Genomic DNA, 141,582 nt, shown 5'->3' on the forward strand with positions numbered 1-141,582 from the left:
CGGCGATGAGACTCGAGGTGCTCAGTGCCCTCCCGGATACACTTCCTCCACTTAGGGTGGTCTTTGGCCAGGGACTCCCAGGTGTCGGTGGGGATATTGCACTTTATCAGGGAGGCTTTGAGGGTGTCCTTTTGTTCAGTAAACAACAACAAAGGATTTAATTTTTTGCAACTTTTACAAACTGGCAGTTCATTTCATAATTAACACTGTTTTTATATTCTAATATTCAAACAACAGTAAATAGCAACTCTACCTGCATGCTGTTGAACTCTTTGCTATGCATCTCATCTCTCCCGCCATATCAGAAAAAGAAAACGGGCTTACCATGTGGAAAAGGCATCAAAGCACCACTGTACTGACTCATGCATAAGTGCTGAAATATGGGACATAACATTATGTAGATGCAGCTTCAAAGAGCAAAGTACCCAAACTGCATATCGTCAGGAAGGAACATCTGGAATCAAAAATGGAACAGTCTGTAGAATTGATTCATGGTTTGTTTTTCACTCGCATGAGAAATTTTAGAATGATTGAAGAAATCGAGGAGCTTATCGTCACTGATGTAGTGAAACACTGCTTCAAAACAATTCAGTTTAATAAGTATACAACGTTAAAAACAAAGCAGTATTCAAACCAATTCAAGTGTTTGACATCTTGGTTTAAGATTATGTAAATTATCAAGTCACTGGCTAACATGTTCAGAAATGTTTTACAACTTTTTTTCCAGGAGAACCATGTCTGTGTCACAAATCGTTTATCTTTCAGATGCCTCAAACTGTCACTCGAGGTTGGGGAATAACATATTGTTCAGTCCCTCCCCCCGATACTTGGTGCCTTACCATAAACCTCAACTTTGGTCTGGTAGTTACCCCTTCCAATGACGCACAAGCTGTGATTGCAGCAAATTCACTGCAACAAACGTTAGGGCTCTACTGATGGCAAAAGTGTCCCTGTAACGTTTCCTCTGCCCACCTTTGGCTCGTTTGCCGTGAAGGAGTTCCGAGTAGAGCGCTTGCTTTGGGAGATTTGTGTCAGGCATGTGAACAATGTGGCCCGCCCAGCGGAGCTGATCGAGTGTGGTCAGTGCTTCGATGTTGGTCTGGTCGAGGACGCTAACGTTGGTGCGTCTGTCCTCCCAGGGGATTTGTAGGATCTTGCGGAGACAGCGTTGGTGGTATTTCTCCAGCAACTTGAGGTGTCTACTGTACAAGGTCCATGTCTCTGAGCCATACAGGAGGGCGGGTATCACTACAGCCCTGTAGACCATGAGCTTGGTGCCAGATTTGAGGGCTTAGTCTTCGAACACACTTTTCCTCAGGCGGCCGAAGGCTGCGCTGGAGCACTGGAGGCGGTGTTGGATCTCATCGTCAACAGATACACACGACAGACAAGACACGCACACAAAAACCGGCAGCAGCAACACGTCCCGGACTCAAAGTGTTCCTGTAAACTCTTCCTGTTGCAATGGACCCAGTGAGAGCGACACGCTGCATCACACCATATCACGACGATCGGCCGTCTCAAAGCGCTTTACAGGCAATGAAGTACTTTTGGAGTGTAGTCACTGTTGTAATGTGGGAAACGCAGCAGCCGATCTGCGCACAGCAAGCTCCCACAAAAACGGAATGTGATAATGACCAGAGGGATAATTTATCCCTCAATTATGTTGATTGAGGGATAAATATTGGCCCCAGGACACCGGGGAGAACTCCCCAGCTCTTCTTCGAAATAGTGCCCTGGGATCTTTAACGTGCACCCGAGAGGGCAGACGGGGCATCGGTTTAACGTCTCATCCAAAAATGGCACCTCCGACAGTGCGGCGCTCCCTCAGCACTGCCCCTCCGACAGTGCGGCGCTCCCTCAACACTGCCCCTCCGACAGTGCGGCGCTCCCTCAGTACTGCCCCTCCGACAGTGCGGCGCTCCCTCAGTACTGCCCCTCCGACAGTGCGGCGCTCCCTCAGTACTGCCCCTCCGACAGTGCGGCGCTCCCTCAGTACTGCCCCTCAGACAGTGCGGCGCTCCCTCAGCACTGCCCCTCCGACAGTGCGGCGCTCCCTCAGCACTGCCCCTCAGACAGTGCGGCACTCCCTCAGCACTGCCCCTCAGACAGTGCGGCGCTCCCTCAGTACTGCCCCTCTGACAGTGCGGCGCTCCCTCAGTACTGCCCCTCCGACAGTGCGGCGCTCCCTCAGTACTGCCCTGGATTTATGTGCTCACACCTCTGCAATGCTGTGCACTGACACTCCAGCCACAACCTGCACTCACACACAGACAGGTGGAGGTGGAGGCTGTGAGTGACAGGTAGAGGTGGAGGCTGTGAGTGACAGGTAGCGTCAGCCCCGGGCCCCGGCCCCCCAACCCCCCCTTTGGCCCCGCCCCTCTGCCGCCGCCGCCCCTCAGCTGGAGCAGCACGTGACGTCTGTGCGCCAGCCGCGGCACGTGACCAGCACCAGCGGATGACGTCACCCGAGTCTCATGACCGCCACGCATTGTGACGTCGGCGGCCGCAGCACCTCCCTCCCTCCCTTTTCTCTCTCTCTCTCTCTCCTCGTGTGTCCCTCCGCGCTGAAATTTTAAATAAAAATGAAAAGAATGTTATTTTTTTGGGGTGGGGGAGGAAAAAAAAAATGCTCGGTGGGATCGGGGGAGCCGCGCCGGTGGCGGGGAGGGCGGGTCCGGTGGGTTTGTGAGGGGAAACTGCGGCGGTTTGAGGCGATTGAGTCGCGCCGGGGGGGGGGAGAACTATTTTGTTTTTGTCGGGGCTGTGAGGCGGCGCCGTGTTAGTGAAGGGAGAGGGGCGGGGGCGGGGGGGAGCAGGTGTCACTCCGCGGGCGGGCGGGAGGGAGGAGCGAGCAGTCAGTCAGGCGTCGACGGCACCGGAGCGAGAGACGGACGGAGCCAACAAATAACAGAGCAACCCGAGGAGAAAACTCCCCCCTTTTTTTTTTGTTTTCCTTCGGCCTCCGCCCCCCTCCCATTCCCTTACTTACCCCCCACCCCCCAACCCTTTCCTCTCACACGACTCCCCCCCACCTTACGGCGGGGTTTAGGCCCGAGCCCACCCCCCCCACAAGGCGTCCATCGACACAGCCTGACACGCAGCCAGCGGCCGGCCATGAAGTTCCAGTACAAGGAGGAGCATCTGTTCGAGAAGCGGCGCTCCGAGGGCGAGAAGATCCGCAAGAAATACCCCGACCGCGTCCCGGTTAGTGCGGAGCTTCCCCCTCCCCCCTCCTCTCTCTATAACTAGCATAACTAGCCGTCTCTAGTGGCGGGGGGGAAGTGGGATCCGGTCCGCCATGTTCTCGTTTGAATGGCCCGACGGCTGCTCCTAATTCTTGTGTTGCGTTCGCTCTCCTTCCCACACATCCAGCTCGTCTTAACTAGCGTTTACCGGCGGCTTAACTAGCGTCACCGGCGGCTTAACTAGTGTAACTGCTTAACTCCCCCCCCCCCCCCCCCCCCACCACCACCCTTTTCCTGGCTGCCTGCCGCGGCAAATAGTCAAACTCCGACTTGGCCAGTATAACCGGCCGCTTAACTAGTGTAACCACGTCACTAGTCGTCGCGCTTACCCGTGCTACTTCTAGTCACACACTGTTCTCAACTATTGCTGTAATCAGGCACCGCCGGTGGCCGAGTTCATCTCGACTAGCGTAACCGGCTGCTTGACTAGCATAACCGCTTTGCTAGTCCTCTCTCTTACCCGTGCTGCTTCTGGTTGCAGACTGAGCTCGACTATTCTGGCCGTAATCGAGCGCCGCCGCCGCTACGGCCAGGTTCAACTTAACTAGCATAACCGGCCGCTTGACTAGTGTAACCGCTTCACTAGTCCGTCCGTCTTTCTTCCTCGTGCTAGTTATAGTCACAAACTAATCTCGACTATTCTTGCTGTAATCAGGCACCCCCGGTGGCCAAGTTCATCTTGACTAGCATAACCGCTTAACTAGCCACCCCTCTCCTCGCTACCTATAGTCGCGAAATAATCCCAACCGGCCTGACCATAATCGCGAGCCGCCAGCGCCCAAGCTCATCTTGACCAGCATAACCGGCCGCTATACTAGCATAACCGCCGACGGCCAGCAACCCCAGCCTTGCTCTTGACCGGCAAATAGTCGCAAACTGAGCTCAATTGCTGTAACCATAATCGAGCGCCGCCAGCAGCCGAGCTCATCCTAACCAGCTTAACTGCCGCTTAACTAGCATAACTGGCGCACTGTTGCCCCCAAAACAAGCGCTGCCCTTTAGTCCGGACAAATCGAAGCGAGTGTGCCACCAGCAGTCCAATTAATCTTAACTAGTGTAACCTACACTAGACCGCTGTTAACCAGGTTAACTAATATTACCGGGCAGCTGTAATCAGATGCTGAGTCGTGGATACTATTAATTAAACTAATATAACTTTGGTTAATCCCCCCCGCCAACCGTTGCTGCCGGGGAGTAAATCAGGTTGATTAAATAAACCTATTATAACTAGTGTAACTTAGTGCTCGGTGATGGTCCGAAAGCGAAGTTGCTGGGCGAATAAAGGTGTATGTGCTCTTAATCTAATTGGTTTTTAAAACTATTATAACTAGTGTTACATATCTATTATAACCAGTACTGAGGGAGTGCCACACTGTCGGAGGGGCCGTTTTTCGAATGAGAATTTAAACCAAGGCCCCTGTGTGTGCTCTCGGGTGGAAGTAAAAGATCCCATGGCCACTATTTGAACAGTTCTCCCTGGTGTCCTGGACAATATCGATCCCTTAATCAACATCACTAAAACTGATGACCTGGGTCATTATCACATTGCTGTGTGTGGGAGCTTGCTGTGCACAAATTGGCTGCCACGTTTCTCACATTACAACAGTGACTGCACTTCAGAAAGTAATTCATTGGCTGAAAAACGCTTTGGGACGTCCTGAGGTAGAATGGCACTTCCTAAAGTAACCATTAATAAGACAGGGGTACAGTAACATAGTGGTTATGTAATTGGAGTGGTAATCCAGAGACCTGAGCTCATGATCCAGAGACGCAAGTTCAAATCCCACCACGCCAGCTGATGAATTAAATAAATGTGGAATAAAAAGCTGTTATCAGTAATGGCGACCATGAAGCTACCGGATTGTCGTAAGAACCCATCTGGTTCACGAGGGGAGGAAATCTGTTGCCCTTACCGGGTCTGGCCTCTGTAACTCCAGACCCACAGCAATGTGGTTGACTCTTAACTGCCCTCTGAAATGGCCTTGCAAGCCACTCCGTTGTGCCAAACCGCTACAAAGGACTATCTCGGATTGCAGCGGCTCACCACCACCTTCTCGAGGGCAATTAGGGATATGGGCATATATGCCAGTGACACCAAGACCCAATGAATAAGAAAAAGAACATGCTACAAGTAAGTAACTGTGAGCCTTAAAAGAACAAGACAAGTTTGCACACAGCTCCCTGTGGAATCGGAATAACGCACTGTTAAACACTTCTGTTTTGCACAGTGAATCGTCTCAATGAGTCAGTATGTAAGCGATCCACAGACAGATTTGCAGTCAAATATTGGAGCCAGTATTTAATTATGTCTGTCGTGTACCAAGGCAGACGACGTCAATACAAGCTGTGTAAACTGCATCTAATTCAAAACGTGGCCTGTCTGGTCAACTCGTCTTCAACCTTTGCGATGTAGAGTGTTACAGGTCTTGACTTTCAAGTTCTTTTGGAGGGGGCAGGGTAGATACCCCATTACTAAGACTGGAATCTGTCCCACTGTCGCTGCAAGTGCACAGTATGTATGTATGTGTGTGTGTGTGTGTGCTGGCTATATTTGTCACATTGCGGTTGGAATTATAAGTGTGTTATTGGGTCAGAATAGCAGGAGTTTTACTCTGTATCTGAGCACTACTATACCCGATCTGGGCATGCTGAATGCTAACACTGGGTAGAATATATATACACCACTTGCAGAGTAGATGCAGGGAGGATGTTTCTCCTGGCTGGAGAGTCTGGAACCAGGAGTCACAGTCTCGGAGGTCATTTAGGACCGGTGTGAGGAGAAACGTCTTCACTCAGAGGGTGGCGAATCTTTGGAATTCTCTGCCCCAGAGGGCTGTGGAGGCTCAGTCTTTAAGTATATTCAAGACAGAGATCGACAGATTTTTGAATATTAAGGGAATCGAGGGATATGGGGACCGGCGGGAACGTGGAGTTGAGGTGGAAGATCAGCCATGATCTCATTGAATGGTGGAGAAGGCTTGAGGGGCCGAATAGCCGACTCCTCCTAATTCTTATGTCACACATTAAGTGGTGTAAATAAATTTCTAAATGTGCCTAGGTGTCGGCCATGGCTCAGTGTTCGCGCTCTCGACTCCCAAGTCAGAAGGTGATGGGTTCACTTTGCACTCCAGGACCTGAGCATATAATCTAGACTGACTCTCCAGTGCAGTACGTCAGAGACATTAAACCGAGGCCCCATCTGCCTTCGGTGAATGTAAAAGATCCCGTGGCACTATTTGAAGAAGTTCTCCCCTGTGTCCTGGCCGACATTTCTCCCTCAACCAACACCGTTAAAACAGCTTAACCGGCCTTCCTCTCTCTCTTGTGTGTGGGATCTTGCTGTGTGCAAATGGCTGCTGTGCCTGCCTACATAACTTCAAAAGCAATTTGTTGGTTCTAATTTGAAGTTCCTTTTTGGAAACGAAACACAAAATATTGATTGGTGAGCACGTTGAAAGAGAAGGTTTAAAGTTTCTCACCAGGTCGACCTGCTGGAATGTTAACCTGTCTTTAATGCTGATGGATCGGCACTGCATTATCTGCTGATTGAACATAACCAAAAAAACAAAAGAGTTAAGCATAAGGCCCGATGTGAACCTGATTTAAGGGGCTGCGTGTTGTAGGACACAGAAGCTGGGCAGACAGTGTCTGGTTCTGTCCACCTTGCCCATGTTTTGTTACAGTTCCTGAGATGGTCTTTAATAATGTGCAGTTTGTCCCAGAGGCAAGTTTGTGCAACTCATGCAAAAGTGATGCTGCTTTTTACCCAAAAAAAGCATCTTGAAAATGACCTGCTAAAAGGTTAAAAGGTTACAAGGATGGTGAATCTTTGGAATTTTCTGCCACAAAGGGCTGTGGATGCTCAGTCATTGAGTATATTCAAGACAGAGATCGATAGTTTTGGACTCTAGGGGAAATCAAGGGACATGGGGACGGGACGGAAAGTGGAGTTGTGGTCGATGATCAGCCATGATCTTATTGAATGGCGGAGCAGGCTTGAGGGGCCGTATTTCTTATGTTCCTATTTCTTATGTTATTCTGGGAGGTGTGTTAAGGTCCTAATTCTCCATGGGAAGATTTAGCAGTGGTGGGCGTTGGATTCGCAGCTGTCTTTGTGATCAGTTTGCTTTTAGTTTCAGTGCTAATACTTGTATTCGTGTAACTGAAAATCTATACAAAGTAAGTGGTTTCTGTTTCCTCGGGTTGTTTAGCAGGAGGTGCTAGGAAGTTACAGCACTTCCGGATTCCACTCTGGCTCTTGTACCACCATACGCAGGTGGTGGAGCCAAAAAGGAAATGGAGCCAGCAGTGTCTGCTTTTGCTGAGTTTTCCACTTCATTCTGCAGGAATCTGGAGAAAGTTGAGCCTCGGTAAAAGGCAAGAGTTGCGGAAGGTGGTGAGCACAGGGGTGTCAATAGACTGGACGCAGACATTCACACAGGCAAGGCTCAATCTTGCATTGTCTTGGGTAACAGCTTAGATTGCAGGGTTACAAGTTGTCGGGAAAAGAGTAGAGCGGGCTGTGTCATTGTCGGAGTGTGTTGCAAGGTGGCATCAATCACTCTCTACTGATGCAGTGGATCTCTGGTTAAATGTCTTATAAAAATTGATTCCGGGGATGAGGGGGTTGACTTATGAGGAAAGGTTGAGTCGGTCGGGCCTCTACTCATTGGAATTCAGAAGAATGAGAGGTGATCTTATAGAAACGTATAAGATTATGAGGGGGCTTGACAAGGTGATTGCAGAGAGGATGTTTCCACTGATGGGGGAGACTAGAACTAGGGGGCATAATCTTAGAATAAGGGGCCGCCCATTTAAAACTGAGATAAGGAGAAATTCCTTCTCTGAGGTTTGTAAATCTGTGGAATTCGCTGCCTCAGAGAGCTGTGGAAGCTGGGACATTGAATAAATTTAAGATAGAAATAGACAGTTTCTTAACCAATAAGGGATTATGGGGAGCGGGCGGGGAAGTGGAGCTGAGTCCATGATCAGATCAGCCATGATCTTACTGAATGGCGGAACAGGCTCGACGGGCCGTATGGCCTACTCCTGCTCCTATTTCTTATGTTATGTTTGGTCTTGCAGAATGTCTTCAAATATTGTAGTGACATTTGTTTTTAATGTGGTATGTGAAAGCGAGGTTACTGTTGTCAAAAAGTGCTGTTGGGCCTAAACACGATGGTCGGGTTGCCTCTATTCTATCAACCCTCTTCTGCCTGTGAACCGACTCATGGTTCCACAGCTACCCTCTGATACTCCGCCTAAATAGATTTCATAGTTCTTCAAGTTAGAGGTTTGGCAGCTTCACTGCTTTTTCCTTCCCCCCACCCTTTAGGAGAGGAGAGTCACACCTGATCTTGCTCTCTACTGATGTCCAAACGCATGCACTTCCCAGCAAGAACGCTGGCTGATTTGCGTCCCCCCCCCTCAATAACCCCCTACTCAGGAACTCGTAATAGTGCCCCTGTTGCGACTTGCCCTCCCAATCTTTGATCACTGTCCCAGCCTAAATCAGGAACTGGCAAGTAGGAAAGGTTCTGATAGTGCTGGCTTGGGAGCAGAAGTATATTTCATGTAGAATAGTCTCCAGAATATCAGCCTTCCAGTGAAAGAGACAGAGGTTAGGAGAACACGTTATTTAAAAAAAAATGGCAGCGGCCTGTGTACTTCAGAAAAATCACTCCCAATGGTCTTAATTAATAATTTCAAATTGCTGCAAACTGGACTGACAGGCCTGTGACCACCAGCACTGCACCTGTGTGTTATGCAGCTCAGAAAATGATTTACTGCAGGCACAACCCAGGTTTAGTAGGACAGGCATTCCCAACTGTGCTACTGGGTATCTGTCACAGTTTGTCAACTTGGTAGATAAAATTCTGAAGTTCCGATGATCAGCCCCAACCTTGAGTGGAGCAGTGGATACTACAGTTCCTTTGCTGGGCGCTGGGTCCATTTCTTGCAGTTATTGCAAGCTCTGGGAAGTCCAGCGAATGCTGGGAAGCTAAAGGCTCCCCATCCATCAGGATCTCAACAATGCCCCTCGCCACAGCTTGAAGTCGCGCACGCCCCTTTGGACCCACGCGCTTAACTTTCGACAATGCGACTTCACGCCTGACGATGCTCAGAAAGCCGAACGGCATTCGCAAAAAGTCACAAACAAATCCCTCGTGAATCGGAAGCTCACTGGCTTCGATCGTCCGCAAATGGGTAACCACGTCCGCACAAGCCGTGGCAGATGGGGAGACTTGGTGCACCAATAAAAACACTCCAGCGTGCGACCCAGAACAGACCACAGAACCTAATTCTCAAAAACGGAGCAGCGATGCATTCCGCTACTCCTGACGCAATGATGTGGCTTACCCACCTAAATGTAGCCACAACTCTCCTTTTACGTCAGCCGTATGAAGCAATAGTCATATTGGAACTGGTAGCATGTTTCATAATTCTGTGGTAAAGTGATACATGTTCGGTATGTACTTCAGTCTTCAGTCTGTAAACAGGAGGAACGACATAAAAGAAGGCGTTTTAAAAATAATTAATGCCTCTGTTTTGTCTGAGCAGGTGATTGTGGAGAAAGCTCCAAAGGCCAGGATAGGGGACCTGGACAAGAAGAAGTACCTCGTGCCATCTGACCTGACAGGTAAGCTGTCACTGTCACTGTGTGCATTGTCTGTCGCTCTGTGGAGGCATTACCCAGTAGTACCAGGAATGTTCAGGTGTGTGTGTGGCTGTACCCATATATCACAAGATGTCATGAATGTGGCCAGCAGTTAGTATCCGTCTCGCATTCTCAACCCCATTCGGAGCGTGTTGTGTTTTGGTGGTGTGGTTTGAACCCCCTGCCCGTTACTTGTGGTGGTGGCCATGTGTGAAAATGGGACCTTTCCTTAATTTGAACCACTTGCAGGTTTATTTCCAGGAAGAGGGAATGAAATCCAGGAAAAGATTAAGTGGAGAAGTGGCACACTCTTGGAACATACCAAAATAATTAGCTGGTGACAAAGAATGTGCTCCTTTGTACAGCTGTCAGGAACTGGCTCAAGAGTTAGGACGCGAACTACTCCTCATATAAATATGCAATCTAATTGGGGCTAAAGTTCAGCAGGTTTTGTTGGTATTCTGATGCAGGGTAGAAGGTGTATGTTTGTCCTTCTCTGCTATAATAAGTTTTCTGAACACCTCGAATTGCAACAATCGCTGGCTTCTGCTATAATTAAATGATTTACTTTTAAAGCGATTAGTTTTGCCGAGACTGTTGTGCGGTGTGAATACCCGCCGTGTCTGTACAGCCTCGCCCCGCTCTCGGCTTTGCTAAGCTACTAATTGTATGTGCGTCAGTGCAGTACCCCTCGGAGCCACATGTTTTTGGGCAGTCTTGGTACACAATTACAAGCCCCCTCCCACAGTGTTGCAGTAGGAGCGAGTTGCCGATTGCTTTATGGGTCCGTTTCTGCATTGATTTCCTGGACAGTTTCCAGTGTGCCTCTGCCTAGCCCATGAATCATGTTTTATCTTTTGCCTTGAGCGTAATATAATTCAGTAATACGTGCTACTGAAAAACGCAAGGGCTGAATGAGTGAGGAAAAGAAAAGGCTGTTCATGCTGGAACTGTGAAATTAAAATCGCAGCAGACCAGTCCGTAACGCATTTGGTTCTCTTCCCACCACCAGACAAAAATAAGCCTTTTCTCTAGACCTGTGTAGCCTCGTTCCCCATTGCAAGCATCACTCGCATTGCAGCGATTCCTGCAGGTCTGAGCTTTTGCCAGTGTTCTGCCTTCCCAGACTCAGCCGCTGGGAGGGAGTTACTAAACAGATAGATGCCTTCTCACAGGAAGTGACGACAGTGGGGGAGCAGGAGAATGCTTTCTCCACACCCTCCCCAACCACCACCAAGATTTAAAAAAAATATTCTGCCCTCTCTGTACAGGTGCACAAGTGCGTTGTTCACCTTGAACGAGCAGCCTTTCAACGCGTGAGCCGAGACGTTGATATCGGCAGGGTGTTGAAAGGTGGATGGCAGCATGGCCCGAGTTATCATCCTGTACCTTGCCTTCCAGCGGGTGTCGCTGTGTCGTGTTCACAAGTCGGAGCCCTGGGATGATCTAGTCCTGTGTGACAACCCCCACCCCTCGAGGAAGATGGCCCCCTTTCCGAGCTGGTTTTGTGTGATTGCAGCGCTGCGCTTTGACAACGTTCACCTCACTTTACTTTCCATCTCTCCGTAGTTGGGCAATTCTACTTCCTGATCCGAAAGCGCATTCACCTGCGGGCTGAGGATGCCCTTTTCTTTTTTGTAAACAACGTCATTCCACCAACCAGTGCAACCATGGGACAGCTCTACCAGGTCAGTAATGGGAGCTCGGGTCCAGGCGGGCAGCCTGGACATTAAAAAAAAACTTTCTGAAGATTAGGCTTCGTTTTAGTCAACAGCTATACAGGGTATTGGTGAGGCCACACCTGGAATACTGCGTGCAGTTTTGGTTTCCATATTTACAAAAGGATATACTTTGGAGGCAGTTCAGAGAAGGTTCACTAGGTTAATTCCGGAGATAAGGGGGTTGACTTATTAGGTGAGGTTGAGTAGGTTGGGCCTCTACTCACTGGAATTCAGAAGAATGAGAGGTGATCTTATCGAAACATATAAGATTATGAGGGGGCTTGACAAGGTGGATGCAGAGAGGATGTTTCCACTGATAGGGGAGACTAGAACTAGGGGACATGATCTTAGAATAAGGGGCCGCCCATTTAAAACTGAGATGAGGAGGAATTTCTTCTCTGAGGGTTGTAAATCTGTGGAATTCGCTGCCTCAGAGAGCTGTGGAAGCTGGGACATTGAATAAATTTAAGACAGATAGACAGTTTCTTAACTGATAAGGGGATAAGGGGAGCGGGGAAGTGGAACTGAGTCCATGATCGGATCAGCCATGATCTTATTGAATGGCACAGCAGGCTCGAGGGGCCGTATGGCCTACTCCTGCTACTATTTTTTATCATCTTATGTTATTAAACCTAGGAACTTTCCTGGTCTGTGCCACACTGTCGTCCATTTAGGTATTGAGCCAAAGGCAGGGATGAAGGGGTGTTGAAGTATTCGTTTTAAATGCACACACACAGTAAATCCTAGAACAAAATATATGTTCCATAGACCTCCTGTGCAGCAAATTCCCACTAGGGGGTTTAGGTAAAATTTGATTTACTTTATCTAAAGCCATCACGATTTTGAACACCTATCAAATCTCTTCGCCTTCTCTGCTCAAGTCGATCCATGTAACTGTATTCCCTCAGCCCCTGGAACCATTGTAGTAAATTTGAAACATACAAAATTCTTACAGGGCTTGACAGGGTAGATGCAGGGAGGATGTTTCCCCCGGGCTGTGGAGTCTAGAACCAGAGGTCACAGTCTCAGGTTAAGGGGTCGGCCATTTAGGACTGAGATGAGGAGGAATTTCTTCACTCAGAGGGGGGTGAATCTTTGGAATTCTCTGCCCCAGAGGGCTGTGGAGGCTGTCATTGAGTATATTCAAGGCTGAGGTCGATAGATTTTTGGATATTGAGGGAATCGAGGGATCGGGCGGGAAAGTGGAGTTGAGGTCGAAGATCTTATTGAATGGCGGAGCAGGCTCAAGGGGCCGAATGGCCGACTCCTGCTCCTAATTCTTAAGTTCTTAAATCTCTACTGCAACCTCTCCTCCAAAGCTTCCACGTCCTTCCTAAAGAATATTATATGCCTCTATTTATAGAGCCCGGGATCGCATATTAATCCTGTCTTGTGTTTCTCTCCCCATTTTGTTTTTCAGGAGCATCATGAGGAAGATTTCTTTTTGTACATCGCTTACAGTGATGAGAGCGTGTACGGGATGTAACGCCCACATCGCTGCCGCTGGCTTCAGAGGCCGAGCGTTCTCGAGTTCTGCACTTCCTGGTGTGTTCTATAAGTGCTGATCTTTTGTGTGTCTGTCATATCCCTCTGGATAAATGGAGAAGGGGCATCAGGGGGCGGGTGGGGGGGAAGGTTCGAATAATTCTTTTAATTTACTTGTTTTGATTTGTCAAGTTTCTGAGCTCTGGTGTCGTTCTTTCTGCAGTCCTGCTTTTGGCTGTGTTTTTTTCCCCCCTTTTTTTTGGGGTGGGGGGAGGCGGGGGGGGTTCCTCAATTATTGGTTCATCCTTACAATGTCAATTCCAAAGCTGAATGGATGAGTCTTTCGCCAACTGTGCTGTATAGCTGCCAAAGGACACACCTCATGTACCGTGGAGGCTAACAATAAAACATCAGTACACAGTGTGTCAGTGTCGTTAATTATTTCTCCCTCTGGCGACCTCGTTTCATAGAATCGTGGATATTACAGCACCGCAGGAGGCCCTTCGTGCCTGTGCCAGTGCTCGCCCTTGAACTGTTTGTTGTGATCTCAATGTCCTGCCTTTTTTCCCGTATTCCTTTTCAAAGAGCTTGACAGGGTAGATGCAGAGAGGCTGTTTCCCCTCATGGGGGAATCCAGAACTAGGGGGGCATAGTCTCAGAATAAGGGGTCGCCCATTTAAGACGGAGATGAGGACGAATTTCTTCTCCGAGGGTCGCGAATCTGTGGAATTCTCTGCCCCAGAGAGCTGTAGAGGCTGGGTCATTGAATATATTTAAGGTGGAGATACAGATTTTTGAACGGTAAGGGAGTAAAGGGTTATGAGAAGTGGAGTTGAGGCCAAGATCTTAGTGAATCGTGGAGCATGTTCGAGGGGCCGAATGGCCGCCTCCTGCTATTTCTTGTGTACTGTGCAGTGCGTTACTTAAATAAATTTGTCTTGTACAGTTGGATTCTGGCGATCAAAGTTTAGGATCCACTGTTGTCTCAATGGGGTGAGCTCGTTGGCCAGTCTGCCCTTTGAAATCACGGTTCCAGAGGACAGTCAAGCCCAGACTGAAGGGACGGAAATTTGGCTGTAGTAAAATGAGTTTGGAGCAGTCTCTGCACTCCTCGGGTATGTGGTCCCACAGCACCAAACTGTCGAGGGGTCACGTGGATGGTTGGTAATGCAAGATGGAAGTGCCCACAGATACTGTCGAAAGTTCTCTTTAACCGGCTGTGCTTTGTACTGAGGCTACACCTCCTGTGAGCACAAAATTCACACATCTCGGCCAACAAAAAAATTATGTATTTGCCACAAAGTGATGGGTGCATGTCTGAATATAAAAGATAGGCCCCTGTAACAGTGCCTTGAACATCTTTCCGCAATATCCGCTGGAGGTTGTGGTACCTGCTAATTCACGTGAGGCAAGTTCTCCGTCTCGCCTCTGGCCCTGGGAGTTGGCTGGTGGGGTGCAGCTCTCTGGCAGGGCACCGAGTTTTCTCGGGACAGCTACCCACTCCTGCCTCATGACCAGATGAAGATCGGCAGAGAATCGTACCTTTGTAGCAGTGACACTGGAACGCGCAGAGAGCTGTACCTCACGCCGATCCTCGTTTTAATCGGGAGTTTCAATTAAGCCGGGCATCATTGAGGGAAGCAGTCGGAGCTAGCAAGACTCCCAACATTACCAGTCGAGCTGAGTGGATCTACAGAAAGCCACACTCCGTCCCTCTTTCCCCATCCAGATTCCACCCGTACCAATGTGTTGCAGATTGATGGATACGGAGAGGACTAAAGGAGGTGAAAAGCTTGCTGAGAACTGTGGCAGGAACAGCCAATGGCTTCGGAGTTTCCCAAGCATCAAAAGTTCGAGGTCAGGTGAGTCCAAATAATTCATTAGTTCAATGGCTTGGCTTCAGTGGGTAAGTCAGCGAGTGGTTATTTATTGTCTGTTTCAGGGGCACTTGCCCGTCATAACCGCGTGACATTGGATGGGGTGTGTGGAGTTGGTACTTGCATAATTGCAGTGGTTTGTGATATACCCATTTTGTTGGGCGACTAGAATTTTTGAATTTAAGAAATAAAACCTGCACGTGCTGGGAATCCGAAACACACAGTTGTGAACTGGTCAGCTGAAGGAGAGGAATGTTTCAGAGCTGATGCTACGTTAGTTGGTGCACGAAACATAAGGCGCAGGAGTAGGCCTCTCGCGCCTGCCCCGCCAGCCATTCAATAGCATCATGGCAGACGCACTGTGGCTGCAGTGTGTACCGTCTACAAGATGCACGGCAGCAATGAGCCAAGGCTTCTTCGGCAGCACCTCCCAAACCCACAACCTCTAGCACTTAAGAGGCCAAGGGCAGCAGGTGCACGGGAACACCACCACCTCCATGTTTCCCTCCGAGTCACACACCATCCCGACTTGGAAATATATCGGCCGTTCCTTAATCGTCGCTGGGTCACAATCCTGGAACTCCCTCCCTAACAGCACTGTGGGAGCACCTTCACCACACGGACTGCAGCGGTTCAAGGCGGCAGCTCACCTCCTCCTTCTTAAGGGGCAATTAGGGATGGGCAATAAATGCCGGCCTTGACTGTGACGCCCACATTCCATGAACAAACTTTTTTTTTAAACGAAAATGGCTGATCTTCGTCCACAACTCTACTTTCCAGTCCGAACCCCATATCCATTGATTTCCCCTAGAGTCCAAAAATCTATCGATCTCAGCCTTGAATATACCCGACAACCGAGAATTCCAAAGATTCACAACTCCATTTCAGTCCTAAATGGTCGACCCCTTATCCTGAGACGATGCCCCTTAGTTCTGCACTCTCCAGCCTGGGGGAAAACAGCCTCTCGGCATCGACCCAGTCAATCCCCCTCAGAATCTTGAGATCACCTCTCATTCTTCCAAACGCCAGAGACTATGAATTTAAGTTGAGGACTAAAAGCCTGGGGAGCTGGAGGAAATGTTTTTTTTTTCCACAAAGGGATTAGGATGGTGGGGATCCATTGCTGCAATGGCTATTGCAGCTGAGCTGCCAATCACAACATTCAAGAGGGAGTTCGATAAACACGTGAAGGGGCATATTAAAGAGCCAGGCCGGGGATTAGAATGGACAACTCTGGGTGGATGGCCTACATTGCAAATTCTATAATCACAGAGCAAACCACTTCATTCTGCCAAGTACAGCTTGTGCCAGAAATAGAGACCTCTCTTATATAAGAAATACACAATGTTCTATTATAGCTCTAGAGAGGTGGTTGATTCATTTGTGACCGAGATCACTGATTTGAGTGATTTAATGCCAAATTTATGTTGTTAAATGTTGGGATTGAATTCTTCAATTTTCTGTCAATTAATGGCTGCCTTAAAATGATTGAATCCAAGCATGGAACCCAGCGAGGCTAATCTTTTGCCCCTCCCCTATTCCGGCAAGTTTTCCTCTCTGCTCGTGACGTGGCTTCCTGACGGTCCCAGGGGTTTCCTCTGGCACCTCGCAAGCTGCCATTCTTTGTGTATTTTCCGAGAGGGTGAGCCATCAGCGGGATGTTTGGCCGTGTGGGGCTACCGCCACGGGGCCCAGTCCTGCCCTCGCCTCTGATGTCCGTGGGTTTTCCAGCAGCGGATCTGTGCATGACTAAAGTGAGCCGGAACCCTCGCGAATTTGCCCCCTCTCTCTAGCCCAGCGGAGCTGAGGACAATTGTAGCGCCCCGACCACTGCCTCAGCTGAGATCGGCTAACTGCACAACTGGGGGAACAAACATGAGCCCTTTGAGGAGGGAGGGTGGCATACAGAGATTACCAAGTTTCTGGTCAGCGTGGAGGAGCCCCTTGAGCCAGGAGGCCTTTGCTTTCAGGCTGCTTCTATGTTGCCACCGACATCGTCGCAGAGGAGCTCCCCGGGGAAGTGGCACCCTTAACGTAGCTGCTGGTGGCTCTCGAACCAGTTCAGTTCACTCCCCGTTACTCTTTACCTTGGAGCTGTGTGAGAATGCTCCCAGTCTGTGGTGACACCGGAATGATCTCAACGAGGGAAACATAAGAATCAGGAGCAGGAGTCGGCCATTCGTCCCTTCGATCCTGCTCCGCCAATCAATATCATGGCTGATCATGCAACTTCAGTACCCCGTTCCTGCTTTCTCTCCATACCCCGTGATCCCTTTAGCCGTAAGGGCCACATCCAACTCCCTTTTGAATATATCTAACGAACTGGCCTCAACAACTTTCTGTGGAAGAGAATTCCACAGGTTCATAATTCTCTGAGTGAAGAAGTTTCTCCTCATCTCAGTCCTAAATGGCTTACCTCTTACCCTTAGACTATGACCCCTGGTTGTGGACTTCCCCAACATCGGGAACATTCTTCCTGCATCTAACCTGTCCAATCCCGTCAGAATTTTATATGTTTCTAGGAGTCCCCTCTCATTCTTCTAAATTCCACCTCAGCTCCACCTTCCTGCACTGTCCTGTCCCTTGCTTCCCTTAATATTCAAAAATCTATCCATCTCTGTCTTGAATATACTCACCGACTGAGCCTCTACAGCCCTCTAGGGCAGAGAATTCCAAAGATTCACCACCCTCCGAGTGAAGAAGTTTCTCTTCATCTCCGTCCTAAATGGCTTATTCTGGAGACCCCTGGTTCTAGACACCTCAGCCAGGGGGAAACATCCTCCCTGCATCCAACCCAGTAAGAAATCTGATGTAAAAGCAAAATACTGCAGATGCTGGAATCTGAAATCAAAGCACAAAATATTGGAAATTTCAGCGGGTCAGGCAGCGTCTGTGGAGAGAGAGACTGAGTTAGCATTTCAGCTCGATGGCCCTCGTCAGAACTGGCAAAAGTTTGAAAATGTAAGATTGTTAAGGAGATAAATCCAATGTCTTTATTAAAGTGTCCAGGTGGAGGGGGGGTTAATTTTTGCTTGACCCATTCAAGTATCAAATAAGGTGGGTATGTAGTTAAAAGCAAAAAATACTCCCCTGAGATTTTCCGTTTTAACCAGACGTGGACAGATAGCTGTGGCAGTGGAAGATGGCCAGGACAGAGCAGTTAGATAAACGAACTGAATAGTGGCAGATAAAATTTAATACAGGTAAGTGCAACTCATTACATACTGGGAGAGATAACGGGTGGCGTGCGTACTGTATGGTGTAGAAATAACAGGCAGCAAGATTCAGAGAGATCGGTGAGGAATAGTACACACAGCTGTTGGGACTGCTTTCTTGCTCTTTTCCGTTTCATTGCTTTAAATGTCAGATTGTGCACACGCTCAGTTGTAGTAATGGCAGGGTCAGGTCTTTATTTAAACCTTTATACTACACATGAAAGTTACTGAGACATACACTCCACAAAACCGGTCCGTGTATGCTCCCTTGCTTGTGAGAGACACACATTTCAATTCTAGTGCCTCTGCTCAAACAGTCTTCTCTCAACTCTTCATACAAAATCAGGACTTGAATGGCTGAATGATTACTCTACATTCCATACCTACTATCCTCCTTAGGCAGTCCCTCAGAGTCGAGCATGACTTGCTTCTACACTAATGAGTTCTCAGGTGACCGATGAGCCCAATATGGGACCTACAATCTCTGTCATAGGTGGGGCAGATGGTGGTTGAAGGGACAGGTGGGTGGGGGGCTTGGGCTGCCGTGCGCTTGGCTTCTGCGTGCTCCCCATGAAGCGACTCTGTGTTCAGCACCTTCCCGGGTGTTTTTCCTCCACTTTGAGCTGTTTTGGGCCCGTGCTGAGGGAGCGCCGCACTGTCGGAGGGGCGGTGCTGAGGGAGCGCCGCACTGTTGGAGGGGCGGTACTGAGGGAACACCGCACTGTCGGAGGGGCGGTGCTGAGGGAGCGCCGCACTGTTGGAGGGGCGGTACTGAGGGAGCCCCGCACTATCGGAGGGGCGGTGCTGAGGGAGCGCCGCACTGTCGGAGGGGCACTGCTGAGGGAGCGCCGCACTGTCGGAGGGGCGGTGCTGAGGGAGCGCCGCACTGTCGGAGGGGCAGCACTGAGGGAGCGCCGCACTGTCGGAGGGGCGGTGCTGAGGGAGCGCCGCACTGTCGGAGGGGCGGTGCTGAGGGAGCGCCGCACTGTCGGAGGGGCGGTGCTGAGGGAGCGCCGCACTGTCGGAGGGGCGGTGCTGAGGGAGCGCCGCACTGTCGGAGGGGCGGTGCTGAGGGAGCGCCGCACTGTTGGAGGGGCGGTGCTGAGGGAGTGCCGCTAAACCGAGGCCCCATCTGCCCTCTCAAGTGTTAAAAATCCCAGGGCACTATTTGGAAGAAGAGCAGGGGAGTTCTCCCCGGTGTCCTGGGCCTGATATTTATCCCTCAATCAACATTACTAAAAACAGATTTAACTGTTCATTGTCATATTCCTGTGTGTGGGAGCTTGCTGTGCGTAAATTGGTTGCTGTGCTTTCTACATTTATAACAGTGACCACACTTCAAAAGTACTTCATTGGCTGTAAAGCGCTTTGTATTGTCCTGAGGTTGTGAAAGACGCTAAATAAATCAAAGTGTTTCTTTAGGAATATTACAGGTCTCAATCTAGATCATTTGATAAGGTAGCACAATCTGTGAAAGCTGTGTGAGGCAAACGTGTTCTGTCGTACCGCGTTGCGTGAATGCGGCATCATGGTGCGGTGGCCATTATGTAAGGACTGAACGATCCATCCACAAGCTGCCTGTTTCCAACAGTACAGTGCCACCCACCCGGGTGTATCGAAAGTGAAGGGATTGCTGGGTGGGTTGCACATGTTCTGCAATGCGTTGCCATTTGTGGAACGCGAATCGATTGACTGCAGCGGAAGCAGTCACCTGTGCTGTGTTAAGTTCGCGCTGCAGAGTTAATATTTGTAAATGGATTGTGGTTGTGCTGTTTCCCACCCTTCATTGTCTCCCTCTCGTGTCCAGTTCCATTGGAGCTGTCACCATCTGCTACCTCTCCTTACTGACTTATTCTTCATGTGTGGATCCAGACTGAGTGTTACCCCTCCGTGCAACCTGTTCCGCCATTCAATGAGATCACCGCTGAACCGTATCTTACTTTACTCGCCTTGGTTCCATATCCCCTTAATTTCCTTGCCCAACACACATCTATCAAACTCAGTTTTTAAATCTCAACGGCCGTGTTTGCTCAGCTAAGTCCATTCCATGTCAAGGTACCTCATCCGTTATTTCATCATTTTGCTGCCCCAATCAAAAGCGCATGGTGCCATAGCCAAGTTCAGCAGTGGAGTAGGTACACAAGGGCATTGAACTCAAAACTGGTGCACTAAGGGGCACTGGGCTGTGACTGACATCAACATATTATCTTCCATTCCTGGCTTTGGTTCTACCTGATTTCTTTTCCTGAAGTCTGGGGTATGGTTCCACGGGAGGCAGGCGCCCTCACTGTCCAAGTGGCCCTTGCTTAAGTGTGAGCTTTGATGGAGTGGCAACAGAGTATAGAGTCTGGTTCCGAGGAAGCCGAGAGGAAAGGGAGAGACAGAAAGGCAGAGAAGGTGCACGAGGGGAAACGAGAAGCGCTTGCAGAAGGAGGGGAACATGAGAAAAGAATCGGGGAGAAACAACAAACTTCCGGGTTTTGAATGTGATTCTTACACTGTGATGTACCTATGAATGACTCCACGAGGCAATGTGTTGTACTCAAACTGTAGTGACCTTGGTCCTTTATTCGTAACTTCTGAGTGAGGCACAAGCATGGTGGGCAGACTTTTATACTGGACCCTGCACACTTATGCAGGTAATTCTCAGGCCTCCCACCGCAGTGCCCTCTGATGGACAGCCTCTGCCACAGGGGCAGGAAACTCTGGTCTCCACCAGTTGCACCCTCTAGTGGTGCCAGCATAGTATATACACAGTGTAAACCTTTGACAGTACATCAGGTAACAAGTCTCCATCTTATGCAACTATAGAGTGACTACACCGAGAGTATATTTATAGTTTACATATATAACTGTGCCCATACTCGTCTCTAGAATCTAAACTAATTAGAGATGATGTTTCCACCTGTGGTGGTGTCCAAAACTAGGGGTCAAAAAAATAAAGATAGCCACTAATAAATCCAGTAAGGAATTCAGGAGCAACTTCTTAACCGAGAGAGTGGTGAGAATGTGGAACTCGCTACCACAGGGAGTGGTTGAAGTGAACAGTATAGATGCATTTATAGTGGTATTAGGCAGTCCCTTGTATCGAGGATGACCTGCTTCATACCAAAAAGGGATGAGTTCACAGGTGTTTCAATGGGGGACCTGACATTCTAGGTCCCAAACTACATCCTGAAGGGTGGAAGATGCCTGTGCGTGGATTTTTTTAACGTGGGGTGGCCGTTGCACACCAGCCACCACACGGGCTTGACAGAGCGAGGTCTTGGTCCAGTGGCAAGGGTTAACCAAGACGACTGGAGGCCAGCTCTGCTGCACGGACCGAGTGCACGCACATGTTCCTAGTATCCACAGATCGCAGTGTGGGTTGGCCCGTGCTGCCCCTGGGACCTCGCCTCTTCTGGACCCCGAATCCTCGCCTCTCCCGGACCCCGAATCCTCGCCTCTCCCGGGCCCCGGTCACGACGCTCCTGGGCCCCGATCTCTCACCGCTCCTCCACCCAGATCAAAAATGGAGCAGTCAGAAACAGGACATCAATTAGTCTCCTCTTATCTTGGAGACATCAGATATTATCAAAGATGCATTTAAGGGGAAGCTGGATAAAACATGAGGGAGAAAGGAATAGAAGGAGATGGCGATGGGGTGAGATGGAGAGGGGTGGGAAGAGGCTGGTGTGGAGCATAAACCCCGGCACGGAGCGGTGGGACCCAATGGGCTGTTTCTGTGCTGTAAATACTTTGTGACTATGTTTAAAAAAAACACACGCACTGAAAACGACCCCTTGGCAGGAAAGAGAGGGGAGGTGAGAAAAGGGTCAGTTCAAACTGAGAGGGACCAGAAATGGGAACCCTGACAGACAGTTCCTTCCATAGTGCTAGCATACCACCCACTGTCCTGCATGAGATCAAGTGACTTACCACGGTCTGGGGATCGAACCTGGACCTTCCCAGTCTGTATGGCATGTGCAACCCCAGTTTCCTTTGCTCCACCATTGGCGGCCGTGCCTTCAGCTGCTTGGGCCCTAAGCTCCGGAATTCCCTCCCTCAACCAAGTGATGAGGGTTTCTGCCTCTACCACCCTTTCAGGCAGTGAGTTCCAGACCCCCACCACACTCTGTGGAAAAAAATCTATGCACCCTGGTTATTGACCTCTCTGCTAGAGAAAACAGGTCCTTCCTATTCACTCTATCTCGGCCCCTCATAATTTTATACACCTCAAACAAGTCTTCCCTCAGCCTCCTCTGTTCCAAAGAAAACAGCCTCAGCCTGTCCAATCTTTCCTTATAGCTAAAATTCTCTAGCCCTGGCAACATTCTCGTAATTCTCCTCTGTACCCTCTGTAGTGCAATCACATCTTTCCTGTAATGTGGTGACCAGAACTGCACGCAGTACTCTAGCTGTGGCATAGTAGTGTTTTGTGCAGTTCAAGCATAACCGCTCTGCTCTTATATTCTTTGCCTCGGCTAATAAAGGCAAGTATTCTGTATGCCTTCTTAACCGCCTTATGTACCTGCCCTGACACCCCCTCCGCCCCCCTCCTTTCTATCTCTCCCTATCCTCTCGGCTTCCTTGGAACCCTTTCATACTCACAGAAACATTCTTATCTGTCCGAGTACGCAGGAGGGAGTGGGGGCCAGGTCTGGGCCCAAGTGAGAGTGGGTTTTCGGGGCCGGGATTTGGATACACCACATACTGAGGGCTGGCTGGCCTCCCACATTCTACCCGACGTAAACTTGAGATCATCCAAAACTTGGCTGCCCCGTGTCCTAACTTGCACCGAGTCCCGCTCACCCATCACCCCCTGTGCTCGCTGACCCCGTGTCCTAACTCGCACCGAGTCCCGTTCGCCCATCACCCCCTGTGCTTGCTGCCCCGTGTCCTAACTCGCACCGAGTCCCGCTCACCCATCACCCCCTGTGCTCGCTGACCTACATTGGCTCCCGATTAAGCAACACCTTGATTTCAAAATTCTCATCCTTGTTTACAAATCCTTCCATGGCCCTCGCCCCCTCCCTATCTCTGTAATCTCCTCCAGCCCCACAACCCCCCGAGATGTCTGCGCTTCTCTAATTCTGCCCTCTTGAGCATCCCTGATTATAATCGCTCCACCATCGGTGGCCATGCCTTCAGCTGCCTGGGCCCCAAGCTCTGGAACTCCCTCCCTAAACCTCTCCACCTCTCCTCTCTTTCCTCCTTTAAGATGCTCCTTAAAACCTACCTCTTTGACCAAGCTTTTAGAAACATAGAAACATAGAAAATAGGCGCAGGAGTAGGCCATTCGGCCCTTCTAGCCTGCACCGCCATTCAATGAGTTCATGGCTGAACATGCAACTTCAGTACCCCATTCCTGCTTTCTCGCCATACCCCTTGATCCCCCGAGTAGTAAGGACCTCATCTAACTCCTTTTTGAATATATTTAGTGAATTGACCAACAGCTGTAATTTCTTCTTATGTGGCTCAGTGTCAAATTTATTTGTTTTGTTTTATAACACCGCTGTGAAGTTCCTTGGGACTTTTTACTACGTTAAAGGCACTATATAAATACAAGTTGTTGAATTACCTTCCTTTTGTTATGCTGCTGGATCTGCAAACGATGGAACCAATTAGGTACTGGTGCATCCAGGACCTACTGTACCACCTGTGGATATGCGAGAAACAAGAGGCCCTGGCTGGGAGATGATGTTAAGGCCTGGGGCCTAGTCCCAAGGCTGGGAGGGAGAGGAACCACGAGGGCCTGATGTCGTGAGGCTGAGGTGAATCGGACTTTCAGAAGCCTAAGACTGGCCAAGCAGTTGAGACCAACAGCTGCCACCTCGTGTTTACTGTCGTTACATCGTTCAATGACAGAGGTTGGAACAACCTTGGATCTGGACTGGAGGCGACGGAGGTTGAGCAGCTTTCCGTTTGTCCTGTAGATTAGCCCCGCCCCAGCGGTGGAGCTTGTTAAAGGTGAGATGAAGCGAAGAAGATGGAGAAGAGCATTGCTGCGATGACGCAGCCTTGCTTGACCCCAGTCCGCACTCGCATTGGGTCTGGGGTGGATCCGTCGGTCAGGATCAAGGCTGGCATGTCATCGTGAAGCAGGCGGTGGATGGTGACACAATTTTGAGGGCAGCGGAATTTGAGAAGGACACTCCATAAGCCCTCGCGGTTGACAAGAGTCGAAGGCTGGAGTCGAGCACAAACAGCGGAAGGAACGTTCGACAAACCAAGCCCCCCCACCCACCCGTCCCTTCAACCCACCACCCGCCCCACCTGTGACAGAGACTGCAGGTCCCGCATTGGACTCATCAGTCACCTGAGAACTCATGTTAATGTGGGATCAAGTCATCTGGGGGACTGCCTGAGAGAGAGACTGCAGTACAACTGACTGCCCTGGTGGCTGGGTGAGCTGAGGCTGGGGTTGGGCCGTGAGAACGTAGAGGGCAGGGCACTTGGGGATGGGCCAAAAGTCTCTATTATCAGTCCTTTTTACTTTGTGCAGTGCTGAAATCTGTGATCACACCAGCTTCCTGCTAGAATCATCGAATGATGCAGCACCGAAGGAGGCTATTCAGCCCATCGTGCCTGTGCTGGCACTTTGAAAGAGCTGCCCAATTAGCCCCACTCCAACCCCCCCCCCCCCACCCCGCTCTTTCCCCACAGCCCGGCAATTCATTCTTTTCAAGTATTTATCCGATTCCCGGTTTGAAAGTTACTATTGAATCTGCTCCCACCGCCCTTTCAGGCAGCGCGTTCCCGGTCACAACAACTCGCTGCGTAAACACATTCTCCCCATCTCCCCCTCTGGTTCCATCGCCGATTATCGTCAATCTGTGTCCCTCTGGTTAGGGTTTCCTACATTACAGCTGTGACCACAGTTCAGAAGTCCTTCGCTTGGCTGTAAAGCGCATTGAGACATCCTGATGTCCTGAAAGGCGCGATAGAAAAATCCAAGTCTTCTGCCAGTGGAGTGAGTCCTTCCCTTGACTTGTCGCGCCTTGTACGTGTGTCACAGAATCCTACGCGACTTAAGGCAGTGTTACCGCAACCTCTGTGTGCGTGTCTGCACGTGTGCTTGAAGATGATATGGTACGTGGCTGCAGTGTAGAAACATAGAAAATAGGAGCAGTATTAGGCCCTTCGAGTCTGCACCGCCATTCAATATGATCATGGCTGATCCTCTGTCTCAACATATTCCCGCTTTCTCCCCATACCCCTTGATGCCTTTTGTTTCTAGAAATCTATCTATCTCCCTCTTAAATATATTCAGTGACTTGGCCCCCACAGCCTTCTGTGGTAGAGAATTCCACAGTTTCACCACCCTCGGAGTGAAAACATTTCTCCTCATCTCGCTCCTAAATTTCCTACCCCGTATCCTGAGACTGTGACCCCTTGTTCTAGACTTCCCAGCCCCGGGAAACATCCTCCCCGCATCCAGTCTGTCCAACCCCGTCAGAATTTTATACGTTTCAGTGAGATCCCCTCTCATTCTTCTAAACTCTAGTGAATACAGACCCAGTCGACCCAATCTCTCCTCATACGACAGTCCTGCCATCCCAGGAATCAGTCTGGTGAACCTTCACTGCACTCCCTCTATGGCAAGTATATCCTTCCTTGGGTAAGGAGATCAAAACTGCATACAATACTCCAGGTGCGGTCTCACCAAGGCCCTTTATAACTGTAGTAAGACATCCTTGCTCCTGTACTCCTGTGTGTCACTTCAGGTGTGGGTAAACTTTGTAGAACTCTGCTACCTTTGGCTGTTGCTGGGGAGGAGGTCATGACCTGTTCTGTCGCCAACTGGTTCCAGTTCCACTGCCAGCAACAATGGGATATTGTGACTTCACTGACTGAATGCAAGGCTCCCCCTCTCCATCTCTCAGCCAATGAAGGAACCCTTACAATCGTAAAAGCCTGTGGGACGCAGCCAGTCAGTCCGCTGTCAGCGGAACCGAAGGTATTGGATGTAGGATGAACGTCTGTCTCCTGGGTAGCTTTGTTCCCTGAAACCACCCACCCACTCATCATTCAATCTCTCCCCCCCCCCCCCCCCCCACCCCGCATTCTGTTCTCGCACCCTTCGATACTTCCTCATGTTTTTAGAGTGCGGGAGGCTAGTTCAGCAACGCTGGCACCTGGTCACGTTGCATTGGAACTGCCCTAGTTAGATGTTTCTGCTAAAGTGGTTCCACTTTGAAGTAATCATAGAAAAATTCCGACACAGAAGGAGGCCATTCGGCCCATCGTGTCTGTGCCGGTCGAAAAAGAGCTACCCAGCCTAATACCACCTTCCAGCTCTTAGTCCATTGCCGTAAGGGCCACATCGAACTCCCTTTTGAATATGTCCAACGAACTGACCCCAACAACACTCTGCGGCAGAGAATTCCACAGGTTCACAACTCTCTGGGTGAAGAAGTTTCTCCTCATCTCGGTCCTATATGGGCTTACCCCTTATCCTTAGACTTTGACCCCTGGCTCTGGACTTCCCCAACATCGGGAACATTCTTCCTGCATCTAACCTGTCCAGTCCCGTCAGAATTTTATATGTTTCTAGGAGATCCCCTCTCATTCTTCTAAATTCCAGTGAGTATAAGCCTAGCCGATCCAGTCTTCCCTCATATGTCAGTCCTGCCATCCCGGGAATCAGTCTGGTGAACCTTCGCTGCACTCCCTCAATAGCAAGAATGTCCTTCCTCAGATTAGGAGACCAAACCTCTTTAAGTGCACATCTAAGTACCTTTTAAATGCAATGAAGGTTTTCTGCCTTTACCACCTTTTCAGGCAGTGAGTTCCAGACTCCCATCACCCTCTGGGTGAAGAAATGATTCCTCGTCCACCCTCTAAACCTCCCCCCAATTACTTTAAATCTATGCCCCCTGGTTGTTGACCCCTCTGCCAAGGGAAATAGGTCCTTCCTATCCACTCTATCTAGGCCCCTCAGAATTTTATACACCTCAATTAAACCTCTCCTCAACTTCCTCTGTTCCAAGGAAAACAACCCAAGCCTTTCCAATCTTTCCTCATAACTAAAGTTTTCCAGTCCTGGCAACATCCTCGTAAATCTGCTCTGCACCCTCTCTAGTGCAATCACATCTTTCCTGTAACGTGACCAGAATTGCACGCAGTACTCTAGCTGTGGCCTACAGTTGTATACAGTTCGAGCAAAACTTCCCTGCTCTCGTATTCAATGCCTCAGCTTATAAAGGAAAGCATCTTGTCTGCCTTTTTAACTACCTTTAAGGATCGTCGGACATATACTCCAAGGTCCCTCTGTTCCTCCATACCTCTCCGTATCCTCCCAGATAGACGAAAAGTTTGTTTCAAAGTCGCGAGCAGCTCTTCCTGGGGCTTAGTAGGCAAGAGCACCACGCAGTGTGGTATTGAGCCATATTAGACCAGGTTAGGTCCCAGATTTATTCTCCGTTCATTGTTGGGCTAGCAGTAGAGCGTACAGCACCCTAGAGCTATGGAGGGCAAGGGACATCAGCCAAAGGTTCCTGCTTCTGATCACTCCAATCGCCCGTCCCGTCCTGGGAACTGGGCGCTTGCGGTTCTCGGTTAAGAACAGGATTGGATTGAGAACTCACCGTCCCCATCGTTGCCAGCCGTGGCTCAGTGGGTCGCACTCTCGTCTCTTGAGTCATATGGTTGTGGGTTCACATTACAGAGGGGCAGTACTGAGGGAGTGCCGCACTGTGGGAGGGGCAGTACTGAGGGAGTGCCGCACTGTGGGAGGTGCAGTGCTGAGGGAGTGCCGCACTGTGGGAGGGGCAGTACTGAGGGAGTGCCGCACTGTGGGAGGGGCAGTACTGAGGGAGTGCCGCACTGTGGGAGGGGCAGTACTGAGGGAGTGCCGCACTGTGGGAGGGGCAGTACTGAGGGAGTGCCGCACTGTGGGAGGGACAGTACTGAGGGAGTGCCGCACTGTCGGAGGGGCAGTACTGAGGGAGTGCCGCACTGTCGGAGGGGCAGTACTGAGGGAGTGCCGCACTGTGGGAGGGGCAGTACTGAGGGAGTGCCGCACTGTGGGAGGGACAGTACTGAGGGAGCGCCGCACTGTCGGAGGGGCAGTACCGAGGGAGTGCTGCACTGTTAGAGGTGCCATCTTTCGAATGAGACCTTAAACCGAGGCCCCGTCTGCTTTCTCAGCTGGACGTAAAAGATTGCATGTTCACTGTTTCGAAGAAGAGCAGTGGGGGGAGTTCTCCCCTGTGTCCCGGGGCCAATATTTCATAAACAAATGATCTGGGTCATTATCACATTGCTGTTTGTGGGAGCTTGCTGTGCGCAAATTGAGCTGCTGCGTTCCCTGCATTACAACAGTGACTGCACTTTAAAAAGTACCTCATTGGCTGTAAAGCGCTTTGGGACGTCCTGAGGTGGTGCAGGGCGCTATATAAATGCATGGTTGAATAGCCTAGTGACGCTACTAATGTGGCTGCTACTTGCAGAATGGCTGTTGCGAGGTGCCAGGAACGAGGGGCTAACGTCTTCAGGGGGTCTGAAAGTCCATCTGCTTTCCCCACAGGCCCCTTGGAGGCTGCTGCTTATAGAACTGCCCCACTGCTCTGTCGAACAGGCAGAAGTGCTTTCAGATCATTTTTATTTTTAATAAACCGTTTCCTTCTCCTTTCCAGTTACGTTTCAGTTCGAGATGGTATCGACACTGCAGGCGCTGGTTGAAATTGGTTCATCCAGTAATGTCAGTGCCGTTCGGATGTAAACGCAGCCTCACCCCATCTGTTTCACTCTGCCCTGTTCACCTTCCTACATTACAACAGTGACTACACTCCAAAAAGTACTTCATTGACTGTAAAGTGCTTTGAGACGTCTGATGGTCATGAAAGGCGCAGCAGAAATCAAAGTCTTTTCTGTTCCTGGGCCACATTCCTGGGTCTTGGTTTCCCATTCCCGAATCGTCCTGTGTCACTTTAGTTCCCAGTGCTGTCAAAACCCTGGCAGAAATATTTCAGGGTGCAACACCCCAGTTGACCCAATGTCCATCCCTCCTCCCCCGAAGGGACTAACGTTTGCCGGAGGAGGAGTTGTACAGGCACCTGGTATCCTTCGGTTGAAAGGGAAGACTGTTGTGAAGTCTTCTGATATATTGTGATTGTTTTTTTCCTCGATATTGTAGTAATAGTGTCAGTGGTTGAGGGATAAATATTGGCCAGGACACCGGGGAGAACTCCCCTGCTCTTCTTCGAAATAGTGGCCGTGGGATCTTTTTACGTCCACCTGAGAGAGCAGACGGGGCCTCGGTTTGACGTCTCAACCGAAAGACGGCCCCTCCGACAGTGCGGCGCTCCCTCAGCACCGCCCCTCCGACAGTGCGGCGCTCCCTCAGCACCGCCCCTCCGACAGTGCGGCGCTCCCTCAGTACCGCCCCTCCGACAGTGCGGCGCTCCCTCAGTACCGCCCCTCCGACAGTGCGGCGCTCCCTCAGTACCGCCCCTCCGACAGTGCGGCGCTCCCTCAGTACTGCCCCTCCAACAGTGCGGCGCTCCCTCAGTACCGCCCCTCCGACAGTGCGGCGCTCCCTCAGTACTGCCCCTCCGACAGTGCGGCGCTCCCTCAGCACTGCACTGGGAGTGTCAGCGTAGATTCTTGTGCTCAAGGCCCTGGAGTGGGACTTGAACCCATAACCTTCTCGACTCGGAGGCTAGAGTGCGACCCACTGAGCCACAGCTGACATTAAGGTTCTGCAGTGATCTGTACTCTCACTTCTGGTGTTCCTTGGAGATTCCTCTCACTTTATCATTATTACTCTCACTTACAATGACGTCTTACTGCAGTTATATAAGGTCCTGGTGAGACCACACCTGGAGTATTGTGCACAGTTTGGGTCTCCTTACTTACGGAAGGATATACTTGCCATAGAGGGAGTGCAACGAAGGTTCACCAGACTTATTCCTGGGATGGGGGGATTGTCCTATGAGGAGAGATTGAGCAGACTGGGCCGATATTCTCTAGAGTTTAGGTGATCTCATTGAAACATACATAATTCTTACAGGGCTTGACAGGGTAGATGTAGGGAGGATGTTTCCCCCGGGCTGGGGAGTCTAGATCCAGGGGTCACAGTCTCAGGATAAGGTCTGAGGTGAAAGAAAGACTTGCACTTATATTTGCGCCTTTCATATCCAATGAAGTACTATTGAAGTGCATTCACTGTTGTAATGTAGGAAGCGCGGCAGTCAATCTGTGCACAGCAAGCTCCCACAAACAGTCATCATCATAGGTGGTCCCTCGAACGAGGATGACTTGCTTCCACATCGTGGAAAGGGATGAGTTCACAGCTGATTCAGTGGAGGACCCGATGTTCCAGTCCTGAACTCCAGGGGATGGAAGATGCCTGTGGGTGGATTGTTTAACGTGGGGTGGCCGTTGCACACCAGCCACCACACGGGCTTGACCGAGCGAGGTCTCGGTCCAGGGGCAAGGGTTAACCAGGACTAACTGGAGACCAGCTCTGCTGCACACACCAAGCGCACACGTATCGCACAGTGTGGGCTGGGCCCGTGCTGCCCCTGGGCCCTCGCCTCTTCTGGGCCCCGAACTCTCGCCCCTCCTGGGCCCCGATCACGTCCCTCTACGGACTCTTGCCGCTCCTTCGCCCCTCCTGCTCTGCCTGCCCGCACTGCTATCAGCGACCTGGCTTTGCAGCCGTTGCCCTCCTGCACGTTGCTCCCTCTGATGGCCCGGGCCCGCTGATAGTCTCGTGCCGATTTCCGGGCCGGGCCGGGCCACTGCACGCTGCTCCCTTGAATGCAGCCTTTCAACCACAGTCCCTGTCACAGGTGGGACACACACTGGTTGAGGGAAGGGGAGGGTGGGACTGGTTTGCCGCACGCTCCTTCCGCTGCCTGCGCTTGGTTTCTGCACGCTCTCGGCGACGAGACTCGAGGTGCTCAGCGCCCTCCCGGATGCACTTCCTCCACTTAGGGCGGACTGGTCTTTGGCCCAGGGACTCCCAGGTGTCGGTGGGGGATGTTGCGCTTTATATCAGGGAGGCTTTGAGGGTGGTCCCTTGTAACGTTTCCTCTGCCCACCTTTGGCTCGCTTGCCGTGAAGGAGTTCCGAGTAGAGCGCTCGCTTTGGGAGCCTCGTGTGGTCACTGTTGTAATGTGGGAAACGCGGCAGCCAAATTGCGCACAGCAAGCTCCCACACACAGCAACGTGACGATGACCAGATAGTCTGTTTTTTTGTGATGTTGATTGAGGGATAAATATTGGCCTCAGGACACCGGGGAGAACTCCCCTGCTCCTCTTCAAAATAGTGCCACGGGATCTTTTACGTCCACCCGAGAGAGCAGGCGGGACCTCGGTTTAACGTCTCATCCGAAAGACTCCGTTTCCAACCAGCCCAGCCAGTTGCGTTCGGGTCGGCTCTGTTTGCATCTCATTGTTTGTGTGGGCTTTATTTTATGTCTTCTTGAAGGTGATGAGGAAACGGCGATGACAGGAGTAAGGTGAGAGGTCCCAACATGCCGAAGAAGGACAGGACCAATCCGCGGCAGGCAGCCGAGCAGCCCAACCCCACCGGCGGCCGCGACAGCACCGGGGCGGGCAGCTCCAAAGACGACCCGAGCCCCGACCAGCCCAAGGCGCCTCCCCCAGCTCCGAGACCCAAGGGCGAGGCCGCACCGGCCAGCGGAACTGACCAACACAGCATAACGGAGCTGCTGGCTATCCACGACCAGCCCGAGAAGCGGCAGTTTGCCGGATCCGGGGACACGGAGCCTCAAGCCCCCCTTCACTACCGGGTGGTGAATGTGGGTGAAGGCAATGAAATGGTAATCGTCACGCCGACTCTTCTCCCACACCTGGGGGGGGTTGGGGGGTTGGGGGGGGGGGGGCGGAATGTATTTGCTTCATGGGCTCTTTGCTCAAGAATTCCGAGCAACACATTGCTATTAAGAACGAGTTGGTTTCTTAGCAAAGGTTTAACAATCGCACGACACATTACCGGTTCATCCACCAGGCTCACAACCACCTGCCCCCATCGTGGATCCCCCGAACCCAACTGGCCGGGGTTTTATTGAGTCTTGTAAACATCACGTGACTGGCTAAGCCACTCCCATCTCAGCTCTACAAACCTGTGAGCATACTCACGGGTGTATACATTACAGCTGTTCTGGGAGTGTTTGACGGGTCAGTGTAGAGGGAGCTTTACCCTGTATCTAACCCATGCTGTACCTGCCCTGGGAGTGTTTGATGGGACAGTGTAGAGGGAGCTTTACTCTGTATCTAACCCATGCTGTACCTGCCCTGGGAGTGTGTGATGGGACAGTGTAGAGGGAGCTTTACTCTGTATCTAACCACTTGCTGTACCTGCCCTGGGATGTTTGATGGGATAGTGTAGAGGGAGCGTTACTCTGTATCTAACCCCCTGTACCTGCCCTGGGAGTGTTTGATGGGACAGTGTAGAGGGAGCTTTACTCTGTATCTAACCCCCTGTACCTGCCCTGGGAGTGTTTGATGGGACAGTGTAGAGGGAGCTTTACTCTGTATCTAACCCCGTGCTGTACCTGCCCTGGGAGTGTGTGATGGGACAGTGTAGAGGGAGCTTTACTCTGTATCTAACCCCCTGTACCTGTCCAGGGAGTGTTTGATGGGACAGTGTAGAGGGAGCTTTACTCTGTATCTAACCCTGTGCTGTACCTGCCCTGGGAGTGTTTGATGGGACAGTGTAGAGGGAGCTTTACTCTGTATCTAACCCCCTGTACCTGCCCTGGGAGTGTGTGATGGGACAGTGTAGAGGGAGCTTTACTCTGTTTCTAACCCTGTGCTGTGGGGGTGTTTGACGGTGCAGCAGTACCTCTTGGTCTCTGTCCTGTTGCAGCTCCACTTGTGAAGTTGTTGCTTGGGGCGAAGTTTCCTTTTGTGCGCCTCCTGTTTGCAGGTGATTTACGGATACTGCTGGAGCTGGTGGAGGGCCATGCTGTCGACGCTCGTTACCATCCTGTCTGGCGGCCTGTTCATCATGGCCTTCTACTGGAGGCCCGAGTGGTACATGAAGTGTTTCTGCTACCCCTGCAACCTCCAGGACGCAGAGTACGTGCTGATGAAAACCACGGTAAGAGTCGCTCTGCTTGGCAAGTGGTGGTGGAGTGCGGCTCCTGCCTGGACTGTGACTAAAGGCGGCCCTGAGCTTCGATTGCCCTCTGCAGTGTGTTTACTGATCTCACCCGTTGCAGTGCTAGCTGGGCACTAGGGCTGGCATTCCCTGAAATTGAGACGGTTCAGGGATAACTTGATCAAAATTTTCAAGATTTAAGGGGAACCGATAGGGTGGATAGCGAGGAACTGGGTGAGGATTCTGGGGCTGGGGGGGTGGCACAGTCTAAAAATTGAAGCCAAACCTTTCGGGATTGAAGTTAGGAAACACACAGGAGAGGCAATATAAACTAAAGGGTACAATCCTAAACAGCATAGATGCTGGGAGGTTGTGTCCCCTATCTGGTATCTGGGGAGTCTAGATCTAGGGGGGCACAGTCTCAGGATAAGGGGTTGGCCATTTAGGACTGAGTCAAGGAGGAATTTCTTCACTCAGGGTTGTGAATCTCTTGCCCAGAGAGCTGTGGATACTTTTGTCGCCTTTGGTTCTTCTGTCAATCATTTTAAATCTGTGTCCCTCTGGTTCTCGACCCTTCCACCAATGGGAACAGTTTCTCTCGATCTACTCTGTTCCAGACCCCTCATGATTTTGAACACCTCGATCAGATCTCCTCTCAACCTTCTCTGCTCCAAGCAGACCAACTCCAGCTTCTCCCGTCTATCCACGTAACTGAAGTCCCTCATCCCTGGAACCATTCTCGTAAATCCCCCCTGTACCCTCTCTAAGGCCTTCACATCCTTCCTAAAGTGCGGGGCCCAGAATTGGACACAATACCCCAGTTGAGGCCGATCTAGTGTTTTATAAATGTTCATCAAAACCTTACTTGCTTTTTGTACTCTATGCCTCTATTTGTAAAGCCCAAGATCCCATATGCTTTTTTTTAACCACTTTCTCACCTTCAACAATGTGTGCCCATATACCCCCAGGTCTCGCTGTTCCTGCACCCCCTTTAGGATTGTACCCTTTAGTTTATATTGTCTCTCCTCGTTCTTTCCACCAAAATGTATCACTTTGCACTCGTCTACGTTAAACTTCATCTGCCATGTGTCTGCCCATCCCACCAGCCTGTCTATGTCCTCTTGAGGTCTATCACTCTCCTCTTCACTGCTCACTCTACTTCCAAGTTTTGTGTCGACTGCAAATTTTGAAATTGTGCCCTGTACACCAGTCAAAGTCATTGATATATATCATCAGAATTAACCCTTCAGGTAGATGATTCTTCATTAGAAAGGGAGACCAAATCAAATAGCGCTACATTTAAGGCAGTCACCAATAAATCCAATGGGGAATTCAGGAGAAACTTCTTTACCCAGAGAGCGGTGAGAATGTGGAACTCGCTGCCACAGGGAGGGGTTGAGGCGAATAGTATCGATGCATTTAAGGGGAGACTGGATAAACACATGAGGGAGACAGGAATAGAAGGATATGGTGATGGGGTGAGATGGAGAGGGGTGGGAGGGGGCTGGTGTGGAGCATAAACCCCGGCACGGAGCGGTGGGGCCCAATGGCCCCTTTCAGTGCGACAAAACTCTATGTATGTATCTTGCTGTCTTCATCCTCTGTCTTTGCAAACAGGACGAGTTCCAGGAATGGCACAGACAAAAGGTGAAGTTCATGTACCTGAAGTACAGCCCGCAGACCGATCGAAAGGACAAGGAGGCCCTCGAAGACGTGGATGAGTTCTCACTGCTGCGGAAAAACATCTCCTTTACCGGGATTCAGGTGACATAAGAACATACACATACGAATTAGGAGCAGGAGTCGGCCATTCGGCCCCTCGAGCCTGCTCCGCCATTCAATGAGATCACGGCTGATCTTCGACCTCAGCTCCACTTTCCCGCCCGATCCCTCGATTCCCTTAATATCCAAAAGTCTATCAATCTCTGCCTTGAATATACTCAACGACCGAGCCTCCACAGCCCTCTGGGGCAGAGAATTCCAGCGATTCACCACCCTCTGAGTGAAAAAGTTTCTCCTCATCTCAGTCCTAAATGGCCGACCCCTTATTCTCAGACTGTGATCCCTGGTTCCAGACTCCCCATCCTCCCTACATACATCTACCCTGTCAAGCCCTGGAAGAATTGCGTATGTTTCAATGAGATCACCTCTCATTCTTCTCAACTCTAGGGAATATAGGCCCAGTCTGCTCAATTTCTCCTCATGGGACAATCCCCCCATCCCAGGAATCAGTCTGGTGAACCTTCGTTGCACTCCCTCAATGATAAGTATATCCTTAGGTAAGGAGACCCAAACTGTGCACACTACTCCAGGTGTGGTCTCACCAGGGCCCTGTATAATTGCAGTAAGACGTCTTTACTCTTTACGAAGGTGACTCTGGGCCTTCGCTGCCCATTGGGCAGTTGCCATGAGCTCACCTCTCTGTTTGGATTCATGGCTTTGCCAGCGAGCTGACTGCAGTGACACCCTTACGAGGTCAGTATGGCGATTTCAGAAACCTCTCCTGAAGGTGCTGACTCCAGTTGGGGTAAAGTTTCTTGGGTATTATCTGACCCTACTGTACCTCACCCAATTGCCCATTATTCATGAATAAGCCTTGGACAAAAAGAAAGACTTGGATTTATATAGCGCCTTTCACGACTGCCAGACGCCTCAAAGCACTTTACAACCAATGAAGTACCTTTGGAGTATAGTCGCTGTTGTAACGTAGGCAGCCAGTTTGCGCACAGCAAGCTCCCACAACAGCACTGTGATAATGACCACTGAAAAGGGGACTCACAGGGAGATGGGCCGCCTGATTTGCGAGAGGCGCGTTTAGCTCGTGCGTGTGCGGCTCCCATTATTTGGGCTGCGATTGGCCCATGTGGTTCAGTTCCCATGACTTTTAACACATTTGTTCCTGGGACGTGGGCGTCACTGGCAAGGCCGGCATTTATTGCCCATCCCCCTAATTGCCCCTTGAGAAGGTGGTGGTGAGCCGCCTTCTTGAACCGCTGCAGTCCGTGTGGTGAAGGTGCTCCCACAGTGCTGTTAGGGAGGGGGTTCCAGGATTGTGACCCAGCGACGATGAAGGAACGGGCGATATATTCCCAAGTTGGGATGGTGTGTGACTGGGAGGGGAACGTGGAGGTGGTGGTGTTCCCATGGGCCTGCTGCCCTTGTCCTTCTAGGCGGTAGAGGTCGCAGGTTTGGGAGGTGCTGCCGAAGAAGCCTTGGCGAGTTGCTGCAGTCCATCTTGTAGATGGTACACACTGCAGCCAGGGGGCGCCGGTGGTGGAGGGAGTGAGTGTTGAAGGTGGTGGGTAGCGTGTCGATCAGGCGGGGCTGCTTTGTCCTGGATGGTGTCGAACTTCTCGAGTGTTGTTGGAGCTGTAACTCATCCAGGCAAGTGGAGAGTGTTCCATCACACTCCTGACTTGTGCCTTGTCGGTGGTGGAAAGGCTTTGGGGAGTCAGGAGGTGAGACACTCGCCGCAGAATACCCAGTCTCTGACCTGTTCTGGTCACCACACCACATTTATATCTTGCCAATCAGTCACACTTGCAGGGGGACGGAAAATTAAGTGGGACGAACTGAATGGGGGGGGGGGGGAAGTGCGAGAGGAAAGTGTCTGGGAATTCTGATCACCGTTTAATTTCTCATCTCCTGTCTCAGATCCGATATCTGGAGCACCAAAGTATCCGGTACATCTGGGACCCCAACAAGCGATCCTTCATTGTACTGAGGTAAGAAGCCCAGTATTGATACCAGTTATATATTTCCAGGCTGTTTTTGGTTAAGCCAACGCCTTGATTTTTAAAATTCTCATCCTTGTGTTCAAATCCCTCCATGGCCCTCACCCCTTCCCTATCTCTGTAACCTCTTACAACCCCCCACAACCCCCCGAGATCTCTGCGCTCCTCTAATTCTGGCCCCGCGAGCATCCACAATTTCAATCGCTCCACCATCGGCGGTCGTGCCTTCAGCTGCCTGGGGCCCCAAGCTCTGGAATTCCCTCCCTAAACCTCTCCGCCGCTCTCCTCCTTTGAGACACTCCTTAAAACCGGCCTGTTGGTCACCTGCTCTCGTATCTCCTTACGGGGCTTGGTGTCAGATTCCGTAAACGCTCCTGTGAAGCGCCTTGGGATGTTTACTACATTAAAGGCGCCATATAAATAAAAACTTAAGAAATAGGAGCAGGAGCAGGCCATCCAGCCCCTCGAGCCTGCTCCGCCATTCAATAAGATCACGGCTGATCATCGACCTCCACTTTCCCGCCTGGTTCCCATGTCCCTTGATTCCCCGAGAGTCCAAAAATCTATCGATCTCTGTCTTGAATATACTCAGAGACTCAGCCTCCACAGCCCTCTGGGGCAGAGAATTCCAGCGATTCACCACCCTCTGAGTGAAGAAATTCCTCCTCATCTCAGTCCTAAATGGCCGCTCCCTTATCCTGAGACTGTGACCCCTGGTTCTAGACTCCCCAGCCCCGGGGGGAAAACATCCTCCCTGTATCTACCTGTCAATCCCCCTCAGAATCTGGTATGTCGTGTATTTGGACTTTCAAAAGGCTTTTGACAAGATCCCGCGCAAGAGATTGGTGTGCAAAATTAAAGCACATGGCATTGGGGGTAATGTATTGACGTGGATAGAGAACTGGTTGGCAGACAGGAAGCAAAGAGCAGGAATAAACGGGTCCTTTTCAGAATGGCAGGCAGTGACTAGTGGGGTACCGCAAGGTTCAATGCTGGGACTCCAGCTATTTACAATATACATCAATGATTTAGACGAAGGAATTGAATGTAGTGTGAGCTGTGAGGAGGATGCTAAGAGACTGCAGGGTGACTTGGACAGGTTAGGTGAGTGGGCAAATGCATGGCAGATGCAGTATAATGTAGATAAATGTGAGGTTATCCACTTTGGTGGCAAAAACACGAAGGCAGAATATTACCTGAATGGTGACAAATTAGGAAAAGGGGAGGTGCAACAAGACCTGGGTGTCATGGTTCATCAGTCATTGAAAGTTGGCATGCAGGTACAGCAGGTGGTGAAGAAGGCAAATGGTATGTTGGCCTTCACAGTGAGAGGATTTGAGTATAGGAGCAGGGAGGTCTTACTGCAGTTGTACAGGGCCTTGATGAGGCCTCACCTGGAATATTGTGTTCAGTTTTGGTCTCCTAATCTGACATTCTTGCTATTGAGGGAGTGCAGTGAAGGTTCACCAGACTGATTCCCGGGATGGCAGGACTGACATATGAAGAAAGACTGGATCGACTAGGCTTATATTCACTGGAATTTAGAAGAATGAGAGGGGATCTCATAGAAGCATATAAGATTCTGACGGGATTGGACAGGTTAGATGCGGGAAGAATGTTCCCGATGTTGGGGAAGTCCAGAACCAGGGGTCACAGTCTAAGGATAAGGGGTAGGCCATTGAGGACTAAGATGAGGAGAAACTTCTTCACTCAGAGAATTGTGAACCTGTGGAATTCCCTGCCGCAGAGAGTTGTTGAGGCCAGTTCATTAGATATATTCAAGAGGGAGTTAGATGTGGCCCTTATGGCTAAAGGGATCAAGGGGTATGGAGAGAAAGCAGGAAAGGGGTACTGAGGGAATGATCAGCCATGATCTTATTGAATGGTGGTGCAGGCTCGAAGGGCCGAAGGGCCGAATGGCCGACTCCTGCACCTATTTTCTATGTTTCTATGTTTCAATGAGATCATCTCTCATTCTTCTAAACTTCAGAGAGTATAGGCCCATTCTACACAATCGCTCCTCATAGGACAACCCTCTCATCCCAGAAATCAATCGAGTTAACATCCGTTGTACCAAGTCAAGTATATCCTCCAAGCCAAGTATATCTTTCCTTAGATAAGGAGAAATGTAAATTGTTGTAACTGAATTCAAATTCTCAAAATGTCACGGTGAGATTTGAACTCGCTCCCGACACGCCCCTTCTCGCTTGTCTGCCCCTCTCTCCCTGACCTGTCCTTTTCTCTGCCCCTGTCTCTATATACCTGGCTCACTTCGGTATCTTGCTCTCTTCCAGGGGTCTGGAACAGAATGTCTCCTGCTCCGATCTCCACAAGAAATACCTCGACGGTTTAGTGTATCAGGAATCGCAAAACAGGTTATCCTTAAAATAGAAAAACCTCGAAACTCTCTCGGGCCAAAGATTTTTCTCTCATTCTTTGTTGCCCTCACGCATCAATCACCTTTCTGAATAATTTCTCCTAGAAAACTGATTTACGGGCCAAATATTATCGCCGTCCAGGTCCCCCCATACTGGAAGCTCCTGGGTAAAGAGGTAAGGGTACTCGCAGTAATCTGTTTCATCTGTCTGTATCCCCCCCTGCCCAGGTTTCTTGACATTGCCTGAAGGCACTGATACTCACTGGGGTACGGGTCCCACACACACTGACTCTCACTGGGGTACGGGTCCCACACACACTGACTCTCACTGGGGTACGGGTCCCACACACACTGACTCTCACTGGGGTACAGTCCCACACACACTGACTCTCACTGGGGTACAGTCCCACACACACTGACTCTCACTGGGGTACGGGTCCAACACACACTGACTCTCACTGGGGTACAGTCCCACACACACTGACTCTCACTGGGGTACAGTCCCACACACACTGACACTCACTGAGGTACGGGTCCCACACACACTGACTCTCACTGGGGTACAGTCCCACGCACACTGACTCTCACTGGGGTACAGTCCCACGCACACTGACTCTCACTGGGGTACAGTCCCACGCACACTGACTCTCACTGGGGTACAGTCCCACACACACTGACACTCACTGGGGTACGGGTCCCACACACACTGACTCTCACTGGGGTACAGTCCCACGCACACTGACTCTCACTGGGGTACAGTCCCACGCACACTGACTCTCACTGGGGTACAGTCCCACGCACACTGACTCTCACTGGGGTACAGTCCCACGCACAATGACTCTCACTGGGGTACGGGTCCCACACACACTGACTCTCACTGGGGTACGGGTCCCACACACACTGACTCTCACTGGGGTACAGGTCCCACAAACACTGACTTTCACTGGGGTACGGGTCCCACACACACTGACTCTCACTGGGGTACAGGTCTCACACACACTGACTCTCACTGGGGTACAGTCCCACACAACTGACTCTCACTGGGGTACGGGTCCCACACACACTGGCTCTCACTGGGATACAGTCCCACACACACTGACTCTCACTGGGGCACGGGTCCCACACACACTGACTCTCACTGGGGTACGGGTCCCACACACACTGACTCTCACTGGGGTACAGTCCCACACACACTGACTCTCACTGGGGTACGGGTCCCACACACACTGACTCTCACTGGGGTACAGTCCCACACACACTGACACTCACTGGGGTACGGGTCCCACACACACTGACTCTCACTGGGGTACAGTCCCACACACACTGACTCTCACTGGGGTACAGTCCCACACACACTGACTCTCACTGGGGTACAGTCCCACGCACACTGACTCTCACTGGGGTACAGTCCCACGCACACTGACTCTCACTGGGGTACAGTCCCACGCACACTGACTCTCACTGGGGTACAGTTCCACGCACAATGACTCTCACTGGGGTACGGGTCCCACACACACTGACTCTCACTGGGGTACGGGTCCCACACACACTGACTCTCACTGGGGTACAGTCCCACACACACTGACTCTCACTGGGGTACGGGTCCCACACACACTGACTCTCACTGGTGTACGGGTCCCACACACACTGACTCTCACTGGGGTACAGGTCTCACACACACTGACTCTCACTGGGGTACAGTCCCACACACACTGACTCTCACTGGGGTACGAGTCCCACACACACTGGCTCTCACTGGGGTACAGTCCCACACACACTGACTCTCACTGGGGAACGGGTCCCACACACACTGACTCTCACTGGGGTACGGGTCCCACACACACTGACTCTCACTGGGGTACAGTCCCACACACACTGACTCTCACTGGGGTACGGGTCCCACACACACTGACTCTCACTGGGGTACAGTCCCACACACACTGATACTCACTGGGGTACGGGTCCCACACACACTGACTCTCACTGGGGTACAGTCCCACACACACTGACTCTCACTGGGGTACAGTCCCACACACACTGACTCTCACTGGGGTACAGGTCCCACACACATTGACTCTCACTGGGGTACAGTCCCACACACACTGACTCTCACTGGGGTACAGTCCCACACACACTGACTCTCACTGGGGTACGGGTCCCACACACACTGACTCTCACTGGGGTACAGTCCCAAACACACTGACTCTCACTGGGGTACGGGTCCCACATACACTGACTCTCACTGGGGTACGGGTCCCACACACACTGACTCTCACTGGGATACAGGTCCCACACACACTGACTCTCACTGGGGTACGGGTCCCACATACACTGACTCTCACTGGGGTCCGGGTCCCACACACACTGACTCTCACTGGGGTACAGTCCCACACACACTGACTCTCACTGGGGTACAGTCCCACACACACTGACTCTCACTGGGGTACAGGTCTCACACACACTGACTCTCACTGGGGTACAGTCCCACACACACTGACTCTCACTGGGGTACAGTCCCACACACACTGACTCTCACTGGGGTACGGGTCCCACACACACTGGCTCTCACTGGGGTACAGTCCCACACACACTGACTCTCACTGGGGTACGGGTCCCACACACACTGACTCTCACTGGGGTACAGGTCAAACACACACTGACTCTCACTGGGGTACGGGTCCCACATACACTGACTCTCACTGGGGTACGGGTCCCACACACACTGAATTTCACTGAAGTACAGTCCCACACACACTGACTCTCACTGGGGTACAGTCCCACACACACTGACACTCACTGGGGTACGGGTCCCACACACACTGACACTCACTGGGGTACGGGTCCCACACACACTGACTCTCACTGGGGTACAATCCCATACACACTGACTCTCACTGGGGTACGGGTCCCACACACACTGGCTCTCACTGGGGTACAGTCCCACACACACTGACTCTCACTGGGGTACAGTCCCACACACACTGACTCTCACTGGGGTACGGGTCCCACACACACTGACTCTCACTGGGGTACAGTCCCACACACACTGACTCTCACTGGGGTACAGTTCCCACACACACTGACTCTCACTGGGGTACAGTCCCACACACACTGACTCTCACTGGGGTACAGTTCCACACACACTGACTCTCACTGGGGTACGGGTCCCACACACACTGACTCTCACTGGGGTACAGTTCCACACACACTGACTCTCACTGGGGTACGGGTCCCACACACACTGACTCTCACTGCGGTACAGTCCCACACACACTGACTCTCACTGGGGTACAGTTCCACACACACTGACTCTCACTGGGGTACAGTCCCACACACACTGACTCTCACTGGGGTACGGGTCGTACACACACTGACTCTCACTGGGGTACGGGTCCCATACACACTGACTCTCACTGGGGTACAGTCCCACACACACTGACTCTCACTGGGGTACAGGTCCCACACACACTGACTCTCACTGGGGTACAGTCCCACACACACTGATACTCACTGGGGTACGGGTCCCACACACACTGACTCTCACTGGGGTACAGTCCCACACACACTGACTCTCACTGGGGTACAGTCCCACACACACTGACTCTCACTGGGGTACAGGTCCCACACACACTGACTCTCACTGGGGTACAGTCCCACACACACTGACTCTCACTGGGGTACAGTCCCACACACACTGACTCTCACTGGGGTACGGGTCCCACACACACTGACTCTCACTGGGGTACAGTCCCAAACACACTGACTCTCACTGGGGTACGGGTCCCACATACACTGACTCTCACTGGGGTACGGGTCCCACACACACTGACTCTCACTGGGATACAGGTCCCACACACACTGACTCTCACTGGGGTACGGGTCCCACATACACTGACTCTCACTGGGGTACGGGTCCCACACACACTGACTCTCACTGGGGTACAGTCCCACACACACTGACTCTCACTGGGGTACAGTCCCACACACACTGACTCTCACTGGGGTACAGGTCTCACACACACTGACTCTCACTGGGGTACAGTCCCACACACACTGACTCTCACTGGGGTACAGTCCCACACACACTGACTCTCACTGGGGTACGGGTCCCACACACACTGGCTCTCACTGGGGTACAGTCCCACACACACTGACTCTCACTGGGGTACGGGTCCCACACACACTGACTCTCACTGTGGTACAGGTCAAACACACACTGACTCTCACTGGGGTACGGGTCCCACATACACTGACTCTCACTGGGGTACGGGTCCCACACACACTGACTTTCACTGGGGTACAGTCCCACACACACTGACTCTCACTGGGGTACAGTCCCACACACACTGACACTCACTGGGGTACGGGTCCCACACACACTGACACTCACTGGGGTACGGGTCCCACACACACTGACTCTCACTGGGGTACAGTCCCACACACACTGACTCTCACTGGGGTACGGGTCCCACACACACTGACTCTCACTGGGGTACAGTCCCACACACACTGACTCTCACTGACTCTCACTGGGGTACAGTCCCACACACACTGACTCTCACTGGGGTACAGTCCCACACACACTGACTCTCACTGGGGTACGGGTCCCACACACACTGACTCTCACTGGGGTACGGGTCCCACACACACTGACTCTCACTGGGGTACAGTCCCACACACACTGACTCTCACTGGGGTACGGGTCCCACACACACTAACTCTCACTGGGGTACAGTCCCACACACACTGACTCTCACTGGGGTACAGTCCCACACACACCGACTCTCACTGGGGTACAGTCCCACACACACTGACTCTCACTGGGGTACAGTCCCACACACACTGACTCTCACTGGGGCACGGGTCCCACACACACTGACTCTCACTGGGGTACAGTCCCACACACACTGACTCTCACTGGGGTACAGTCCCACACACACTGACTCTCACTGGGGTACGTGTCCCACACACACTGACTCTCACTGGGGTACAGTCCCACACACACTGACTCTCACTGGGGTACGGGTCCCACACACACTGACTCTCACTGGGATACAGTTCCACACACACTGACTCTCACTGGGGTACGGGTCCCACACACACTGACTCTCACTGGGGTACGGGTCCCACACACACTGACTCTCACTGGGGTACATGTCCCACACACACTGACTCTCACTGGGGTACAGTCCCACACACACTGACTCTCACTGGGGTACAGTCCCACACACACTGACTCTCACTGGGGTACAGTCCCACACACACTGACTCTCACTGGGGTACAGTCCCACACACACTGACCCTCACTGGGGTACGGGTCCCACACACACTGACTCTCACTGGGGTACGGGTCCCACACACACTGACTCTCACTGGGGTACGGGTCCCACACACACTGACTCTCACTGGGGTACGGGTCCCACACACACTGACTCTCACTGGGATACAGTTCCACACACACTGACTCTCACTGGGGTACGGGTCCCACACACACTGACTCTCACTGGGGTACGGGTCCCACACACACTGACTCTCACTGGGGTACGGGTCCCACACACACTGACTCTCACTGGGGTACGGGTCCCACACACACTGACTCTCACTGGGATACAGTTCCACACACACTGACTCTCACTGGGGTACGGGTCCCACACACACTGACTCTCACTGGGGTACGGGTCCCACACACACTGACTCTCACTGGGGTACGGGTCCCACACACACTGACTCTCACTGGGGTACAGTCCCACACACACTGACTCTCACTGGGGTACAGTCCCACACACACTGACTCTCACTGGGGTACAGTCCCACACACACTGACTCTCACTGGGGTACGGGTCCCACACACACTGACTCTCACTGGGGTACGGGTCCCACACACACTGACTCACTGGCATGTGGCTTCCCTCTGTGTCCGCCTGGGTCAAGTAACGTTAGAATCTAAGGCATCGCTCCGGCCAGTAGACCTCGGTGAGTTTTCCTCTCCTGTTACTCCTAGGACATGTTCCCAGTGTTAACCTTTTTTTTAGCGATAGCGGTTGGGGGATAAATATTAGCCAGGACACCGGGGAGGACCCTCCCTGCTCTTGTTCAGAAATAATGGCGCGGGATCTTATACGCCCACCTGTTGTCTCTCCGCAGATCCTTAATCCTTTCTACGCGTTCCAGGCGTTCAGCGTTATCCTGTGGTTTGTCGAGGCCTACTACCCGTACGCGGTGGCCATCATTGTGATGAGCATCTGCTCCATCGCCTTGTCCTTGTATACCGCTCGCAAGGTAAGGGCTGGTCGGGGGAGCGTGGGCTGTGCCAGCGTGGTCAAGCTGTGTGGATTCGTCCCCACGGCCCACCCTGGTCCTTCTCAACACTCCCACTCACCTTCCTTCCTTCTCAGGCGGTCCCTCGAATCGAGGATGACTTGCTTCGACGCCAAAAAGGGATGTTCAACGAGTTTGCTGGTGTTTCAATGAAAGACCTAATATTCCGGATCCCGAACTGTTATGTACGCATGTCAATGATGTCATGATGTACTGTAACACTAGACCTGTATATACCTTACCTGTACACCAGAGGGCGCTGCTGCTGGAGACCTAAGGATCACCTGAAAGTGGGCATGTAGGTACAGCAGGCGGTAAAGAAGGCAAATGGTGTGTTGGCCTTCATAGCGAGGGGATTTGAGTATAGGAGCAGGGAGGTCTTACTGCAGTTGTACAGGGCCTTACTGAGGCCTCACCTTGAATATTGTGTTCAGTTTGGGTCTCCTAATCTGAGGAAGGACGTTCTTGCTATTGAGGGAGTGCAGCGAAGGTTCACCAGACTGATTCCAGGGATGGCTGGACTGACATATGAGGAGAGATTGGATCAACTGGGCCTTTATTCACTGGAGTTTAGAAGGATGAGAGGAGATCTCATAGAAATGTATAAGATTCCGACGGGACTGGACAGGTTAGATGCGGGAAGAATGTTCCCGATGTTGGGGAAGTCCAGAACCAGGGGACATCGACTTAGGATAAGGGGTAAGCCATTTCGGACTGAGATGAGGAGAAACTTCTTCACTCAGAGAGTTGTTGACCTGCGGAATTCCCTGCCGCAGAGAGTTGTTGAGGCCAGTTCATTGGATATATTTAAGAGAGAGTTAGATGTGGCCCTTACGGCTAAAGGGATCAAGGGGTATGGAGAGAAAGCAGGAAAGGGGTACTGAGGGAATGATCAGCCATGATCTTATTGAATGGTGGTGCAGGCTCGAAGGGCCGAATGGCCTATTCCTGCACCTATTTTCTATGTTTCTGCACACTGCAGGTAACCCAGTATAAAAGGGAGCTCACCTCTTGATGTCCTCACTCTTGGAGCTGCAACAAAGGACCACAGTCTGTACTGCTGCCTCGTGGAGTCATTAACAGAGTGGTTATATACACAATACGAACTACATCCTGAAGGGTGGAAGATGCCTGTGGGTGGATTGTTTTAACGTGGGGTGACCGTTGCACACCAGCCACCACACGGGCTTGACAGAGCGAGGCCTTGGTCCAGGGGCAAGGGTTAACCAGGACGCCTGGAGACCAGCTCTGCTGCACGGACCCAGTGCGCTCACATATCACAGTGTGGGCTGGGCCCGGGCAAGTGGAGAGTGTTCCATCACACTCCGGACTTGTGTCTTGTAGATGGTGGAAAGGCTTTGGGGAGCCAGGAGGTGAGACACTCGCCGCAGAATACCCAGCCTCTGACCCGCTCTTGTTGCCACAGTATTTATGTGGCTGGTCCAGTTAAGTATCTGGTCAATGGAGCACCCCCAGGATGATGGGGATTCGGTGATGGTGATGTTGTGGATCTAAGGGGTGTTGGTGTCTGTTTTTCAGCAATACACGATGTTACACGAAATGGTGCAGTCACACAATTCTACCCGCGTCACTGTACTCAGGAAGGGAAGTGGTAAGTAAAGGGAGCCCGGCACTGTCGGAGGGGCAGTACTGAGGGAGTGCCGCACTGTCGGAGAGGCAGTACTGAGGGAGCCCGGCACTGTCGGAGGGGCAGTACTGAGGGAGCGCCGCACTGTCGGAGGGGCAGTACTGAGGGAGCGCCGCACTGTCGGAGGGGCAGCACTGAGGGAGCACCGCACTGTCGGAGGGGCAGTACTGAGGGAGCGCCGCACTGTCAGAGGGGCAGTACTGAGGGAGCCCCGCTCTGTCGGAGGGGCAGTACTGAGGGAGCGCCGCACTGTTGGAGGGACAGTACTGAGGTAGCGCCGCACTGTCGGAGGGGCAGTACTGAGGGAGCCCCGCTCTGTCGGAGGGGCAGTACTGAGGGAGTGCCGCACTGTTGGAGGGACAGTACTGAGGTAGCGCCGCACTGTCGGAGGGGCAGTACTGAGGGAGCGCCGCACTGTCGGAGGGACAGTACTGAGGGAGTGCCGCACTGTCGGAGGGGCAGTACTGAGGGAGTGCCGCACTGTCGGAGGGGCAGTACTGAGGGAGCGCCGCACTGTCGGAGGGGCAGTACTGAGGGAGTGCCGCACTGTCGGAGGGGCAGTACTGAGGGAGCGCCGCACTGTCGGAGGGGCCGTCTTTCAGATGAGACACTAAACCGAGGCCCCGTCTGCTCTCTCAGGTGGATGTAAAAGATCCCAGGGCACTATTTTGAAGAAGAGCAGGGGAGTTCTCCCCGGTGTCCCAGGCCCAATATTTATCCCTCAATCAACATCACTAGAACAGATGATCTGGGTCATTGTCACAGTGCTGCGTGTGGGAGCTTGCTGTGCGCTAATTGGCTGCCGCATTTGCTAAATCACAGCAGCAACCCCACTTCATAAAGTAGCTAATCGGCCGTGAAACGCTTCGCGACGCCCTGGAGGCGGTGACGGGCGCTGCGGGAAACGTCTGGACTCGGATCTTTCTTTAATGGATGGTTTCCTTTCACTCCCTCCCTCCCCTCAGCCTCGGAGATCATCAGCTCCTCGGAGCTGGTCCCCGGCGACGTCATCATCATCCCACAGCAGGAGATGATCTTGCCGTGCGACGTGGTGCTGATGAACGGTGCAGTGGTGGTGAACGAGAGCATGTTGACAGGTCAGCTCGGGGGGTGGGGGGGTGTGGGTGGGGGGTTGTGTGGGTGGGGGGGGTGTGTGGGTGGGGGTGTGTGGGTGGGAGTGTGTGGGTGGGTGGGGGTGTGTTTGTGGAGGGGTGGGGGTGTGGGTGGGGGTGTGTGGGTGGGGGTGTGTGAGTGGGGGTGTGTGGGTGGGAGTGTGTGGGTGGGTGGGGGTGTGTTTGTGGAGGGGTGGGGGTGTGTGAGTGGGGGTGTGTGGGTGGGGGTGTGGGAGTGGGGGTGTGTGGGTGGGTGGGGGTGTGTTTGTGGAGGGGTGGGGGTGTGGGAGTGGGGGTGTGGGTGGGGGTTTGTGGGTGGGGGTGTGGGGGTGTGTGAGTGGGGGTGTGTGGGTGGGGGTGTGGGGGGTGTGTGGGAGTGGGGTTTGTGGGTGGGGGTGTGGGGGGTGTGGGGGTGTGTGGGTGGGGGTGTGGGGGGTGTGTGGGAGTGGGGTTTGTGGGTGGGGGTGTGGGGGGTGTGTGGGAGTGGGGTTTGTGGGTGGGGGTGTGGGGGGTGTGTGGGAGTGGGGTTTGTGGGTGGGGGTGTGGGGGGTGTGGGGGTGTGTGAATGGGGGTGTGGGGGATGTGTGGGTGGGGGTTTGTGGGTGGGGGTGTGGGGGTGTGTGGGTGGGGGTGTGGGGGGTGTGTGGGTGGGGGTTTGTGGGTGGGGGTGTGGGGGTGTGTGGGTGGGGGTGTGGGGGGTTTGTGAATGGGGGTGTGGGGGGTGTGTGGGAGTGGGGTTTGTGGGTGGGGGTGTGGGGGGTGTGGGTGGGGGTGTGGGGGGTGTGTGGGAGTGGGGTTTGTGGGTGGGGGTGTGGGGGTGTGTGGGTGGGGGTGTGGGGGGGTGTGTGGGTGGGGGTTTGTGAATGGGGGTGTGGGGGGTGTGTGGGTGGGGGTTTGTGGGTGGGGGGTGTGGGGGTGTGTGGGTGGGGGTGTGGGGGGTGTGTGGGAGTGGGGTTTGTGGGTGGGGGTGTGGGGGTGTGTGAATGGGGGTGTGGGGGGTGTGTGGGAGTGGGGTTTGTGGGTGGGGGTGTGGGGGGTGTGTGGGAGTGGGGTTTGTGGGTGGGGGTGTGGGGGGTGTGTGGGAGTGGGGTTTGTGGGTGGGGGTGTGGGGGGTGTGTGGGAGTGGGGTTTGTGGGTGGGGGTGTGGGGGTGTGGGTGGGGGTGTGGGGGGTGTGTGGGAGTGGGGTTTGTGGGTGGGGGTGTGGGGGGTGTGGGGGTGTGTGGGTGGGGGTGTGGGGGGGTGTGTGGGTGGGGGTTTGTGAATGGGGGTGTGGGGGGTGTGTGGGTGGGGGTTTGTGGGTGGGGGGTGTGGGGGTGTGTGGGTGGGGGTGTGGGGGGTGTGTGGGAGTGGGGTTTGTGGGTGGGGGTGTGGGGGGTGTGGGGGTGTGTGAATGGGGGTGTGGGGGGTGTGTGGGAGTGGGGTTTGTGGGTGGGGGTGTGGGGGGTGTGTGGGAGTGGGGTTTGTGGGTGGGGGTGTGGGGGGTGTGTGGGAGTGGGGTTTGTGGGTGGGGGTGTGGGGGGTGTGTGGGAGTGGGGTTTGTGGGTGGGGGTGTGTGGGTGGGGGTGTGGGGGTGTGTGGGAGTGGGGTTTGTGGGTGGGGGTGTGGGGGGTGTGTGGGAGTGGGGTTTGTGGGTGGGGGTGTGGGGGGTGTGGGGGTGTGTGGGTGGGGGTGTGGGGGTGTATGGGAGTGGGGTTTGTGGGTGGGGGTGTGGGGGGTGTGCGGGTGTGTGAATGGGGGTGTGGGGGGTGTGTGGGAGTGGGGTTGTGTAGGGTGGTACCGGAGAAATCACCTGGCTGTGGAGGAGGAGGCCATTGGGCCCATCGAGCCTGTGCCGGCTCTGTGAGCGAGCGATCCCATCAGTCCCACTCCCCCTGCCCTTTCCCCACAGCCCGGTGAATGTTTCCCCGTCAAGTATTTATCCAATTCCCCGTTTGAAAGCTGTGAAAGAGCAAATGTCGATTCACATTACACGAGCAGCTTTTCATCTTTCTCTGTGTGCGTCTTTTCTATAGAACAAAAATGAGGCAATATACATTACGTATCCTGATGCACCTCGATCCAGCCTGGTTTTTTTAAGACAGTGTTTGCCTGTCTGGTTCCACAATCAGCAGCACCACCCTGCCGTGTGTCTATACGGAAAAGATCCGCTCACACGGAAAAACAAAATGTGAAATTTGATTTCAAGCAAAATAGTCCCTTGCGCATTCCGAATCTTGTGGGGTCGGTTTCCACTTTGGGGCAGCCGCTGGCTCCTGCCCGTACCCGTGGCGAAGAGAGGACCGCGATTCCATGGCCCCGGAGAGTTGAGGGGCGCCAAATGGCCATTCTGGTGCAGCTCAGCAGATTAAGGCTGGCTAATATAGCATTATATAATGAACGTAAATGACTGTGTGAGTGACTGTGTGTGTGAGTGTGTGAGAGGGGATGAGGGTGTGCGTGTATGTAAGTGTGTGTCTTTTTATGTGTATGTGTGAGTGTGTATATGTGTGTGTATGTGAGAGTGTGTGTGTGTATATGTGTATGTATGTGTGTGTGTGTGTGTATTTGTGTGTGTGTGAGAGCATGTGTGTGTGTATGTGTGTGTGTGTGAGTGTATTTGTGTGTGTGTGTGAGAGCGTGTGTGTGTGTATATGTGTATGTGTGTGTGTGAGTGTATTTGTGTGTGAGAGTGTGTGTGTGTATATGTGTATGTATGTGTAGGTGTGTGAGTGTATATGTGTATGTGTGTGTGTGAGAGCGTGTGTGTATATGTGTATGCATGTGTGGGTGTGTGAGTGTATTTGTGTGTGTGTGAGAGCGTGTGTATGTATGTGTGGGTGTGTGAGTGTATTTATGTATGTATGTGTGGGTGTGTGAGTGTATTTGTGTGTGTGTGAGAGCATGTGTGTGTATATGTGTATGTATGTGTGGGTTGTGAGTGTATTTGTGTGTGTGTGTGTGTGTGTGTGTGTAACAAAGGCACGGATGAGGGCTTCAGCAGCGGATGAGCTGAGGTAGGGGCCGAGTCGGGCGATGTTACGGAGGTGGAGGTCTTGCAGATGGAGCCGATATGGGTTCTGGAGCTCGACTCGGGTTCAAATAGGATGCCAAGGTTATAAATCGCGCTGGAGGAAGAGGAGGAGGAGGGTACAGAGATCGGGAGGGGGGAGGCCATGGAGGCTTTTGAAAAAAGGGATGATAATTTTGAAATCGAGTCGTTGCCGGGGCAGGAGCCAATGTCGGTCAGCGAGCACAGGTCAGATAATACATTGGGGGGAATCCCTGACCGTGTATATTTACGGATCCTGTCTAGGAGAGAGCGTGCCGGTGACCAAGACCCCGCTGCCCGATATTTGTGAAGCCGGGAACTACAACGACCCGATCTTCCGGCTGGAGGACTACAAGCGCCACGTGCTGTTCTGTGGGACGCTGATCATCCAGGTCCGGCCCTACGAGCACTATGCAAAAGCTGTTGTGATTCGCACGGGTAAGGCCTCGTCCCTCCTGTCCCACCGCGGAGCGGGAAAGATCAGTGGGACCCAAGGGCCATACCGGGGCGAGGGGGTGGGGGGGGGGGGGCGTTAAATGACGAGGGCAGGTCACACAGACTGGGCCTTGTGTTCCCTCGAGTGTAGAAGGTTGAGGGGCGATCTAATCGAGGGGTTTAAAGGAGTTGACGGGGTAGAGAGAGAGAAACTATTGCCTCTGGTGGGGGGAGTCCAGAACAAGGGGGGGACGTCACCTTAAAATGAGAGCCAGGCCGTTCAGGGTGATGTCAGGAAGCACTTCTTCACACAAAGGGCCCTGGGAATCTGGAACTCTCTCCCCCAAAAAGCTGCTGAGGCCGGGGGTCAATTGGAAATTTTACAACTGAGATTTTTGTTGGGTGAGGGATATAGAGCAGAGGCGGGCAGATTGAGCTTCTGTTAGTCGCAAACGCCAATATCTAAGTCGGATATCCGGGCCAAAGCTCCCGGTGTAACAGCGTGGCTATCCTGCAGGCTGCCTGTGAATTCCCTCTGAGGACAGAACACTCGATGAAGTGCTCCAGGGTCTGATTAGGAGCTCCGCAGTCGCATGACGGGGAGGCTTTAATCTTCCACCGATGGAGAAGCCGGCAGCATCGACCGTGACCGGTTCTGAGGCGGTTTTGTGAGGGAGGTTTGATCCTTCAGGTTGTACTGCGGGGTCCCTCCTATAAGGAATCCATTCCGTGTGTCGCAGTTCTTCCGAGCGTTTCACCCTCGGTCATCAAGGCCGAGGGGAGATCGCTGAAGGGCTTCAGCGACGGCCCAGAATGGCCTCCTGGATTTGAGACAGGTTGGTGGTAGTTTGTTCAAGTCGGCCTGGATCGGCCGGTCTGTGCTGGAGCTGTGAGGTGCAGATCAACCATGATCGAATTGAGTGGTGGAGCAGGTCCGAGGGGCTGCATGGCCAACTCCTGCTCCTAACGCCAGTGTTGGGTGTTCCTGCTGGTGCAAAGATGCCAGGCTGAAATCAAAGCCTCCTGATTTTGAACGGGACTCTCCCATGGCTGGGCGTGTTTGATGGGCGACTGGGTGCATGAGGGATGTACAGTATTCTTTGCAGTTGTGGGGGCTTGTGTGCAACGACCACCACACGCTAAAAAACAATCCACGCACAGGCATCTTCCACCCCCTCAACTGGAGTTCAGGACCTGGAACATCGGGTCCTTCATCGAAACACCTGTGAACCCTTGTGGAAGCAAGTCATCCTCGTTCGAGGGACCGCCTATGATGATGACTGATACCACAGGCATCGACAGAAGTTAGCGGGATCGCAGCGCCCTCCCCCCACCCCAATGGCAAAGAGGCCGAAGGCAGCGTGATACAGTTCCTAGCTTTAACCCCTGCTGTGTCCTTAGTTGGCTGATCTCAACCAAGGGGTCAACAGTAGGGGCTATGATTGGTTCTCGGACCCCCCCCTGGGATAGGAAGAGGAGAAATCAGCCGGCGTTGCTGTTCCTGCTCAGTGTCGAGTGGGCCGTGTCTGGTGATCGGATGTAGGGGGGGGACAGGACTGCGAGGTGCTTGGCGGTGGAATAGCCTGCACGGGTGTCTAGACTCGCGCGCCAGGAGTGGCTGCTTGCGTGTAGTGCCGGAGGGAAGCTGGTGTCTGTGGAAGCCATACCCCAGTGAGAGTCAACCCTTCAGGAGAAAAATAAAACAAGATATCCTTTCTCGATGTCAGTAATACACTGTGGATGTTGCAAATGTGAAGTAAAAACCCAAGTTCTGACGACAGGCCACAGACTTGAAGCGTTTACTCTGTCTCTCTCTCTCTCTCTCACTCTCTCTCTCTCTGTCTCTCTCTCTCTCTGTCTCTCTCTCTGTCTCTCTCTCCTTCTCTCTCTCTGTCTCTCTCTCTCTCTCTCTCTCTCCTTCTCTCTCTGTCTCTCTCTCTCTCTCTCACTCTCTCTCTCTCCGTCTCTGTCTCTCTCTCCTTCTCTCTCTCCGTCTCTCTCTCTCTCTCTCTCTCACTCTCTCTCTCTCTGTCTCTCTCTCTGTCTCTCTCTCCTTCTCTCTCTGTCTCTCTCTCTCTCTCTCACTCTCTCTCTCTCTCTCTCTGTCTCTCTCCCTGTCTCTCTCTCCTTCTCTCTCTCCGTCTCTCTCTCTCTCTCTCTCTCACTCTCTTTCTCTCTCTCTCTCTGTCTCTCTCTGTCTCTTGCTCTCTGTCTCTCGCTCTATGTCTCTTGCTCTCTCTGTCTCTCTCTCAGTCTCTTTGTCTCTAGCTCTCTCTGTCTCTCCCTCAGTCTCTCTCTCGGTCTGTCTCTCTCCTTCTCTCTCTCTCTCTCTCGCTCTCTCCCTGTCTCTCGCTCTCTCCCTGTCTCTCACTCTGTCTCTGTCTCGCTCCCTGTCTCTCTCTCTCTCGCTCTCTCTCTCTCTGTTTCTGTCTCTGTCTCTGTCTCTCCACAAATCCTGCCTGACCTTGAATCATAGAATCATAGAAACTCACAGCACAGAAGTAGGCCATTTCGGCCCATCGTGTCCGCACCAGCCTAATCCCACTTTCCCGCTCTCGGTCCGGAGCCCTGCAGGTTACGGCACTTCAGGTGCACATCCAGGTACTTTTTAATGTGGTGAGGGTTTCTGCCTCTACCACCCTTTCAGGCCGTGAGTTCCAGACCCCCACCACCCTCTGGGTGAAGAAATCTCCCCTCAAATCCCCTCTAAACCTCCTCCCAATTATTTTAAATCTATGCCCCCTGGTTATTGACCCCTCTGCTAAGGGAAACAGGTCCGTCCTATCCACTCTATCCAGGCCCCTTATAATTTTATACACCTCAATCAGGTCTCCCCTCAGCCTCCTCTGTTCCAAAGAAAACAACCCCAGCCTATCCAATCTTTCCTCATCGCTAATGAGTGTTTGCAGCATTCTCTATTTTAAAAAATTAGTTCCTGGGATGTGGGCGTCGCTGGCAAGGCCGGTATTTATTGCCCGTCCCTAATTGCCCCTCGAGAAGGTGGTGGTGAGCCGCCTTCTTGAACCGCTGCAGTCCGTGTGGTGAAGGTGCTCCCACAGTGCTGTTCGGGAGGGAGTTCCGGGATTGTGACCCAGCGACGATGAAGGAATGGCCGATATATTTCCAAGTCGGGATGGTGTGTGACTCGGAGGGGAACGTGGAGGTGGTGGTGTTCCCATGGGCCTGCTGCCCTTGTCCTTCTAGGCGGTAGAGGTCGCGGGTTTGGGAGGTGCTGCTGAAGAAGCCTTGGCGAGTTGCTGCAGTGTATCTTGTAGATGGTACACACTGCAGCCAGGGGGCGCCGGTGGTGGAGGGAGTGAGTGTTGAAGGTGGTGGAGGGAGTGAGTGTTGAAGGTGGTGGAGGGAGTGAGTGTTGAAGGTGGTGGAGGGAGTGAGTGTTGAAGGTGGTGGAGGGAGTGAGTGTTGAAGGTGGTGGGTAGCGTGTCGATCAAGCGGCTGCTTGGTCCTGGATGGTGTTGAGCTTCTCGAGTGTTGTTGGAGCTGCAACTCATCCAGGCAAGTGGGGAGTGTTCCATCACACTCCTGACTTGTGCCTTGTAGATGGTGGAAAGGCTCAGGGGGTGAGACACTCGCCACAGAATACCCAGCCTCTGACCCACTCTTGTGGCCACAGTGTTTTGAATTTCAGAGGTCCTTTCTCGCGAGCTGCGAAAGCGTCTCTCTCTAACGGCTCAGTGTCATTTCACCCTCTTTTTTTTTTTCCCTTCATCGCCAGGCTTTCTCACGACCAAAGGGCAGCTGGTCCGGTCCATCCTCTTCCCCCGGCCCGTCGACTTCAAGCTCTTCCGAGACGCCAAGCGCTTTGTCGTCTGTTTGGTGCTGGCGGCGGTCGTGGGGTTTGTGTACACCATCATCATCAGCTCCATCCGCGGGGTGAGTGCAGCTGCCTTATCACAGGATCACAGAGATTTACAGCACGCAAAACAGGCCACATCGGCCCCCATCGTGTCCGCGCCCGCCGACAAACACCATCCGACCAAATCCCACCTTCCAGCTCTCGGTCCGTAGCCCTGTAGGGCTCGGAGCTGGCGGTGTTCCCATGCGCCTGCTGCCCTTGCCCTTCTAGGTGATAGAGGTCGCAGGTTACGGCACTTCAGGCGCACTTCCAAGCACGTTTTAAATGTGGGGAGGGTTTCTGCCTCTACCACCCTTCCAGGCAGTGAGTTCCAGACCCCCAGACCCCCACCGCCCTCTGGGTGAAAAAAAAATTGTCCTCCTTTTGAACGATAAGGGAGTCGAGGGTTATGGGGAGCGGGCGGGGAAGTGGAGTTGAGACCAAGATCAGATCAGCCGTGATCTTATTGAATGGCGGAGCAGGCTCGAGGGGCCGAATGGCCGACTCCTGCTCCTATTTCTTGTGTTCTTATGGTCTCAAATTCCCTCTAAACCGCCTACCAATTACTTTAAATCTATGCGCCCCTGGTTATTGACCTCTCTGCTAAAATAAATAGGTCAATCCTATCCACTCTATCCCTCATAATTTTATACACATTCATTAAATCTCCCCTCAACCTCCTCTGTTCCAAAGAAAATAACCCCAGCCTGTCCAATCTTTCCTCATCGCTAAAATTCTCCAGTCGTGGCAACATCCTCGTAAATCTTCTCTTCACCCTCCCTAGTGCAATCACGTGAATGAGAGGTGATCCCATTGAAACATACAAAATTCTTAAGGGTCTTGACAGAGTTAATGCTGAGAAAATGTTTCCCCCGGGCTGGGGAATTGAGAACCAGGGGTCACAGTCTCAGAATAGGGGAGGTGCAATGAGACCTGGGTGTCATGGTACATCAGTCATTGAAGGTTGGCATACAGGTACAGCAGGTGGTTAAGAAAGCAAATGGCATGTTGGCCTTCATTGCGAGGGGATTTGAGTACAGGGGCAGGGAGGTGTTGCTACAGTTGTACAGGGCCTTGGTGAGGCCACACCTGGAGTATTGTGTACAATTTTGGTCTCCTAACTTGAGGAAGGACATTCTTGCTATTGAGGGAGTGCAGCGAAGGTTCACCAGACTGATTTCCGGGATGGCGGGACTGACCTTTCAAGAAAGACTGGATCAACTGGGCTTGTATTCACTGGAGTTCAGAAGAATGAGAGGGGACCTCATAGAAACGTTTAAAATTCTGACGGGTTTAGACAGGTTAGATGCAGGAAGAATGTTCCCAATGTTGGGGAAGTCCAGAACCAGGGGTCACAGTCTAAGGATAAGGGGTAAGCCATTTAGGACCGAGATGAGGAGAAACTTCTTCACCCAGAGAGTGGTGAACCTGTGGAATTCTCTACCACAGAAAGTTGTTGAGGCCAATTCACTAAATATATTCAAAAAGGAGTTAGATGAAGTCCTTACTACTCGAGGGATCAAGGGGTATGGCGAGAAAGCAGGAATGGGGTACTGAAGTTGCATGTTCAGCCATGAACTCATTGAATGGCGGTGCAGGCTAGAAGGACCGAATGGCCTACTCCTGCACCTATTTTCTATGTTTCTAATAAGGGGTCGGCCATTTAGAACTGAGACGAGGAGGAATTTCTGCCCTCTGACAGTGCGGCACTCCTTCAGTGCTACTTCTCCGACAGCGCAGTGCGGCGCTCCCTCAGTGCTGCCCCTCCGACAGTGTGGCACTCCCTCAGTACTGCCCCTCCGACAGTGCGGCGCTCCCTCAGTACTGCCCCTCCGACAGTGCGGCACTTCCTCAGTGCTGCCCTTCCGACAGTGCGGCACTCCCTCAGTACTGCCCCTCCGACAGTGCAGCACTCCCTTAGTACAGCCCCTCCAACAGTGCAGCGCTCCCTCAGTACTGCCCCTCCGACAGTGCGGCACTCCCTCAGTACTGCCCCTCCGACAGTGCGGCGCTCCCTCAGTACTGCACTGGGAGTGTCAGTCTAGATTCTTGTGCTCAAGCCCCTGGAGTGGGACTCGAACCCACAACCCCCTGACTCAGAGACGAGTGTGCTGCCCACTGAGCCAATACTGAAACTGAAGGCGAAATCCAGTGCGTCGTTTTTTTCCGTTCGCGTCCTGGGCCCTTTTTAAGGTGTGATCCTGCAGAGTTCCCATTACCTTTCACAGGAGCCCATTCCAGAGATCCTTCTGAAGGCCTTTGATGTGATCACCATCGTGGTTCCACCAGCGCTGCCAGCCGCGGTGACAGTGGGTGTGGTTTATGCACAGAGGCGCTTGAAGAGACGGGGTATCTATTGCATCAGTCCACATCGCATCAACCTGTGCGGACAGCTCGATCTCGTCTGCTTTGACAAGGTGCGTTCGATGGCGTTTGTTTCCTGGTTCCCCCTTGCCGACACCCTCCATCCCCATCACTGCTGATAGAGCCAATGACATGCTTTCTTTGAAGTGTGGTCACTATTCTATTGTAGGTCAGGCGGCAGCCCAATTTACGCACAGCAAGCTCCCACAACGCCATTGTGATAATGACCAGTTAATCTCCTTTTTGTCAGTGATTTTAGTTGAGGGATAAACATTGGCCCAGAACACCGGGGAGAACTCCCCTGCTCGTCTTTGAAATAGTGCCCTGGGATCTTTTACGCCCACCTGAGAGAGCAGACAGGGCCTCGGTTTAACGTCTCACCCGAAAGACGGCACCTCCGACAGTGCAGCACTCCCTCAGTACTGCCTCTCCGACAGTGCGGTGCTCCCTCAGTATTGCCCCTCCGACATTGCGGCGTTCTCTCAATATTGCCCTTCTGACAGTGCTGCGGCAGGAAGAGTGGTTCTGGGGCGTCTCGCGGTGGGGAGGTGGGGCTTTGTGGGGGTATGGGTGCCTCGACCTTGCGTGTGGAGCTCGGTGGAGCATCCCTAGCCTCACAAAGGAGAGTAAATAAGCTTGCCCTGAACGGCTCTATCTGACGGGCCTTCTGTCAGGGACGGAGCAGGTCGGTTTAAAATTGCACCGGAAGCCCAATGAGATCATTGAATTCCGATGACATAATCGATTCCGATCACATCCTCGGACCCGGTGACATCATCGTACCCGGTGACATCACCGCGCCCGGTGACATCATCGCGCCCAGTGACATCATCGTACCCGGTGACATCATCGTACCCGGTGACATCATCGCACCCGGTGACACCCGGTGACATCATCACGCCCGGTGACATCATCGCACCCGGTGACATCATCAGATCTCGGTGACATCAGACCCCGATCTGCATATTTGTGTAAGGACCCCGGCAGCGTAGGGCGGGCTACTCAGATGCCTGTCCAGTAGAGCCGGTAAACGTTGGCAGCGTTGTTCGTGGTCTGCGCGGTATATCGATTGTTAACTTACCCGGTAGGTTCTGACAGCTTGCCCGTGGGCGGCGGGCGCAGTATAAAATCCACCACATCCGTACCGTCCACTGCAGTGAGACTATCTCCAACGTTCAACACCATTTCTGTTTCTTTAAAGACCGGGACCTTGACGGAGAACGGAATGGATTTATTCGGCGTCGTTCGAGCAAAAAATAAAAAGTGAGTACGTTGGAAAGTAACCTGACCTCACTGATCCACAGGTCCCCTAGAAATAGACAGACTCGTACCTGTACTGAGACTTTCGCCATTGCCTTAAAGCGCTTTACAGCCAATAAAGTGCATTTTGGAGCGCGGTCACTGTTGTATTGTGGGAAACGCGGCAGTTCATTTGCGCACAGCAAGCTCCCACAAACAGCAATGTGATAATGACCCAGATCATCTGTTTTAGTGATGTTGTTTGAGGGTTAAATATTGGCCCAGGACACCAGGGTGAACTCCCCTGCTCTTCTTCGAAATAGTAGCTGCAGGATCTTTCATGTCCACCTGAGTGAGTAGACGGAGCCTCAGTTTAACATCTCATCCGAAAGACAGCACCTTCGACAGTGCAGCGCTCCCTCAGTACTGCCCCTCCGACAGTGCGGCGCTCCCTCAGTACTGTCCCTCCGACAGTGCGGGGCTCCCTCAGTACTGCCCCTCCGACAGTGCGGGGCTCCCTCAGTATTGCCCCTCCGACAGTACGGGGCTCCCTCAGTACTGCCCCTCCGACAGTGCGGGGCTCCCTCAGTACTGCCCCTCCGACAGTGTGGTGCTCCCTCAGTACTGCCCCTCCGACAGTACGGGGCTCCCTCAGTACTGCCCCTCCGACAGTGCGGGGCTCCCTCAGTACTGCCCCTCCGACAGTGCGGCGCTCCCTCGGTACTGCCCCACCGACAGTGCGGGACTCCCTCAGCACTGCCCCTCCGACAGTGTAGTGCTCCCTCAGTACTGCCCCTCCGACAGTGTAGCGCTCCCTCAGCACTGCCCCTCCGACAGTGCGGGGCTCCCTCAGCACTGCACTGGGAGTGTTAGCCTAGATTTTGTGCTCAAGTCTCTGGAGTGGGACTTGAACCCTCGGCCTTCTGACTCAGGCGAGCGAGAGAGAGTTACGCACTGACCCCCAGCTGACAATCTGTAAACAGACCCCACTAATCCACACGTGCCCGATCAGCAGCTCCTGCCTCTCTCTGACTGTCTGTTGCTCACTCCTCAGCTTTGTCTACAGTAACGAGGACCTGAAGATGCAAGTCTTCAATGAGGACGAGGTGCTGGCTGCCATGGCAACCTGCCATTCCCTGACCCTGGCCTCTTCCCAGACCACACTGCAGGGAGACCCGCTGGATTTGACCATATTCCGAGCCACCAACTGGGTGAGTATTGCTTCAGATCAGTGGGCCAGACTGAGGGTCTGAGGGCCGGTCGAATCACGTGACCCCCCCCCCCCTCCAACCACAGGCCTGGCACCGAGGGTGGACAACCCCACCCGGAGCCGGAGACCTCCCGGGGCGGGGTGCAGAGTCTCCGGGAATGGGACACGGAACCCCTGGGTACTGTCCCCTCCCCAACTCCGTTACATCACCGGCTGCTCCCGAACCGCCTGGAGTTTCGGGTAACAATCGGGAGCCAGGCGGGAGAAAGAGAGGGGCCTGGGAATGGGGGCCGGGAGCCGGAGTGTTTGAGGAGAGAGGGTGGATGGGGGTCGGGGGGAATTGGGGCTTGTGGGGGGATGGGGGGGTGGGGCGGTCGGGGGTAGTGGGAGACTGGCGAATTGGATTAGTGTAATGTACGCTCACAGCTTTGTAGAGCTGTTGATCTGGAGGAGTCCGTGTTCCACGGGTACGTTCAGTGTGCGGGGTTGCAGCCCCTCTTCCATTATTTGAAGGGGCTGCTCCTCAAATTACAGTTGCACTTCAGTCCCACACGCTCCTGATCTTTGGGCACCCTGTGCGGAGGGGAGCGGGTAGGTCCGAGGGCCTCCTCATAGGACTGCTCCTGGGCACGGCCAAGGGGGCCATCAGCCGGTCCAGGCAGCGGGCGGTCGAGGGGGTCGTTCAGCCCGACTGCCTGCCTCTCTTCCGCAGTTACATCCGAGCAGGGTGTCCCTGGAGATGGAGCACGCGGTGTCCACCGGTACGCTCGCGGCCTTCCGCGGGAGGTGGGCGCCGGAGGGACTGGAGTGCATCATCACGCCCCGGCAACCAAATTTTAATTTGATTTAAGTTTAATGTCAGAAGTTTGAATTTGTTTAATGTGTCAGTTTTTAGTGCCTTCCCCCCCTTTAATCAGGGGGGGGCACTTGATTATGGTTCTACCAAAACAGTTGTAGAGCTGTTGAGTTGGGAGTGGCTTAGCCAGTCACGTGATGTTCACAAGACTCAATAAAACCCCAGCCAGTTGGGTTCGGGGGATGGGGCAGGTGGTTGTGAGCCTGGTGGATGAACTGGTAATGTGTCGTGTGATTGTTAAATCTTTTGCTAATAAACCAACTAGTTCTTAATAGCAATGTGTTGCTATGGATTCTTAATCAAAGAACCCACAAAGAAGATACATTACAGTTGGCTTGGGGACCAGCCTTTCCTGCACTCCGGGAGCAGTAACAGTGAGGTGGTGAGTGGGAGTGGCACTGAGAGAGGAGGAGCAGTCAGTGGATCCCGGGGACCTTCTTGTGGGAGGGGCAACCAGCCATCAACAACAACAACATGTATTTATATAGCGCCTTTAACGTAAAACGAACCACGGCCCTTCACAGGGGTGTTATAAGACAAAGCAAATAAATTTGACACCGAACCACATAAGGAAAAATTACCGCAGGTGACCAAAAGCTGGGTCAAAGAGATAGGTTTTAAAGAGCGTCTTTAAGGCGGAGAGAGAGGCGGAGAGGTTTAGGGAGGGAGTTCCAGAGCTTGGGGCCCAGGCAACAGAAGGCACGGCCACCGATGGTGGAGCGATTATAATCAGGGATGGTCAGGAGGACAGAATTAGAGGAGTGCAGCTATCTCGGGGGTTGTGGGGCTGGAGGAGATAACAGAGATAGGGAGGGGGCGAGGGCCATGGAGGGATTTGTAAACAAGGATGGGAATTTTGAAACCGAGACGCTGCTTAACCGGGAGCCAATGTAGGTCAGCGAGCACAGGGGGTGATGGGTGAGTGGGACTGGGTGCAAGTTAGGACACGGGGCAGTGAGCACAGGGGGTGATGGGTGAGTGGGACTCGGTGCGAGTTAGGACACGGGGCAGTGAGCACAGGGGGTGATGGGTGAGTGGGACTCGGTGCAAGTTAGGACACGGGGCAGTGAGCACAGTGGGTGATGGGTGAGTGGGACTCGGTGCGAGTTAGGACACGGGGCAGTGAGCACAGGGGGTGATGGGTGAGTGGGACTCGGTGCGAGTTAGGACACGGGGCAGTGAGCACAGGGGGTGATGGGTGAGCGGGACTCGGTGCGAGTTAGGACACGGGGCAGTGAGCACAGGGGGTGATGGGTGAGTGGGACTCGGTGCGAGTTAGGACACGGGGCAGTGAGCACAGGGGGTGATGGGTGAGCGGGACTCGGTGCGAGTTAGGACACGGGGCAGTGAGCACACGGGGTGATGGGTGAGCGGGATTCGGTGCGAGTTAGGACACGGGGCAGCGAGCACAGGGGGTGATGGGTGAGCGGGACTCGGTGCGAGTTAGGACACGGGGCAGTGAGCACAGGGGGTGATGGGTGAGCGGGACTCGGTGCGAGTTAGGACACGGGGCAGTGAGCACACGGGGTGATGGGTGAGCGGGATTCGGTGCGAGTTAGGACACGGGGCAGCGAGCTCAGGGGGCGATGGGTGAGCGGGACTCGGTGCGAGTTAGGACACGGGGCAGTGAGCACACGGGGTGATGGGTGAGCGGGATTCGGTGCGAGTTAGGACACGGGGCAGCGAGCACAGGGGGTGATGGGTGAGCGGGACTCGGTGCGAGTTAGGACACAGGTTTTGGATCACCTCTAGTTTAGGTAGGGTAGAATGTGGGAGGCCGGCCAGGAGTGCGTTGGAGTAGTTAAGGGGCGAGTGAGACCCGGGGTCCTTCCTGTGGGTAAATGGTGAAGGATCGTTTCCATTGGTGAGCATTCTGACTGCTGAAAGGACAGAGGGTCTCATTCAGGGCCAGAATCTTTATTGCGATTGTCCCTTGCAGGTTCTGGAGGAAATGATTTCCCAGGCAAGGCGTGTGAAACGGGCCAACCCGCTGATTATTGTTAAACCGACCCGAAACATCACCAGCGACACCAGCACTACCAGTCTGGTAAGTGCAATGGCTTCTCCCTGGCACACTGCACCACTGGAGCAGCGCACTCCTTAACCACTGCCTTTTCAACTCCGACTCACACTTTCTCTCTGTTTTTGACCTCATTTGTCTCTTTCTGTCTCCACCAGTCCTTCTCTTTCTGTCACTTTCTGTCTCTGACTTCAGTGTATCATTCTCTGACTGTCTGCCTCTCTTTGGTTCTCTCTGTCCCTCTGTCTGTCTCTCTCTCGTTGCCCCTGACATTCTCTCTGTGTCCTCTCTTGCCTCTGTCACTTTTTCACTCTCTCTCTGTCCACTTCTGTCTCTGTCTCTCTCTCTCTCTCTCTACCCTCTCCTCTCTCTACCCTCCTCTCTCTCCCTCTACCCTCTCCTCTCTCTCTCTCTCTCTACCCTCTCATCTCTCTCTCTCTCTCTCTACCCTCTCCCCTCTCTCTCTACCCCCTCCTCTCTCTCTCTCTACCCCCTCCTCTCTCTCTCTCTCGGTCCTCCTCAACTCTCGCTCTCTCTCTCTCTACCCTCTCCTCTCTCTACCCTCCTCTCTCTCCCTCTACCCTCTCCTCTCTCTCTCTCTCTCTACCCTCTCATCTCTCTCTCTCTCTCTCTACCCTCTCCCCTCTCTCTCTACCCCCTCCTCTCTCTCTCTACCCCCTCCTCTCTCCTCTCTCGCTCCTCCTCAACTCTCGCTCTCTCTCTCTCTACCCTCTCCCCTCTCTCTCTACCCCCTCCTCTCTCTCTCTACCCCCTCCTCTCTCTCTCTCTCGCTCCTCCTCAACTCTCGCTCTCTCTCTCTCTACCCTCTCCTCTCTCTACCCTCTCCTCTCTCTACCCTCTCCTCTCTCTCCCTCTCCTCTCTCTACCCTCTCCTCTCTCTCTCTCTCTCTCTACCCTCTCCTCTCCCTCTCCTCTCTCTACCCTCTCCTCTCTCTACCCTCTCCTCTCTCTCTCTCTCTCTACCCTCTCCTCTCCCTCTCCCTCTCCTCTCTCTACCCTCTCCTCTCTCTACCCTCTCCTCTCTCTACCCTCTCCTCTCTCTCTCTCTACCCTCTCCTCTCCCTCTCCTCTCTCTACCCTCTCCTCTCTCTCTCTCTCTACCCTCTCCTCTCTCTCTCCTCTCTCTACCCCCTCCTCTCTCTCTCTCTCGCTCCTCCTCTCCTCACTCTCTCTCTCTACCCTCTCCTCTCGCTCTCTCTCTCTCTACCCTCTCCTCTCTCTACCCTCTCCTCTCTCTACCCCCTCCTCTCTCTACCCCCTCCTCTCTCTCACTCTCGCCTGAATACCTTCTCCTGTCCTCTTTTCCAGATTTGCCGTTTTCGCTCTGGGATCGGGATTCTCCGGCAGTTTCCCTTTTCCTCGGCCCTGCAGCGGATGACAGTGATTGCGAAGAACCTGGATGAGCAGAGCCTGGTGGCGTACTGCAAAGGCGCCCCAGAGACAATAGTCAAACTGTGTACCAAGGAGTCAGGTAGGAGCACGTTGCCATCCATCTGAGTGAAACTGCACGAGATTCGAAGAGGGCGATAGGGTAGAGAGAGAGAGAGAGAGAGAAACTGTTCCTCTGGTGGGGGGGTCCAGAACAAGGGGACGTCACCTTAAAATGAGAGCCAGGCCATTCAGGGTGATGTCAGGAAGCACTTCTTCACACAAAGGGCCCTGGGAATCTGGAACTCTCTCCTCCAAAAAGCTGCTGAGACCGGGGGTCAACTGGAAATTTCAAAACTGAGGTTGATCGATTTTTGTTGGGTATTAAGGGTTACGGAACCGAGGCGGGTAAATGGGGTTAAAATACAGATCAGCCCTGATCTCATTGAATGGCAGGAAAGGCTCGAGGGGCTGAATGGGCCTCCTCCTGTTCCTGTGTAACAGGCTCGAGGGGCTGAATGGGTCTCCTCCTGTTCCTGTGTAACAGGCTCGAGGGGCTGAATGGGCCTCCTCCTGTTCCTGTGTAACAGGCTCGAGGGGCTGAATGGGCCTCCTCCTGTTCCTGTGTAACAGGCTCGAGGGGCTGAATGGGTCTCCTCCTGTTCCTGTGTAACAGGCTCGAGGGGCTGAATGGGCCTCCTCCTGTTCCTGTGTAACAGGCTCGAGGGGCTGAATGGGCCTCCTCCTGTTCCTGTGTAACAGGCTCGAGGGGCTGAATGGGCCTCCTCCTGTTCCTGTGTAACAGACTCGAGGGGTTGAATGGGCCTCCTCCTGTTCCTGTGTAACAGGCTCGAGGGGCTGAATGGGCCTCCTCCTGTTCCAGTGTAACAGGCTCGAGGGGCTGAATGGGCCTCCTCCTGTTCCTGTGTAACAGACTCGAGGGGCTGAATGGGCCTTCTCCTGTTCCTGTGTAACAGGCTCGAGGGGCTGAATGGGCCTCCTCCTGTTCCTGTGTAACAGGCTCGAGGGGCTAAATGGGCCTCCTCCTGTTCCTGTGTAACATGCTCGAGGGGCTGAATGGGCCTCCTCCTGTTCCTGTGTAACAGACACGAGGGGCTGAATGGGCCTCCTCCTGTTCCTGTGTAACAGACTCGAGGGGCTGAATGGGCCTCCTCCTGTTCCTGTGTAACAGGCTCGAGGGGCTGAATGGGCCTCCTCCTGTTCCTGTGTAACAGGCTCGAGGGGCTGAATGGGCCTCCTCCTGTTCCTGTGTAACATGCTCGAGGGGCTGAATGGGCCTCCTCCTGTTCCTGTGTAACAGGCTTGAGGGGCTGAATGGGCCTCCTCCTGTTCCTGTGTAACAGGCTCGAGGGGCTGAATGGCCTCCTCCTGTTCCTGTGTAACAGGCTCGAGGGGCTGAATGGGCCTCCTCCTGTTCCTGTGTAACAGGCTCGGGGGGGCTGAATGGGCCTCCTCCTGTTCCTGTGCTCCTCGTGCTCACCATATACTGCTTCTCTCTCTGTCTTTCTTTCCCTCTCCCTCCTTTCCTCTGTTTCTCTCTCTGCCATATCTCCTCCCCATCGTCTCTCTTTTGCCTACCATTTTCCTCTCCTTTTCTCACTTTCACTCTCCCTTCATCTCTCTCTATCTTTTGCTCTCTCCTTCTCTCTTCCTCCCCTCCCTCTTTCTCTCTCCTAATTTCTCTGTCCGCGTCCTCTCCTCCTCCCCTTCGTTTCTCCAAGTCTCTCTTTTTCTGCCCCTTTTCTCTCTGCCGTTCCCCTTCCTCTTTGTTCTCTCTCTTTCCCGCTCTCCTTTGTCTCCTCCCCTCTCTCTGGCCCCTCGCAGACTGATCTGAGTGACATAGCGGCGGTTGTTGGTGCCGTGTTCTTGGTGTAACGTTGCCGATTCTCCGAGCAGTGCCCGATGATTTTCTGGAGGTGATGGAGAGCTTCACGCAGTGCGGCTACCGCGTCATTGGACTAGCGTTCCGGGAATTCAAAGGTGCGCTCAAGGAATCGGACATAAAAAACGTCAACAGGTGAGTGTGACCAGTGGGAACGCACAGAACAGTGTGAGCGCGATTCGGTGTGTGTCACTGCACTGGGACTGAGTGTGTGTTGGTGTGGGTGGTGTGCAGTGGCATGGTTGGTGAGAGTTATTGGAGTGTGTGTGTGTGTTGGTGAGCGGGCGTGTCGGGGACAGCGTTCCCTGTAAACTGCGTTTTGTTCTGCGTGGCCTGTTTCTTTTAATGCGCGGTCCCTTTAAATTTCCGTGCGCGTTGACAATGGAGGAGCCGGTGAGCAGTGTGTGCGTGTGTGTGTGTGTGTGTGTGTTTGTGTGCGCGCTTGCGTGTGAGTGTGTACGTGTGTGTGTGCATGTGTGTGTGTATGTACGTGTGCATGTGCGTGTGCGTGTGTGTATGTACGTGTGCATGTATGTGTGTGTGTGCGCTTGCGTGTGAGTACGTATGTGTGTGTGTGCATGTGTGTGCGCGCGTGTGTGTGTGTGCGCGCGTGTGTGTGCGCGTGTGTGTGTGTGTGTGTGCGCACGTGTGTGTGTGTGTGTGTGTGCGCACGCGCACGCGTGTGTGTGTGTGTGCGCGCACGCGTGTGCGTGTGTGTGTGTGTGCGCGCACGCGTGTGTGTGTGCGTGTGTCTTCGTCCAGGGATTCCCAAGAGTCGGTGGGGATGTTACATTTTTTGAAGGAGGCTTTGAAGGTGTCCTTGAAGCGTTTTCTCTGCCCTCCCCTGGGACTCGTTTGCCCTGACGGAGCTTCAAGTAGAGCGCTTGTTTCGGGAGTCTAGCATCGGGCATGCGGACAATGTGGGCCGCCCATGTGAGCTGGTTGAGCGAGTTCAATGCCTCGATGCTGGGATTGTTGGCCTGAACGAGAGAACATTGGCGTTGGTGCGTCTATCCTGCCAATGGATTTGCAGGATCTTGCGGAGACAGCGCTGGTGGTATTTCCCCAATGCTTTGAGGCGCCTGCTGTATATGGTCCACGTCTCTGAAGCATACAGGAGGGCGGGTATCACGACTGCCCTGTCGACCATGAGCTGGTGCTGGGTTTGAGGTCCTGGTCTTCAAACACTCTTTTCCTCAGGCCACCGAAGACTGCACTGGGGCGCTGGAGGGGGTGTTGGACTTCGCCATCAAGGTCTACCCTTGCTGACAGTAGGCTCCCGAGGTCTCATCATGGATCTTGATAACCGGGGGGGGCAGTGCTGTGTGGCGGGGGCAGGCTGGTCGAGGACCTTTGTCTTAGTTGGCGTGTGAATGCCCCGTGCATGTCGTGCTGATGGCTGCTCTGTGTTGACTGCAGGCAGCGTGTGTTAGCAGCCTTGTGCTGGGCTGTGTGCCCACAGTCGGCCAGGAGGCTGCAAGCAGTGCGGAGAAACGTCAAGGCCCAGGCGACTTCCGCTGTAACAAGCCGTTCAGGCCCGCTCGGCCCCTGGTTCCATCCCCAATCTCTTCCGGGTTAGCGGAGCTCCACCTGTCGGTGGGCACCGCATTCCGTCTTTTCCCCCTTTACCCCCCCCCCCACCCCCCGGGCGAGGAATGAGTCAGGGGCCCCTGCTCCCCGTCACCGTCCGCTGGAATGGGCATTGGGCGAGGGGCTGGCAGTGAGGGGGGAACAGCCCCTGTGGACCTCCCGGGCCGCAGTGTAACTCGCAGCTTGCAGAGAGCAGCGGGCACAAAGCCGCCTGGTCTGTCTTGTCTGTGTGTTTCAGGGAGTTTGTGGAGCAGAACATGACCTTCACCGGCCTGGTGATCCTGGAGAACAAGCTGAAGAAAGTCACCTCGATGGTTTTCAGCGAGCTGCTGAAGGCGGAGATCCGAGTGGTGATGATCACAGGTATGGGGGCGGGGGGGGACTGTGTCAGCGGGGGCCGATTAGGGGGGGTGGGGTGCGGCATGTTATACCCCAATTCCAATCCCCTCCCCACCCCCGCTCCCGCTCACTCCCGATCCTGTGTCACAAGCTTGCTGGAGTACGGCTGCACATCGTGGCTGTTCAGTCATCAGAGGCATCACCGCAATCCCCTCAATCTCCCCCCACCCCCCCTCAATCTCCCCCCACCCCGCCTCAATCTCCCCCCCGCCTCAATCTCCACCCCCTCAATCTCCCCCCCCCCCTCAATCTCCCCCCCGCCTCAATCTCCCCCCCCGCCTCAATCTCTCCCCCTCAATCTCTTCCCCTCAATCTCCCCCCCTCAATCTCCCCCCCTCAACCTCTCCCCCCTCAACCTCTCCCCCCTCAACCTCTCCCCCCTCAACCTCTCCCCCCTCAACCTCTTCCCCCCTCAACCTCTTCCCCCCTCAACCTCTTCCCCCCTCAACCGCTCCCCCCTCAACCTCTCCCCCCTCAACCTCTCCCCCCTCAACCTCTTCCCCCCTCAACCTCTTCCCCCCTCAACCTCTTCCCCCCTCAACCGCTCCCCCCTCAACCTCTCCCCCCTCAACCACCCCCATAACCTCCTCCGCCCCCGAACTCTCCCCCCCCCAACCTCTCCACCCCCCCCAACTCTTCCCCCCACACACCCCTCCCAACCTCTTCCCCCCCCCAACTCTTCCCCCCCAACCTCTCCCCCCTCAACCTCTTCCCCGCCTCAACCTCTTCCCCCCCCATAACCTCTCCCCCCCAACCTCTTCCCCCCCCTTCAAACTTTTCCCCCTCAACCTCTCCCCTCCCCCTCAACCTCTTCCACTCCCCCCAAACTCTCCCCCCTCAACCTCTTCCCCCCCTCGAACTCTTCCCCCCCCAACTTCTCCCCTCTCAACCTCTCCCCCCTCAACCTCTCCCCTCCCCCTCAACCTCTTCCCCCCCCCAACCTCTCCCCCCCTCAACCTCTTCCCCCCCTCGAACTCTTCCCCCCCAACTTCTCCCCTCTCAACCTCTCCCCCCCTCAACCTCTCCCCTCCCCCTCAACCTCTTCCCCCCCAACCTCTTCTCCCCCCCTCGAACTCTTCCCCCCCAACCTCTCCCCTCCCCCTCAACCTCTCCCCCCGCCACCTCTTCCCCGCCCCCCCACCTCCCAATCTCCCCCCACTTCCCTCCCCCCTCCCCACTGCCCCCAGCCCCCCCAAAGAAGCCTTGGCGAGTTGCTGCAGTGCATCTTGTCGATGGTACACACTGCAGCCAGGGGGCGCCGGTGGTGGAGGGAGTGAGTGTTGAAGGTGGTGGGTAGAGTGTCGATCAAGCGGCTGCTTTGTCCTGGATGGTGTCGAGCTTCTCGAGTGTTGTTGGAGCTGCAACTAATTCCGATGGGTCGCAACCTTTCAACAACCACAACTTGTATTAATGTAGCACTTTTACCGTAGTAAAATGTCCCAAGGAGTATTATAGACACAAAAATTTGACGCCGAGCCGCATAAGGAGAAATTAGGGCAGGTGACCAAAAGCTGGGTCAAAGAGGTCGGTTTTAAGGAGCGTCTTGAAGGAGGGGAGAGAGGCGGAGAGGTTTAGGGAGGGAGTTCCAGAGCTCGGGGCCCAGGCAACAGAAGGCACGGCCACCAATGGTGGAGTGATTATAATCAGGGATGGTCAGGAGGGCAGAATTAGAGGAGCGCAGAGATCTCGGGGGATTGTGGGGCTGGAGGAGATTACAGAGATAGGGAGGGGCGAGGGCCATGGAGGGATTTGTAAACAAGGATGAGAATTTTGAAATCGAGGCGTTGCTTAACCGGGAGCCAATGTAGGTCAGCGAGCACAGGGGGTGATGGGTGAGCGGGACTCGGTGCGAGTTAGGACACGGGGCAGCGAGCACAGAGAGTGATGGGTGAGTGGGACTCGGTGCGAGTTAGGACACGGGGCAGCGAGCACAGGGGGTGATGGGTGAGTGGGACTCGGTGAGAGTTAGGACACAGGGCAGCGAGCACAGGGGGTGATGGGTGAGCGGGACTCGGTGCGAGTTAGGACACGGGGCAGCGAGCACAGGGGGTGATGGGTGAGCGGGACTCGGTGCGAGTTAGGACACGGGGCAGCGAGCACAGAGAGTGATGGGTGAGTGGGACTCGGTGCGAGTTAGGACACGGGGCAGCGAGCACAGTGGGTGATGGGTGAGTGGAACTCGGTGCGAGTTAGGACACGAGGCAGCGAGCACAGGGGGTGATGGGTGAGCGGGACTCGGTGCGAGTTAGGACACGGGGCAGCGAGCACAGAGAGTGATGGGTGAGTGGGACTCGATGCGAGTTAGGACACGGGGCAATGAGCACAGGGGGTGATGGGTGAGTGGGACTCGGTGCAAGTTAGGACACGAGGCAGCGAGCACAGGGGGTGATGGGTGAGCGGGACTCGGTGCGAGTTAGGACACGGGGCAGCAAGCACAGGGGGTGATGGGTGAGCAGGACTCGGTGCTAGTTAGGACACGGGGTCAGTGAGCACAGGGGGTGATGGGTGAGTGGGACTCGGTGCGAGTTAGGACACGGGGTCAGTGAGCACAGGGGGTGATGGGTGAGTGGGACTGGGTGCGAGTTAGGACACGGGGCAGTGAGCACAGGGGGTGATGGGTGAGTGGGACTCGGTGCGAGTTAGGACACGGGGCACAGGGGGTGATGGGTGAGTGGGACTCGGTGCGAGTTAGGACACGGGGCAGCGAGCACAGTGGGTGATGGGTGAACAGGACTCGATGCGAATTAGGACATGGGGCAGCCGAGTTTGGGATCACCTCTGGGTAGAATGTGGGAGGCCAGCCAGGAGTGCGTTGGAAAAGTCAAGTCTGGAGGTAACAAAGGCACGGATGAGGGCTTCAGCAGCAGATGAGCTGAGGGAGGGGCGGAGACAGGCGATGTTACGGAGGTGGGAAATAGGCGGGTTTAGTTATGCTGCGGGATATGTGGCCGGAAGCTCATTTCAGGGTCAGACATGACACCGAGGTTGTGAACAGTCTGGTTCAGCCTCAGACAGGAGTTGGGGAGAGGGAGGGAGTCAGTGGCTGGGGAAACGGAGTTTGTGACGGGGACCGAGAACAATGGCTTCGGTCTTCCCCCATATTCAATTGGAGAAAATGTCTGCTCACCCAGAGCTGGATGTTGGACAAGCAGCCTGACAATCTAGTGACTGTGGAGGGGTGGAGAGAAGTGGTGGAGAGGTAGAGCTGGGCATCGTCAGCGTACATGTGGAAACTGACTCCGTGTTTTCGGATGATGTCGCCGAGGGGCAGCATGTAGATGAGAAATAGGAGGGGCCCAAGGATAGACCCTCGAGGGACACCAGAGGTAACAGGGGCAGAGAGGGAAGGGAAGCTGACGTTCTTGCCAACGACTAACTCGAGTTTTCCGGCCCTCTGTCCAGGTGACAGCACCCTGACTGCCATCCAGGTGGCCAAAGAGTCGGGGATGATCGGGCTGACCGAACGCATCATCCGGGTCAAGGCCAAACTGCCCACTGCAGCCTCCGAGGCCACGGTGACCTGGAGAACCGTCACACCTTTCCACAGAGAGGAACTCCGGGGATCGCCGCAGGTCAGGCCCTTTATCGCCCCCTTCTCGCTCAGCACAGGGAATGATGGGAGAAGCCAAAATTAAAACACTGCAAACACGGGCAGCTCAATCCCCAGTCTGGATCAGACATTACAAATGGCAAGACTTGCGTTTATATAGCGCCTTTCACCACCACCGAACGTCCCACAGCGCCTCACAGCCAATGAAGTACTTTTGGAGTGCAGTCACTGTTGTAATGAGGGAAACGCGGCAGCCAATTTATGCACAGTAAGCTCCCACACACAGCAAGGTGATAATGACCCAGATAATCTGTTTTTGCGATGTCAGTTGAAGGATAAATATTGGCCCCAGAACACCGGGGAGAACTCCCCTGCTCTCCTTCGAAATAGTGGCCGTGGGATCTTTTACGTTCACCTGAGAGAGCAGACGGGGCCTCGGTTTAACGACTCATCCAAAAGACGGCACCTCCGACAGTGCAGCACTCCCTCAATACTGCCCCTCCGACAGTGCGGCGCTCCTTCAGTACTGCCCCTCCGACAGTGCGGTGCTCTCTCAGCAATGAATTCTCCGACTGTACAGCACCGCACTGTCGGAGGGGCAGTACTGAGGGAGCGCCGCACTGTCGGAGGGGCAGTACTGAGGGAGCGCCGCACTGTCGGAGCGGCAGTACTGAGGGAGCGCCGCACTGTCGGAGGGGCAGTACTGAGGGAGCACCGCACTGTCGGAGCGGCAGTACTGAGGGAGCGCCGCACTGTCGGAGGGGCAGTACTGAGGGAGCACCGCACTGTCGGAGCGGCAGTACTGAGGGAGCGCCGCACTGTCGGAGGGGCAGTACTGAGGGAGCGCCGCACTGTCGGAGGGGCAGTACTGAGGGAGCGCCGCACTGTTGGAGGGGCAGTACTGAGGGAGCGCCGCACTGTCGGAGGGGCAGTACTGAGGGAATGCCACAGTGTCGGAGGTGCCGTCTTTCAGATGAGACGTTAAACCGAGGCCCCATCTGCTCTCTCAGGTGGATGTAAAAGATCCCAGGGCACTATTTTGAAGAAGAGCAGGGGAGTTCTCCCCGGTGTCCTGGGGCCAATATTTATCCCTCAATCAACATCACTAAAACAGATTATCTGGTCATTATCATATTGGTTTTTGGGAGCTTGCTGTGCTGAAACTTTCTGCCGTGTTTCCCACATTACAACAGTGACTACATTTCAAAAGTCCTTCATTGTTTGTAAAGTATTTTGGGATATCTGGTGGTTGTGCAAGTCTTTCTTGCACAGAGCCGGCACGGGCTCGACAGGCCGAATGGCCTCCGACAATGCTGTAATTCTATGATTCTATGACTTGCGGCTGTGCACCCTGGTTCAAGTAGCCCCGTCCATCAAACCTGCTTTATCTGACTGCACTTTGTCTTAACTGTCCGTGTGTAATACTGTCGAAGTCAACAAGTTTGACTAAGTTGTTAAAAGTGGATCCGTTGTACCTGGTCGGAGCACTTTATTGCAGCCTGGTCCGTTACCCAAAGTCCACACTGTTTAAAGGTTCCTACGCCCTGATATCTGAAAACAAGTGTAAAGGGTGATTTCTCATTGCTAAATTTTTAGGTTTGCTGAAGACTTAAGTTGGTGCAATTAATGGAAATCTCGTATCAGTCCAGCAGAGGGCGGTCTTCTGAGTGTCTTGGGACAGTGCAGAGGCAGCTTTACTCTGTATCTAACCCCGTGCTGTACCTGCCCTGGGAGGTTTTGATGGGACAGTGTAGAGGGAGCTTTACTCTGTATCTAACCCCGTGCTGTACCTGCCCTGGGAGTGTTTGATGGGACAGTGTAGAGGGAGTTTTCCTCTGTATCTAACCCCGTGCTGTACCTGCCCTGGGAGTGTTTGATGGGACAGTGTAGAGGGAGCTTTACTCTGTATCTAACCCCCTGTACCTGCCCTGGGAGTGTTTGATGGGACAGTGTAGAGGGAACTTTACTCTGTATCTAACCCCGTGCTGTACCTGCCCTGGGAGTGTTTGATGGGACAGTGTAGAGGGAGCTTTACTCTGTATCTAACCCTCTGTACCTGCCCTGGGAGTGTTTGATGGGACAGTGTAGAGGGAGCTTTACTCTGTATCTAACCCCGTGCTGTACCTGCCCTGGGAGTGTTTGATGGGACAGTGTAGAGGGAGCTTTACTCTGTATCTAACCCCCTGTACCTGCCCTGGGAGTGTTTGATGGGACAGTGTAGAGGGAACTTTACTCTGTATCTAACCCCGTGCTGTACCTGCTGATACGTCCTTGCTATACAGTATAAATGCACATGAGGCCCATGCTTGAGAGAAGCTCAGTCTGTGACCTGTCCTTTATTCCATAGCACTCAAATGATGGAAGTGGGTGGAGCTTCCCCTTTTATATCTGAAGGTCCAGGTTAGGAGTGTCTCCCACCTAGTGGTCAGTGTTCTCATGGTGTACAACTTAGGTCAGTTTATACATGGGTTACAATGCTGGTTGAATACATGACATCACCTCCCCCCCCAAAGTCTTATTGGGATCACAGGTTGAGTCTCTCTGGTGGTTTACGCTCCCTTGTAGAGCGCCTGAGTTGGGGCTCCGGTTGTTGGGCGCTGGCCTGAGTGTCTGCTGTTTGCAGTGCCTCAGGCCTGTCCGGACTGCCCACAGTGACTGGGCTCTCCTCCCTTTGGTTCCGGTGTTCGGTCACCTGTGGTGGAGTGAACTCTACATCGTGTTCTTCCTCTGCTTCTTCTATGGGGTTGCTGAACCTCCTTTTTGTTTGATCCACTTGTTTGCGGCAGATTTGTCCATTGGTAAGTTTAACTACCAGAATCCTATTTCCCTCTTTGGCAACCACAGTGCCTGCGAGCCATTTGGGCCCTGCAGCGTAGTTGAGGACAAAAACAGGATCATTTACATCAATACATCGCGCCCTCGCATTCCTGTCATGGTAGTGATATTGTGACTGGCGCCTGCTCTCGACAATTTCTTTCATGGTGGGGCGTATAAGGTATAACCGGGTTTTGAGCGTCCTTTTCATTAGTAGCTCTGCGGGTGGAACCCCTGTGAGCGAGTGTGGTCGGGATCTATAGGCCAACAGAAGGCGTGATAAGCGGGTTTGTAGGGAACCCTCTTGGAATCTGAGCATCCCCTGTTTGATTATCTGCACTGCTCGTTCTGCCTGGCCGTTTGAGGCCGGCTTGAACGGTGCCGTTCTAACATGGTTAATTCCATTGCCTGCCATGAAGTCCTGGAATTCAGTGCTTGTGAAGCATGGGCCATTGTCACTGACGAAGATGTCCGGTAGACCGTGGGCGGCGAACATTGCCCGTAGACTTTCTACCGTGGCAGAGGATGTGCTTGAATTTAAAATGTCACACTCAATCCATTTGGAGTAGGCGTCTACTACAACCAAAAACATTTTTCCCATGAAAGGACCTGCGTAGTCCACATGGATGCGTGACCAAGGCTTGGCGGGCCATGGCCAGGGGCTAAGGGGGGCTTCCCTGGGCGCATTGCCCAGCTGGGCACACGTGTTGCACCTGCGAACACAAAGTTCCAGATCTGCGTCTATCCCTGGCCACCAAACGTGTGACCTGGCAATTGCCTTCATCGTGACAATGCCCGGGTGCTCATTGTGGAGTTCTCTGATGAACACCTCTCTGCCCATCTGGGGCATGACTACACGGTTTCCCCACAGTAGGCAATCGGCCTGAATCGAGAGTTCATCCCTGCGCCTGTGAAATGGTTTAAATTTCTCAGGGCATGCCCTGTACGTGGCTGCCCAGTCCCCATTCAGGACACATTTCTTGACTAGAGACAGTAGCGGGTCTCTATTTGTCCAGACTTTGATCTGACGGGCTGTCACGGGTGAGCCTTCGCTTCCGAAAGCTTCAACAGCCATGACCATCTCAGCACCATGCTCGGTAGCCCCCTCAGTGGTGGCTAGTGGGAGCCTGCTCAGTGCATCGGCGCAGTTTTCAGTGCCCGGTCTGTGCTGAATTGTGTAGTTATAGGCTAACGTGAGTGCCCACCTCTGTATGCGGGCCGATGCGTTTGCATTTATGGCCTTGTTGTCGGCCAAAAGGGACGTTAGGGGTTTGTGATCTGTCTCCAGCTCAAATTTCCTGCCAAACAGGTACTGGTGCATTTTCTTTACAGCATATACACATGCGAGCGCCTGCTTTTCTTCCATCCCGTAGCCCCTTTCTGCCTGGGACAGACTCCTGGAGGCATAAGCTACCGGCTGTAACTGACCCTTGGCATTGACATGCTGCAACACACACCCGACACCATAGGACGACGCATCGCACGTTAACACAAATTTCTTACATGGGTCGTATAGTGTTAACAGATCGTTGGAATATAACAAATTGCGTGCTCTATTAAAAGCCCTTTCCTGGCTGACCCCCCAGACCCATTCGCGACCTTTGCATAGAAGCACGTGTAGTGGCTCTAACAGCGTGCTCAATTTGGGAAGAAAGTTACCAAAATAGTTCAGGAGCCCCAGGAATGAACGCAGCTCCGTCGTGTTACGGGGTCTGGTGCTCTCTGGATGCAGTAGGGCTGATCCCGTCTGCTGCTACCCTCATCCCCAAGAATTCTACCTCTGGAGCTAGGAAGACGCACTTCGCCTTTTTCAGTCGCAGCCCTACCCGGTCCAGTCTGCGTAGCATCTCCTCCAGGTTGTGGAGGTGTTCTTCAGTATCGTAACCCGTGATGAGGATGTCGTCCTGAAAAACCAGCGTCCTTGGAATCGACTTGAGGAGACTTTCCATATTTCGTTGGAAGATCGCGGCGGCCGAGCGAATCCCGAACGGACATCTGTTGTACTCAAACAACCCCTTGTGTGTCGTGATGGTGGTCAGCTTCTTCGACTCACTCACCAGCTCCTGGGTCATGTAAGCTGAGGTCAGGTCCAATTTTGAAAAAAGTTTGCCACCGGATAGCGTCGCAAAGAGGTCCTCCGCTCTCGGTAGCGGGTACTGGTCTTGGAGTGACACCCGATTGATGGTGGCCTTGTAATCACCACATATCCTGACCGACCCATCTGCCTTGAGCACCGGCACAATCGGGCTCACCCAGTCACTGAATTCAACTGGCGAGATGATGCCTTCCCTCAGCAGGCGGTCCAATTTGCCTTCTATCTTTTCCCGCATCACGTACGGCACCGCTCTGGTCTTGTGGTGTACTGGCCTGGCGTCCAGGTTTATGTGAATCACTACCTTGGCCCCCATGAAAGTGCCAATGCCGGGTTGAAATAATGAGTCAAATTTGTCCAGGATCTGTGAGTATGATACTCGCTCCACAGAGGAAATTGCATTGACATCGCCCCATTTCCAGTTCATGACAGCAAGCCAACTCCTCCCCAGCAGTGCGGGACCGTCCCCCGGGACAATCCAGAGTGGCAACCTGTTCTCTGAATCTTTGTGGGTCACGACTACCATGGCGCTGCCTAGCACCGGAATGATCTGCTTTGTGTAAGTCCGTAGCTGTGCGTCAATCGGCAATAATTTTGGCCTCCTGGCCTTGGACGCCCACAACTTTTCGAACTGTTTAATACCCATCAGGGACTGGCTGGCCCCCGTGTCTAGCTCCATTGATACTGGGATGCCATTGAGGAGCACTTTCATCATTATCGGTGGCGTCCTGGTGTATGAACTGTATACGTGCTCCACATGAACTCGCTGAACTTCAGCTTCCAGTGATTTCCCCCAGTGTCCATTTCTGCAATTTCTGCAGGTATTTTTCTCATCTCTGCAAACTCCGGCTGAGTGTGTGCCTCCACGCCTCCAGCATGAGTTGCGGTATGAAACAAAAGGTCATTTGGCAGTCGGTCGTCCCTGACTGCCCCTGTTATTGTCCTTGAGTCCGCCATTAACAGGTGTTGATGGCCCCATTACTGGCCGCATTGTCCCTTGCAATGGCGTGAATCGCTGTTCAGCTTGCCATTGTCTCTGTCGAACTCCCCCTCTGGGTTCGACTACATGTTGGGGCATGCCCGATTGCCCTTGTCTGCCTGGAGAACTGTGTGCTGCTTTAACAATGTTGAATCTCTGTCCCAACCATTCCTTAACACAGTACCTCTCGTCTGTTCTGCTAGCGGCCATGCTCGCGTGGTTTAAATCCCAGTTTCTCGTCGCCATTGATACGTATTTACTACACAGTATAAATGCACACGAGGCCCATGCTTGAGAGAAGGTCAGTCTGTGACCTGTCCTTTATTTCTTAGCACTCAAATGATGGAAGTGGGTGGAGCTTCCCCTTTTATATCTGAAGGTCCAGGTTAGGAGTGTCTCCCACAAGTTCACCACCTAGTGGTCATTGTTCTCACAGTGTACAGATTATACATGGGTTACAATGCTGGTTGAATACATGATACCTGCCCTGGGAGTATTTGATGGGACAATGTAGAGGGAGCTTTACTCTGTATCTAACTCCATGCTGTACCTGCCCAGAGAGTGTTTGATGGGACAATGTAGAGGGAGCTTTACTCTGTATCTAACCCCGTGCTGTACCTGCCCTGGGAGTGTTTGATGGGACAGTATAGAGGGAGCTTTACTCTGTATCTAACCCCGTGCTGTACCTGCCCTGGGAGTGTTTGATGGGACAGTGTAAAGGGAGCTTTACTCTGTATCTAACCCTGTGCTGTACCTGCCCTGGGAGTGTTTGATGGGACAGTGCAGAGGGAGCTTTACTCTGTATCTAACCCCGCGCTGTACCTGCCCTGGGAGTGTTTGATGGGACTGTGTAGAGAGAGCTTTACTCTGTATCTAATTCCCTGTACCTGCCCTGGGCGTGTTTGATGGGACAGTGTAGAAACATAGAAACATAGAAAATAGGTGCAGGAGTAGGCCATTCGGCCCTTCGAGCCTGCACCGCCATTCAATGAGTTCATGGCTGAACATGCAACTTCAGTACCCCGTTCCTGCTTTCTCGCCATACCCCTTGATCCCCCGAGTAGTAAGGACTTCATCTAACTCCCTTTTGAATATATTTAGTGAATTGGCCTCAACAACTTCCTGTGGTAGAGAATTCCACAGGTTCACCACTCTCTGGGTGAAGAAGTTTCTCCTCATCTCGGTCCTAAATGGCTTACCCCTTATCCTTAGACTGTGACCCCTGGTTCTGGACTTCCCCAACATTGGGAACATTCTTCCTGCATCTAACCTGTCTAAACCTGTCAGAATTTTAAACGTTTCTATGAGGTCCCCTCTCATTCTTCTGAACTCCAGTGAATACAAGCCCAGTTGATCGAGTCTTTCTTGATAGGTCAGTCCCACCATCCCGGGAATCAGTCTGGTGAACCTTCGCTGCACTCCCTCAATAGCAAGAATGTCCTTCCTCAAGTTAGGAGACCAAAACTGTACACAATACTCCAGGTGTGGCCTCACCAAGGCCCTGTACAACTGTAGCAACACCTCCCTGTCCCTGTACTCAAATCCCCTCGCTATGAAGGCCAACATACCATTTGCTTTCTTAACCGCCTGCTGTACCTGCATGCCAACCTTCAATGACTGATGTACCATGACACCCAGGTCTCGTTGCACCTCCCCTTTTCCTAATCTGTCACCATTCAGATAATAGTCTGTCTCTCTGTTTTTACCACCAAAGTGGATAACCTCACATTTATCCACATTATACTTCATCTGCCATGCATTTGCCCACTCACCTAACCTATCCAAGTCACTCTGCAGCCTCATAGCATCCTCCTCGCAGCTCACACTGCCACCCAACTTAGTGTCATCTGCAAATTTGGAGATACTACATTAATCCCCTCGTCTAAATCATTAATGTACAATGTAAACAGCTGGGGCCCCAGCACAGAACCTTGCGGTACCCCACTAGTCACTGTCTGCCATTCTGAAAAGTACCCATTTACTCCTACTCTTTGCTTCCTGTCTGACAACCAGTTCTCAATCCATGTCAGCACACTACCCCCAATCCCATGTGCTTTAACTTTGCACATTAATCTCTTGTGTGGGACCTTGTCGAAAGCCTTCTGAAAGTAAAAATACACCACATCAACTGGTTCTCCCTTGTCCACTCTACTGGAAACATCCTCAAAAAATTCCAGAAGATTTGTCAAGCATGATTTCCCTTTCACAAATCCATGCTGACTTGGACCTATCATGTCACCTTTTTCCAAATGCCATCCTTAATAATTGATTCCATCATTTTACCCACTACTGATGTCAGGCTGACCGGTCTATAATTCCCTGTTTTCTCTCTCCCTCCTTTTTTAAAAAGTGGGGTTACATTGGCTACCCTCCACTCGATAGGAACTGATCCAGAGTCAATGGAATGTTGGAAAATGACTGTCAATGCATCCGCTATTTCCAAGGCCACCTCCTTAAGTACTCTGGGATGCAGTCCATCAGGCCCTGGGGATTTATCGGCCTTCAATCCCACCAATTTCCCCAACACAATTTCCCGACTAATAAGGATTTCCCTCAGTTCCTCCTCCTTACTAGACCCTCTGACCCCTTTTATATCCGGAAGGTTGTTTGTGTCCTCCTCAGTGAATACCGAACCAAAGTACTTGTTCAATTGGTCTGCCATTTCTTTGTTCCCCGTTATGACTTCCCCTGATTCTGACTGCAGGGGACCTACGTTTGTCTTTACTAACCTTTTTCTCTTTACATATCTATAGAAACTTTTGCAATCGTCTTAATGTTCCCTGCAAGCTTCTTCTCATACTCCATTTTCCCTGCCCTAATCAAACCCTTTGTCCTCCTCTGCTGAGTTCTAAATTTCTCCCAGTCTCCAGGTTCACTGCTATTTCTGGCCGATTTGTATGCCATTTCCTTGGCTTTAATACTATCCCTGATTTCCCTTGATAGCCACGGTTGAGCCACCTTCCCTTTTTTATTTTTACGCCAGACAGGAATGTACAATTGTTGTAGTTCATCCATGCGGTCTCTAAATGTCTGCCATTACCCATCCACAGTCAACCCCTTAAGTATCATTCGCCAATCTATCCTAGCCAATTCACGCCTCATACCTTCAAAGTTACCCTTCTTTAAGTTCTGGTAGAGGGAGCTTTACTCTGTATCTAACCCGTGCTGTATCTGCCCTGGGAGTGTTTGATGGGACAGTGTCGAGGGAGCTTTACTCTGTATCTAACCCCCTGTACCTGCCCTGGGAGTGTTTGATGGGACAGTGTAGAGGGAGCTTTACTCTGTATCTAACCCGTGCTGTACCTGCCGTGGGATTATTTGATGGGACAGTGTAGAGGGAGCTTTACTCTGTATCTAACGCCGTGCTGTACCTGCCCTGGGAGTGTTTGATGGGACAGTGTAGAGGGAGCTTTACTCTGTATCTAACCCCCTGTACCTGCCCTGGGAGTGTTTGATGGGACAGTGTAGAGGGAGCTTTACTCTGTATCTAACCCCCTGTACCTGCCCTGGGAGTATTTGATGGGACAGTGTAGAGGGAGCTTTACTCTGTATCTAACCCCGTGCTGTATCTGCCCTGGGAGTGTTTGATGGGACAGTGTAGAGGGAGCTTTACTCTGTATCTAACCCCGTGTACCTGCCCTGGGAGTGTTTGAGGTGACTGGGGATGCTCTGGGCCTTGAGCCGGGTGGTGTTAATGGAGACGCTGATCATGTGTGTTTACTGCAGCCGGGTCCTCTCTCTGGAGCTACCCCAAAACACCCCAAGCCCAGGATCCATTTTGTCATCGATGGCCCATCGCTTTCAGTGATTGAAGACAAGTTCCCGGAACTTCTTCCGAAGGTAGGTCTCTTAAAAGTTGCTGCTAATTGAACCTGGTGTCTGGAGAATAAATGACCCACTCTGTGTAGTGTTGCCAGCTCTGGTAGGATGTATTCCTGGAGCTTTTCTCGCAAGATATCCGGCCTCTCAAGAACCCTGCCCCGTCAAACAGCCTTTCTCCCCTTTTACAATATTTCTATAACTAAGAAAACAAAAGTATTAAACTAAAATGAAAACATTATATACATTTTTTTAATTGGCTTTTTGCTGACAGCAGTGTGCCAGAGATTAATCTTCAATCCTTGTGGACTCTAGGGTCATTCCTTGAGGGATGGTAACCCCTAGCTCGGTCTGTTACTGAGCAGACCAAGGCTCCAGGTTTGATCCCGACTTGTCATAGAATCACAGAAATTTACCGCACGGAAGGAGGCCATTCGGCCCATTGTGTCCGTGCCGGCCGACCAAGAGCTACCCAGCCTAATCCCACTTTCCAGCTCTCGGTCCGTAGCCCTGCAGGTTACGGCACTTCAAGTGCACATCCAAGTACTTTTTAAATGTGATGAAGGTTTCTGCCTCTACCACCCTTTCGGGCAGTGAGTTCCAGACCTCCATTCCCTCTGGGTGAAGACATTTCCCCTCAAATCCTCTCTAAACCTACCAATTATTTTAAAACTATGCCCCTGGTTGTTAACCCCTCTGCGAAGGAAAATAGGTCCGTCCTATCCACTCTATCTCGGCCCCTCATAATTTTATACACCTCAATAAAGTCTCCCCTCAGCCTCCTCTGTTCCAAAGAAAACAACCCCAGCCGATCCAATCTTTCCCTCATCGCTAAAATTCTCCAGTCCAGGCAACATCCTGGTAAATCTGCTCTGTACCCTCTCCAGAGCAATCACATCCTTCCTGTAATGCAGTGACCAGAACTGCACGCAGTACTCCAGCTGTGGCCTAACCAGTGTTTTATACAGTTCAAGCATAACCCCCCCCCGGCTTGTGTTCCGACTCTCGGGTACGGCAGGAGCCAGGGCGCTGACATTAGCCCCGTTTCCCCTGGGTAAGAGAAGGGGCAAAGTTTGTCCGGTCTATCCCGCTTCTGGTCCCTGTCACACACCCCACCACCCGTGCTGGAAATTGGCGGGTGGGGACTGGATGAAACGGGTCTGTGCTTCCCCCCACAGCCGAATATCCCAGCAGCACTGACTGGCTCATGCGTGAGGAAGGGCCACCTGGAGATCACCCAACGACGAGGATCCCGTGCCCCAGCGATAGATGGTGCCTTCAGGGCAGGAAGGGAGGGATTCGGAAGATAAAAGGCGGGAGGGAGAGGGATCGTTGACGGCAGGAGATTGGGGCCGATTCTCCGATCAGCCACCTGTCCGTTCAACAGGGCCCCTTGGCCAGCATCTCTGGCCTCTGCCAATGTGGCTGGGGAAAGGCCTGGCTCTCAGATCGAGCGTGCCTCACGAACAGTCCCGACATTGAGGAATGGCCTCTCAGTGAAGAACCTGATTCATACCCTTCCACTCCCCCTGTCTCACCACCTCCTTATCTCTTATCTGTCTGTCTCTTTCCTTCCCGCCCCTCACTCGCTTTCTCCCTCCCCTCACTCGCTTTCTCCCTCCCTCACTCGCTTTCTCCCTCCCCTCACTCGCTTTCTCCCTCCCCTCACTCGCTTTCCGATCCCCTCACTCGCTTTCTCCCTCCCCTCACTCGCTTTCTCCCTCCCCTCACTCGCTTTCTCCCTGCCTTCTTATTTCCCTCCTTTCTTCTCCATCCTTCCTCCTTTTATCCATCCCTTGCTCCTTTTTCGCACTCTCTCCCTCTTCCTCACCCATCCTTTACCTCCTTCCCTTTTCTTTATCCATCCCTCACTCACCTCACCCCACCCTTCCCGCATCCATCCATCACTCCCTCTTCTCTCTGTCTCTCTCTCTCTCTCTCACTCTCTCTCTCTTCCCCCCCATCTCTCCCTCTTCCCCCCGTCTCTCCCTCTTCCCCCCCGTCTCTCCCTCTTCCCCCCCGTCTCTCCCTCTTTCCCCCCCGTCTCTCCCTCTTCCCCCCGTCTCTCCCTCTTCCCCCCCGTCTCTCCCTCTTCCCCCCGTCTCTCCCTCTTCCCCCCCGTCTCTCCCTCTTCCCCCCCGTCTCTCCCTCTTCTCCCCTGTCTCTCCCCCTGTCCCTGTCTCTCCCCCTGTCCCTGTCTCTCCCTCTTCCCCCCCGTCTCTCCCTCTTCCCCCCCGTCTCTCCCTCTTCTCCCCTGTCTCTCCCCCTGTCCCTGTCTCTCCCCCTGTCCCTGTCTCTCCCTCTTCCCCCCCGTCTCTCCCTCTTCCCCCCCGTCTCTCCCTCTTCCCCCCCGTCTCTCCCTCTTCTCCCCTGTCTCTCCCCCTGTCCCTGTCTCTCCCCCTGTCCCTGTCTCTCCCTCTCCTCCTGTCTCTCCCCCTGTCCCTGTCTCTCCCTCTCCTCCTGTCTCTCCCCCTGTCCCTGTCTCTCCCCCTCTCCCCCCGTCTCTCCCTCTCCCCCTGTCTCTCCCCCTGTCCCTGTCTCTCCCTCTCCTCCTGTCTCTCCCCCTGTCCCTGTCTCTCCCTCTCCCCCTGTCTCTCCCCCTGTCCCCGTCTCTCCCCCTGTCTCTCCCCCTCTCCCCCTGTCCCTGTCTCCCCCTGTCCCTGTCTCTCCCTCTCCCCCTGTCTCTCCCCCTGTCCCTGTCTCTCCCCCTGTCCCTGTCTCTCCCTCTCCTCCTGTCTCTCCCCCTGTCCCTGTCTCTCCCTCTCCTCCTGTCTCTCCCCCTGTCCCTGTCTCTCCCTCTCCCCCTGTCTCTCCCCCTCTCCCCCTGTCTCTCCCTCTACCCCCGCCTCCCCCTCTCCCCCTGTCTCTCCCTCTCCCCCTGTCTCTCCCCCTGTCCCTGTCTCTCCCTCTCCCCCTGTCTCTCCCCCTGTCCCTGTCTCCCCCTCTCCCCCTGTCTCCCCCTCTCCCCCTGTCTCTCCCCCTGTCCCTGTCTCCCCCTCTCCCCCTGTCTCCCCCTCTCCCCCTGTCTCTCCCCCTCTTCCCCCCCGCTCCGTCCCACAGGTGACGTTGTACGGTACGGTTTTTGCGAGAATGTCGCCAGACATGAAGACCAAGCTCATCAAGTGTCTGCAAAGCCTCGAGTGAGTGAGTTACGAATATTATTGTGAATTGTGCTTTTATTATTTGCACATTAGGACTGGAGCAGTTTTCATTAATTTATTTCCCACCTCCATCAGGACCCTAGTGGCTCTCGGAGTCCTTGGTCTGCGATCTCTGCGCTCCTCCAATTCTGCCCTCTTGTGCATCCCCCGATTTCCATCGCTCCCCCATTGGTGACCGTGCCTTCAGCTGCCTGGGTCCCAAGCTCTGGAATTCCCTCCCTAAACCTCTCCGCCTCTCGCTCCTTTAAGAGGGAGAGGAATTTTCCCAGATTTTTTCTCCCAAAATTGGCCTGGGTTTTTATCTGGTTTTTGCCTCTCCCAGGGGATCAGATGGCTCCGGTTGGGGTGGAGTGTAGAATGTTTCACTATAAGGGGTGTCGCAGTTGAGTGAGGTGGACTGGTTGGGCCGGGTGCTCTTTGTGAGCTATGCGGAGGATGCTAAGAGGCTGCAGGGTGACTTGGACAGGTTAGGTGAGTGGGCAAATGCATGGCAGATGAATTATAATGTAGATAAATGTGAGGTTATCCACTTTGGTGGCAAAAACAGAGAGACAGAATATTATCGGAATAGTGACAGATGAGGTGCAACGAGACCTGGGTGTCATGGTACATCAGTCATTGAAAGTTGCCATGCAGGTACAGCAGGCGGTGAAGAAGGCAAATGGTATGTTGGCCTTCATAGCGAGGGGATTTGAGTATAGGAGCAGGGAGGTCTTACTGCAGTTGTACAGGGCCTTGGTGAGGCCTCACCTGGAATATTGTGTTCAGTTTTGGTCTCCTAATCTGAGGAAGGACGTTCTTGCTATTGAGGGAGTGCAGCGAAGGTTCACCAGACTGATTCCCGGGATGGCAGGACTGACATATGAGGAGAGACTGGATCGACTGGGCCTGTATTCACTGGAGTTTAGAAGGATGAGAGGGGATCTCACAGAAACATATAAAATTCTGACGGGACTGGACAGGTTAGATGCAGGAAGAATGTTCCTGATGTTGGGGAAGTTCAGAACCAGGGGTCACAGTCTAAGGATAAGGGGTAAGCCATTTAGGACCGAGATGAGGAGAAACTTCTTCACTCAGAGAGTTGTTAACCTGTGGAATTCCCTGCCGCAGAGAGTTGTTGAGGCCAGTTCGTTAGATATATTTAAGAGGGAGTTAGATATGGCCCTTACGGCTAAAGGGATCAAGGGGTATGGAGAGAAAGCAGGAAAGGGGTACTGAGGTGAGTGATCAGCCATGATCTTATTGAATGGTGGTGCAGGCTCGAAGGGCCGAATGGCCTACTCCTGCAACTATTTTCTATGTTTTCCGTCATTGTTCGTAGGTTTATATGTAACCTTCAGGGCTGCTGACCGAGGGCCGTGTGGCTCTTTGTCGGCCGGTGCGGACACGATGGGCCGGAATGGCCTCCTTCTGCGCTGTAAATTTCTATGTTTCTAAGACACCCCTTAAAATCTCCCTCTTTGACCCAGCTTTTGGTCGCCTGTCCCTAATTATCTCCTTATGTGGCTGGTCGCAAATTTTGAAAGAAAGACTTGCATTTATATAGCGCCTTTCACAACCACCGGACGTCCCAAAGCACTTTATAGCCAATGAAGTACTTTTGGAGTGTGGTCACTGTTGTAATGTGGGAAACACGGCAGCCAATTTGCACACAGCAAGCTCCCACAATCAACAATACGATAATGACCCAGATAATCAGTTTCAGCAATATTGAATAAGTAGAAAAAGGGATAAATATTGGCCCCAGGGCACCGGAGAGAATTCCCCTGCTCTTCTTCGAAATATTGGACACGGGATCTTTTACCTGCACCTGAGGGGTCAGACGTTTATCGTCTCATCTGAAAGACAGCACCTCCGACAGTGCGGCGCTCCCTCAGTACCACCCCTCCGACAGTGCAGCGCTCCCTCAGTACTGTCCCTCTGACAGTGCAGCACTCCCTCAGTACTAGCCCTCCGACAGTGCGGCGCTCCCTCAGTACTGCCCCTCCGACAGTGCCGGGCTCCCTCAGTACTGTCCCTCCGACAGTGCAGCACTCCCTCAGTACTAGCCCTCCGACAGTGTGGCGCTCCCTCAGTACTAGCCCTCTGACAGTGCGGCACTCCCTCAGTACTACCCCTCCAACAGTGCGGCACTCCCTCAGTACTGCCCCTCCGACAGTGTGGCACTCCCTCAGTACTGCCTCTCCGACAGTGCGGCGCTCCCTCAGTACTACCCCTCTGACAGTGCGGCACTCCCTCAGTACTGCCCCTCCGACAGTGTGGCACTCCCTCAGTACTAGCCCTCCGACAGTGCGGCACTCCCTCAGTACTGCCCCTCCGACAGTGCGGCGCTCCCTCAGTACTACCCCTCCGACAGTGCAGCGCTCCCTCAGTACTGCCCCTCCGACAGTGCGGCACTCCCTCAGCACTGCCCCTCCGACACTGCAGCACTTCCTCAGTACTGCCCCTCCGACAGTGCGGCACTCCCTCAGCACTGCCCCTCCGACACTGCAGCACTTCCTCAGTACTGCCCCTCCGACAGTGCGGCACTCCCTCAGCACTGCCCCTCCGACAGTGCGGCGCTCCCTCAGTACTACCCCTCCGACAGTGCAGCACTCCCTCAGTACCGCCCCTCCGACAGTGCGGCGCTCCCTCAGCACTGCCCCTCCGACAGTGCGGCGCTCCCTCAGTACTACCCCTCCGACAGTGCGGCACTCCCTCAGTACCGCCCCTCCGACAGTGCGGCACTCCCTCAGCACTGCCCCTCCGACACTGCAGCACTTCCTCAGTACTGCCCCTCCGACAGTGCGGCACTCCCTCAGCACTGCCCCTCCGACAGTGCGGCACTCCCTCAGCACTGCCCCTCCGATACTGCAGCACTCCCTCAGTACTGCCCCTCCGACAGTGCAGCACTCCCTCAGCACTGCCCCTCCGACACTGCAGCACTCCCTCAGTACTGCCCCTCCGACAGTGCGGCGCTCCCTCAGCACTGCCCCTCCGACAGTGCGGCACTCCCTCAGCACTGCCCCTCCGACACTGCAGCACTCCCTCAGTACTGCCCCTCCGACAGTGCGGCACTCCCTCAGCACTGCCCCTCCGACACTGCAGCACTCCCTCAGTACTGCCCCTCCGACAGTGCGGCACTCCCTCAGCACTGCCCCTCCGACACTGCAGCACTCCCTCAGCACTGCACTGGGAGTGTCGGCCCAGATTTTGTGCTCAGATTCCTGGTGTGGGACTTTTACCCACAATGTTCAGACTCCAGCGAGAGCGCCGCCCACTGAGCCACAGCTGACACTTGTGTGATGAACACTCCTATGAAGCCCCCTGGGATGTTTCACTCCTTTAAAGGTGCTATATAAATGCGAGGTGGTGTTGTTGGGCTGCCTGTCTGTCTGGGACAGTGGCAGCGACCCGGACGAGCTGGGAATGTTCGTCCTTCGGGCCTGTGTGTTGAAGCTGGGTCCTGGGTACACATCCCAGTCCGAGCGGGCGGAGTGATGTGGTCTTCTCTCCCTGTGCAGCCGCTAAAGGCTCTGCGTGCAGTGAGTTTGGGCAACCACCACCCTGTAACCTGATTGAAGGTGACCGGGAGGTCTGGTGAGAGGGCAGGGACTCCTGCCCGGCTGCCTGGCACTGTGCGTTGCTTGATGCCGACACTGGGTGCTGTTTGTGCCTTTCTCGAGGCCTCGCGGAGTGAGATTGCTGATTCGTTTCGAATTGGGTACAATTCTGTCCCGTCTACAGGAATGACCCGAAACATGTCTCACCCCGCCCCCACCATGGGATTATTTTATAAACCACCACCGGCGCCCCCTGGCTGCAGTGTGCACCATCTACAAGATGCACTGCAGCAACTCGCCAAGGCTTCTTCACCAGCACCTCCCAAACCCGCCACCTCTACCACCTAGAAGGACAAGGGCAGCAGGCCCATGGGAACACCACCACCTCCACGTTCCCCTCCCAGTCACACACCATCCCGACTGGGAAATATATCGGCCGTTCCTTCATCGTCGCTGGGTCACAATCCTGGAACTCCCTCCCTAACAGCACTGTGGGAGCACCTTCACCACACGGACTGCAGCGGTTCAAGAAGGCGGCTCACCACCATCTTCTCGAGGGGCAATTAGGGACGGGCAATAAATGCCGGCCTTGCCAGCGACGCCCATATCATGAGAATGAATTCTTTAAAGATCTGATGATAAACACTCTTGCGGTTGTGAAGTGAAGATTGTGCCCCGTGCCATGGGCCCAGTAATTCTTTGTTTTTGCTCTCTGCCGGGACAGTTACGTCGTGGGAATGTGTGGAGACGGAGCCAACGACTGCGGGGTGAGTCTATCTGTTATCCGCTTTTCCTGGCGGGGCTATTCCTCCACGGAGGGCATCACAGCCGAGCCTCACCCGATCCTCGCCCGACGCACGCGCGCGCGCGCACGCATTCTCCGTCGGATCGTAATCGGGGAACACTGGCTGATTGTTCCTCGCTCCCTCCCGCCTCTAGCCCAGGGGCAGCAAGGCCAAACTTAATAGCCCAGAGGCTAGTGGAACGTTGCTCTTTGTCTCACGGGGGGGGGGGGCCCGGAATACACAGGGGAGGAAGTGATGGTACAGTTTATATAAAGCTCGGGTCAGACCCCGTCCGGAGTAACTGCGTCCAGTCCTGGGCCCCGCCCCTCAGGGAGGATATATCGGCCTCGGAGGGGGAGCGGAGCAGATTCCCCAGACTGATACCCGGGGCTGAAAGGGTTAAATTCCGAGGGCAGGTCGCACAGACTGGGCCTGTATTCCCTCGAGTGTAGAAGATTAAGGGGCGATTTAATCGAGGGGTTTAAAGGAGTTGACGGGGTAGAGAGAGAGAGAAACTATTCCTCTGGTGGGGGGGTCCAGAACAAGGGGGGCGTCACCTTAAAATGAGAGCCAGGCCGTTCGGGGTGATGTCAGGAAGCACTTCTTCACACAAAGGGCCGTGGGAATCTGGAACTCTCTCCCCAAAAGCTGCTGAGGTCGGGGGTCAACTGGAAATTTCAACACTGAGGTTGATGGATTATTGTTGGGTATTGAGGGCGGAACCAAGGCGGGAGAGGGAGATCAACCGAGATCTCTTTATTCACAACAGTTCCCGGAGCGTTTGAAAGTGAGATGACTGTGTGAGGAGAGCCCTCCCGTAATGCATTACATTCTGTCCAGCATTCCCCGTCCGGTGTTCCCTCTCCCGGCGTTCCCTCTCCCGCGTTCCCCGTCCCACGTTCCCCGTCCCGCGTTCCCTGGGCTGCATCTCACGGACTTCCCTGGTCTGATTATTTGTCTCCGCCGGGAGCTTAAAGAGCTGACCGAGCCGCTCCTGCTCCGTGAATTCCTTCCCCGTGTTTTGTCTGGTTTTCTGCAGGCGTTGAAGACGGCCCACGTGGGAATCTCGCTGTCGCAGCTGGAAGCCTCTGTGGCCTCACCGTTCACCTCGAAGCTGCCGACCATCGAGTGTGTCCCCATCCTCATAAAGTAGGTAGCCCAACTTCCTCTTCCTCACGTCTCGGGAGCTGGCGGTGTTCACGGAGCAGGCAGGGGGGGGGCAACTGGGAAAATGGCTGGGTCCACAGAGTGTCTGACTCTGTATCTAACCCCGTGCTGTAGCTGCCCTGGGAGTGTTTGATGGGACAGTGTAGAGGGAGCTTTACTCTGTATCTAACCCCGTGCTGTACCTGCCCTGGGAGTGTTTGATGGGACAGTGTAGAGGGAGCTTTACTCTGTATCTAACCCCATGCTGTACCTGCCCTGGGAGTGTTTGATGGGGACAGTGTAGGGGGAGCTTTACTCTGTATCTAACCCCATGCTGTACCTGCCCTGGGAGTGTTTGATGGGACAGTGTAGAGGGAGCTTTACTCTGTATCTAACCCCATGCTGTACCTGCCCTGGGAGTGTTTGATGGGACAGTGTAGAGGGAGCTTTACTCTGTATCTAACCCCATGCTGTACCTGCCCTGGGAGTGTTTGATGGGACAGTGTAGAGGGAGCTTTACTCTGTATCTAACCCCCTGTACCTGCCCTGGGAGTGTTTGATGGGGCAGTGTAGAGGGAGCTTTACTCTGTATCTAACCCCGTGCTGTACCTGCCCTGGGAGTGTTTGATGGGACAGTGTAGAGGGAGCTTTACTCTGTATCTAACCCCGTGCTGTACCTGCCCTGGGAGTGTTTGATGGGACAGTGTAGAGGGAGCTTTACTCTGTATCTAACCCCATGCTGTACCTGCCCTGGGAGTGTTTGATGGGACAGTGTAGAGGGAGCTTTACTCTGTATCTAACCCCGTGCCGTACCTGCCCTGGGAGTGTTTGATGGGACAGTGTAGAGAGAGCTTTACTCTGTATCTAACCCCCTGTACCTGCCCTGGGAGTGTTTGATGGGGACAGTGTAGGGGGAGCTTTACTCTGTATCTAACCCCCTGTACCTGCCCTGGGAGTGTTTGATGGGACAGTGTAGAGGGAGCTTTACTCTGTATCTAACCCCCTGTACCTGCCCTGGGAGTGTTTGATGGGACAGTGTAGAGGGAGCTTTACTCTGTATCTAACCCCCTGTACCTGCCCTGGGAGTGTTTGATGGGACAGTGTAGAGGGAGCTTTACTCTGTATCTAACCCCATGCTGTACCTGCCCTGGGAGTGTTTGATGGGACAGTGTAGAGAGAGCTTTACTCTGTATCTAACCCCATGCTGTACCTGCCCTGGGAGTGTTTGATGGGACAGTGTAGAGGGAGCTTTACTCTGTATCTAACCCCATGCTGTACCTGCCCTGGGAGTGTTTGATGGGACAGTGTAGAGGGAGCTTTACTCTGTATCTAACCCCGTGCTGTACCTGCCCTGGGAGTGTTTGATGGGACAGGGTAGAGGGAGCTTTACTCTGTATCTAACCCCCTGTACCTGCCCTGGGAGTGTTTGATGGGACAGTGTAGAGGGAGCTTTACTCTGTATCTAACCCTGTGCTGTACCTGCCCTGGGAGTGTTTGATGGGACAGTGTAGAGGGAGCTTTACTCTGTATCTAAACCCCTGTACCTGCCCTGGGAGTGTTTGATGGGACAGTGTAGAGGGAGCTTTACTCTGTATCTAACCCCCTGTACCTGCCCTGGGAGTGTTTGATGGGACAATGTAGAGAGAGCTTTACTCTGTATCTAACCCCCTGTACCTGCCCTGGGAGTGTTTGATGGGACAGTGTCGAGGGAGCTTTACTCTGTATCTAACCTGATTTTTAAACCGGGACTTTTCTTTGTTTCAGGGAGGGTCGAGCTGCCCTGGTGACGTCCTTCTGTGCATTTAAATACATGGCTTTGTACAGCATGATCCAGTATGTCAGCGTCCTCATCCTCTACTACGTGAGTACAAGAGGGCCTTCAATCACTGACTGATCACTCACACTCACTAATCACTCACTCACTCACACACTCACTCACACACTCACACACTCACTCACTCACTCACTCACTCACTCACTCACACACTCACACACTCACTCACTCACTCACTCACTCACTCACGCTCGCTTGCTCAGCTCAGCCAAGGTATATAAACAAAATTCATAACTTGGACTTAATAAAAAAGACAGCCTTGCATTTCTATAGCGCCTTTCACAACCACAGGACGTCTCAAAGCACATTACAGCCAATGAAGTACTTTTTGAAGTGTAGTCACTGTTGTAATATTTGAAACGCTTCAGCCAATTTGCGTACAGCAAGCTCCCACAAACAGCAATGTGATAATGACCTGATAATCTGTTTTTTAATGACCTGATGATCAGGACTGCCCTTCCGACAGTGCAGCACTCCCTCAGTACAGCCCCTCCGACAGTGCGGCGCTCCCTCAGTACAGCCCCTCCGACAGTGCGGAGCTCCCTCAGTACTGCCCCTCCGACAGTGCGGCGCTCCCTCAGTACTGCCCCTCCGACAGTGCGGCGCTCCCTCAGTACCGCCCCTCCGACAGTGCGGCGCTCCCTCAGTACCGCCCCTCCGACAGTGCGGCACTCCCTCAGTACTGCCCCTCCGACAGTGCGGCGCTCCCTCAGTACTGCCCCTCCGACAGTGCGGCGCTCCCTCAGTACTGCCCCTCCGACAGTGCGGCGCTCCCTCAGTACCGCCCCTCCGACAGTGCGGCGCTCCCTCAGTACCGCCCCTCCGACAGTGCGGCGCTCCCTCAGTACCGCCCCTCCGACAGTGCGGCGCTCCCTCAGTACCGCCCCTCCGACAGTGCGGCGCTCCCTCAGTACTGCACTGTGAGTGTCAGCCTGGATGCTGCGCTCGAGTCTCTGGAGTGGGACTCGAACCCACGACCTTCTGACTCAGAGGCGAGAGAGAGAGTGTTACCCACTGAGTGACAGCTAATGTTCGGGGATAGATAGAGGGAGCGAATCTGCATGACCCCCGACCCCCGACCCCCCCCCTGCTTGTTTTCTAACCTGTTTCTACTCTTGTGTTTTCAGATCTCCAGTAACCTGGGAAACTGGGAGTTCCTGTACGAGGACCTGTTCATCACCAGTGCCATCGCCATCACCAGTACGGACCACCCCTGCCACAAACAGATTCTTTCTTCCGCACAGTAGAAATGATTTCTGGTTAAGGCAGCCGCTGTATCAGGAAAAGGGACTTCTGGGCATTGAAAGCATCACTGCTGGTCTCAGCAACGTAAAGCCCGGTGGTCGGGTTCCATGGGTGCCCAGTCCAGCTCCTGATTTGTCCCCCACAGATGACAGGATCCTGAAATTCCGGGGTCGGGAGAGAGGCACGTGTCCCAGGGCAGCCTGTACAGGAGGGAGGCAGGATTCCATGCAGCCCAAATCTTTAAATACCGTTCAGGGGGGCGGTGGACAGGTCAAGGCTCATGTCGGGGAAGGGACATTAATAAAAATTGTGCGTGATTTAAATTTCACTTGCTTTGCACATTTATAAATAATATTGGAGGCGGGCTAGAAAAGACTGACAGGCAATGTTTAAGAATAGTGGTAACGGGCTCTGTCCAGATCTGTAGTTCAAACACTCCGCCCCCCCCCCCATTTCCTCAAGGTTTCCCTGTCCAGCACTTTTTCCGCTAGACTTCAATATCCATGGTAACCTCGCGACCATATTTTAAATGTATACACTCCTGAAGTAATGCGATACAATTCTCAGCTGAGGGTCTATTGTCTAAAGGACAGCGGGTCAGAGGCTGGGTATTCTGCGGCGAGTGTCTCACCCCCTGAGCCTCTCCACCATCTACAAGACACAAGTCAGGAGTGTGATGGAACACTCCCCACTTGCCTGGATGAGTTGCAGCTCCAACAACACTCGAGAAGTTCAACACCATCCAGGACCAAGCAGCCGCTTGATCGACACGCTCCCCACCACCTTCAACACTCACTCCCTCCACCACCTTCAACACTCACTCCCTCCACCACCTTCAACACTCACTCCCTCCACCACCTTCAACACTCACTCCCTCCACCACCTTCAACACTCACTCCCTCCACCACCTTCAACACTCACTCCCTCCACCACCTTCAACACTCACTCCCTCCACCACCTTCAACACTCACTCCCTCCACCACCTTCAACACTCACTCCCTCCACCACCTTCAACACTCACTCCCTCCACCACCTTCAACACTCACTCCCTCCACCACCTTCAACACTCACTCCCTCCACCACCTTCAACACTCACTCCCTCCACCACCTTCAACACTCACTCCCTCCACCACCTTCAACACTCACTCCCTCCACCACCGGCGCCCCCTGGCTGCAGTGTGTACCATCTACAAGATGCACTGCAGCAACTCGCCAAGGCTTCTTCGGCAGCACCTCCCAAACCCGCGACCTCTACCGCCTAGAAGGACAAGGGCAGCAGGCGCATGGGAACACCACCATCTCCACGTTCCCCTCCCAGTCACACACCGTCCCCACTTGGAAATATATCGGCCGTTCCTTCATCGTCGCTGGGTCACAATCCTGGAACTCCCTCTCTAACAGCACTGTGGGAGCACCTTCACCACACGGACTGCAGCGGTTCAAGAAGGCGGCTCACCAACACCTTCTCACGGGGCAATTAGGGATGGGCAATAAATGCCGGCCTGGCCAGCGACGGTCACATCCCAGGAACTCATTCTGCAATACACAGTGTGTAGACACTATACCAGTTAAACCCATGGTGTTGTCTACACTTGTCATGTTATCCTAACACAAGACATTTTATTTTTTGACTATTACAGGAAGGTTAAAAGGTGGATATTGAAAGAATTGTTACATGCAAAGAGTTATATATATATTACAAGTATATCAGAGGGTGGTGAATCTTTGGAATTCTCGGTCCCAGAGGACTATGGAGGCTCAGTCGTTGAGTTTATTCAAGACAGAGATCGATAGGTTTTTTGGGCACAAAGGGAATCGAGGGATATGGGGAGCGGGCAGGGAAGTGGAGTTGAGATCGAAGCTCAGCCATGATCTTATTGAATGGCGGAGCAGGCTCGAGGGGCCGAATGGCCGACTCCTGTTCCTAATTCTTATATGTTTACATAGTATTTACAGCTCAGAAACAGGACATTCGGCCCAACAAGTCTGTGCCGGACTTTATGCTCACATGAGCCTCCTCCCACTCCTCTTCATTTCACCTTCTATTCTTTTCTCCCTCCGGTTTACCTGGCAATGCTTCCTATTATAACGAGTAGCTGTCAATAGCAGCATTTAAAGGGAAATTCGACAAACACGAGGCTCTGGTGACACCACACACCTGGAGCACTGTGCACAGTTTTGATCTCCTGATTTAAGGAAGGATATACTTGCCTTAGATGCGGCGTATCAAAAGTTCACCAGACGGATCGCTGGGACGAGAGGGTTGTTTCTATGAGGAGGGAGCAGCCCGTGCTGCCGCAGGAGAGCGACGGCTACAAAGCCAGGTCGCTGACCGCAGTGCGGGCAGACACAGCAAGAGGGGCGAAGGAGCGGCGAGAGTCCGTAGAGGGAAGTGATCGGGGCCCAGGAGAGGCGAGGGCCCAGGGGCAGCACGGGCCCAGCCCACACTGTGATATGAGTGCACTAGGTCCGTGCAGCAGAGCTGGTCTCCAGTCGTCCTGGTTAACCCTTGCCACTGGACCAAGACCTCGCTCTGTCAAGCCCGTGTGGTGGCTGGTGTGCAACGGTCACCCCACGTTAAAAAAATCCACCCACAGGCATCTTCCACCCTTCAGGATGTAGTTCGGGATCTGGAATATTAGGTCCTTCATTGAAACACCTGTGAACTCATCCCTTTTTAGCATGGAAGCAAGTCATCCTCGCTTCGAGGGACTGCCTATGATGATGATGATGATGATGATGATGAGGAGGAGGAGAGATTGAGTAGATTGGGCCCATATTCTCTAGCGTTTAGAAGAATGAGAGGTGATCTCATTGAAACACACAAGATTCTGAGGGGGCTTGACGGGGTAGATGCTGAGAGGATGTTTCCCCCCTGGGCTGGGGAGTCTAGAACCAGGGGTCACAGTCTCAGGATAAGGGGTCGGCCATTTAGGACTGAGATGTGGAATTTCTTCTATCTTGTAAATCTGTGGAATTCGCTGCCTGAGAGAGCTGTGGAGGCTGGGACATTGAATAAATTTAAGACAGAGATAGACAGTTTCTTAACTGATAAGGGGATAAGGGGTTATGGGGAGCGGGCGGGGAAGTGGAGCTGAGTCCATGATCGGATCAGCCATGATCGTATTAAATGACGGAGCAGGCTCGAGGGGCCGTATGGTCTACTCCTGCTCCTATTTCTTGTGTTCTTATAATTGCCTTGGAGGCAACAAAGGTTCACGAGGTGGATTCCTGGGATGTGAGGGCTGTCCTATCAGAAGAAATTGAGTAGATTGGACCTATACTCTCTGGAGTTTAGAAGAATGAGAGGTGATCTGATTGTAATGTACCAAATTCTGAGGGGGATTGACAGGGTAGATGCAGGGAGGATGTTTCCCCCCCCGGGCTGGGGAGTCTAGAACCAGGGGTCACACAGTCTCAGGATAAGGGGTCGGCCATTTAGGACTGAGATGAGGAGAAACTTTTTCACTCAGAGGGTGGTGAATCTTTGGAATTCTCTGCCCCAGAGGGCTGTGGAGGCTCAGTCGTTGAGTATATTCAAGGCTGAGATCGATGGATTTTTGGTCTCTCGGGGGAATCGAGGGATCGGGCGGGAAAGTGGAGCTGAGGTCGAAGATCAGCTGTGATCTTATTGAATGGCAGAGCAGGCTCGAGGGGCCGAATGGCCGACTCCTGCTCCTCATGTTCTGATCAAAAGATATTAAAAGAATCAGGGAAATGGGATTCGAGTTGAGCCTGCACTGGCGTGGATGTGATGGGACGAATGGCCTGTGGTGTGCTGTCAGCCGATGGAGTTTGGGTGGGGGGGTGTTGGATCCAGTGGAGCAACAGGATTTGACGTCTTCAGGATGGGATTTTATCCACAGTCTCTCCTCTCTCCTCAGTGAGCAGGAACAAGGCCTACGAACACCTGGTGTCCCATCGCCCCAATGCAAACCTGGTGTCGCCACAGCTCTTGCTCTCCGTGCTGATGCACATCGCTCTCTGCTCCACTTTCCAAATGCTGGGCTTCCTGCTGGTGCAGATCCAGCCCTGGTACAACCCCTGGGACCAGGGGGCACGGTACGTGACTGCGTCTCGTGTGTGTGTGTGTGTGTGTGTGTGTGCGTGTGCACGCGCGTGCTCGTTTATATAGGCACGCTCCCAGGCTTGCGTTAATGCTCCCATGCATGGATGCGCGCTCCCGTGCGTGCGTGTGTGCTGCAGCCCATACGTGTGCATGCTCGCGTGCGTGTGCGGGCATCCGTGCATGAGTGCATGCCCATGTACGGGTGGGTGTGTACTCGTTTATGCGCGTGTCCACGCGTCCGTGTGTACTCGGTTGTGTGCGCCCCTGTGCGTGGTTGCATATTCGGCTGCACGCGTTCCCATGCGTGGGTGTGTACTCGGTTGTACACATGCCCATGCATGCCTGCATTCTCGCTTGCGTGTGTCCGGGCACACACCCATGCACGTGTGCGCATCAAGGTGTAAAGGAGAATAAGGTGATTGAGGACAGAGCTACTCGAGGTGTATAAAATAGTGAACGGAATACATGAGGATGGCTCAGCCTGTCACTACAGAGTATGCCAGGAGACCAGGCGCAGAGGGCTGACAATTCAGACAGTAAATTTAGAACCGATAATGGGAGGAGATACTTCACCTCACCAGGCAGCGTGAGGGAATGGCCAAACCCATCGGCAACTGTATAACCCATGCGGATCTGCCTGGAATCATAGAATCCTACAGCATTGCCGGGGAGCCACTGGGCCCATCGAGCCTGTGCTGGCTCTGTGAGCGGGCGATCCCATCAGTCCCACTCCCCCTGCTCTCTCCCCACAGCCCGGTGAATGTTTCCCCGTCAAGTATTTATCCAATTCCCGGTTTGAAAGTTACTATCGAATCTGCTCCCACCGCCCTTTCAGGCAGCGCGTTCCCGATCACAACAACTCACTGCGTAAACACATTCTCCCCATCTCCCCCTCTGGTTCCATCGCCGATTATCATCAATCTGTGACCCTCTGGTTACCGACCCTCCTGCCCCCGGGAACAGTCTCTCCTTATTTACTCCATCAAAACCCCTCGTGATTCCGAACACCTCGATCAAATCTCCCCTTAACCTTCTCTGCTCCGAGGAGAACAACCCCAGCTTCTCCGGTCTCTGCACCTCACTGTCGTCCCTCATCCCCCGGGGACCATTCTGGTCAATCTCCTCCGCACCCTCGCCAAGGCCGTGACATCCTTCCTAAAGTACGGTGTCCAGAATTGGCCTCAGTACGCCAGCTGGAGCTTGGCCAATGTTGCCCAAATGTTTTTTTTCAGTGCGTGGCGCGTTCCAATTTTCCCGCCTGCGCGGTGATTTCCGTTGAGAAGCCGGTGAGCGACCTCCAGACTGGGGGAACATTGTCCCGAGTCATCTCTCCTTCACCTCCCGGCCCGACCGTTTCTTTTGGACCTTTACACTCAGGCGAAACATCAACCGTGTAAAAGCTGTATTTTTTCAGAAGCAAAGTGCAGTGACCACTCCCTCTCCCTCTCCCGACAGGGCGTGCGCTTCCAACAACACGTTTTATGGAACGCCGCTTCCCCATCCCCGGAACAACAGCGGCATCCTCTTCAACATGCAATGGAAAATCAGCAACTATGTTAACACCACCGTCTTCTTTGTGTCCGTCTTCCAGTACATCACCATCGCGTTCGTGTTCTCCATGGGTAAACCCTTCCGCAAACCCATCTCCACCAACTGTGAGTATCCCAGCGGGGGCTGGGGGCCGGGGGCGGGAGACGTCAGAGGGGTTAGCGGCAGCTCGCCCCCTGAGTCAGCGACGGCTGGGTTCCAGGCCCTGCTCCGGTGACTTGAGCCCATCATCCAGGCCAGCATTCCCACGTGCTGCACTGAAGGAGTGCCGCACTGTCGGAGGGGCCGCACTGTCGGAGGGGCCGCACTGAAGGAGTGCCGCACTGTCGGAGGGGCAGTACTGAGGGAGTGCCGCACTGTCGGAGGGGCAGTACTGAGGGAGTGCTGCACTGCGCTGTCGGAGGGGCAGTACTGAGGGAGTGCCGCACTGTCGGAGGGGCAGTACTGAGGGAGTGCCGCACTGCGCTGTCGGAGGGGCAGTACTGAGGGAGTGCCGCACTGTCGGAGGGGCAGTACTGAGGGAGTGCCGCACTGCGCTGTCGGAGGGGCCGCACTGAGGGAGTGCCGCACTGTCGGAGGGGCAGTACTGAGGGAGCGCCGCACTGCGCTGTCGGAGGGGCAGTACTGAAGGAGTGCCGCACTGTCGGAGGGGCAGTACTGAGGGAGTGCCGCACTGCGCTGTCGGAGGGGCAGTACTGAGGGAGTGCCGCACTGTCGGAGGGGCAGTACTGAGGGAGTGCCGCACTGCGCTGTCGGAGGGGCCGCACTGAGGGAGTGCCGCACTGTCGGAGGGGCAGTACTGAGGGAGTGCCGCACTGCGCTGTCGGAGGGGCAGTACTGAGGGAGTGCCGCACTGCGCTGTCGGAGGGGCAGTACTGAGGGAGCGCCGCACTGTCGGAGGGGCAGTACTGAGGGAGCGCCGTACCGCGCTGTCGGAGGGGCAGTACTGAGGGAGTGCCGCACTGCGCTGTCGGAGGGGCAGTACTGAGGGAGCGCCGTACCGCGCTGTCGGAGGGGCAGTACTGAGGGAGCGCCGTACTGTCGGAGGGGCGGTACTGAGGGAGCGCTGCACTGTCGGAGGGGCAGTACTGAGGGAACGCCGCACTGTCGGAGGGGCAGTACTGAGGGAGCGCCGCACTGTTGGAGGGGCAGGGCTGAGGGAGCGCCGCACTGTCGGAGGGGCGGTACTGAGGGAGAGCCGCACTGTCGGAGGGGCGGTACTGAGGGAGCGCCGCACTGTCGGAGGGGCTGTACTGAGGGAGCGCCGCACTGTCGGAGGGGCAGTACTGAGGGAGAGCCGCATTGTCGGAGAGGCAGTACTGAGGGAGAGCCGCACTGTCGGAGGAGCGGTACTGAGGGAGCGCCGCACTGTCGGAGGGGCGGTACTGAGGGAGAGCCGCACTGTCGGAGGGGCAGTACTGAGGGAGCGCCGCACTGTCGGAGGGGCAGTACTGAGGGAGCGCCGTACCGCACTGTCGGAGGGGCAGTACTGAGGGAGCGCCATACTGCGCTGTCGGAGGGGCAGTACTGAGGGAGCGCCGTACTGCGCTGTCGGAGGGGCAGTACTGAGGGAGCGCCGTACTGCGCTGTCGGAGGGGCAGTACTGAGGGAGCGCCGTACTGCGCTGTTGGAGGGGCGGTACTGAGGGAGCGCCGCACTGTCGGAGGGGCGGTACTGAGGGAGCGCTGCACTGTCGGAGGGGCGGTACTGAGGGAGCGCCGCACTGTCGGAGGGGCAGTACTGAGGGAGAGCCGCACTGTCGGAGGGACAGTACTGAGGGAGCACCGCACTGTCGGAGGTGCCGTCTTGTGGATGAGATGTTAAACCGAGGCCCTGTCTGCCCTCTCAGGTGGATGTAAAAGATCCCACGGCCACTATTTGGAAGAAGAGCTGGGGAAGTTCTCACCGGTGTCCTGGGGCCAGTATTTATCCCTCGACCAACAGCTTAACAATTTTCTCCTCTCATCACTGATTCTGGGATCATGCTTTGTGCAAAAAAAATGGCTGCTGTGATTTCATTGTGTGTGTCAAGTGTTTTTAGATGATTCTGGGAGTTGTGATAAACTCAGTTCTTTGCTTTTTTCCCAGATTTATTCCTGGCTGTTCTGGTTATCCTTTACCTTTTCACTTTGTTCCTGATGCTCTTCCCAAGCAGCAATCTCGACACTTTTTTTGAGGTAGCACATCTCCTGATCTTATTCATCAATATTTGATATTTTTCTTCCCTCCCTCTGCCTTAAAAATCCCTCTTCCACTGAAGGCGTGAGTCGCCTCCGAGACAGAGGATTGTGGGTTCAAGCCCCACTTCATAGACTAGAGCACGATAACCCACACTGACACGCCCAGGGCAGTGCTGAGGGAGTGGCGCACTGTCGGAGGGGCAGTACTGAGGGAGTGCCGCACTGTCGGAGGGGCAGTACTGAGGGAGAGCCGCACTGTCAGAGGGGCAGTGCTGAGGGAGTGCTGCACTGTCGGAGGGGCGGTACTGAGGGAGTGCCGCACTGTCGGAGGGGCAGTGCTGAGGGAGTGCTGCACTGTCGGAGGGGCGGTACTGAGGGAGCGCCGCACTGTCGGAGGGGCAGTACTGAGAGAGAGCCGCACTGTCGGAGGGGCAGTACTGAGGGAGAGCCGCACTGTCAGAGGGGCAGTACTGAGGGAGAGCCGCACTGTCAGAGGGGCAGTGCTGAGGGAGTGCTGCACTGTCGGAGGGGCAGTACTGAGGGAGAGCCGCACTGTCAGAGGGGCAGTACTGAGGGAGTGCTGCACTGTCGGAGGGGCAGTACTGAGGGAGTGCTGCACTGTCGGAGTGCCGTCTTTCGGATGAGACGTTAAACCGAGGCCCCGTCTGCTCTCTCAGGTGGATGTAAAAGATCCCACGGCCACTATTCCGGAGAAGAGCAGGGGAGTTCTCCCTGGTGTCCTAGGGCCAATATTTATCCCTCAATCAACATCAGTAAAACAGATTATCTGGGTCATTATCACATTGCTGTTTGTGGGAGCTTGCTGTGCGCGTTTCCTACGTTACAACAGTGACTACACTTAAAAAAAAAAAGTACTTCATTGGCTGTAAAGTGCTTTGGGGTGCCCTGAATGTCGTGAAGGGTGCTGTCGAGATCCGGGGGGTGGGGTGTCAGCTGCGCAGGTCATTCTCTGACCCCTCACCCAAGTGACCAGGCAGGAAGGCCCCCGAACTTCCTCGGACTCTGCGTGGGCTGTGAGGTGCCGCAGAAACCCCCCCTCCACCCGTCTGAGGAGTCCCTTCTGGCGGCCGAGAGTTAGGGGTAAAAACAAGGCCGCGCCCCCCCCGAGTAATGCCGGGCTATTGGACTGCAGGGGGCCTCGGCCAATGTCCGCACTGGCGCACCATTAACAACAGGGGGCAGCGGACTGGTTCATTGTCCCGCTCTGTGAGCCCGAGACACGTGAGGGGAATGCTGACCCCGCACTGACCTGTGAACGGAGACAGAGCGGCTCGCGTTTGGCCACAGGGCGACCTATCGCGGTGGCCCCTTGGCCCTTCGGCTGTGACTAATCTCTCTCGCTCTCCGGTTTTCTTTCCCAGTTCGTCTGCATCCCTTACATCTGGAGGATCTACATTTTGCTGATGGTCGTCGGTCATTTTGCCCTCTCCGTCTTTCTGGAGGTAACATTTTCAATTCGATCACTCGATTCTTGTCACTCTCAGTCCCAAGGTGCTGCTCACTCCAGTCGCTCCCAGCCAGGTCTCGGTACCATAGAGAGGGGTGGATAGTGCAGAATCTCTGTATCCCCCTGTTCCCCAATGTGTCTCCTCTATATCCCTGTTCCCCAGTGTGCCCCCTCTATATCCCTGTTCCCCAGTGTGCCCCCTCTATATCCCTGTTCCCCAGTGTGCCCCCTCTATATCCCCCTGTTCCCCAATGTGTCTCCCTCTATATCCCTGTTCCCCAGTGTGCCCCCTCTATATCCCCCTGTTCCCCAGTGTGTCCCCTCTATATCCCCCTGTTCCCCAATGTGTCTCCCTCTATATCCCTGTTCCCCCAGTGTGTCCCTCTATATCCCTGTTCCCCAGTGTGTCCCCTCTATATCCCTGTTCCCCAGTGTGTCCCCCTCTATATCCCTGTTCCCCAGTGTGTCCCCTCTATATCCCTGTTCCCCAGTATGTCCCCTCTATATCCCCCTCTTCCCCAGTGTGTCCCCTATATATCCCTGTTCCCCAGTGTGTCCCCTCTATATCCCCCTGCTCCCCAGTGTGTCCCCCTCTATATCCCTGTTCCCCAGTGTGTCCCCTCTATATCCCCCTGATCCCCAGTGTGCCCCCTCTATATCCCTGTTCCCCAGTGTGTCCCCTCTATATCCCTGTTCCCCAGTGTGTCCCCTCTATATCCCCCTGTTCCCCAGTGTGTCCCCTCTATATCCCTGTTCCCCAGTGTGTCCCCTCTATATCCCTGTTCCCCAGTGTGTCCCCTCTATATCCCTGTTCCCCAGTGTGTCCCCTCTATATCCCTGTTCCCCAGTGTGTCCCCTCTATATCCCCCTGCTCCCCAGTGTGTCCCCCTCTATATCCCTGTTCCCCAGTGTGTCCGCTCTATATCCCCCTGTTTCCCAGTGTGTCCCCTCTATATCCCCCTGTTCCCCAGTGTGTCCCCTCTATATCCCTGTTCCCCCTCTATATCCCTGTTCCCCAGTGTGCCTCCTCCATATCCCTGTTCCCCAGTGTGCCCCCCTCTATATCCCTGTTCCCCAGTGTGCCTCCTCCATATCCCTGTTCCCCAGTGTGCCCCCCTCTATATCCCTGTTCCCCAGTGTGTCCCCTCTATATCCCTGTTCCCCAGTGTGTCCCCTCTGTATCCCTGTTCCCCAGTGTGTCTCCTCTATATCCCCCTGTTCCCCAGTGTGTCTCCTCTATATCCCCCTGTTCCCCAGTGTGCCCCCTCTATATCCCTGTTCCCCAGTGTGTCCCCTCTGTATCCTTGTTCCCCAGTGTGTCTCCTCTATATCCCTGTTCCCCAGTGTGTCCCCTCTATATCCATGTTCCCCCAGTGTGTCCCCTCTATATCTCTGTTCCCCAGTGTGTCCCCTCTATATCCATGTTCCCCCAGTGTGTCCCCTCTATATCTCTGTTCCCCAGTGTGCCCCCCTCTATATCTCTGTTCCCCAGTGTGCCCCCCTCTATATCCCTGTTCCCCCAGTGTGCCCCCCTCTATATCTCTGTTCCCCAGTGTGCCCCCTCTATATCTCTGTTCCCCAGTGTGCCCCCCTCTATATCCCTGTTTCCCAGTGTGCCCCCTCTATATCCATGTTCCCCCAGTGTGTCCCCTCTATATCTCTGTTCCCCATTGTGCCCCCTCTATATCCCTATTCCCCAGTGTGCCCCCTCTATATCCCCCTGTTCCCCAGTGTGTCCCCTCTATATCCCTGTTCCCCAGTGTGTCCCCCTCTATATCTCTGTTCCCCAGTGTGTCCCCTCTATATCCCTGTTCCCCAGTGTGTCCCCCTCTATATCTCTGTTCCCCAGTGTGTCCCCTCTATATCCCTGTTCCCCAGTGTGTCCCCCTCTATATCTCTGTTCCCCAGTGTGTCCCCTCTGTATCCCACCGTTTTCGGGCTCAGCTGTGAAGGATCCCACAGTCAAATGGCCTGCTGATACTATTCCGTCTGTGACATGAAGTAGGTGCGAGATATTGCAGAGCAGCGGGTCCCCATGGATCCGGTTACTCAGCTCGAGTGAGGGCCTTCAGGAGAGGAGGGGATGAATTGGGATATGGAGGTACTGAGGTTGAGAGGCACACGCTGCAGACTCGGGCAGTGAGTGCCGCTGCTAAGAACGGTTTCTGTTTTGCAGGAGGTGTTGACCAACAATCATCGCCTGTGGAACTGGCTGAGCCGCATGAACTGTCCATCTGCCTCGCTGGTGAAGCACAAGAGACTCCACCAGGAACTGCAGGACGACCCCTGCTGGCCCCCGCACACCACGCTCACATCACACAAGGCCACTGTACAGTAACTCAAGCTCACATAGCATATTTATCATTAAACGGTTGTACAGACTCCCGCTGGATGTGCGCTCATTTCAGCTCGGCTGAAGTACTCCTGAACTCCTCCTTCACATCTGTGTGTGTGAGCGCACAGCAACATAATGTGCCTCTGAAGTGTTAGTGTGAAAACTGTCGGAGGGACAGTACTGAGGGAGCGCCGCACTGCGCTGTCGGAGGGGCGGTACTGAGGGAGTGTCGGAGGGGCAGTGCTGAGCGAGCGCCGCGCTGTCAGAGGCGCAGTATTGAGGGAGCGCTGCATTGTCGGAGGGGCAGTACTGAGGGAGCGCCGCACTGTCGGAGGGGCAGTACTGAGGGAGCGCCGCACTGTCGGAGGGGCAGTACTGAGGGAGCGCTGCACTGTCGGAGGGGCAGTACTGAGGGAGCGCCGCACTGTCGGAGGGGCAGTACTGAGGGAGCGCCGCACTGCGCTGTCGGAGGGGCAGTACTGAGGGAGCGCCGCACTGTCGGAGGGGCAGTACTGAGGGAGCGCCGCGCTGTCAGAGGGGCAGTACTGAGGGAGCGCCGCACTGTCGGAGGGGCAGTACTGAGGGAGCGCCGCACTGTCAGAGGGGCAGTACTGAGGGAGCGCCGCGCTGTCGGAGGGGCAGTGCTGGGGGAGCGCTGCACTGTCGGAGGGGCAGTACTGAGGGAGCGCTGCACTGTCAGAGGGGCAGTACTGAGGGAGCGCCGCGCTGTCGGAGGGGCAGTACTGAGGGAGCGCTGCACTGTCGGAGGGGCAGTACTGAGGGAGCGCCGCACTGTCGGAGGGGCAGTACTGAGGGAGCGCCGCACTGCGCTGTCGGAGGGGCAGTACTGAGGGAGCGCCGCACTGTCGGAGGGGCAGTGCTGGGGGAGCGCCGCACTGTCGGAGGGGCAGTGCTGGGGGAGCGCTGCACTGTCAGAGGGGCAGTACTGAGGGAGCGTCGCACTGTCGGAGGGGCAGTACTGAGGGAGCGTCGCACTGTCGGAGGAGCAGTACTGAGGGAGCGCTGCACTGTCGGAGGGGCAGTACTGAGGGAGCGCCGCACTGTCGGAGGGACAGTACTGAGGGAGCGCCGCACTGTCGGAGGGGCAGTACTGAGGGAGCGCTGCACAGTCGGAGGGGCAGTACTGAGGGAGCGCTGCACTGTCGGAGGGGCAGTACTGAGGGAGCGCTGCACTGTCAGAGGGGCAGTACTGAGGGAGCGCTGCACTGTCGGAGGGGCAGTACTGAGGGAGCGCTGCACTGTCGGAGGGGCAGTGCTGGGGGAGTGCCTCACTGTCGGAGGGGCAGCACTGAGGGAGTGCCGCACTGTCCAGAGGGGCAGTACTGAGGGAGCGTCGCACTGTCGGAGGGGCAGTACTGAGGGAGCGTCGCACTGTCGGAGGGGCAGTACTGAGGGAGCGCCGCACTGTCGGAGGGGCAGTACTGAGGGAGCGTCGCACTGTCGGAGGGGCAGTACTGAGGGAGTGCCTCACTGTCGGAGGGGCAGCACTGAGGGAGTGCCTCACTGTCGGAGGGGCAGTACTGAGGGAGTGCCTCACTGTCGGAGGGGCAGTACTGAAGAAGTGCCGCACTGTCGGAGGTACCTTATTTCGGATGGGACATTAAACCGGCCCTGTCTGCTCTCTCAGGTGGAAGTTAAAGGTCTCATGGCACTATTTCGAAGAAGAGCAGGTGAGTTATCCCTGGTGTCTGGTGAACATTTATCCCTGAACCAACATCACTAAATCACATTGCTGTTTGTGGGAGCTTGCTGTGCGCAAATTCACATTTCCCACATTACAACAGTGACTACACTTCAAAAAGTACTTCATTGGCTGTAAAGCGCTTTGAGTAGTCCTGAAGTTGTGAAAGGCGCTATATAAATGCAAGTCTTTATTTCCGTGGTGTCCCCCCTCCTACACGTTGTTCTCCTCCCCGTGTTGAAGTCAAGACTCCTCACCTCCGACTCGATCCAATTCTTTCTGAGGACCGAGGGCTGAGTGCTGCTCGACTCCCTCACTCTCCCCTCCCTCACCTCCCTCAGCTTCTCATCCCCTCCCTCATCCTCACACTCCTCTCCCTCACCCACCCTCGCCTCACCCCTCCCTCCCTCACCTCTCCCTCATCCAATCAGTAGGGTTTGAACAGCCTCACCAGTGTAAGCTCGCCACTACCTCCTGACTTGCCTCGTCTGGCCTGTCACACGTTGCCACCGCTGTGTGGGCCCAAACTCTGGGCCTTGGCCCCTTGGGATATTCTCGGGGCGGCGGGGATGGAAACAATTGGCGATAAACGTGAGCACACACCTGTTGCTGAAGCAAAGCGGTTTATTGTCCATCCGTTACAGTGTGGAGGCGAGCGGGTTTGGCAGAAGGGAAGCGATCTCTCCACATTGGGCTGGAAGGAGAGTTGCTGGCTGTGCGATGGATGCTGTGCGTGTACGCTGGGGGGGTCACGGTGAGAGTGTCACATCACTCGCCCTATCCGCTGCTAACATCTTACTGTTTTATTCACAAGGTGGGACGGTGGAGTCAGTGTGCCCCAGACTGAGGGCCTCACTCTGCAGGCTCCAAAGCTCCAAAGGGAAGTGGGTTCCAAATCAATTAATGATGGGGTCAGTGAAATAATGGGAAATGGAGAAAGGCGACAGTGTAGAGGGAGCTTTACTCTGTATCTAACCCCCTGTACCTGCCCTGGGAGTGTTTGATGGGACAGTGTAGAGGGAGCTTTACTCTGTATCTAACCCCCTGTCCCTGCCCTGGGAGTGTTTGATGGGACAGTGTAGAGGGAGCTTTACTCTGTATCTAACCCCCTGTACCTGCCCTGGGAGTGTTTGATGGGACAGTGTAGAGGGAGCTTTACTCTGTATCTAACCCCCTGTACCTGCCCTGGGAGTGTGTGATGGGACAGTGCAGAGGGAGTTTTACTCTGTATCTAACCCCCTGTACCTGCCCTGGGAGTGTTTGATGGGGACAGTGTAGAGAGAGCTTTACTCTGTATCTAACCCCCTGTACCTGCCCTGGGAGTGTTTGATGGGACAGTGTAGAGGGAGCTTTACTCTGTATATAACCCCGTGCTGTACCTGCCCTGGGAGTGTTTGATGGGACAGTGTAGAGGGAGCTTTACTCTGTATCTAACCCCGTGCTGTACCTGCCCTGGGAGTGTTTGATGGGACAGTGTAGAGGGAGCTTTACTCTGTATCTAACCCCCTGTACTTGCCCTGGGAGTGTTTGATGCGACAGTGTAGAGGGAGCTTTACTCTGTATCTAACCCCCTGTACCTACCCTGGGAGTGTTTGATGGGACAGTGTAGAGGGAGCTTTACTCTGTATCTAACCCCCTGTACTTGCCCTGGGAGTGTTTGATGGGACAGTGTAGAGGGAGCTTTACTCTGTCTCTAACCCCCTGTACCTGCCCTGGGAGTGTTTGATGGGAGGTTCTCAACAATATTTGAATCATAAAAAGGAGACACTGCAGTGTGGCCCCTGGTATGGTGCTAAGATGCTACTCGGGGAACGAGAGGGAAAGCTGTATCAACATTCAGCTGGTGAGGGGACAGGGGCCAACAGGTCAGGCAGAGACTGCACAGGACAACCCGCTCTGAAAGCAAACTGCCGCAGGTTTGGCATCAGCGAGGTGCGATTTATCGGTGCTTCAGTCATTGTCCTCGTGCAGTGTCGAGTCTCTCTCAGCTCAGGATATCCCCCACATTCCAGTGTGGGCACTTCTCGAGCAGGTACCTCTTTCCTGTCAATTACAGGAGTTCGAAATGTTACAATCTGTACAATTCTTCATTTTTATTGTGGGTACAGTGTCAGCAGTGGGTCGTACCCTCGCCTCTGTCAGAAGGTCGTGGCTTCGAGCCCTACACCACAGACTGGAGCACATAAACCTAGGCCGACACTCCCAGTGAAGTACTGAGGGAGCACCGCACTGTCGGAGGGGCGGTACTGAGGGAGCACCGCACTGTCGGAGGGGCGGTACTGAGGGAGCACCGCACTGTCGGAGGGGCAGTACTGAGGGAGTGCCGCACTGTCGGAGGGGCAGTACTGAGGGAGCGCCGCACTGTCGGAGGGGCAGTACTGAGGGAGCGATGGACTGTCAGAGGGGCAGTATTGAGGGAGCGCCGCACTGTCGGAGGGGCAGTACTGAGGGAGCGCCGCACTGTCGGAGGGGCAGTACTGAGGGAGCGCCGCACTGTCGGAGGGGCAGTACTGAGGGAGCGCCGCACTGTCGGAGGGGCCGTCTTTCAGATGAGACGTTAAACCGAGGCCCCGTCTGCTCTCTCAGGTGGATGTAAAAGATCCCATGGCTTCATTCAAAAAAGAGCAGGGGAGTTATCCCCGGTGTCCTGAGGCGAATATTTGTACCCCAACCAACATCACAAAATAAACAGATTATCTGGGTCACTATTACATTGCTGTGTGTGGGAGCTTGCTGTGCACAAATTGGCTGCCGCGTTTCCCACAATACAACAGTGACCACATTCCAAAAGTACTTCATTGGCTGTGAGGCGCTTTGGGACGTCTGGAGGGGGTGAAAGGCGCTATATAAATGCAAGTCTTTTTTATTATTTGGGTAATTTTCGATTTTTTTAAATTGTAGAATCTCACGGCCCAGGAGGAGGCCATTGGGCCCATCGAGCCTGTGCCGGCTCTGTGAGCGAGCGATCCAATCAGTCCCACTCCCCCTGCTCTTTCCCCACATCCCGGTGAATGTTTCTCCGTCAAGGACTGATCCAAATCAGCAGCAGTGCCCCTTTGTGCCGATGTTAAACCGAGGCCCCGTTTGCCTGCTCCATGGGCTGAGGTAGGTGTTCAAGATGCCACGCCACTATTTGAAGAGGTGCAAGGAGTTCTCAGCCTTTGTGGGAGCTTGCTGTGCGCAAATGAGCCTATGAAACAACAGTGGCTGCACTGCAGCACAGTGCATTGAACATGGTGATTTGAGAAGCCAAAGGAGCTGTATAAATCCACCTTCCTCGGCCAGGCTCAGTCACGATGAGTATTTAGGCCCCGGGTCATCGGGCAGCAGTTGGTCAGGACTCCGCTCACCCACCCTGCACAATCGGAGCAGCTGGGTATCGGGGCAGCAGGACCTGCCGAGGCTGTGTCTAGGCCTGTCACTCGGTCTGACCCAGTGACCCGCTCACTCCTCACACACGTAACCACACGCTTTCTGGGATTCACACATTCCAATGGGCCAGTGCTGGGGATAGAGCCAGGGCTCACTCTGTCTCTGCATCTGTGTCTCTCTCTGTCTGTCTGTGTGTCTCTCAGTCTGTCTCTCTCTGTCTCTGCGTCTGTGTCTCTCTCTGTCTGTCTGTGTGTCTCTCAGTCTGTATCTGCGTCTGTGTCTCTCTCTGTCTGTCTGTGTGTCTCTCAGTCTGTCTCTCTCTGTCTCTGCGTCTGTGTCTCTCTCTGTCTGTCTGTGTGTCTCTCAGTCTCTCAGTCTGTCTCTGCGTCTGTGTCTCTCTCTGTCTGTCTGTGTGTCTCTCAGTCTGTCTCTCTCTGTCTCTGCGTCTGTGTCTCTCTCTGTCTGTCTGTGTCTCTCAGTCTGTCTCTGCGTCTGTGTCTCTCTCTGTCTGTCTGTGTGTCTCTCTCTGTCTCTGCGTCTGTATCTCTCTCTGTCTGTCTGTGTGTCTCTCAGTCTGTCTCTGCGTCTGTGTCTCTATCTGTCTGTCTGTGTGTCTCTCAGTCTGTCTCTGCGTCTGTGTCTCTCTCTGTCTGTCTGTGTGTCTCTCAGTCTGTCTCTCTCTGTCTCTGCGTCTGTGTCTCTGTCTGTCTGTGTGTCTCTCAGTCTGTCTCTGCGTCTGTGTCTCTCTCTGTCTGTCTGTGTGTCTCTCAGTCTGTCTCTCTCTGTCTCTGCGTCTGTGTCTCTCTCTGTCTGTCTGTGTGTCTCTCAGTCTGTCTCTGCGTCTGTGTCTCTCTCTGTCTGTCTGTGTGTCTCTCAGTCTGTCTCTCTCTGTCTCTGCGTCTGTATCTCTCTCTGTCTGTCTGTGTGTCTCTCAGTCTGTCTCTCTCTGTCTTTCATTGTCTCTGTCGTTCTCTCTCTCTCTCTCTCTCTCTCTCTGTGTCTCTGTCTGTCTCTTTCTGTCTTTCATTGTCTCTCTTGGTCTCCCCCTACTGTCTCCCTCTCTCTCTCTTTCAGTCTGTCTCTCTCTCTCTATCTCGGTCTCTCTCTCTGTCTCCCTCTCTCAGTCTGTCTCTCTCTGTCTGTCTGTCTTTCATTGTCTCTGTCCTTCTCTGTCTGTCTCTCTCTCGGTCCCTCTCTTGTTCCTTCCCTCTCTCCCTCTCTCTCCCTCTGTCTTTCATCCTTTCTCTGTTTCGTTCTCTCTCACAGGCTGGGGCTCGTTCTCTCTCTCAGTCTCTCTCGCGAGGAGCCATTTTGTACCTTTCTTGCTGCAACTACATTTCTTGGTTTTGGCTTTGATCACTCGAACTGCGGCTCCTTTGCACCCCACCTTACCACTGGGCAGTTCTGTAAAACAGAAAGAGAGGGTGAGGCGATGCAGGACCCTTGTCCCCGTGCCGTTCCCCCACCCACGGGGCATGTTTGCAGCCCAGCTCACAGATCTCCATCACCAAAATGGTTCAGTTTGAAAGGAGACTGGTTTTGCCAACAGGCGCCCTGTAAGGGATAAATTGTAGGAGTTGCAAATAGGTGGTCAGAACAATGCTGAAGGTAGTGAACTAATCCGTATTAGGAGGGTCTGAGAAATTGCCAATGTATGTAACACTTGCTTATGTAGGTTTGGAACAAAGCAACAACACATTAAACTGTAGCCTCAGCCTTAGTAACAGCCGAAGTCAGCAGGTTTTGATTGGAAGTCTCTGAGGAAGGGATATGGAAGCCAGTATTTTGGTACAGTTACTCTAGGCGACACAAAGACTGGGGCAGACGGCAAATAATGGAACAACACAATGATGGGAGATGGGCAATTGCATGTACCACTCAGAGCCAGTCTGTTAAGAGACGACAAATCAGTGTAACTCTGCTGATAGCAATAGACCTAGCGATGATTTTGTAGGAGGGGAGCTCCACTCCAAAACCTGTATAAATTATTCTCGAAACCTCTTGTATTTCGAAGGTTTTAAACTTCCCGTGCTTTGCTCGTAATAAAACTGGTAAACCTGAGGTTTCGTCTGTTTACTTCCGTGGTCGTTATACAGTGGGAGCTGGGCGAGGTGTCGATTAACTATATCAGTTAGTCCACGCCGAGGGAGAGGAGCCTCCCTTTTACCCCTATATGCCCTGTAAAGTCCTGTCCCCTCAGTACAGATTCACACGAGGCATGTAGTGAAGTCAAGGTCACTCTGGACCTGCACCTTTATTTCACAGCTCTGGAATGCTGAGACCTGTCCTTATATAACTGTCTCTTGCAAGTGCACCCTGGTGGTAAGGTATGCTGGTGGTTACAGGTCATATCTTATTACAGTCATGTACAGCATGTTAGGATACAGTTATATATAATAATGTAAGATACATGACATCACCCTCCCCCAAGGTCTTGTTGTCTTTATAGGTTCAGTCTCTCAGGTGGTCTACGCTCTCGCGTGGAGCGTCTGAGTTGTGGTTCAGTTATTTGCCTTGGTGTCTGTTTTTCTTTGGGTGTGGTTGCTGGTATCTCGCCTGGGCTGTCTGTTTCGATTGGTGTGATTGTTGTTGACTCGCCTGGGCTGTCTGTTGGGATTGCCCTTTCCTCAGGTTGTTCCCTCTGTCTGTCCACCAGGTGTGGTGCGAGTTCCACATTGCAGGCTGCCTCTGGTTCCGCAGTGTTGTTGGTAAATCTGCTTTTGACTTGGGTCTACATGCCTCCGGCAGGTTTTGCCATTGTCCATTTGAACTACCAATAGCCTGTTTCCTTCCTTGCCCGTTACTGTCCCTGCAAGCCATTTGGGACCCTTGCCATAGTTTAGTACAAATACTTTGTCCCCTATCTCATTCCATCTCCCCCTCGAATTTCTGTCATGGTACTCAGTCAGCTTACGGCGCTTTGCCTCAACGATTTCGTGCATGTCTGGGAGGATTAATGAGAGCCTTGTTTTTAAAATCCTTTTCATCAACAGTTACGCGGGGGGATCCCAGTCAATGAGTGCGGTCGAGATCTGTATGCCAGCAGCAGTCGCGACAGAAAACCCTGCAGCGTGGGACCTTGGATTTTAAGCATGCCTTGTTTAATGATTTGCACTGCTCTCTCCGCCTGGCCGTTGGAGGCCGCCTTGAACGGTGCCGTCTTGACGTGATTTATGCCGTGGTCAATTATAAAATCTGTGTCAGGGATTCCGTGCGTTGCAAACATGGTTGCGAGGCTCTCCACAGTGGTGGAGGTTGTGCTCGAGTTTAAAATGGTGCATTCGATCCACTTTGAAAATGCATCTACAACTACGAGGAACATTTTGCCCATGAATGGGCCCGCATAGTCTACGTGTACCAGCGACCACGGTTTGGTAGGCCAGGGCCAGGGTCTCAGGGGAGCCTCCCTGGGGGCATTCCTGAGTTGGGCACAAATGGTGCACCTTCGGACGCAGAGCTCCAAGTCTGCAATAATACCAGGCCACCTGACGTGGGATCTGGCTATGGCCTTCATGAGAACGATCCCTGGTGCTCGCGGTGGAGCTCCTGGACAAATGCCTCTCTGCCTCGCAGAGGCATGACTACTCGGCTGCCCCACATCAGGCAGTCTGCTTGTAGTGATAGCTCATGCATGCGCCTGTGAAAGGGTTTTAATTCCTCGGGGCAGGCATTGCGAGCCTCTGCCCAGTCACCGGTTAGGACACATCTTTTTACTAAGGATAACGTGGGGTCGCTGGCCGTCCAGGCTCTGATTTGGCGAGCCGTCATGGGCGAACTTGTGGACTCAAAGGCATTGATTGCCATGACTATCTCACAGTCTTGTTCGTCAGACCCTTCCGTGGTCTCCAGGGGTAGCCTGCTGAGCGCGTCGGCACAGTTGTCTGTGCCTGGTCTGTGCCTTATGGTATAGTCGTAGGACGCCAGCATGAGTGCCCACCGGTGAATTCGCGCCGAGGCGTTGCCGTTTATTGCCTTGCTCTCGGATAGGAGGGACGTGAGGGGCTTGTGGTCGGTTTCTAACGCGAACTTGGCCCCGAAAAGGTATTGGTGCATCTTTTTGACACCGTACACGCACGCGAGCGCCTCCTTCCCTACCATTCTGTACCCGCGCTCCGCCCGCGAAAGTGACCTGGAGGCATAAGCTATGGGTTGTAATTTGCCCGCATGTTGCAAAACGCACCCGACCCCATCCTCGTCGCCACTGTAAAGTCCTGACCCCTCAGTACAGATTCACACGAGGCCTGTAGTGAAGTCAAGGTCACTCTGGACCTGCACCTTTATTTCACAGCTCTGGAATGCTGCACTTGCCTGAGACCTGTCCTTATATATCTGTCTCTTGCAAGTGCACCCCTGGTGGTAAGGTATGCTGGTGGTTACAGGTCATATCTTATTACAGTCATGTATAGCATGTTAGGGTACAGTTATATATAATAATGTAAGATACATGACATGCCCCACGCGCTGAGCTCCCACATCGAAGGACAGGGTGGCAACGTATCGACGCAGATGACAGACGTTCCCGCCCCGGGCAGAGGGGGGTCGAGGACACGGCCCCAACTGGACAATGGGACCACCTCGCGACTCGCACTGTGCTCGGGGCAAAGGGTTACCCATAGCAGCTCTCGTTTCTGCACCCCCCCCCCCCCCCCCCGTCAATTTTAATTTTTCTGCCCCCACCCCCAGGAGCAGCTCCACAGGCCCCAGTCTCCCCTCCCAGTGTCCACCAGACACCTCTGGGCCTTCACCGCAATATTCAACTCGCCCTTCTACACGCCTTCCCGGAGGGTCACTGTTGCTGATCAGCATCTGATTTTCTTCCCCCACTGCCCCCTCCCAAGTCCGGGGCTAATCCTCGCGCCCCCCCCCCCACCCCACCCAACTGTTGCTCAATCGTGACCAGCTAAGTCACTGTCCTGTTCCGCCTGCGCCCCCCCCCACAATACATTTACAGCGATGGGTTACAGGGTGCGGGCCACTGAGAGGAATACTCACTCCTGCAGTAACAGATGAGCTCTGCCTTCTGCAATCCTGTAACACGTGGGTTCGGCCAGGAACTCTCTGCAACAAAGAAAGCACCAAACATTCATCAGGGGCAAACAGGAGATGCTGGGGACTGCATCTGCAGAGAGAGGCAGAGGGAGAGAGTGATGGAGGCAGAGTGTGTGTGAGGGGCAGGGAACGAGAGAGAGACAGAGGGAGCGAGAGAGGAAGTGAGAGAGAGGGAGTGAGAGAGGCAGAGGGCGTGTGAGAGAGGGAGAGAGAGTGATGGAGGCAGAGTGTGTGTGAGGGGCAGGGAGCGAGAGAGAGGCAGAGGGAGCGAGAGAGAGGCAGAGGGAGCGAGAGAGAGGAAGGGAGAGTGAGAGAGAGGAAGGGAGAGTGAGAGAGAGGAAGGGAGAGTGTGAGAGAGGAAGGGAGAGAGAGGCAGAGGGAGCGTGAGAGAGGCAGGGAGCGTGAGAGAGAGGCAGAGGGAGTGAGAGGCCGAGGGAGTGAGAGGCAGAGGGAGCGTGAGAGAGAGGCCGAGGGAGCGTGAGAGAGGCAGGGAGCGTGAGAGAGAGGCAGAGGGAGTGAGAGGCAGAGGGAGTGAGAGGCAGAGGGAGCGTGAGAGAGAGGCCGAGGGAGCGTGAGAGAGAGGCAGAGGGAGTGAGAGGCAGAGGGAGTGAGAGGCAGAGGGAGTGAGAGGCAGAGGGAGCGTGAGAGAGGCAGGGAGAGCGTGAGAGAGAGGCCGAGGGAGCGTGAGAGAGGCAGGGAGCGTGAAAGAGAGGCAGAGGGAGTGAGAGGCAGAGGGAGCGTGAGAGAGAGGCCGAGGGAGCGTGAGAGAGGCAGGGAGAGAGAGAGTGTCGGTTGTTTCAAGGTTTGGATCTAGTGCAACGCTCACTGTGTCAAATTTAAAAAAATTTGCATTTATAAAGCACCTTTAACACAATTATCAGACAAAATTTGACACCGAGCCACATAAGGAGATATTAGGGACAGGTGACTAAAAGCTTGGTCACAGAGGTAGGTTTTAAGGAGCGTCTTAAAGAAGGAGAGAGAGGCGGAGAGGTTTAAGGAGGGAGTTCCAGAGCTTGGGGCCCAGGCAGCTGAAGGCACGGCCACCGATGGTGGAGCGATGAAAATTTGGGGGATGGGTGAGAGGGCAGAATTGGAGGAATGCAGAGATCTGGGGTGTTGTAAGAGCTGGAGGAAGTTACAGAGATAGGGAGGGGACGAAGGCCATGGAGGGATTTGAACCCGAGGGTGAGAATTTAAAAATCACACCAGTTAATCTCCATGGATTTCCTCTCGCTGAAATAACACCCAAAGCAGCCTCCCAGTCTGAGATCAGTCCAGGTTGCACTGCCGGGTTTGGAAGGGAGGTGGGTATTTCCCGGGCAGACAGACACAGAGTTAAATCCCTCTTACTGTGACTTTAACCGGGGACGCGGTAATCTAGTGGCAGATCGCCTGGTGGAATAGCTGCGGACGGCACATGCCCCCTTTCCCCTGACTGGTGGGGGGGACAAGGATTGGTGGGAGCCGGCCTCCATCCAGCTCCGTTCCAACCGCTCATTCTTGGGCTGTGTGGGCAGCCTGCAATTCACAGTCCAGCCTGATCCTCTCTTCACCCCGCTCTTCATTCACGTGTGTCAGCTGTGACTCAGTGGGCAGCACACTCGCCTCGGAGTCAGAAGGTTGTGGGTTCAAGTCCCACTCCAGGGGAGCACATAAATCCAGGCTGACACTCCCAGTGCAGGACTGAGGGAGCACCGCAATGTCGGAGGGACAGTATTGAGGGAGCGCCGCACTGTTGGAGGGGCAGTACTGAGGGAGCGCCGCACTGTCGGAGGGGCAGTACTGAGGGAGCGCCGCACTGTTGGAGGGGCAGTACTGAGGGAGCGCCGCACTGTCGGAGGGGCAGTACTGAGGGACAGTACTGAGGGAGCACCGCACTGTCGGAGGGACAGTACTGAGGGAGCGCCGCACTGTCGGAGGGGCAGTACTGAGGGAGCGCTGCATTGTTGGAGGGGCTGTACTGAGGGAGCGCCGTACTGTCGGAGAGGCAGTACTGAGGGAGCGCCGCACTGTCGGAGGGGCAGTACTGAGGGAGCGCCGTACTGTTGGAGGGGCAGTACTGAGGGAGCGCTGCACTGTCAGATGTGCCGTCTTTCGGATGAGATGTTAAACTGAGGCCCCGTGTCCTGGGGTCAATATTTATCCCTCAATCAACATAACAAAAGAACAGATGATCTGGGTCATTATCACACTGCTGTGTGTGGGAGCTTGCTGTGCGCAAATTGGCTGCTGCGTTTCCCACATTACAACAGTGACTGCAATGCGAAAGTACTCCATTAGCTGTAAAGCGCTTTGGGACGGTCCTGTGGACAGTGAGCAGGAGCGGGTATGCTGCCCGAAGGATTCCCCCCCCCCGCCTCCCAAGCCCTGGGGGTGCCGAGCCATTTGCAGCCCCTCCGTCCGCCTCAGAGACCCAACGGATCGCTTCATACCTGTAGATCGCACCCAGGACGCAGCCAGGAATACCACGGTCAGGATCCCGAGGCAAAGTGTTTGATTCATCGCTGGGGATGTTGAGTGAGCGCATATAACACAGCACAGCTTGTGTGTATATATAGAGCAGTCAGCCCTCTTTCTCTCCCGCCTCGCCCGCATCCACACAATGAGTAAACATTCCTCCATGCCGTGTTCTGTTCAGGGTGAATGCCAGATTCTATTCCATCTGCCCCAGACATCACCGCTACACGCAGAGTGGGAGAACGAGTGGCGTCAAAACCCCAGCAACAGATCAGAATGTATTGAATGCACTCCGTGTCCCAACACGCTCAGATCAAATCAACCTCGCATCACTCCAGCCTGCTACACTGCCAACGCTCGGGGTGAGCCAGCATGTTCGAACATAAACGTGGCCAAGGACGGAAAGCTCCCAAGTTAACAGCTAGTAGAACTGGGTATGTTCAGTGAGTAGAACCAGGGGGGAGAGTCTCAGAATAAGGGGCCAGCCATTTAACATAAGAACATAAGAAATAGGAGCAGGAGTAGACCATAGGCCCCTCAAGCCTGCTCCGCCATTCAATACGATCATGGCCGATCCGATCATGGACTCGGGTCCACTTCTCCGCCCGCTCCCCATAACCCCTTATCGTTTAAGAAACTCTATCTCTGTCTTAAATTTATTCAATGTCCCAGCTTCCACAGCTCTCTGAGGCAGAAAATTCCACAGATTTACAACCCTCTGAGAGAAGAAATTCCTCCTCATCTCAGTTTTAAATGGGCGGCCCCTTATTCTAAGATCGTGCCCCCTAGTTCTAGTCTCCCCCATCAGTGGAAACATCCTCTCTGCATCCACCTTGTCAAGCCCCCTCATAATCTTATACGTTTCGATAAGATCAACTCTCATTCTTCTGAATTCCAATGAGTAGAGGCCCAACCTCCTCAACCTTTCCTCATAAGTCAACCCCCTCATCCCCGGAATCAACCGAGTGAACCTTCTCTGAACTGCCTCCAAAGCAAGTATATCCTTTCGTAAGAACATAAGAATTAGGAACAGAAGTAGGTCATCTAGCCCCTCGAGCCTGCTCCGCTATTCAACAAGACCATGGCTGATCTGGCCATGGACTCAGCTCCACTTACCTGCCCGCTCCCCGTAACCCTTAATTCCCTTATTAGTTAAAAATCTATCTATCTGTGACTTGAATACATTCAATGAGCTAGCCTCAACTGCTTCCTTGGGCAGAGAATTCCACAGATTCACAACCCTCTGGGAGAAGAAATTCCTTCTCAACTCGGTTTTAAATTGGCTCCCCCGTATTTTGCGGCTGTGCCCCCTAGTTCTAGTCTCCCCGACCAGTGGAAACAACCTCTCTGCCTCTATCCTGTCTATCCTTTTCATTATTTTAAATGTTTCTATAAGATCACCCCTCACCCTTCTGAACTCCAAGGAGTAAAGACCCAGTCTACTCAATCTATCATCATAAGGTAACCCCCTTATCTTCGGAATCAACCTAGTGAATCGTCTCTGCACCCCCTCCAAAGCCAGTATATCCTTCCTTAAGTAAGGTGACCAAAACTGCACGCAGTACTCCAGGTGCGGCCTCACCAATACCCTGTACAGTTGCAGAAGGACCTCCCTGCTTTTGTACTCCATCCCTCTCGCAATGAAAGCCAACATTCCATTCGCCTTCCTGATTATCCCGACTCTCTGCTTTCTGTTCGCCAGCCAATTCTCTATCCATGCTAATACATTTCCTCTGACCCCACGTACCTTTATCTTCTGTAGTAACCTTTTGTGTGGCACCTCATCGAATGTCTTTTGAAAATCTAAATACACCACATCCATCGGTACACCTCTATCCACCATGCTCGTTATATCCTCAAAGAATTCCAGTAAATTAGTTAAACATGATTTCCCCTTCATGAATCCATGTTGCGTCTGCTTGATTGCACTATTCCTATCTAGATGTCCCGCTATTTCTTCCTTAATGATAGTTTCAAGCATTTTCCCCCTACAGATGTTAAAATATGGAAACCAAAACTGCACGCAGTATGAGGAATTTCTTCTCACAGATGTAGACTTTTCTGCCCCAGTGCATGCAGTACACTTTAAAAGTACTCAAATTGGCTGAGTTGGTGGTGGAAATGGAAATCTCTCACACGCTGATAAATCATTTGCATTGCGGATTCTGCCCACTAAGGGGCACAATGGACATGATCTTCACTGCACGACAAATCCAAGAGAAATGCAGGGAACAGCACCGACCCCGGTACATGGCCGTCTTTGTCCTCACAAAGGCCTTCGACACTGTCAACCGTGAGGGATTATGGAGCGTCCTCCTCAAATTCGTTTGTCACCATCCTCTGCCTGCTTCACGACAACATGCAAGCCATGATCCTAACCAACGGATCCACCCCAGGCCCAATTCACGTACAGATCAGGGGGTCACGCAGGGCTGTGTCATCGCACCAATGCTCTTCTTGATCTTCCTTGTTGCAGTGCTCCATCGCACCCTCAGCAAGCTCCCCGCCGGAGTGGATCTAATCTACAGAACATCATCATCATCTTAGGCAGTCCTTCAGGATCGAGGAAGACTCGCTTCCACTCTAAAAATGAGTCCTTAGGTGGCTGAACAGTCCAATACGAGAGCCACAGTCCCTGTCACAGGTGGGACAGACAGTGGTTGAGGGAAGGGGAGGGTGGGACTGGTTTGCCGCACGCTCCTTCCGCTGTCTGCGCTTGGTTTCTGCACGCTCTCGGCGACGAGACTCGAGGTGCTCAGCGGCCTCCCAGATGCACTTCCTCCACTTAGGGCGGACTGGTCTTTGGCCAGGGACTCCCAGGTGTCGGTGGGGATGTTGCACTTTATCAGGGAGGCTTTGAGGGTGTCCCTTGTAACGTTTCCTCTGCCCACCTTTGGTTCGTTTGCCGTGAAGGAGTTCCGAGTAGAGCACTTGCTTTGGGAGTCTCGTGTCCGGCATGTGAACAATGTGGCCCTGCCCAGCGGAGCTGGTCGAGTGTGGTCAGTGCTTCGATGCTGGGGATGTTGGCCTGATCGAGGACACTAACCTTGGTGCGTCTGTCCTCCCAGGGGATTTGCAGGATCTTGCGGAGACATCGTTGGTGGTATTTCTCCAGCGACTTGAGGTGTCCACTGTATATGGTCCATGTCTCTGAGCCATTCAGGAGGGCGGGGATCACTACAGCCCTGTAGACCATGAGCTTGGTGGTGGATTTGAGGAATCTACGGGGAACTGTTCAACCTCCGCTGCTTCCAGGCCAGATCCGAGGTCAAGCCATCCTCTGTCATTGAATTCTAGTACGCAGACGACGCTTGCGTCTGCACACACTCGGAGGCCGAACTCCAAGCCTACGAGAGCATGGGCCTTACACTCAACATCCGTAAGACAAAGGTCCTCTACCTACCTGCCTCCGCCACACAGCATGCCCCCTGGTTATCAAACTCCACGATGATTCCTCAGACAATGGGGACCATTTTCCATACCTCGGGAGCCTACTGTCAGCAAGGGCAGACGTTGATGACGAGGTCCAACACCGCCTCCAGTGCAGCCTTCGGTTGCCTGAGGAAAAGAGTGTTTGAAGACCAGGATCTCAAAACCCAACACCAAGCTCATGGTCTGCAGAGCAGCAGTGATACCCGCCCTCCTATATAGCTCAGAGACATGGACTATGTACAGTAGACACCTCAAAGCACTGGAGAAACACCACCAGCGCTGTCTCCGCAAGATCCTGCAAATCCATTGGCAGGATAGGCGCACCGACGTCGGTGTTCTCGTTCAGGCCAACAATCCCAGCATCGAAGCACTGACCACGCTCCGTTGGACCACATCGTCCAATATGAGACTCCCAAAACAAGCGCCCTACTCGGGAGCTTCGACACGGCAAGCGAGCCCCAGGTGGGCAGAGGAAACGCTTCAAGGACACCCTCAAAGCCTCCTTGATGAAGTGCAACATCCCCACCGACAGCTGGGAGTCCCTGGCCCAAGACCGCCCAAAGTGGAGGAAGAGCATCCGGGAAGGCGCTGAGCACCCCGGGAGCACGTGGAAGCCAAGCGTCGAAAGCGGAAGGAGCACACGACAACCCAAGCTCCCCACCCACCCGTCCCTCCAACCACCGTCTGCCCCACCTGTGACAGACTGTAGGTCCCGCATTGGAACTCAGTCACCTTAGAACTCATGTTAATGTGGAAGCAATTCATCCGAGGGACTGCCCAAGAAAATAAATCCCATGTTTTGGGTAAGTTTGGCCACCTGTCAGCACTGTTTATTGTTCCCTCTCGGATTCCGTGTTATCAGGACCAGTTGTGGCTGCGATACTGTCACGCACAGCACTCCAATTTCACAGCATAGAGAGATGAAGGGTAACCTTATTGTGAGACAGAATCTCCTGCACGTTCCTTTCCGGCAGGGCAGGGGGCTAGCCTCAGCCCACAGCTGTGCTTCTCAGCAACAACACCAGTGTCGCTGTCCCTCCAAGCAGTTTCTGGTGGAAGGGTCCAAATTTCCTGCTGCTGATAGCTTACACCGCCTCCGGTAAATCCTCTCCCCCTGACCCCCACCTCCTCTCATTTCCCCTCCGGAAGGCACTGACCATAGCTGCCTTAGTGTCAGCCGTGGCTCAATGGGTCGCACCCTCTCTCGCCTCTGAGTCAGAAGGTCGTGGGTTCCAGTCCCACTCCACGTACTTGAGCACAAAATATCTAGGCGGACACTCCCAGTGCAGTACTGAGGGAGCGCCGCACTGTCGGAGGGGCAGTACTGAGGGAGCGCCGCACTGTCGGAGGGGCAGTACTGAGGGAGTGCCGCACTGTCGGAGGTGCAGTACTGAGGGAGCACCGCACTGTCGGAGGGGCAGTACTGAGGGAGCGCCGCACTGTTAGGAGGGGCAGTACTGAGGGAGCACCGCACTGTCGGAAGGGCAGTACTGAGGGAGTGCCGCACTGTCGGAGGGGCAGTACTGAGGGAGTGCCGCACTGTTGGAGGGGCAGTACTGAGGGAGTGCCGCACTGTCGGAGGGGCAGTACTGAGGGAGCGCCGCACTGACGGAGGGGCAGTACTGAGGGAGTGCCGCACTGTCGGAGGGCCGGTACTGAGGGAGTGCCGCACTGTCATAGAATCATAGAAACATAGAAAATAGGTGCAGGAGTAGGCCATTCGGCCCTTCGAGTCTGCACCGCCATTCAATGAGTTCATGGCTGAACATAAGGGACAGTACTGAGGGAGCGCTGGACTGTCGAAGGGTCTGTACTGAGGGAGCGCCGCACTATCGGAGGGGCAGTACTGAGGGAGCACCGCACTGTCGAAGGGTCTGTACTGAGGGAGCGCCGCACTGTCGAAGGGTCTGTACTGAGGGAGCGCCGCACTGTCGGAGGGGCAGTACTGAGGGAGCGCCGCACTGTCGGAGGGTCAGTACTGAGGGAGCGCCGCACTGTCGGAGGGGCAGTACTGAGGGAGCGCCGCACTGTCGGAGGGGCAGTACTGAGGGAGCACCGCACTGTCGGAGGGGCAGTACTGAGGGAGCACCGCACTGTCGGAGGGTCAGTACTGAGGGAGCGCCGCACTGTCGGAGGGGCAGTACTGAGGGAGCACCGCACTGTCGGAGGGGCAGTACTGAGGGAGCACTGCACTGTCGGAGGGGCAGTACTGAGGGAGCACCGCACTGTCAGAGGGGCAGTACTGAGGGAGCGCCGCACTGTCGGAGGGGCAGTACTGAGGGAGCACCGCACTGTCGGAGGGGCAGTACTGAGGGAGCACCGCACTGTCAGAGGGGCAGTACTGAGGGAGCACTGGACTGTCGGAGGTGCCGTCTTTCACATGTGACATTAAACCGAGGCCCCGTCTGCCCTCTCAGGTGGACGTAAAGAATCCCTCAGCCACTATTTCTAAGAAGAGCAGGGAAGAGTTCTCCCCGGTGTCCTGGGGCCAATATTTATCCTGCAACCAACATCTAGAAACAGATTATCTGGTCATTAGCACGTTGCTGTTTATGGGAGCTTGCTGTGCACAAATTGCGTTTCCCACGTTGCAAGATTTCAAAAAGTATTGCATTGGCTGTAAAGTGTTTGGGACATCCTGAGGTGGTGAAAGGCGCTACAGAAATGCAGTCTTTTTTCAATGTTCCTATGGGATGACTGTGTGTCTGGCGTCCCTCACAGTAACCCGTGTAGGTCTCAGTATACCTTTAGGCTGTGCTGTTTGTACATTGTCCATGCTTTGCTCTGTGCTGGACCGTGTGTTCCTGGTGGGTTGGCCTGTGGTGCAAGGGCGCCCCCTGGTGTTACTCGCTGACAACGACAGCTCTGTGACCATTCCTGGAGGTTGCAAATATGAAATTTAATTTTCGCGGTTCGGGGGTGGACATTGACGATCCCGTGGCACTGGTCCAGAAAAAGCAAGGCGTCAACATGCCCTCCGCAACCAGCCCTAATAGCTGGGCCGCTCATCGCACTGGCGTTTGTGGGATATTGCTGTGTACAAAATGGCTGCCGTGTTTGTCTGCACATCAACTTCAAACAGCCATTCATTGAGTTTTGAACCCTAAGGTGATTCTGACAGATGTAACAAGGAGCTGTATAAACACAAGCCTTTTTGTTGTTCATGTCGCTGTCCCTATGTTAGTTTTGCCACAAGTAGCAAAATGAAAAGTTACATCGAAGTGTTGTGTATCTGTAAAGCATGCACTCCCATGTTCCGCCACCAGGGAGCGCATCCCCTTGAAGTCCCAAGGGATCCCAGCATCCCTTGGGAGCACTGTATATAAGCCGGCCCCTTAGGCCTGTTCCTCACTCTGGGGTGTCTTACTAAAGACTGAGGTCACTGTTACTTCAACCTCCCTGTGTGCAGTCTCATCTGTGTTAGGGACACAATAAGAATTACATTGAATATTACCGCACAGGAACAGGCCATTGGGCCCCACCGCTCCGTGCCGGGGTTTATGCTCCACACCAGCCCCCTCCCACCCCTCTCCATCTCCCCCCATCACCATATCCTTCTATTCCTTTCTCCCTCATGTGTTTATCCAGCTTCCCCTTAACTGCACCTCTGCATTTTTCAGATGAGACGTTAAACCGAGGCCCCGTCTGCTCTCTCAGGGGGACGTAAAAGATCCCATGGGCCACTATTTCGAAGAAGAGCAGGGGAGTTATCCCCGGTGTCCTGGGGCCAATATTTATCCCTCAATCAACATCACTAAAAGACTGATGACCTGGGTCATTATCACATTGCTGTGTGTGGGAGCTTGCTGTGCGCAAATTGGCTGCCGTGTTTCCCACAATACAACAGCGACTGCACTTCACAAAGTACTTCATTGGCTGTGAAACACTTTGAGACATCCGGTCGTCGTGAAAGGTGCTATATAAATGCAAGTCTTTCCTTTTTTTCTCGATTAGGGTTGAGAATTTTGCCGTTTTTACATAAGAACATAAGAAAGAGGAGCAGGAGTAGGCCATACGGCCCCTCGAGCCTGCTCCGCCAAATTTATACGATCATGGCTGATCTGATCATGGACTCAGCTCCACTTCCCCGCCCGCTCCCCATAACCCCTTATCATTTAAGAAACTGTCTATTTCTGTCTTAAATTTATTCAATGTCCCAACCTCCACAGCTCTCTGAGGCAGCGAATTCCACAGATTTACAACCCTCCGAGAGAAGAAATTTCTCCTCATCTGTTTTAAATGGGCGGCTCCTTATTCTAAGATCATGCCCCCTAGTTCTAGTCTTCCCCATCAGTGGAAACATCCTCTCTGCATCCACCTTGTCAAGCCCCCTCATAATCTTATACATTTCAATAAGATCACCTCTCATTCTTCTGAATTCCAATGAGTAGAGGCCCAACCTCCTCAACCTTTCCTCATAAGTCAACCCCCTCATCCCCGGAATCAACCGAGTGAACCTTCTCTGAACTGCCTCCAAAGCAAGTATAGCCTTTCGTAAATATGGAAACCAAAACTGCACGCAGTATTCCAGGTGTGGACTCACCAATACCCTGTATAACTGTAGCAAGACTGCCCTGCTTTTATACTCCATCCCCTTTGCAATAAAGGCCAAGATTCCATTGGCCTTTCTGATCACTTGCTGTACCTGCATACTAATCTTTTGTGTTTCATGCACAAGGACCCCCAGGTCCCGCTGCACTGCAGCACTTTGCAATCTTTCTCCATTCAAATAATAACTTGCTCTTTGATTTTTTTTCTGCCAAAGTGCATGACCTCACACTTTCCAACACTATACTCCATCTGCTAAATTTTTGCCCACTCACTTAGCCTGTCTATGTCCTTTTGCAGATTTTGTGTGTCCTCCTCACACATTGCTTTTCCTCCCATCTTTGTATCGTCTGCAAACTTGGCTACGTTACACTCAGTCCCTTCTTCCAAGTGGTTAATATAGATTGTAAATAATTGGGGTCCCAGCACTGATCCCTGCGGCACCCCACTAGTTACTGGTTGCCAACCAGAGAATGACCCATTTATCCCGACTTTCTGTTCTTTGTTAGTCAGCCAATCCTCTATCCATCCAAAGTGGCAGATGGAGTATAATGTGGGGAAATGTGAAGTTATTCACTTTGATAGGAAGAATAGAAAAACTGAATCCTTTTTTAAATGGTAAGAAACATTTAAATGTTGGTGTTCAGAGACATTTGGGAGTCCTTGTGCAAGAAAGACAGAAAGTGAGCATGCAGGTACAGCAAGCAATAAGGAAGGCAAATGGCATGTTGGCCTTTATTGGAAGGGGGTTGGAGTATAAGAGTAGGAAAGTCTTGCTGCAACTGTACAGGGCCCTGGTGAGACCACACCTGGAGCACTGTGCACAGGTTTGGTCTCCGTAGCTAAGGAAGGATACTTGCCTTGGAGGCAGTACAACGGAGGTTCACCAGACTGATCCCTGGGACGAGAGGGCTGTCTTATGAGGAGAGATTGTGTAGAATGGGCCTTTACTCTCTGGAGTTTAGAAGAATGAGAGGTGATCTCAGTGAAACATACAAGATTCTGAAGAGGATTGACAAGGTAGATGCTGAGAGGATGTTTCCCCCGGGCTGGGGAGTCGAGAACCAGGGCTCACAGTCTCAGGATAAGGGGTCGGCCATTGCTGAGAATGACGTGAGTAGCACGTGTAGCGAGTTGGTCGTACCGCAGGGAAAGGGTCCACAGCCAGATAGGGAATGGAAGACCAACAGGAAGAGCAGTGCAAGGAAGGTAGTGCAGGAGTCCCCTGTGGTCATCCCCCTGCAAAACAGATACACTGCTTTGGGTACTGTTGAGGGGGATGACTCATCAGGGGAGGGCAGCAGCAGCCAAGTTCATGGCACCGTGGCTGGCTCTGTTGCACAGGAGGGCAGGAAAAAGAGTGGGAGAGCGATAGTGATAGGGGATTCAATTGTAAAGGGAATAGATAGGCGTTTCTGCGGCCGCAACCGAGACTCCAGGATGGTATGTTGCCTCCCTGGTTCAAGGGTCAAGGATGTCTCGGAGCGGGTGCAGGACATTCTAAAAAGGGAGGGAGATCAGCCAGTTGTCGTGGTGCATATAGGTACCAACGACATAGGTAAAAAAAGGGATGAGGTCCTACGAAAAGAATTTAAGGAGCTAGGAGCTAAATTAAAAAGTAGGACCTCAAAAGTAGTAATCTCGGGATTGCTACCAGTGCCACGTGATAGTCAGAGTAGGAATCACAGGATAGCGCAGATGAATACGTGGCTTGAGCAGTGGTGCAGCAGGGAGGGATTCAAATTCCTGGGGCATTGGAACCAGTTCTGGGGGAGATGGGACCAGTACAAACCGGACGGTCTGCACCTGGGCAGGACCGGAACCAATGTCCTAGGAGGAGTGTTTGCTAGTGCTGTTGGGGAGGAGTTAAACTAATATGGCAGGGGGATGGGAACCAATGCAGGGAGACAGAGGGAAACAAAAAGGAGGCAAAAGCAAAAGACAGAAAGGAGATGAGGAAAAGTGGAGGGCAGAGAAACCCAAGGCAAAGAACAAAAAGGGCCACTGTACAACAAAATTCTAAAAGGACAAAGGGTGTTAAAAAAACAAGCCTGAAGGCTTTGTGTCTTAATGCAAGGAGTATCCGCAATAAGGTGGATGAATTAACCTTGCAAATAGATGTTAACAAATATGATGTGATTGGGATTACGGAGACGTGGCTCCAGGATGATCAGGGCTGGGAACTCAACATCCAGGGGTATTCAACATTCAGGAAAGATAGAATAAAAGGAAAAGGAGGTGGGGTAGCATTGCTGGTTAAGGAGGAAATTAAGGCAATAGTTCAGAAGGACATTAGCTTAGATGAAGTGGAATCTATATGGGTAGAGCTGCAGAACACCAAAGGGCAAAAAACGTTGGTGGAAGTTGTGTACAGACCTCCAAACAGTAGTAGTGATGTTGGGGAGGGCATCAAACAGGAAATTAGGGGTGCGTGCAATAAAGGTGCAGCAGTTATAATGGGTGACTTTAATATGCACATAGACTGGGTTAACCAAACTGGAAGCAATACGGTGGAGGAGGATTTCCTGGAGTGCATAAGGGATGGTTTTTTAGACCAATATGTCGAGGAACCAACTAGGGGGGAGGCCATCTTAGACTGGGTGTTGTGTAATGAGAGAGGATTAATTAGCAATCTCATTGTGCGAGGCCCCTTGGGGAAGAGTGACCATAATATGGTGGAATTCTGCATTAGGATGGAGAATGAAACAGTTAATTCAGAGACCATGGTCCAGAACTTAAAGAAGGCTAACTTTGAAGGTATGAGGCGTGAATTGGCTAGGATAGATTGGCGAATGATACTGAAGGGGTTAACTGTGGATGGGCAATGGCAGACATTTGGAGACCGCATGGATGAACTACAACAATTGTACATTCCTGTCTGGCGTAAAAATAAAAAAGGGAAGGTGGCTCAACCGTGGCTATCAAGGGAAATCAGGGATAGTATTAAAGCCAAGGAAGTGGCATACAAATTGACCAGAAATAGCAGCGAACCCGGGGACTGGGAGAAATTTAGAACTCAGCAGAGGAGGACAAAGGGTTTGATTAGGGCAGGGAAAATGGAGTACGAGAAGAAGCTTGCAGGGAACATTAAGACGGATTGCAAAAGTTTCTATAGATATGTAAAGAGAAAAAGGTTAGTAAAGACAAACGTAGGTCCCCTGCAGTCAGAATCAGAGGCAGTCATAACGGGGAACAAAAAAATGGCGGACCAATTGAACAAGTACTTTGGTTCGGTATTCACTGAGGAGGACACAAACAACCTTCCGGATATAAAAGGGGTCGGAGGATCTAGTAAGGAGGAGGAACTGAGGGAAATCCTTATTAGTCGGGAAATTGTGTTGGGGAAATTGATGGGATTGAAGGCCGATAAATCCCCAGGGCCTGATGGACTGCATCCCAGAGTACTTAAGGAGGTGGCCTTGGAAATAGTGGATGCATTGACACTCATTTTCCAACATTCCATTGACTCTGGATCAGTTCCTATCGAGTGGAGGGTACCCAATGTAACCCCACTTTTTAAAAAAGGAGGGAGAGAGATAACAGGGAATTATAGACCGGTTAGCCTGACCTCAGTAGTGGGTAAAATGATGGAATCAATTATTAAGGATGTCATAGCATTGCATTTGGAAAGAGGTGATATGATAGGTCCAAGTCAGCATGGATTTGTGAAAGGGAAATCATGCTTGACAAATCTTCTGGAATTTTTTGAGGATGTTTCCAGTAGAGTGGACAAGGGAGAACCAGTTGCTGTGGTATATTTGGACTTCCAGAAGGCTTTCGACAAGGTCCCACACAAGAGATTAATGTGCAAAGTTAAAGCACATGGGATTGGGGGTAGTGTGCTGACATGGATTGAGAACTGGTTGTCAGACAGGAAGCAAAGAGTAGGAGTAAATGGGTACTTTTCAGAATGGCAGGCGGTGACTAGTGGGGTACCGCAAGGTTCTGTGCTGGGGCCCCAGCTGTTTACACTGAACATTAATGATTTAGACGAGGGGATTAAATGTAGTATCTCCAAATTTGCGGATGACACTAAGTTGGGTGGCAGTGTGAGCTGCGAGGAGGATGCTATGAGGCTGCAGAGCGACTTGGATAGGTTAGGTGAGTGGACAAATGCATGGCAGATGAAGTATAATGTGGATAAATGTGAGGTTATGCACTTTGGTGGTAAAAGCAGAGAGACAGACTATTATCTGAATGGTGACAGATTAGGAAAAGGGGAGGTGCAAAGAGACCTGGGTGTCATGGTACATCAGTCATTGAAGGTTGGCATGCAGGTACAGCAGGCGGTTAAGAAAGCAAATGGCATGTTGGCCTTCATAGCGAGGGGATTTGAGTACAGGGGCAGGGAGGTGTTGCTACAGTTGTACAGGGCCTTGGTGAGGCCACACTTGGAGTATTGTGTACAGTTTTGGTCTCCTAACCTGAGGAAGGACATTCTTGCTATTGAGGGAGTGCAGCGAAGGTTCACCAGACTGATTTCCGGGATGGCGGGACTGACATATCAAGAAAGACTGGATCAACTGGGCTTGTATTCACTGGAGTTCAGAAGAATGAGAGGGGACCTCATAGAAACGTTTAAAATTCTGATGGGGTTAGACAGGTTAGATGCGGGAAGAATGTTCCCAATGTTGGGGAAGTCCGGAGCAGGGGTCACAGTCTAAGGATAAAGGATAAGCCATTTAGGACCGAGATGAGGAGAGACTTCTTCACCCAGAGAGTGGTGAACCTGTGGAATTTTGTACCACAGAAAGTTGTTGAGGCCAATTCACTAAATATATTCAAAAAGGAGTTAGATGAAGTCCTTACTACTAGGGGGATCAAGGGGTATGGTGAGAAAGCAGGAATGGGGTACTGAAGTTGCATGTTCAGCCATGAACTCATTGAATGGCGGTGCAGGCTAGAAGGGCCGAATGGCCTCCTCCTGCAACTATTTTCTATGTTTCTATTTCGGACTGAGATGAGGAGGAATTTCCTCACTCAGAAGGTGGTGAATCTTGGGAATTCTCTGCCCCAGGGGGCTGTGGGTGCTGAGACTCTGAATATATTCAAGGCTGCGATAGATAGATTTTTGGAGTCTAGGGGAATCAAGGGATATGGGGATCGGGCGGGAAAGTGGAGTTGAGGTCGATGATCAGCCGTGATCTCATTGAATGGCGGAGCAGGCTCGAGGGGCTGAATGGCCGACTCCTGCTCCGAATTCTTATGTTCTTATATTCCATTTGCCACGCCGTAGCCTGTCGATATGCCCTCGAAGCCTCTTTGCATCCTCCTTATAACTTACATCTCCACCTAGCTTTGTATCCTCAACAAACTTGGATATATTACATTTGGTCCCTTATCCAACCTACCTTCAGAATTGTATTCCAAAAGGCCTTCCCCCCGCTCCCCATAACCCCTTATCATTCAAGAAACTGTCTATCTCTGTCTTAAATGTATTCAATGTCCCAGCTTCCACAGCTCTCTGAGGCAGCGAATTCCACAGATTTACGACCCTCTGAGAGAAGAAATTTCTCCTCATCTCAGTTTTGGGCGACCCCTTATTCTAAGACCATGCCCTCTAGTTCTAATCTCCCCCATCAGTGGGAACATCCTCTCTGCATCCACCTTGTCAAGCCCCCTCATAATCTTATACGTTTCGATAAGATCACCTCTCATTCTTCTGAATTCCAATGAGTAGAGGCCCAACCTCCTCAACCTTTCCTCATAAGTCAACCCCCTCATCCCCGGAATCAACCGAGTGAACCTTCTCTGAACTGACTCCAAAGCAAGTATAGCCTTTCGTAAATACGGAGACCAAAACTGCACGCAGTACTCCAGGTGTGGCCTCACCAATACCCTGTACAACTGTAGCAAGACTTCCCTGCTTTTATACTCCATCCCCTTTGCAATAAAGGCCAAGATTCCATTGGCCTTCCTGATCACTTGCTGTACCTGCATACTATCCTTTTGTGTTTCATGCACAAGGACCCCCAGGTCCCGCTGTACAGCAGCACTTTGCAATCTTTCTCCAGACGACATCATCATCATCATCATAGGCAGTCCCTCGGGATCGAGGAAGACTTGCTTCCACTCTAAACGTGAGTCCTCAAGTGGCTGAACAGTCCAATACGAGAGCCACAGTCCCTGTCACAGGTGGGACAGACAGTGGTTGAGGGAAGGGGAGGGTGGGACTGGTTTGCCGCACGCTCCTTCCGCTGCCTGCGCTTGGTTTCTGCATGCTCTCGGCGATGAGACTCGAGGTGCTCAGCGCCCTCCCGGATGCACTTCCTCCACTTAGGGCTGACTGGTCTTTGGCCCGGGACTCCCAGGTGTCGGTGGGGGATGTTGCACTTTATCAGGGAGGCTTTGAGGGTGGTCCCTTGTAACGTTTCCTCTGCCCACCTTTGGCTCGCTTTGCCGTGTAGATGCTCCCAGTGGAGCGCTGGCGCCCAGCTCCCATTACCAAGATGGCGGCCGCGCCGACCGCCCTTCTTCTCCGCTCCGCCAACCGCCGGGTGACGTCAGGCGCCGACGCACGGCACGCAGGCGCAGTCTTTGGCGCGCCTGGGCAGCTGGGGGCGGGGCCTGCCGCCTGATTGACAGGCGCGGGCCTCCCTCACAGGATGGCGGGGGGGGGGGGGTGCATGTGTGGGGCGGAACCAATAGAAGCAAAGGAAGGATATCTCGCAGCGTGTGCCGTCTGATTCACTTCAGATTTCGTTGGCAAACACAGATAAATGAGGATTAGAGGGAGGGAAGCGCGGTTAAGGGTTATTTATTACAAAAGCTGAAGAGGTTTCCTCCCCCCTCCCCCCCTCCCCTCTTGCGTGTCGCGTGTGGAGGAGTCCAGCCTGGGCTGTGACGTGAAGGGGGCGGGGCTGGGGCGGGCCGCGTGCGGGGACCCGAGAGAGAGCGAGCGGGAGGGAGAGGGAGCGTGCGCGGCGCCGACAGCGTGCGTGCCCCGAGAGCGTGCGCGGCGCCGACAGCGTGCGTGCCGGGGGGAGAGAGAGAGTGAGAGCGTGAAAGCGTGCGCGGCCCCGGGAAGGGGAGGGAGCGAGAGCGTGCGCGGCCCCGAGCCGCAGAGCGAGCCCGAGCGCCGGGCCTGAGGCAGCGCCAGGCCCCGCCGGCTGGTCGTTTGTTTGTTTTCTCTCCCCCCTCCCCCCGAGCGGCGGCGGCGGCGGAAGATGCTGAAAATGGCGGAGGCGGCGGAAGGTGAGGGGGAGGGTGTGAGGGTCCCCGGGGCGGGGGCCGGCCCGGGGAGCGAGGGAGGGAGACACCGTGGCTGTAGGCCCGAAGGGTGAGGGGAGGGAGAGAAAGCGGGAAAAGGGAGAGAGAGAGAGAGAGAGAGAGAGGGGAGGGGGAGAGCTAGAAGGAGGTTGAGAGAGGGAAGGGAGAGAGGGAATGGTGAAGGAAAAGGAGGGAGTGAGGAGGCAGAGGGAAGGAGTGAGGGGAGGAGAGAAGCGGCGGGTGCGGGAGTGAGTGAGCATGAAAGAGAGGGAAGGGAATAGAGTGAGTGGGGGCAGGGAGTGAGGAGGGGATGGAAGGAGGCGAGAGAGAAAGAGGAGGGGGGAGAGAAAACGAGGGGAAGGAGCGGGAAGAGAGAAAGAAGGAAGGAGGAGAGTGTTAGGTGGGAGAAAAGAGGAAGGTGGGTCGAGAGATAAGTGGTGAGGTCAGGATGAGGGAGGGAGCGGGAAGAAAAAGGGGTGAGGGGGGTGTGTGTGAGGGGGAGGGATGGAGGAAGGGAGAGAAATGGGGGGGAGGGGAGAGAAGGAGGGACTAGAAATCGGGGAAAAGGAGAGAAAAGAGAAGGGGCGAGAGAGGGGGGAAGATGGAGAGAAGGAGTGGGGTGAAGACTAGGCCATGGGGTGGCAGGGAGGAAGCAGGCCGTGTTATGGGGGCTGGGTGGGTGGTTAGAGGGGGTGTGAGGGCTGGGTGGGTGGGTGGGAGGGGGTGTGGGGGCTGGGTGGGTGGGAGGGGATGTGGGGGCTGGGTGGGTGTGGGGTCTGGGTGGGTGGTTAGAGGGGGTGTAGGGGCTGGGTGGGTGGGTGGTTAGAGGGGGTGTGGGGGCTGGGTGGGAGGGGGTGTGGGGGCTGGGTGGGTGGTTAGTGGGGGTGAGGGGTCTGGGTGGGTGGTTAGAGGGGGTGTGGGGGCTGGGTGGGTGGTTAGAGGGGGTGTGGGGGCTGGGTGGGTGTGGGGTCTGGGTGGGTGGTTAGAGGAGGTGTGAGGGCTGGGTGGGTGGTTAGAGGGGGTGTGGGGGCTGGGTGGGTGTGGGGTCTGGGTGGGTGATTAGTGGGGGTGAGGGGTCTGGGTGGGTGGTTAGAGGGGGTGTGGGTGGTTAGTGGGGGTGAGGGGTCTGGGTGGGTGGTTAGAGGGGGTGTGAGGGCTGGGTGGGTGTGGGGGCTGGGTGGGTGGTTAGAGGAGGTGTGAGGGCTGGGTGGGTGGTTAGTGTGGGTGTGGGGGCTGGGTGGGTGGTTAGAGGAGGTGTGAGGGCTGGGTGGGTGGTTTGTGGGGGCTGGGTGGGTGGTTAGAGGGGGTGTGGGGGCTGGGTGGGTGGTTAGTGGGGGTGAGGGGTCTGGGTGGGTGTGGGGTCTGGGTGGGTGGTTAGAGGGGGTGTGAGGGCTGGGTGGGTGGTTAGAGTGGGTGTGGGGGCTGGGTGGGTGGTTAGAGGGGGTGTGGGAGCTGGGTGGGTGGTTAGAGGGGGTGTGGGAGCTGGGTGGGTGGTTAGTGGGGGTGAGGGGTCTGGGTGGGTGGTTAGAGGGGGTGTGGGGGCTGGGTGGGTGGTTAGAGGGGGTGTGGGGGCTGGGTGGGTGGTTAGAGGGGGTGTGGGAGCTGGGTGGGTGGTTAGAGGGGGTGTGGGGGCTGGGTGGGTGGTTAGAGGGGGTGTGGGGGCTGGGTGGGTGGTTAGAGGGGGTGTGGGGGCTGGGTAGGTGGGAGGGGTTGTGGGGGCTGGGTGGGTGTGAGGGCTGGGTGGGTGGTTAGACCTGGTGAGGTTGGTGTGTAAGGGGAGCCAGTATCGATGATTGGATTTTTGTGCCAGGACGCAGGTGCATCCGTCCGATACTCTAACCAGGTTCTCTCTCTTCCAGATCCACTGCAGACTCCCGGAACCGGTTCTCAGGTGAGCTGTGCGTGTACTTGGTAACACGGTCGTTGTTCTGCCCTTGTCGCCTGCTGTTTGGCTAGTCATTTAAAAGGCTGCCTAACTCGCCTCACCTCCCCAGTCCTGAAATCCCACACCGCAAGCACAGGATGCAACGAGTGAGCAGTCAAAACAAGTGTCACGGTGGTTCTGGGGCGAGGAGAGGGGGGGGTCGACGTGTTCAAGCCGGGGCCATTCAGCCCCTCGAGCCTGATGCGCCATTCAGTGAGATCATGTCTGATCTGTACCTCGACCCCATATTCCATCATACCTTCGGGTAACAAAAGTCTTATCATTCTCAGATTTAAAAAAAGAAAAAGACTTGTATTTATATAGCACCTTTCACGACCGTTGGACGTCCCAAAGTGCTTTACAGCCAATGAAGTATTATTGGAGTGTAGTCACTATTCCAGTGTAGCAAATGCGGGCAGCCAATTTGCGCACAGCAAGCTCCCACAAACAGCAATGTGATAATGACCAGATTATCTATTTTCGTGATGTTGATTGAGGGATAAATATTGGCCCCAGGACACCGGGGAGAACTCCCCTGCTCTTCTTTGAAATAGTGCCCTGGGATCTTTTACGTCCACCTGAGAGAGCAGACGGGGCCTCGGTTTATCATCTCAACCGAAAGACAGCACCTCCAACAGTGCGGCGCTCCCTCGGCACTGCCCCTCCCATTTCACTCCTGGGAATAGTCTCCCTCTATCTACCCTATCTGTTCCCCTTAATATGTTGAAAACTTCGGTCAAATCGCCCCTTAACCTTCTGCACTCCAGGGAATACAACCCCAGTTTGTGTAATCTCTCGTAATTTAACTCTTGGAGTTCGGGTATCATTCTGGGAGCTGGGAAGTTTGCCAGAATCAGCCCGACTCCTGGGATGAAGTTTGCTATTTTGGCGAACTTTTAAGACTGTGCATTTGGGTTTGGGAGTAATGGCTGCCCGTAATGAAGCAATCTCTGGCCTCGGTTTTGTGTTTGTGTGACAGTCCTGAGTGGTGTACTCACGGGCCTGTTGAATATTTAACATAAGAACATAAGAATTAGGAGCAGGAGTCGGCCATTCGGCCCCTCGAGCCTGCTCCGCCATTTAATACGATCATGGCTGATCTGATTATGGACTCAGCTCCACTTCACCGCCCGCTCCCCATAACCCCTTATTGTTTAAGGAACTGTCTATTTCTGTCTTAAATTTATTCAATGTCCCGGCTTCCACAGCTCTCTGAGGCAGCGAATTCCACAGATTTACAACCCTCTGAGAGAAGAAATTTCTCCTTATCTCAGTTTTAAATGGGAGGCCCCTTATTCTAAGATCATGCCCCCTAGTTCTAGTCTCCCCCATCAGTGGAAACATCCTCTCTCCATCCACCTTGTCAAGCCCCCTCATAATCTTATATGTTTCGATAAGATCACCTCTTATTCTTCTGAATTCCAATGAGTAGAGGCCCAACCTACTCAGCCTTTCCTCATAAGTCAACCCCCTCATCTCCGGAATCAACCGAGTGAACCTTCTCTGAACGGCCTCCAAAGCAAGTATATCCTTTCGTAAATATGGAAACCAAAACTACAGTAAGTTTAAGTATTGCCGGTTCTTGTTCCCTTCTAACATTTGGTGTCAGAAGTGGGATCTCAACGGACGACTGCCGAAAACTTGCGAATTAAGAGCCAGACTAGCCTTGGACGAGACGAGGGGAAAGTGGCCACTGGAGTGAGTATGATTCCAATACTGCTCCAGTTTCCCCCAGTTTCAAAAGTCTCAGGAAAGTTTAGCCACTCGCTGGTTCTCAGGTAGTGTCTGAACGAGATCCAGGACAATCTGGTGAATACCTTTCAAACTTAGAATAGGGATAGAGATAGGGAAATTGCGCGATGACGCAAACCAAGCGGCGACTTGGAAAGATAGGTTAGAATAGGTAAGTATTGCGCGGTGACGCAAACCAAGAGGCGACTTGGAAAGATCAACATTGGAAAGTGCAACGAGACCTGGGTGTCATGGTACATCAGTCATTGAAGGTTGGCATGCAGGTACAGCAGGCGGTTAAGAAAGCAAATGGCATGTTGGCCTTCATAGCGAGGGGATTTGAGTACAGGGGCAGGAAGGTGTTGCTACAGTTGTACAGGGCCTTGGTGAGGCCACACCTGGAGTATTGTGTACAGTTTTGGTCTCCTAACTTGAGGAAGGACATTCTTGCTATTGAGGGAGTGCAGCGAAGATTCACCAGACTGATTCCCGGGATGGTGGGACTAACCTATCAAGAAAGACTGGATCAACTGGGCTTGTATTCACTGGAGTTCAGAAGAATGAGAGGGGACCTCATGGAAACGTTTAAAATTCTGACGGGTTTAGACAGGTTAGATGCGGGAAGAATGTTCCCAATGTTGGGGAAGTCCAGAACCAGGGGTCACAGTCTAAGGATAAGGGGTAAGCCATTTAGGACCGAGATGAGGAGAAACTTCTTCACCCAGAGAGTGGTGAACCTGTGGAATTCTCTACCACAGAAAGTTGTTGAGGCTAATTCACTAAATATATTCAAAAAGGAGTTAGATGAAGTCCTTACTACTAGGGAGATCAAGGGGTATGGCGAGAAAGCAGGAATGGGGTACTGAAGTTGCGTGTTCAGCCATGAACTCATTGAATGGTGGTGCAGGCTCGAAGGGCCGAATGGCCTACTCCTGCACCTATTTTCTATGTTTCTATGTTAACCCTCTCTCTCGTCTCTCTGCAGCCAACTGAGAAACGTAAACGCACGGTGGAGGATTTCAATCAGTTCTGCAACTTTGTCCTGGCTTACACTGGCTACATTCCACCCTCCAAAGAGGTGAGACACTTGTTTCCTGTCCAAAGTACCTGGTCTGGTTGTTCTCTGTCGTACCTGTGTTGTCAGTGGACTTATTTTGAAGGCTTTCGATTTAAGTGAGTGGGCTAAACTGTGGCAGAGGGAGTTTGGTGTGAAACCAGCCACTTTTGACCTAAGCAAGAAAGACAGATCAGTGTATTTTCCAAATGGTGAGAGGAGGAGGGGGTTTCCGGGGTCCATAATCGAGAAATCGGTGGGCAGGTACAAAAAAATAATAAAAAAGGCTAAGGGAAAGCAAGTTGTGAGGAGGATGCAAAGAATAAGAAATAGGAGCAGGAGTCGGCCATTCGGCCCCTCGAGCCTGCTCCGCCATTTAATACGATCATGGCTGATCCGATCATGGACTCAGCTCCACTTCCCTGCCCGTTCCCCATAACCCCTCATTCCCTTATCTGTTAAGAAACTGTCTCTCTCGGTCTTAAATTTATTCAATGTCCCAGCTTCCACAGCTCTCTGAGGCAGCGAATTCCACACATTTACAACCCTCAGAGAAGAAATTCATCCTCATCTCAGTTTTAAACGGGCGGCCCCTTATTCTAAGATCATGCCCCCTAGTTCTAGTCTCCCCCATCAGTGGAAACATCCTCTCTACATCCACCTTGTTAAGCCCCCTCATAATCTTGTATGTCTCGATAAGATCACCTCTCATTCTTCTGAATTCCAATGAGTAGAGGCCCAACCTCCTCAACCTTTCCTCATAAGTCAACCCCCTCATCTCCGGAATCAACCGAGTGAACCTTCTCTGAACTGCCTCCAAAGCAAGTGTATCCTTTCGTAAATAAGGAAACCAAAACTGCACACAGTATTCCAGGTGTGGCCTCACCAATACCCTGTACAGCTGTAGCAAGACTTCCCAGCAATCTGCAAAGTGGGCAAAAATTCGGCAGACTGAGTATAATGTAAGCCTGGATCACTTGCAGGGCGTGGGTTGAGGGATAAATAATGGTGACGTTGTTAACGACCAGATTATCGTAAAAACCCATCTGGTTCACTAATGTCCTTTAGGGAAGGAAATCTGCCATCCTTACCCGGTCTGGCCGATATGTGACTCCAGACCCACAGCAATGTGGTTGACTGTGCAGTTTTGGTCTCCTTACCTAAGAAAGAATATACTTGCCATAGAGAGGGAGTGCAGCGAAGGTTCACCAGACTGATTCCTGGAATGGCAGGACTGTCGTATGAGGAGAGATTGGGTCGACTGGGCCTGTATTCACTAGAGTTTAGAAGAATGAGAGGGAGTCTCATTGAAAGGTATAAAATTCTGACAGGATTGGACAGACTGGATGTGGGGAGGATGTTTCCCCGGGGCTGGGAAGTCTAGAACAAGGGGTCACAGTCTCAGGATACGGGGTAGGAAATTTAGGAGCGAGATGAGGAGAAATGTTTTCACTCAGAGGGTGGTGAACCTGTGGAATTCTCTACCACAGGAGGCTGTGGGGGCCAAGTCACTGAATATATTTAAGAGGGAGATAGATAGATTTCTAGACACAAAAGGCATCAAGGGGTATTGGGGGGAAAAAGCAGGAGCATGGTGTTGAGATAGAGGATCAGCCATGATCATATTGGTGGTGCAGACTCGAAGGGCCAAATGGCCTACTACTGCTCCTATTTTCTATGGCTCTTAACTGGCCCTCTGAAATGGCGTATCAGTTGTCAAGAAAGCGGCTCACCAGCACCTTCGCAATTAGGGGTGGGCAATAAATGCCGGCCTTGCCAGCGACATCCACATATTTTTTTTTTAAATTTCAAGACTTGGATCGATTGGTTTTTGGGCACTGAGGGAATCCAGGGATCGGGCGGGAAGGTGGAGCTGCTGTAGAAATTCAGACATGGTCTTATTAAATGGCGGAGCAGGCTCAAGGGGCCAAATGGCCGACTTGTGGGGTGTAAATACTGCAGGTGAGGAGGGACAAACATACAAACCCCCCCCCCCCCCACCATATTCCAGAGACGAGGAGGTTGACTTATGAGGAGGGGTTGAGGAGGTTGTGCCTCTACTCATTGGAATTCAGAAGAATGAGAGGTGATGTTATCGAAAGGTATAAGATTATGAGGGGGCTTGACAAGGTGGATGCAGAGAGGATGTTTCCACTGATGGGGGAGACTAGAACTAGAGGGCATGATCTTAGATCTTAAAACTGAGATGAGGAATTTCTTCTCTGAGGGTTGTAAATGTGTGGAATTCGCTGCCTCAGAGAGCTGTGGAAGCCGGGACATTGAATATATTTAAGACAGAGATAGACAGTTTCTTAACCGATAAGGGAATAAGGGGAGCGGGCGGGGAAGTGGAGCTGAGTCCATGATCGGATCAGCCATGGTCGTATTAAATGGCGGAGCAGGCTCGAGGGGCCGTATGGCCTGCTCCTAATTTTTATGTAGATTCCGTGAGCTGTTCTCTCGGTGTGACTCCTCCTCCCCCCCCCCTTTTTTTTTTTGTCAAACTGCAGGAATGCGATTGGACGCCGTCGCGCTCGAACTCTCCGATCCGGGCGGAGAGCGTGGCGGACAGCGACAGCTGGGACTCCACCCAGTCGGTCGACTTCGACACCATCCAGAGCTTCGTGAAGAGCGCCAAGTCCTCCAAGCGCAATGGCTTCCACCGGCTCAAGCCCAACGGTGGCGTCTTGCTGGACCGGCTCAAGCTGAAGGACTCCCTGTACCCGCCGCCCCCCGCCCCCGCCCCCGAGAGGAAGAAGGAGAAGAAGGTGAAGCGCTGGAGCCCGGAGGTGGAGAAGCAGCGGGCGGAGGGAGGGCCGGCGGCGGGCGGCGAGAAATCCGGCTTCGCCCGCATCAAGCGCAGCAAGAAGCGCAAGCTGAAGAAGGAGCGGGCCGAGAAGAAGGTCAAGAGCTCGCTGAGCGAGACGGACTCGGACGAGGAGGGGGTGAAGGCCGGCCTCCTCGCGGAGCCCCTGCGGCCCGGCCCCGACCCCTCCCACCCCCAGGACTATCAGATGGAGATCAAAGAGTGCCTGAGCGTGGCCAACAGCCACGATGGCGAGAGCAGCTCCAGCGAAGGCGAGACGAGGATCATGGACGAGGACATCATGGTGGAGTCGGGTGAGTCTGGCCACAATATTCCCACCTCCTTTTCCCAGGTCGCAGCAAAAAAAATAATGGAATTTGGTGGATTGGATGCTGTACTTCTCGGGTATCTGACTGAAAATAGAGTATGAGAGGAAGCTTGCCGGGAACATAAAAACTGACTGCAAAAGCTTCTATAGATATGTGAAGAAAAAAAGATTAGTGAAGACAAACGTAGGTCCCTTGCAGTCAGAATCAGGTGAATTTATAATGGGGAACAAAGAAATGGCAGACCAATTGAACAAGTACTTTGGTTCTCTCTTCACAAAGGAAGACACAAATAACCTTCTGGAAATACTAGGGGACTGAGGGTCTAGTGAGAAGCAGGAACTGAAGGATAGCCTTATTGGGGGGGAAATTGTGTTAGGGAAATTGATGGGATTGAAGGCCGATAAATTCCCGGGGCCTGATAGTCTGCATCCCAGAGTACTTAAGGAAGTGGCCCTAGAAATAGTGGATGCATTGGTGATCATTTTCCAACAGTCTATCGACTCTGGATCAGTTCCTATGGACTGGAGGGTAGCTAATGTAACACCGCTTTTTAAAAAGGAGGGAGAGAGAAAACGGACTTATAGACCGGTTAACCTGACATCAGTAGTGGGGAAAATGTTGTAATCAATTATTGAAGATGAAATAGCAGCGCATTTGG

The 141,582-nt window shown here is 53.5% G+C and overlaps 3 protein-coding genes across 10 annotated transcripts in view; all 3 read left to right on the top strand.

Annotated features, from left to right (window-relative positions):
* The first annotated feature begins 3,025 nt into the window (after positions 1-3,025).
* LOC139232707 (gamma-aminobutyric acid receptor-associated protein) lies at positions 3,026-13,535 on the top strand. The gene is made up of 4 exons (XM_070863191.1): positions 3,026-3,207; positions 9,810-9,888; positions 11,476-11,594; positions 13,048-13,535. The coding sequence occupies exons 1-4, from the start codon at positions 3,118-3,120 to the stop codon at positions 13,111-13,113; spliced, it is 354 nt and encodes a 117-aa protein (XP_070719292.1). The 5' UTR covers positions 3,026-3,117; the 3' UTR covers positions 13,114-13,535.
* A 74-nt stretch (positions 13,536-13,609) lies between these two features.
* On the top strand, positions 13,610-113,421 carry LOC139232706 (polyamine-transporting ATPase 13A3-like). 8 transcript variants are annotated; one of them, XR_011588079.1, is made up of 32 exons: positions 13,610-14,974; positions 31,625-31,979; positions 33,089-33,262; positions 34,880-35,026; positions 36,917-36,987; positions 39,291-39,371; positions 39,479-39,548; positions 45,518-45,652; positions 47,231-47,303; positions 48,305-48,436; positions 51,745-51,918; positions 55,652-55,809; positions 58,000-58,188; positions 59,337-59,398; positions 60,429-60,585; positions 63,380-63,487; positions 64,790-64,952; positions 66,767-66,887; positions 68,581-68,705; positions 72,144-72,313; positions 81,903-82,016; positions 85,056-85,135; positions 89,423-89,465; positions 90,523-90,632; positions 92,394-92,490; positions 93,591-93,663; positions 97,593-97,770; positions 99,233-99,432; positions 101,414-101,502; positions 102,888-102,968; positions 109,912-110,115; positions 113,376-113,421. XR_011588079.1 is itself a non-coding variant. In XM_070863185.1 (32 exons), exons 3-32 carry the CDS (start codon positions 31,671-31,673, stop codon positions 105,309-105,311), a joined length of 3,846 nt encoding a protein of 1,281 aa, XP_070719286.1. In that variant the 5' UTR covers positions 13,610-14,974; positions 18,103-18,192; positions 31,625-31,670; the 3' UTR covers positions 105,312-105,355. The 8 variants fall into 8 exon arrangements, 7 of the variants coding, with proteins under 7 accessions (XP_070719286.1, XP_070719287.1, XP_070719285.1 ...); XM_070863185.1 differs by lacking the exons at positions 109,912-110,115; positions 113,376-113,421 and adding exons at positions 18,103-18,192; positions 105,150-105,355; XM_070863186.1 differs by lacking the exon at positions 113,376-113,421 and having other exon boundaries at positions 109,912-110,120.
* A 19,482-nt stretch (positions 113,422-132,903) lies between these two features.
* Positions 132,904-141,582, top strand: part of LOC139232708 (PHD finger protein 23-like) — a 20,324-nt gene continuing 11,645 nt past the window's right edge. Inside the window, exons 1-4 of the mRNA XM_070863193.1 lie at positions 132,904-133,065; positions 134,940-134,971; positions 137,721-137,813; positions 140,300-140,909. Coding sequence (XP_070719294.1) covers positions 133,038-133,065; positions 134,940-134,971; positions 137,721-137,813; positions 140,300-140,909 — 763 coding nt within the window. The 5' untranslated portion in view covers positions 132,904-133,037. The remainder of the gene's footprint in view (positions 133,066-134,939; positions 134,972-137,720; positions 137,814-140,299; positions 140,910-141,582) is intronic.

Source organism: Pristiophorus japonicus, chromosome 20, assembly GCF_044704955.1.
Source record: "Pristiophorus japonicus isolate sPriJap1 chromosome 20, sPriJap1.hap1, whole genome shotgun sequence".
NCBI lineage: Eukaryota > Metazoa > Chordata > Chondrichthyes > Pristiophoridae > Pristiophorus > Pristiophorus japonicus.

Coding starts and splice junctions, on each gene's coding strand:
- LOC139232707 (XM_070863191.1), top strand. CDS start 3,118: ATGAAGTTCCAGTACAAGGAGGAGCATCTGTTCGAGAAGCGGCGCTCC. Junction 3,208..9,809: donor AATACCCCGACCGCGTCCCG/GTTAGTGCGGAG, acceptor TTGTCTGAGCAG/GTGATTGTGGAGAAAGCTCC. Junction 9,889..11,475: donor CGTGCCATCTGACCTGACAG/GTAAGCTGTCAC, acceptor ATCTCTCCGTAG/TTGGGCAATTCTACTTCCTG.
- LOC139232706 (XM_070863185.1), top strand. CDS start 31,671: ATGCCGAAGAAGGACAGGACCAATCCGCGGCAGGCAGCCGAGCAGCCC. Junction 63,488..64,789: donor ACACCAGCACTACCAGTCTG/GTAAGTGCAATG, acceptor CCTCTTTTCCAG/ATTTGCCGTTTTCGCTCTGG. Junction 72,314..81,902: donor AACTCCGGGGATCGCCGCAG/GTCAGGCCCTTT, acceptor TGTTTACTGCAG/CCGGGTCCTCTCTCTGGAGC.